The sequence below is a fragment of the Lampris incognitus genome, chromosome 18 (genome assembly GCF_029633865.1).
Source record: "Lampris incognitus isolate fLamInc1 chromosome 18, fLamInc1.hap2, whole genome shotgun sequence".
NCBI classification, from domain to species: Eukaryota; Metazoa; Chordata; class Actinopteri; order Lampriformes; family Lampridae; genus Lampris; species Lampris incognitus.
Genome location: NC_079228.1, coordinates 3,117,676 through 3,261,854, shown reverse-complemented (window position 1 = coordinate 3,261,854; position 144,179 = coordinate 3,117,676). Strand labels below are relative to the sequence as shown.

General features: G+C 45.6%; 2 protein-coding genes across 2 annotated transcripts; both read right to left on the bottom strand.

Annotated features, from left to right (window-relative positions):
• Positions 1–36,966: 36,966 nt before the first annotated feature.
• Positions 36,967–38,232, bottom strand: tmem200b (transmembrane protein 200B). The gene has a single exon (XM_056298977.1). It carries the CDS (start codon positions 38,230–38,232, stop codon positions 36,967–36,969), a length of 1,266 nt encoding a protein of 421 aa, XP_056154952.1.
• A 22,692-nt stretch (positions 38,233–60,924) lies between these two features.
• On the bottom strand, positions 60,925–100,173 carry ilf2 (interleukin enhancer binding factor 2). Its single transcript, XM_056298425.1, has 15 exons — positions 100,089–100,173; positions 95,534–95,593; positions 88,543–88,585; positions 79,389–79,493; positions 79,142–79,219; positions 69,867–69,969; positions 69,393–69,458; positions 68,344–68,460; positions 67,911–67,989; positions 67,683–67,770; positions 65,013–65,074; positions 64,759–64,873; positions 62,066–62,156; positions 61,622–61,810; positions 60,925–61,141 (listed from the first exon to the last, which is right to left on the bottom strand). The coding sequence occupies exons 1-14, from the start codon at positions 100,091–100,093 to the stop codon at positions 61,659–61,661; spliced, it is 1,164 nt and encodes a 387-aa protein (XP_056154400.1). The 5' UTR covers positions 100,094–100,173; the 3' UTR covers positions 60,925–61,141; positions 61,622–61,658.
• Positions 100,174–144,179: the final 44,006 nt, after the last annotated feature.

The following is a 144,179-nucleotide window of genomic DNA, read 5'->3' as shown; positions in this document are numbered from 1 at the left end:
GCACATTTGACTCCTAAACAGATAAATACACTGCACAGTTGATCCCTAAACAGGGAAACACACTGCACAGTTGACCCCTAAACAGATAAACACACTGCACAGTTGACCCCTAAACAGGGAAACACACTGCACAGTTGACCCCTAAACAGGGAAACACACTGCATAGTTGACCCCTAAACAAATAAATAAACTGCACAGTCGACCCCTAAACAGGGAAACACTGCACAGTTGACCCCTAAACAGGTAAATAAACTGCACAGTCGACCCCTAAACAGATAAATACACTGCACAGTCGACCCCTAAACAGGGAAACACACTGTACAGATGACCCCTAAACAGGGAAACACACTGCACAGTTGACCCCTAAACAGGGAAACACACTGCACAGTCGACCCCTAAACAGATAAATACACTGCACAGTTGACCCCTAAACAGATAAATAAACTGCACAGTCGACCCCTAAACAGGGAAACGCACTGCACAGTTGACCCCTAAACAGATAAATACACTGCACAGTCGACCCCTAAACAGATAAATACACTGCACAGTCGACCCCTAAACAGATAAACACACTGCACAGTCGACCCCTAAACAGGGAAACACTGCTTAGTCGACCCCTAAACAGATAAATAAACTGCACAGTCGACCCCTAAACAGATAAATACACTGCACAGTCGACCCCTAAACAGGGAAACACACTGCACAGTTGACCGCTAAACAGGGAAACATACTGCACAGTTGACCCCGAAACAGATAAATACACTGCACAGTCGACCCCTAAACAGGGAAACACACTGCACAATTGACCCCTAAACAGGGAAACACACTGCACAGTTGACCCCTAAACAGATAAATACACTGCACAGTTGACCCCTAAACAGATAAATACACTACACAGTCGACCCCTAAACAGGGAAACACACTGCACAGTTGACCCCTAAACAGATAAATACACTGCACAGTCGACCCCTAAACAGGGAAACACACTGCACAGTTGACCGCTAAACAGGGAAACATACTGCACAGTTGACCCCGAAACAGATAAATACACTGCACAATTGACCCCTAAACAGGGAAACACACTGCACAGTTGACCCCTAAACAGATAAATACACTGCACAGTTGACCCCTAAACAGGGAAACACACTGTACAGTTGACCCCTAAACAGGGAAACACACTGCACAGTTGACCCCTAAACAGATAAACACACTGCTCAATCGACCCCTAAACAGATAAATAAACTGCACAGTCGACCCCTAAACAGGGAAACACACTGCACAGTTGACCCCTAAACAGATAAACACACTGCACAGTTGACCCCTAAACAGGGAAACACTGCACAGTTGACCCCTAAACAGATAAATACACTGCACAGTCGACCCCTAAACAGGGAAACACACTGCACAGTTGACCCCTAAACAGGGAAACACACTGCACAGTTGACCCCTAAACAGATAAATACACTGCACAGTTGACCCCTAAACAGGGAAACACACTGTACAGATGACCCCTAAACAGGGAAACACACTGTACAGATGACCCCTAAACAGGGAAACACACTGTACAGATGACCCCTAAACAGGGAAACACACTGCACAATTGACCCCTAAACAGGGAAACACACTGCACAGTTGACCCCTAAACAGGGAAACACACTGCACAGTTGACCCCTAAACAGATAAATACACTGCACAGTTGACCCCTAAAAAGATAAATAAACTGCACAGTCGACCCCTAAACAGGGAAACACACTGCACAGTTGACCCCTAAACAGATAAACACACTGCACAGTTGACCCCTAAACAGGTAAAACACTGCACAGTTGACCCCTAAACAGGGAAACATACTGCACAGTTGACCCTGAAACAGATAAATACACTGCACAATTGACCCCTAAACAGGGAAACACTGCACAGTTGACCCCTAAACAGATAAATACACTGCACAGTCGACCCCTAAACAGGGAAACACACTGCACAGTTGACCCCTAAACAGGGAAACACACTGCACAGTTGACCCCTAAACAGATAAATACACTGCACAGTCGACCCCTAAACAGGGAAACACACTGCACAGTTGACCGCTAAACAGGGAAACATACTGCACAGTTGACCCCTAAACAGATAAATACACTGCACAGTTGACCCCTAAACAGGGAAACACTGCACAGTTGACCCCTAAACAGATAAATACACTGCACAGTCGACCCCTAAACAGGGAAACACACTGCACAGTTGACCCCTAAACAGATAAATACACTGCACAGTTGACCCCTAAACAGATAAATACACTGCACAGTCGACCCCTAAACAGGGAAACACACTGCACAGTTGACCCCTAAACAGATAAATACACTGCACAGTTGACCCCTAAACAGGGAAACACTGCACAGTTGACCCCTAAACAGATAAATACACTGCACAGTCGACCCCTAAACAGGGAAACACACTGCACAGTTGACCGCTAAACAGGGAAACATACTGCACAGTTGACCCTGAAACAGATAAATACACTGCACAATTGACCCCTAAACAGGGAAACACACTGCACAGTTGACCCCTAAACCGATAAATACACTGCACAGTTGACCCCTAAACAGGGAAACACACTGCACAGTTGACCCCTAAACAGGGAAACACACTGCACAGTTGACCCCTAAACAGATAAACACACTGCACAGTCGACCCCTAAACAGGGAAACACTGCTCAATCGACCCCTAAACAGATAAATAAACTGCACAGTCGACCCCTAAACAGGGAAACACACTGCACAGTTGACCCCTAAACAGGGAAACACACTGCACAGTTGACCCCTAAACAGATAAATACACTGCACAGTTGACCCCTAAACAGATAAACACACTGCACAGTTGACCCCTAAACAGGGAAACACTGCACAGTTGACCCCTAAACAGATAAATACACTGCACAGTTGACCCCTAAACAGGGAAACACACTGCACAGTTGACCCCTAAACAGGGAAACACACTGCACAGTTGACCCCTAAACAGGGAAACACACTGCACAGTCGACCCCTAAACAGATAAATACACTGCACAGTCGACCCCTAAACAGATAAATACACTGCACAGTTGACCCCTAAACAGATAAATACACTGCACAGTCGACCCCTAAACAGATAAACACACTGCACAGTTGACAACACACTGCACAGTTGACCCCTAAACAGATAAATACACTGCACAGTTGACCCCTAAACAGGGAAACACACTGCACAGTCGACCCCTAAACAGATAAATGAACTGCACAGTTGACCCCTAAATAGGGAAACACACTGCACAGTTGACCCCTAAACAGATAACACACTGCACAGTCGATCCCTAAACAGATAAATACACTGCACAGTTGACCCCTAAACAGGGAAACACACTGCACAGTTGACCCCTAAACAGGGAAACACACTGCGCAGTTGACCCCTAAACAGGGAAACACACTGCACAGTCGACCCCTAAACAGATAAATACACTGCACAGTCGACCCCTAAACAGATAAATACACTGCACAGTTGACCCCTAAACAGATAAATACACTGCACAGTCGACCCCTAAACAGATAAACACACTGCACAGTTGACAACACACTGCACAGTTGACCCCTAAACAGATAAATACACTGCACAGTTGACCCCTAAACAGGGAAACACACTGCACAGTTGACCCCTAAACAGATAAATACACTGCACAGTTGACCCCTAAACAGGGAAACACACTGCACAGTTGACCCCTAAACAGATAAATACACTGCACAGTCGACCCCTAAACAGATAAATACACTGCACAGTCGACCCCTAAACAGATAAACACACTGCACAGTCGACCCCTAAACAGGGAAACACTGCTCAGTCGACCCCTAAACAGATAAATAAACTGCACAGTCGACCCCTAAACAGGGAAACACACTGCACAGTTGACCCCTAAACAGATAAATACACTGCACAGTCGACCCCTAAACAGGGAAACACACTGCACAATTGACCCCTAAACAGATAAATACACTGCACAGTTGACCCCTAAACAGGGAAACACTGCACAGTTGACCCCTAAACAGATAAATACACTGCACAGTCGACCCCTAAACAGGGAAACACACTGCACAGTTGACCCCTAAACAGATAAACACACTGCACAGTTGACCCCTAAACAGGGAAACACACTGCACAGTCGACCCCTAAACAGGGAAACACACTGCACAGTTGACCCCTAAACAGATAAATACACTGCACAATTGACCCCTAAACAGGGAAACACACTGCACAGTTGACCCCTAAACAGGGAAACACACTGCACAGTTGACCCCTAAAAAGGGAAACACACTGCACAATTGACCCCTAAACAGGGAAACACACTGCACAGTTCACCCCTAAACAGGGAAACACACTGCACAGTTGACCCCTAAACAGATAAATACACTGCACAGTTGACCCCTAAACAGATAAACACACTGCACAGTCGACCCCTAAACAGATAAACACACTGCACAGTTGATCCCTAAACAGGGAAACACACTGCACAGTTGACCCCTAAACAGGGAAACACACTGCACAGTTGACCCCTAAACAGGGAAACACGCTGCACAGTTGACTCCTAAACAGGGAAACACACTGCACAGTTGACCCCCAAACAGATAAATACACTGCACAGTCGACCCCTAAACAGGGAAACACACTGCACAGTTGACCCCTAAACAGATAAATACACTGCACAGTTGACCCCTAAACAGGGAAACACACTGCACATTTGACTCCTAAACAGATAAATACACTGCACAGTTGACCCCTAAACAGATAAACACACTGCACAGTTGACCCCTAAACAGGGAAACACACTGCACAGTTGACCCCTAAACAGGGAAACACACTGCATAGTTGACCCCTAAACAAATAAATAAACTGCACAGTCGACCCCTAAACAGGGAAACACTGCACAGTTGACCCCTAAACAGGTAAATAAACTGCACAGTCGACCCCTAAACAGATAAATACACTGCACAGTCGACCCCTAAACAGGGAAACACACTGTACAGATGACCCCTAAACAGGGAAACACACTGCACAGTTGACCCCTAAACAGATAAATACACTGCACAATTGACCCCTAAACAGGGAAACACACTGCACAGTTGACCCCTAAACAGATAAATACACTGCACAGTTGACCCCTAAACAGATAAATAAACTGCACAGTCGACCCCTAAACAGGGAAACGCACTGCACAGTTGACCCCTAAACAGATAAATACACTGCACAGTCGACCCCTAAACAGATAAATACACTGCACAGTCGACCCCTAAACAGATAAACACACTGCACAGTCGACCCCTAAACAGGGAAACACTGCTTAGTCGACCCCTAAACAGATAAATAAACTGCACAGTCGACCCCTAAACAGATAAATACACTGCACAGTCGACCCCTAAACAGGGAAACACACTGCACAGTTGACCGCTAAACAGGGAAACATACTGCACAGTTGACCCCGAAACAGATAAATACACTGCACAGTCGACCCCTAAACAGGGAAACACACTGCACAATTGACCCCTAAACAGGGAAACACACTGCACAGTTGACCCCTAAACAGATAAATACACTGCACAGTTGACCCCTAAACAGATAAATACACTACACAGTCGACCCCTAAACAGGGAAACACACTGCACAGTTGACCCCTAAACAGATAAATACACTGCACAGTTGACCCCTAAACAGGGAAACACTGCACAGTTGACCCCTAAACAGATAAATACACTGCACAGTCGACCCCTAAACAGGGAAACACACTGCACAGTTGACCGCTAAACAGGGAAACATACTGCACAGTTGACCCCGAAACAGATAAATACACTGCACAATTGACCCCTAAACAGGGAAACACACTGCACAGTTGACCCCTAAACAGATAAATACACTGCACAGTTGACCCCTAAACAGGGAAACACACTGTACAGTTGACCCCTAAACAGGGAAACACACTGCACAGTTGACCCCTAAACAGATAAACACACTGCTCAATCGACCCCTAAACAGATAAATAAACTGCACAGTCGACCCCTAAACAGGGAAACACACTGCACAGTTGACCCCTAAACAGATAAACACACTGCACAGTTGACCCCTAAACAGGGAAACACTGCACAGTTGACCCCTAAACAGATAAATACACTGCACAGTCGACCCCTAAACAGGGAAACACACTGCACAGTTGACCCCTAAACAGGGAAACACACTGCACAGTTGACCCCTAAACAGATAAATACACTGCACAGTTGACCCCTAAACAGGGAAACACACTGTACAGATGACCCCTAAACAGGGAAAAACACTGCACAATTGACCCCTAAACAGGGAAACACACTGCACAGTTGACCCCTAAACAGGGAAACACACTGCACAGTTGACCCCTAAACAGATAAATACACTGCACAGTTGACCCCTAAACAGATAAATAAACTGCACAGTCGACCCCTAAACAGGGAAACACACTGCACAGTTGACCCCTAAACAGATAAACACACTGCACAGTTGACCCCTAAACAGGTAAAACACTGCACAGTTGACCCCTAAACAGGGAAACATACTGCACAGTTGACCCTGAAACAGATAAATACACTGCACAATTGACCCCTAAACAGGGAAACACTGCACAGTTGACCCCTAAACAGATAAATACACTGCACAGTCGACCCCTAAACAGGGAAACACACTGCACAGTTGACCCCTAAACAGGGAAACACACTGCACAGTTGACCCCTAAACAGATAAATACACTGCACAGTCGACCCCTAAACAGGGAAACACACTGCACAGTTGACCGCTAAACAGGGAAACATACTGCACAGTTGACCCCGAAACAGATAAATACACTGCACAATTGACCCCTAAACAGGGAAACACACTGCACAGTTGACCCCTAAACAGATAAATACACTGCACAGTTGACCCCTAAACAGATAAATACACTGCACAGTCGACCCCTAAACAGGGAAACACACTGCACAGTTGACCCCTAAACAGATAAATACACTGCACAGTTGACCCCTAAACAGGGAAACACTGCACAGTTGACCCCTAAACAGATAAATACACTGCACAGTCGACCCCTAAACAGGGAAACACACTGCACAGTTGACCGCTAAACAGGGAAACATACTGCACAGTTGACCCTGAAACAGATAAATACACTGCACAATTGACCCCTAAACAGGGAAACACACTGCACAGTTGACCCCTAAACCGATAAATACACTGCACAGTTGACCCCTAAACAGGGAAACACACTGCACAGTTGACCCCTAAACAGGGAAACACACTGCACAGTTGACCCCTAAACAGATAAACACACTGCACAGTCGACCCCTAAACAGGGAAACACTGCTCAATCGACCCCTAAACAGATAAATAAACTGCACAGTCGACCCCTAAACAGGGAAACACACTGCACAGTTGACCCCTAAACAGATAAACACACTGCACAGTTGACCCCTAAACAGGGAAACACTGCACAGTTGACCCCTAAACAGATAAATACACTGCACAGTCGACCCCTAAACAGGGAAACACACTGCACAGTTGACCCCGAAACAGGGAAACACACTGCACAGTTGACCCCTAAACAGATAAATACACTGCACAGTTGACCCCTAAACAGGGAAACACACTGTACAGATGACCCCTAAACAGGGAAACACACTGCACAATTGACCCCTAAACAGGGAAACACACTGCACAGTTGACCCCTAAACAGGGAAACACACTGCACAGTTGACCCCTAAACAGATAAATACACTGCACAGTTGACCCCTAAACAGATAAATAAACTGCACAGTCGACCCATAAACAGGGAAACACACTGCACAGTTGACCCCTAAACAGATAAAAACACTGCACAGTTGACCCCTAAACAGGTAAAACACTGCACAGTTGACCCCTAAACAGATAAATACACTGCACAGTCGACCCCTAAACAGGGAAACACACTGCACAGTTGACCCCTAAACAGATAAACACACAGCACAGTTGACCCCTAAACAGGGAAACACTGCACAGTTGACCCCTAAACAGATAAATACACTGTACAGTCGACCCCTAAACAGGGAAACACACTGCACAGTTGACCCCTAAACAGGGAAACACACTGCACAGTTGACCCCTAAACAGATAAATACACTGCACAATTGACCCCTAATCAGGGAAACACACTGCACAGTTGACCCCTAAACAGATAAATACACTGCACAGTTGACCCATAAACAGGGAAACACACTGCACAGTTGACCCCTAAACAGATAAACACACTGCACAGTCGACCCCTAAACAGGGAAACACACTGCACAGTTGACCCCTAAACAGATAACTACACTGCACTGTCGACCCCTAAACAGATAAACACACTGCACAGTTGACCCCTAAACAGATAAATACACTGTACAGATGACCCCTAAACAGGGAAACATACTGCACAGTTGACCCCTAAACAGGGAAACACTGCACAGTTGACCCCTAAACAGATAAACACACTGCACAGTTGACCCCTAAACAGGGAAACACTGCACAGTTGACCCCTAAACAGATAAACACACTGCACAGTCGACCCCTAAACAGATAAATACACCTCACAGTCGACCCCTAAACAGGGAAACACAATGTACAGATGACCCCTAAACAGGGAAACACACTGCACAGTTGACCCCTAAACAGATAAATACACTGCACAATCGACCCCTAAACAGATAAACACACTGCACAGTTGACCCCTAAACAGGGAAACACACTGCACAGTTGACCCCTAAACAGGGAAACACACTGCACAGTTGACCCCTAAACAGATAAATACACTGCACAGTTGACCCCTAAACAGGGAAACACACTGCACAGTTGACCCCTAAACAGATAAACACACTGCACAGTCGACCCCTGAACAGGGAAACACACTGCACAGTTGACCCCTAAACAGATAAATACACTGCACTGTCGACCCCTAAACAGATAAACACACTGCACAGTTGACCCCTAAACAGATAAATACACTGTACAGATGACCCTTAAATAGGGAAACACACTGCACAGTTGACCCCTAAACAGGGAAACACACTGCACAGTTGACCAATAAACAGGGAAACATACTGCACAGTTGACCCCTAAACAGGGAAACACACTGCACAGTTGACCCCTAAACAGGGAAACACGCTGCACAGTTGACCCCTAAACAGGGAAACACACTGCACAGTTGACCCCCAAACAGATAAATACACTGCACAGTTGACCCCTAAACAGATAAATACACTGCACAGTTGACCCCGAAACATATAAACACACTGCACAGTTGACCCCTAAACAGGGAAACACACTGCACAGTTGACCCCTAAACAGATAAATACACTGCACAGTTGACCCCTAAACAGATAAATAAACTGCACAGTCGACCCCTAAACAGGGAAACACACTGCACAGTTGACCCCTAAACAGATAAACACACTGCACAGTTGACCCCTAAACAGGGAAACACTGCACAGTTGACCCCTAAACAGATAAATACACCGCACAGTCGACCCCTAAACAGGGAAACACACTGCAAAGTTCACCCCTAAACAGATAAACACACTGCACAGTCGACCCCTAAACAGGGAAACACACTGTACAGATGACCCCTAAACAGGGAAACACACTGCACAGTTGACCCCTAAACAGATAAATAAACTGCACAGTCGACCCCTAAACAGATAAACACACTGCACAGTTGACCCCTAAACAGGGAAACATACTGCACAGTTGACCCCGAAACAGATAAATACACTGCACAATTGACCCCTAAACAGGGAAACACACTGCACAGTTGACCCCTAAACAGATAAATACACTGCACAGTTGACCCCTAAACAGGGAAACACACTGCACAGTTGACCCCTAAACAGGGAAACACACTGCACAGTTGACCCCTAAACAGGGAAACACACTGCACAGTTGACCCCTAAACAGATAAATACACTGCACAGTTGACCCCTAAACAGGGAAACACACTGCACAGTCGACCCCTAAACAGGGAAACACACTGCACAGTTGACCCCTAAACAGATAAATACACTGCACAGTTGACACCTAAACATATAAATACACTGCACAGTTGACCCCTAAACAGGGAAACACACTGCACAGTTGACCCCTAAACAGGGAAACACACTGCACAGTCGACCCCTAAACAGGGAAACACACTGCACAGTCGACCCCTAAACAGATAAACACACTGCACAGTCGACCCCTAAACAGGGAAACACTGCTCAATCGACCCCTAAACAGATAAATAAACTGCACAGTCGACCCCTAAACAGGGAAACACACTGCACAGTTGACCCCTAAACAGATAAACACACTGCACAGTTGACCCCTAAACAGGGAAACACTGCACAGTTGACCCCTAAACAGATAAATACACTGCACAGTCGACCCCTAAACAGGGAAACACACTGCACAGTTGACCCCTAAACAGGGAAACACACTGCACAGTTGACCCCTAAACAGATAAATACACTGCACAGTTGACCCCTAAACAGGGAAACACACTGTACAGATGACCCCTAAACAGGGAAACACACTGCACAATTGACCCCTAAACAGGGAAACACACTGCACAGTTGACCCCTAAACAGGGAAACACACTGCACAGTTGACCCCTAAACAGATAAATACACTGCACAGTTGACCCCTAAACAGATAAATAAACTGCACAGTCGACCCCTAAACAGGGAAACACACTGCACAGTTGACCCCTAAACAGATAAACACACTGCACAGTTGACCCCTAAACAGGTAAAACACTGCACAGTTGACCCCTAAACAGATAAATACACTGCACAGTCGACCCCTAAACAGGGAAACACACTGCACAGTTGACCCCTAAACAGATAAATACACTGCACAGTTGACCCCTAAACAGGGAAACACACTGCACAGTTGACCCCTAAACAGATAAACACACTGCACAGTCGACCCCTAAACAGGGAAACACACTGCACAGTTGACCCCTAAACAGATAAACACACTGCACAGTTGACCCCTAAACAGATAAATACACTGTACAGATGACCCCTAAATAGGGAAACACACTGCACAGTTGACCACTAAACAGGGAAACACACTGCACAGTTGACCCCTAAACAGGGAAACATACTGCACAGTTGACCCCTAAACAGGGAAACACTGCACAGTTGACCCCTAAACAGATAAACACACTGCACAGTTGACCCCTAAACAGGGAAACACTGCACAGTTGACCCCTAAACAGATAAATACACTGCACAGTCGACCCCTAAACAGGGAAACACACTGCACAGTTCACCCCTAAACAGATAAACACACTGCACAGTCGACCCCTAAACAGATAAATACACCTCACAGTCGACCCCTAAACAGGGAAACACAATGTACAGATGACCCCTAAACAGGGAAACACACTGCACAGTTGACCCCTAAACAGATAAATACACTGCACAATCGACCCCTAAACAGATAAACACACTGCACAGTTGACCCCTAAACAGGGAAACACACTGCACAGTTGACCCCTAAACAGGGAAACACACTGCACAGTTGACCCCTAAACAGGGAAACACGCTGCACAGTTGACCACCAAACAGATAAATACACTGCACAGTTGACTCCTAAACAGATAAATACACTGCACAGTCGACCCCTAAACAGGGAAACACACTGCACAGTTGACCCCTAAACAGATAAATACACTGCACAGTTGACCCCTAAACAGGGAAACACTGCACAGTTGACCCCTAAACAGATAAATACACTGCACAGTCGACCCCTAAACAGGGAAACACACTGCACAGTTGACCGCTAAACAGGGAAACATACTGCACAGTTGACCCCGAAACATATAAATACACTGCACAATTGACCCCTAAACAGGGAAACACACTGCACAGTTGACCCCTAAACAGATAAATACACTGCACAGTTGACCCCTAAACAGATAAATACACTGCACAGTCGACCCCTAAACAGGGAAACACACTGCACAGTTGACCCTTAAACAGATAAATACACTGCACAGTTGACCCCTAAACAGGGAAACACTGCACAGTTGACCCCTAAACAGATAAATACACTGCACAGTCGACCCCTAAACAGGGAAACACACTGCACAGTTGACCGCTAAACAGGGAAACATACTGCACAGTTGACCCCGAAACAGATAAATACACTGCACAATTGACCCCTAAACAGGGAAACACACTGCACAGTTGACCCCTAAACAGATAAATACACTGCACAGTTGACCCCTAAACAGGGAAACACACTGCACAGTTGACCCCTAAACAGGGAAACACACTGCACAGTTGACCCCTAAACAGATAAACACACTGCACAGTCGACCCCTAAACAGGGAAACACTGCTCAATCGACCCCTAAACAGATAAATAAACTGCACAGTCGACCCCTAAACAGGGAAACACACTGCACAGTTGACCCCTAAACAGATAAACACACTGCACAGTTGACCCCTAAACAGGGAAACACTGCACAGTTGACCCCTAATCAGATAAATACACTGCACAGTCGACCCCTAAACAGGGAAACACACTGCACAGTTGACCCCTAAACAGGGAAACACACTGCACAGTTGACCCCTAAACAGATAAATACACTGCACAGTTGACCCCTAAACAGGGAAACACACTGTACAGATGACCCCTAAACAGGGAAACACACTGCACAATTGACCCCTAAACAGGGAAACACACTGCACAGTTGACCCCTAAACAGATAAATAAACTGCACAGTTGACCCCTAAACAGATAAATAAACTGCACAGTTGACCCCTAAACAGATAAATAAACTGCACAGTCGACCCCTAAACAGGGAAACACACTGCACAGTTGACCCCTAAACAGATAAATAAACTGCACAGTTGACCCCTAAACAGGGAAACACACTGCACAGTTGACCCCTAAACAGATAAATACACAGCACAGTTGACCCCTAAACAGGGAAACACTGCACAGTTGACCCCTAAACAGATAAATACACTGCACAGTCGACCCCTAAACAGGGAAACACACTGCACAGTTGACCCCTAAACAGGGAAACACACTGCACAGTTGTCCCCTAAACAGATAAATACACTGCACAATTGACCCCTAAACAGGGAAACACACTGCACAGTTGACCCCTAAACAGATAAATACACTGCACAGTTGACCCCTAAACAGGGAAACACACTGCACAGTTGACCCCTAAACAGATAAACACACTGCACAGTCGACCCCTAAACAGGGAAACACACTGCACAGTTGACCCCTAAACAGATAAATACACTGCACTGTCGACCCCTAAACAGATAAACACACTGCACAGTTGACCCCTAAACAGATAAATACACTGTACAGATGACCCCTAAATAGGGAAACACACTGCACAGTTGACCCCTAAACAGGGAAACACACTGCACAGTTGACCCCTAAACAGGGAAACACGCTGCACAGTTGACCCCTAAACAGGGAAACACACTGCACAGTTGACCACCAAACAGATAAATACACTGCACAGTTGACCCCTAAACAGATAAATACACTGCACAGTCGACCCCTAAACAGGGAAACACACTGCACAGTTGACCCCTAAACAGATAAATACACTGCACAGTTGACCCCTAAACAGGGAAACACTGCACAGTTGACCCCTAAACAGATAAATACACTGCACAGTCGACCCCTAAACAGGGAAACACACTGCACAGTTGACCGCTAAACAGGGAAACATACTGCACAGTTGACCCCGAAACAGATAAATACACTGCACAATTGACCCCTAAACAGGGAAACACACTGCACAGTTGACCCCTAAACAGATAAATACACTGCACAGTTGACCCCTAAACAGATAAATACACTGCACAGTCGACCCCTAAACAGGGAAACACACTGCACAGTTGACCCTTAAACAGATAAATACACTGCACAGTTGACCCCTAAACAGGGAAACACTGCACAGTTGACCCCTAAACAGATAAATACACTGCACAGTCGACCCCTAAACAGGGAAACACACTGCACAGTTGACCGCTAAACAGGGAAACATACTGCACAGTTGACCCCGAAACAGATAAATACACTGCACAATTGACCCCTAAACAGGGAAACACACTGCACAGTTGACCCCTAAACAGATAAATACACTGCACAGTTGACCCCTAAACAGGGAAACACACTGCACAGTTGACCCCTAAACAGGGAAACACACTGCACAGTTGACCCCTAAACAGATAAACACACTGCACAGTCGACCCCTAAACAGGGAAACACTGCTCAATCGACCCCTAAACAGATAAATAAACTGCACAGTCGACCCCTAAACAGGGAAACACACTGCACAGTTGACCCCTAAACAGATAAACACACTGCACAGTTGACCCCTAAACAGGGAAACACTGCACAGTTGACCCCTAATCAGATAAATACACTGCACAGTCGACCCCTAAACAGGGAAACACACTGCACAGTTGACCCCTAAACAGGGAAACACACTGCACAGTTGACCCCTAAACAGATAAATACACTGCACAGTTGACCCCTAAACAGGGAAACACACTGTACAGATGACCCCTAAACAGGGAAACACACTGCACAATTGACCCCTAAACAGGGAAACACACTGCACAGTTGACCCCTAAACAGATAAATAAACTGCACAGTTGACCCCTAAACAGATAAATAAACTGCACAGTTGACCCCTAAACAGATAAATAAACTGCACAGTCGACCCCTAAACAGGGAAACACACTGCACAGTTGACCCCTAAACAGATAAATAAACTGCACAGTTGACCCCTAAACAGGGAAACACACTGCACAGTTGACCCCTAAACAGATAAATACACAGCACAGTTGACCCCTAAACAGGGAAACACTGCACAGTTGACCCCTAAACAGATAAATACACTGCACAGTCGACCCCTAAACAGGGAAACACACTGCACAGTTGACCCCTAAACAGGGAAACACACTGCACAGTTGACCCCTAAACAGATAAATACACTGCACAATTGACCCCTAAACAGGGAAACACACTGCACAGTTGACCCCTAAACAGATAAATACACTGCACAGTTGACCCCTAAACAGGGAAACACACTGCACAGTTGACCCCTAAACAGATAAACACACTGCACAGTCGACCCCTAAACAGGGAAACACACTGCACAGTTGACCCCTAAACAGATAAATACACTGCACTGTCGACCCCTAAACAGATAAACACACTGCACAGTTGACCCCTAAACAGATAAATACACTGTACAGATGACCCCTAAATAGGGAAACACACTGCACAGTTGACCCCTAAACAGGGAAACACACTGCACAGTTGACCCCTAAACAGGGAAACATACTGCACAGTTGACCCCGAAACATATAAACACACTGCACAGTTGACCCCTAAACAGGGAAACACACTGCACAGTTGACCCCTAAACAGATAAATACACTGCACAGTTGACCCCTAAACAGATAAATAAACTGCACAGTCGACCCCTAAACAGGGAAACACACTGCACAGTTGACCCCTAAACAGATAAACACACTGCACAGTTGACCCCTAAACAGATAAATACACTGCACAGTTGACCCCTAAACAGGGAAACACACTGCACAGTCGACCCCTAAACAGGGAAACACACTGCACAGTTGACCCCTAAACAGATAAACACACTGCACAGTCGACCCCTAAACATGGAAACACTGCTCAATCGACCCCTAAACAGATAAATACACTGCACAGTTCACCCCTAAACAGGGAAACACACTGCACAGTTGACCCCTAAACAGATAAATACACTGCACAGTTGACCCCTAAACAGATAAATACACTGCACATTCGACCCCTAAACAGATAAATACACTGCACAGTTGACCCCTAAACAGATAAACACACTGCACAGTTGACCCCTAAACAGGGAAACACACTGCACAGTTGACCCCTAAACAGATAAATACACTGCACAGTTGACCCCTAAACAGATAAATAAACTGCACAGTCGACCCCTAAACAGGGAAACACACTGCACAGTTGACCCCTAAACAGATAAACACACTGCACAGTTGACCCCTAAACAGGGAAACACTGCACAGTTGACCCCTAAACAGATAAATACATTGCAGAGTCGACCCCTAAACAGGGAAACACACTGCACAGTTGACCCCTAAACAGGGAAACACACTGCACAGTTGACCCCTAAACAGGGAAACACGCTGCACAGTTGACCCCTAAACAGGGAAGCACACTGCACAGTTGACCACCAAACAGATAAATACACTGCACAGTTGACCCCTAAACAGATAAATACACTGCACAGTCGACCCCTAAACAGGGAAACACACTGCACAGTTGACCCCTAAACAGATAAATACACTGCACAGTTGACCCCTAAACAGGGAAACACTGCACAGTTGACCCCTAAACAGATAAATACACTGCACAGTCGACCCCTAAACAGGGAAACACACTGCACAGTTGACCGCTAAACAGGGAAACATACTGCACAGTTGACCCCGAAACAGATAAATACACTGCACAATTGACCCCTAAACAGGGAAACACACTGCACAGTTGACCCCTAAACAGATAAATACACTGCACAGTTGACCCCTAAACAGATAAATACACTGCACAGTCGACCCCTAAACAGGGAAACACACTGCACAGTTGACCCCTAAACAGATAAATACACTGCACAGTTGACCCCTAAACAGGGAAACACTGCACAGTTGACCCCTAAACAGATAAATACACTGCACAGTCGACCCCTAAACAGGGAAACACACTGCACAGTTGACCGCTAAACAGGGAAACATACTGCACAGTTGACCCCGAAACAGATAAATACACTGCACAATTGACCCCTAAACAGGGAAACACACTGCACAGTTGACCCCTAAACAGATAAATACACTGCACAGTTGACCCCTAAACAGGGAAACACACTGCACAGTTGACCCCTAAACAGGGAAACACACTGCACAGTTGACCCCTAAACAGATAAACACACTGCACAGTCGACCCCTAAACAGGGAAACACTGCTCAATCGACCCCTAAACAGATAAATAAACTGCACAGTCGACCCCTAAACAGGGAAACACACTGCACAGTTGACCCCTAAACAGATAAACACACTGCACAGTTGACCCCTAAACAGGGAAACACTGCACAGTTGACCCCTAAACAGATAAATACACTGCACAGTCGACCCCTAAACAGGGAAACACACTGCACAGTTGACCCCTAAACAGGGAAACACACTGCACAGTTGACCCCTAAACAGATAAATACACTGCACAGTTGACCCCTAAACAGGGAAACACACTGTACAGATGACCCCTAAACAGGGAAACACACTGCACAATTGACCCCTAAACAGGGAAACACACTGCACAGTTGACCCCTAAACAGGGAAACACACTGCACAGTTGACCCCTAAACAGATAAATACACTGCACAGTTGACCCCTAAACAGATAAATAAACTGCACAGTCGACCCCTAAACAGGGAAACACACTGCACATTTGACCCCTAAACAGGTAAAACACTGCACAGTTGACCCCTAAACAGATAAATACACTGCACAGTCGACCCCTAAACAGGGAAACACACTGCACAGTTGACCCCTAAACAGATAAATACACAGCACAGTTGACCCCTAAACAGGGAAACACTGCACAGTTGACCCCTAAACAGATAAATACACTGCACAGTCGACCCCTAAACAGGGAAACACACTGCACAGTTGACCCCTAAACAGGGAAACACACTGCACATTTGACCCCTAAACAGATAAATACACTGCACAATTGACCCCTAAACAGGGAAACACACTGCACAGTTGACCCCTAAACAGATAAATACACTGCACAGTTGACCCCTAAACAGGGAAACACACTGCACAGTTGACCCCTAAACAGATAAACACACTGCACAGTCGACCCCTAAACAGGGAAACACACTGCACAGTTGACCCCTAAACAGATAAATACACTGCACTGTCGACCCCTAAACAGATAAACACACTGCACAGTTGACCCCTAAACAGATAAATACACTGTACAGGTGACCCCTAAATAGGGAAACACACTGCACAGTTGACCCCTAAACAGGGAAACACACTGCACAGTTGACCCCTAAACAGGGAAACATACTGCACAGTTGACCCCTAAACAGGGAAACACACTGCACAGTTGACCCCTAAACAGGGAAACACGCTGCACAGTTGACCCCTAAACAGATAAATACACTGCACATTCGACCCCTAAACAGATAAATACACTGCACAGTTGACCCCGAAACATATAAACACACTGCACAGTTGACCCCTAAACAGGGAAACACACTGCACAGTTGACCCCTAAACAGATAAATACACTGCACAGTTGACCCCTAAACAGATAAATAAACTGCACAGTCGACCCCTAAACAGGGAAACACACTGCACAGTTGACCCCTAAACAGATAAACACACTGCACAGTTGACCCCTAAACAGGGAAACACTGCACAGTTGACCCCTAAACAGATAAATACACTGCACAGTCGACCCCTAAACAGGGAAACACACTGCACAGTTGACCCCTAAACAGGGAAACATACTGCACAGTTGACCCCGAAACAGATAAATACACTGCACAATGGACCCCTAAACAGGGAAACACACTGCACAGTTGACCCCTAAACAGATAAATACACTGCACAGTTGACCCCTAAACAGGGAAACACACTGCACAGTTGACCCCTAAACAGGGAAACACACTGCACAGTTGACCCCTAAACAGATAAACACACTGCACAGTCGACCCCTAAACAGGGAAACACTGCTCAATCGACCCCTAAACAGATAAATACACTGCACAGTTCACCCCTAAACAGGGAAACACACTGCACAGTTGACCCCTAAACAGATAAATACACTGCACAGTTGACCCCTAAACAGATAAATACACTGCACATTCGACCCCTAAACAGATAAATACACTGCACAGTTGACCCCTAAACAGATAAACACACTGCACAGTTGACCCCTAAACAGGGAAACACACTGCACAGTTGACCCCTAAACAGATAAATACACTGCACAGTTGACCCCTAAACAGATAAATAAACTGCACAGTCGACCCCTAAACAGGGAAACACACTGCACAGTTGACCCCTAAACAGATAAACACACTGCACAGTTGACCCCTAAACAGGGAAACACTGCACAGTTGACCCCTAAACAGATAAATACATTGCACAGTCGACCCCTAAACAGGGAAACACACTGCACAGTTGACCCCTAAACAGATAAACACACTGCACAGTCGACCCCTAAACAGGGAAACACACTGCACAGTCGACCCCTAAACAGGGAAACACACTGCACAGTTGACCCCTAAACAGATAAACACACTGCACAGTTGACCCCTAAACAGATAAATACACTGCACAGTCGACCCAAACACAGGTAACACACTGCACAGTCGACCCCTAAACAAGGAAACACACTGCACAGTCGACCCCTAAACAGGGAAACACACTGCACAGTTGACCCCTAAACAGATAAATACACTGCACAAATGACCCCTAAACAGGGAAACACACTGCACAGTTGACCCCTAAACAGGGAAACACACTGCACAGTTCACCCCTAAACAGATAAATACACTGCACAGTTGACCCCTAAACAGGGAAACACACTGCACAGTTGACACTTAAACAGATAAATACACTGAACAGTCGACCCCTAAACAGGGAAACACACTGCACAGTTGACCCCTAAACAGATAAATACACTGCACAGTTGACCCCTAAACAGGGAAACACACTGCACAGTTGACACTTAAACAGATAAATACACTGAACAGTCGACCCCTAAACAGGGAAACACACTGCACAGTTGACCCCTAAACAGGGAAACACACTGCTCAGTTGACCCCTAAACAGATAAATACACTGCACAGTTGACCCCTAAACAGGGAAACACTGCACAGTTGACCCCTAAACAGATAAATACACTGCACAGTCGACCCCTATACAGGGAAACACACTGCACAGTTGACCCCTAAACAGGGAAACACACTGCACAGTTGACCCCTAAACAGGAAAACACACTGCACAGTTTACCCCTAAACAGAAAAACACACTGCACAGTCGACCCCTAAACAGGGAAACACACTGCACAGTTCACCCCTAAACAGGGAAACACACTACACAGTTCACCCCTAAACAGATAAACACACTGCACAGTCGACCCCTAAACAGATAAAAACACTGCACAGTCGACCCCTAAACAGGGAAACACACTGCACAGTTGACCCCTAAACAGATAAACACACTGCACAGTTGACCCCTCAAAAAGGAAACACACTGCACAGTCGACCCCTAAACAGGGAAACACACTGCACAGTTGACCCCTAAACAGATAAATACACTGCACAGTTGACCCCTAAACAGATAAACACACTGCACAGTCGACCCCTAAACAGGGAAACACACTGCACAGGTGACCCCTAAACAGATAAATACACTGCACAGTCGATCCCTAAACAGATAAACACACTGCACAGTTGACCCCTAAACAGGGAAACACACTGCACAATTGACCCCTAAACAGATAAATACACTGCACAGTTGATCCCTAAACAGGGAAACACACTGCACAGTTGACCCCTAAACAGATAAATACACTGCACAGTCGACCCCTAAACAGATAAATACACTGCACAGTTGACATCTAAACAGATAAATACACTGCACAGTTGACCCCTAAACAGGGAAACACACTGCACAGTTGACCCCTAAACAGATAAATACACTGCACAGTCGACCCCTAAACAGATAAATACACTGCACAGTTGACCCCTAAACAGGGAAACACACTGCACAGTTGACCTCTAAACAGATAAATACACTGCACAGTCGACCCCTAAACAGATAAACACACTGCACAGTTGACCCCTAAACAGGGAAACACACTGCACAGTTGACCCCTAAACAGATAAACACACTGCACTGTTGACGCCTAAACAGGGAAACACACTGCACAGTTGACCCCTAAACAGATAAACACACTGCACAGTTGACCCCTAAACAGGGAAACACACTGCACAGTTGACCCCTAAACAGATAAATACACTGCACAGTTGACTCCTAAACACGGAAACACACTGCACAGTTGACCCCTAAACAGGGAAACACACTGCACAGTTGACCCCTAAACAGGGAAACACTGCACAGTTGACCCCTAAACAGATAAATACACTGCACAGTTGACCCCTAAACAGATAAACACACTGCACAGTCGACCCCTAAACAGGGAAACACACTGCACAGGTGACCCCTAAACAGATAAATACACTGCACAGTCGATCCCTAAACAGATAAACACACTGCACAGTTGACCCCTAAACAGGGAAACACACTGCACAGTTGACCCCTAAACAGATAAATACACTGCACAGTTGATCCCTAAACAGGGAAACACACTGCACAGTTGACCCCTAAACAGATAAATACACTGCACAGTCGACCCCTAAACAGATAAATACACTGCACAGTTGACATCTAAACAGATAAATACACTGCACAGTTGACCCCTAAACAGGGAAACACACTGCACAGTTGACCCCTAAACAGATAAATACACTGCACAGTCGACCCCTAAACAGATAAATACACTGCACAGTTGACCCCTAAACAGGGAAACACACTGCACAGTTGACCTCTAAACAGATAAATACACTGCACAGTCGACCCCTAAACAGATAAACACACTGCACAGTTGACCCCTAAACAGGGAAACACACTGCACAGTTGACCCCTAAACAGATAAACACACTGCACTGTTGACGCCTAAACAGGGAAACACACTGCACAGTTGACCCCTAAACAGATAAACACACTGCACAGTTGACCCCTAAACAGGGAAACACACTGCACAGTTGACCCCTAAACAGATAAATACACTGCACAGTTGACTCCTAAACACGGAAACACACTGCACAGTTGACCCCTAAACAGGGAAACACACTGCACAGTTGACCCCTAAACAGGGATACACTGCACAGTTGACCCCTAAACAGATAAATACACCTCACAGTCGACCCCTAAACAGGGAAACACACTGTACAGATGACCCCTAAACAGGGAAACACACTGCACAGTTGACCCCTAAACAGATAAATACACTGCACAGTCGACCCCTAAACAGATAAACACACTGCACAGTTGACCCCTAAACAGGGAAACACACTGCACAGTTGACCCCTAAACAGGGAAACACACTGCACAGTTGACTCCTAAACAGGGAAACACGCTGCACAGTTGACCCCTAAACAGGGAAACACACTGCACAGTTGACCCCCAAACAGATAAATACACTGCACAGTTGACCCCTAAACAGATAAATACACTGCACAGTCGACCCCTAAACAGGGAAACACACTGCACAGTTGACCCCTAAACAGATAAATACACTGCACAGTTGACCCCTAAACAGGGAAACACTGCACAGTTGACCCCTAAACAGATAAATACACTGCACAGTCGACCCCTAAACAGGGAAACACACTGCACAGTTGACCCCTAAACAGGGAAACATACTGCACAGTTGACCCCGAAACAGATAAATACACTGCACAATTGACCCCTAAACAGGGAAACACACTGCACAGTTGACCCCTAAACAGATAAATACACTGCACAGTTGACCCCTAAACAGGGAAACACACTGCACAGTTGACCCCTAAACAGGGAAACACACTGCACAGTTGACCCCTAAACAGATAAACACACTGCACAGTCGACCCCTAAACAGGGAAACACTGCTCAATCGACCCCTAAACAGATAAATACACTGCACAGTTGACCCCTAAACAGATAAACACACTGCACAGTCGACCCCTAAACAGGGAAACACTGCACATTCGACCCCTAAACAGATAAATACATTGCACAGTTGACCCCTAAACAGATAAACACACTGCACAGTTGACCCCTAAACAGATAAATACACTGCACAGTTGACCCCTAAACAGATAAATAAACTGCACAGTCGACCCCTAAACAGGGAAACACACTGCACAGTTGACCCCTAAACAGATAAACACACTGCACAGTTGACCCCTAAACAGGGAAACACTGCACAGTTGACCCCTAAACAGATAAATACATTGCACAGTCGACCCCTAAACAGGGAAACACACTGCACAGTTGACCCCTAAACAGATAAACACACTGCACAGTCGACCCCTAAACAGGGAAACACACTGCACAGTCGACCCCTAAACAGGGAAACACACTGCACAGTTGACCCCTAAACAGATAAACACACTGCACAGTTGACCCCTAAACAGATAAATACACTGCACAGTCGACCCAAACACAGGTAACACACTGCACAGTCGACCCCTAAACAAGGAAACACACTGCACAGTCGACCCCTAAACAGGGAAACACACTGCACAGTTGACCCCTAAACAGATAAATACACTGCACAAATGACCCCTAAACAGGGAAACACACTGCACAGCTGACCCCTAAACAGGGAAACACACTGCACAGTTCACCCCTAAACAGATAAACACACTGCACAGTCGACCCCTAAACAGATAAATACACTGCACAGTCGACCCAAACACAGGGAAACACACTGCACAGATGACCCCTAAACAGGGAAACACACTGCACAGCTGACCCCTAAACAGGGAAACACACTGCACAGTTCACCCCTAAACAGATAAATACACTGCACAGTTGACACCTAAACAGATAAATACACTGCACAGTTGACCCCTAAACAGGGAAACACACTGCACAGTTGACACTTAAACAGATAAATACACTGAACAGTCGACCCCTAAACAGGGAAGCACACTGCACAGTTGACCCCTAAACAGGGAAACACACTGCTCAGTTGACCCCTAAACAGATAAATACACTGCACAGTTGACCCCTAAACAGGGAAACACTGCACAGTTGACCCCTAAACAGATAAATACACTGCACAGTCGACCCCTAAACAGGGAAACACACTGCACAGTTGACCCATAAACAGGAAAACACACTGCACAGTTGACCCCTAAACAGAAAAACACACTGCACAGTCGACCCCTAAACAGGGAAACACACTGCACAGTTCACCCCTAAACAGGGAAACACACTGCACAGTTCACCCCTAAACAGATAAACACACTGCACAGTCGACCCCTAAACAGATAAATACACTGCACAGTCGACCCCTAAACAGGGAAACACACTGCACAGATGACCCCTAAACAGGGAAACACACTGCACAGTTGACCCCTAAACAGATAAATACACTGCACAATTGACCCCTAAACAGGAAAACACACTGCACAGTTGACCCCTAAACAGATAAATACACTGCACAGTTGACCCCTAAACAGGGAAACACACTGCACAGTTGACCCCTAAAAAAGGAAACACACTGCACAGTCGACCCCTACACAGGGAAACACACTGCACAGTTGACCCCTAAACAGATAAATACACTGCACAGTTGACCCCTAAACAGATAAACACACTGCACAGTCAACCCCTAAACAGGGAAACACACTGCAGAGGTGACCCCTAAACAGATAAATACACTGCACAGTCGATCCCTAAACAGATAAACACACTGTACAGTTGACCCCTAAACAGGGAAACACACTGCACAGTTGACCCCTAAACAGATAAATACACTGCACAGTTGATCCCTAAACAGGGAAACACACTGCACAGTTGACCCCTAAACAGATAAATACACTGCACAGTCGACCCCTAAACAGATAAATACACTGCACAGTTGACCTCTAAACAGATAAATACACTGCACAGTTGACCCCTAAACAGGGAAACACACTGCACAGTTGACCCCTAAACAGATAAATACACTGCACAGTCGACCCCTAAACAGATAAACACACTGCACAGTTGACCCCTAAACAGGGAAACACACTGCACAGTTGACACCTAAACAGATAAATACACTGCACAGTTGACCCCTAAACAGGGAAACACACTGCACGGTCGACCCCTAAACAGATAAATACACTGCACAGTTGACCCCTAAACAGATAACACACTGCACAGTCGACCCCTGAACAGGGAAACACACTGTACAGTTGACCCCTAAACAGGGAAACACACTGCACAGTTGACCCCTAAACAGATAAATACACTGCACAGTCGACCCCTAAACAGATAAACACACTGCACAGTTGACCCCTAAACAGGGAAACACACTGCACAGTTGACCCCTAAACAGGGAAACACACTGCACAGTTGACCCCTAAACAGATAAACACACTGCACTGTTGACGCCTAAACAGGGAAACACACTGCACAGTTGACCCCTAAACAGATAAACACACTGCACAGTTGACCCCTAAACAGGGAAACACACTGCACAGTTGACCCCTAAACAGATAAATACACTGCACAGTTGACTCCTAAACAGGGAAACACACTGCACAGTTGACCCCTAAACAGGGAAACACACTGCACAGTTGACCCCTAAACAGATAAATACACTGCACAAATGACCCCTAAACAGGGAAACACACTGCACAGTTGACCCCTAAACAGGGAAACACACTGCACAGTTGACCCCTAAACAGATAAATACACTGCACAGTTGACTCCTAAACAGGGAAACACACTGCACAGATGACCCCTAAACAGGGAAACACACTGCACAGTTGACACTTAAACAGATAAATACACTGAACAGTCGACCCCTAAACAGGGAAACACACTGCACAGTTGACCCCTAAACAGGGAAACACACTGCTCAGTTGACCCCTAAACAGATAAATACACTGCACAGTTGACCCCTAAACAGGGAAACACTGCACAGTTGACCCCTAAACAGATAAATACACTGCACAGTCGACCCCTAAACAGGGAAACACACTGCACAGTTGACCCCTAAACAGGAAAACACACTGCACAGTTGACCCCTAAACAGAAAAACACACTGCACAGTCGACCCCTAAACAGGGAAACACACTGCACAGTTCACCCCTAAACAGGGAAACACACTGCACAGTTCACCCCTAAACAGATAAACACACTGCACAGTCGACCCCTAAACAGATAAATACACTGCACAGTCGACCCCTAAACAGGGAAACACACTGCACAGATGACCCCTAAACAGGGAAACACACTGCACAGTTGACCCCTAAACAGATAAATACACTGCACAATTGACCCCTAAACAGGAAAACACACTGCACAGTTGACCCCTAAACAGATAAATACACTGCACAGTCGACCCCTAAACAGGGAAACACACTGCACAGTTGACCCCTAAACAGATAAACACACTGCACAGTTGACCCCTAAAAAAGGAAACACACTGCACAGTCGACCCCTAAACAGGGAAACACACTGCACAGTTGACCCCTAAACAGATAAATACACTGCACAGTTGACCCCAAAACAGATAAACACACTGCACAGTCGACCCCTAAACAGGGAAACACACTGCACAGGTGACCCCTAAACAGATAAATACACTGCACAGTCGATCCCTAAACAGATAAACACACTGTACAGTTGACCCCTAAACAGGGAAACACACTGCACAGTTGACCCCTAAACAGATAAATACACTGCACAGTTGATCCCTAAACAGGGAAACACACTGCACAGTTGACCCCTAAACAGATAAATACACTGCACAGTCGACCCCTAAACAGATAAATACGCTGCACAGTTGACCTCTAAACAGATAAATACACTGCACAGTTGACCCCTAAACAGGGAAACACACTGCACAGTTGACCCCTAAACAGATAAATACACTGCACAGTCGACCCCTAAACAGATAAACACACTGCACAGTTGACCCCTAAACAGGGAAACACACTGCACAGTTGACCCCTAAACAGATAAATACACTGCACAGTTGACCCCTAAACAGGGAAACACACTGCACGGTCGACCCCTAAACAGATAAATACACTGCACAGTTGACCCCTAAACAGATAACACACTGCACAGTCGACCCCTGAACAGGGAAACACACTGTACAGTTGACCCCTAAACAGGGAAACACACTGCACAGTTGACCCCTAAACAGATAAATACACTGCACAGTCGACCCCTAAACAGATAAACACACTGCACAGTTGACCCCTAAACAGGGAAACACACTGCACAGTTGACCCCTAAACAGGGAAACACACTGCACAGTTGACCCCTAAACAGATAAACACACTGCACTGTTGACGCCTAAACAGGGAAACACACTGCACAGTTGACCCCTAAACAGATAAACACACTGCACAGTTGACCCCTAAACAGGGAAACACACTGCACAGTTGACCCCTAAACAGATAAATACACTGCACAGTTGACTCCTAAACAGGGAAACACACTGCACAGTTGACCCCTAAACAGGGAAACACACTGCACAGTTGACCCCTAAACAGATAAATACACTGCAGAGTCGACCCCTAAACAGATGAACACACTGCACAGTTGACCCCTAAACAGGGAAACACACTGCACAGTTGACCCCTAAACAGGGAAACACACTGCACAGTCGACCCCTAAACAGATAAATACACTGCACAGTCGACCCCTAAACAGGGAAACACACTGCACAGATGACCCCTAAACAGGGAAACACACTGCACAGTTGACCCCTAAACAGATAAATACACTGCACAGTTGACCCCTAAACAGGGAAACACACTGCACAGTTGACCCCTAAACAGGGAAACACACTGCACAGTTGACCCCTAAACAGATAAACACACTGCACAGTCGACCCCTAAACAGGGAAACACTGCTCAGTCGACCCCTAAACAGATAAACACACTGCACAGTCGACCCCTAAACAGGGAAACACACTGCACAGTCGACCCCTAAACAGGGAAACACACTGCACAGTTGACCCCTAAACAGATAAATACACTGCACAATTGACCCCTAAACAGGGAAACACACTGCACAGTTCACCCGTAAACAGGGAAACACACTGCACAGTTGACCCCTAAACAGATAAATACACTGCACAGTCGACCCCTAAACAGATAAATACACTGCACAGTCGACCCAAACACAGGGAAACACACTGCACAGATGACCCCTAAACAGGGAAACACACTGCACAGTTGACACCTAAACAGATAAATACACTGCACAATTGACCCCTAAACAGGGAAACACACTGCACAGTTGACCCCTAAACAGATAAATACACTGCACAGTCGACCCCTAAACAGGGAAACACACTGCACAGTTGACCCCTAAACAGGGAAACACACTGCTCAGTTGACCCCTAAACAGATAAATACACTGCACAGTTGACCCCTAAACAGGGAAACACTGCACAGTTGACCCCTAAACAGATAAATACACTGCACAGTCGACCCCTAAACAGGGAAACACACTGCACAGTTGACCCCTAAACAGGGAAACACACTGCACAGTTGACCCCTAAACAGAAAAACACACTGCACAGTCGACCCCTAAACAGGGAAACACACTGCACAGTTCACCCCTAAACAGATAAACACACTGCACAGTCGACCCCTAAACAGATAAATACACTGCACAGTCGACCCCTAAACAGGGAAACACACTGCACGGATGACCCCTAAACAGATAAATACACTGCACTATTGACCCCTAAACAGGAAAACACACTGCACAGTTGACCCCTAAACAGATAAATACACTGCACAGTTGACCCCTAAACAGGGAAACACTGCACAGTTGACCCCTAAACAGATAAATACACTGCACAGTTGACCCCTAAACAGGGAAACACACTGCACAGTTGACCCCTAAATAGGGAAACACACTGCACAGTTGACCCCTAAACAGATAAATACACTGCACAGTTGACCCCTAAACAGGGAAACACACTGCACAGTCGACCCCTAAACAGGGAAACACACTGCACAGTTGACCCCTAAACAGATAAATACACTGCACAGTTGACACCTAAACAGATAAATACACTGCACAGTTGACCCCTAAACAGGGAAACACACTGCACAGATGACCCCTAAACAGGGAAACACACTGCACAGTTGACCCCTAAACAGATAAATACACTGCACAGTTGACCCCTAAACAGGGAAACACACTGCACAGTTGACCCCTAAACAGGGAAACACACTGCACAGTTGACCCCTAAACAGATAAACACACTGCACAGTCGACCCCTAAACAGGGAAACACACTGCCCAGTTGACCCCTAAACAGATAAACACACTGCACAGTTGACCCCTAAACAGATAAATACACTGCACAGTCGACCCAAACACAGGGAAACACACTGCACAGTCGACCCCTATACAGGGAAACACACTGCACAGTCGACCCCTAAACAGGGAAACACACTGCACAGTTGACCCCTAAACAGATAAATACACTGCACAATTGACCCCTAAACAGGGAAACACACTGCACAGTTCACCCCTAAACAGGGAAACACACTGCACAGTTCACCCCTAAACAGATAAACACACTGCACAGTCGACCCCTAAACAGATAAATACACTGCACAGTCGACCCAAACACAGGGACACACACTGCACAGATGACCCCTAAACAGGGAAACACACTGCACAGTTGACACCTAAACAGATAAATACACTGCACAATTGACCCCTAAACAGGGAAACACACTGCACAGTTGACCCCTAAACAGATAAATACACTGCACAGTCGACCCCTAAACAGGGAAACACACTGCACAGTTGACCCCTAAACAGGGAAACACACTGCTCAGTTGACCCCTAAACAGATAAATACACTGCACAGTTGACCCCTAAACAGGGAAACACTGCACAGTTGACCCCTAAACAGATAAATACACTGCACAGTCGACCCCTAAACAGGGAAACACACTGCACAGTTGACCCCTAAACAGGGAAACACACTGCACAGTTGACCCCTAAACAGAAAAACACACTGCACAGTCGACCTCTAAACAGGGAAACACACTGCACAGTCGACCCCTAAACAGATAAACACACTGCACAGTCGACCCCTAAACAGATAAATACACTGCACAGTCGACCCCTAAACAGGGAAACACACTGCACAGATGACCCCTAAACAGATAAATGCACTGCACAATTGACCCCTAAACAGGAAAACACACTGCACAGTTGACCCCTAAACAGATAAATACACTGCACAGTCGACCCCTAAACAGGGAAACACACTGCACAGTTGACCCCTAAACAGGGAAACACACTGCACAGTTGACCCCTAAACAGATAAATACACTGCACAGTTGACCCCTAAACAGGGAAACACTGCACAGTTGACCTCTAAACAGATAAATACACTGCACAGTTGACCCCTAAACAGATAACACACTGCACAGTTGACCTCTAAACAGATAAATACACTGCACAGTTGACCCCTAAACAGGTAAACACACTGCACAGTTGACCCCTAAACAGACAAATACACTGCACAGTCGACCCCTAAAAAGATAAATACACTGCACAGTTGACCTCTAAACAGATAAATACACTGCACAGTTGACCCCTAAACAGGGAAACACACTGCACAGTTGACCCCTAAACAGATGAATACACTGCACAATCGACCCCTAAACAGATAAACACACTGCACAGTTGACCCCTAAACAGGGAAACACACTGCACAGTGGACCCCTAAACAGATAAATACACTGCACAGTTGACCCCTAAACAGGGAAACACACTGCACGGTCAACCCCTAAACAGACAAATACACTGCACAGTTGACCCCTAAACAGATAACACACTGCACAGTCGACCCCTGAACAGGGAAACACACTGCACAGTTGACCCCTAAACAGGGAAACACACTGCACAGTTGACCCCTAAACAGATAAATACACTGCACAGTCGACCCCTAAACAGATAAACACACTGCACAGTTGTCCCCTAAACAGGGAAACACACTGCACAGTTGACCCCTAAACAGGGAAACACACTGCACAGTTGACCCCTAAACAGATAAACACACTGCACTGTTGACCCCTAAACAGGGAAACACACTGCACAGTTGACCCCTAAACAGGGAAACACACTGCACAGTTGACCCCTAAACAGATAGATACACTGCACAGTTGACCCCTAAACAGATAAATACACTGCAGAGTCGACCCCTAAAAAGATAAACACACTGCACAGTTGACCCCTAAACAGGGAAACACACTGCACAGTTGACCCCTAAACAGATAAACACACTGCACAGTTGACCCCTAAACAGGGAAACACACTGCACAGTTGACCCCTAAATAGGGAAACACACTGCACAGTTGACCCCTAAACAGGGAAACACACTGCACAGTCGACCCCTAAACAGATAAATACACTGCACAGTTGACCCCTAAACAGATAAATACACTGCACATTCGACCCCTAAACAGATAAACACACTGCACAGTTGACCCCTAAACAGATAAATACACTGCACAGTTGACCCCTAAACAGGGAAACACACTGCACAGTTGACCCCTAAATAGGGAAACACACTGCACAGTTGACCCCTAAACAGATAAATACACTGCACAGTTGACCCCTAAACAGGGAAACACACTGCACAGTCGACCCCTAAACAGGGAAACACACTGCACAGTTGACCCCTAAACAGATAAATACACTGCACAGTTGACACCTAAACATATAAATACACTGCACAGTTGACCCCTAAACAGATAAACACACTGCACAGTTGACCCCTAAACAGATAAATACACTGCACAGTCGACCCCTAAACAGGGAAACACACTGCACACTTGACCCCTAAACAGATAAATACACTGCACAGTCGACCCCTAAACAGATAAATACACTGCACAGTTGACCCCTAAACAGGAAAACACACTGCACAGTTGACCCCTAAACAGGGAAACACACTGCACAGTTGACCCCTAAACAGATAAATACACTGGAAAGTTGACCCCTAAACAGGGAAACACACTGCACAGTTGACGCCTAAACAGGGAAACACTGCACAGTTGACCCCTAAACAGATAAATACACTGCACAATTAACCCCTAAACAGGGAAACACACTGCACAGTTGACCCCTAAACAGGGAAACACACTGCACAGTTGACCCCTAAACAGGGAAACACACTGGAAAGTTGACCCCTAAACAGGGAAACACACTGCACAGTTGACCCCTAAACAGATAACACACTGCACAGTTGACCCCTAAACAGATAAATACACTGCACAGTTGACCCCTAAACAGATAAATACACTGCACAGTCGACCCCTAAACAGATAAACACACTGCACAATTGACCCCTAAACAGATAAATACACTGCACAGTTGACCCCTAAACAGATAAATACAATGCACAGTTGACCCCTAAACAGGGAAACACACTGCATAGTTGACCCCTAAACAGGGAAACACTGCTCAGTCGACCCCTAAACAGGGAAACACATTGCACAGTCGACCCCTAAACAGATAAATACACTGCACAGTTGACCCCTAAACAGGGAAACACTGCTCAGTCGACCCCTAAACAGGGAAACACATTGCACAGTTGACCCCTAAACAGATAAATACACTGCACATTCGACCCCTAAACAGATAAACACACTGCACAGTTGACCCCTAAACAGATAAATACACTGCACAGTTGACCCCTAAACAGGGAAACACACTGCACAGTTGACCCCTAAATAGGGAAACACACTGCACAGTTGACCCCTAAACAGATAAATACACTGCACAGTTGACCCCTAAACAGGGAAACACACTGCACAGTTGACCCCTAAATAGGGAAACACACTGCACAGTTGACCCCTAAACAGGGAAACACACTGCACAGTCGACCCCTAAACAGGGAAACACACTGCACAGTTGACCCCTAAACAGATAAATACACTGCACAGTTGACACCTAAACATATAAATACACTGCACAGTTGACCCCTAAACAGATAAACACACTGCACAGTTGACCCCTAAACAGATAAATACACTAAACAGTCGACCCCTAAACAGGGAAACACACTGCACACTTGACCCCTAAACAGATAAATACACTGCACAGTTGACCCCTAAACAGATAAATACACTGCACAGTTGACCCCTAAACAGGAAAACACACTGCACAGTTGACCCCTAAACAGGGAAACACACTGCACAGTTGACCCCTAAACAGATAAATACACTGGAAAGTTGACCCCTAAACAGGGAAACACACTGCACAGTTGACGCCTAAACAGGGAAACACTGCACAGTTGACCCCTAAACAGATAAATACACTGCACAATTAACCCCTAAACAGGGAAACACACTGCACAGTTGACCCCTAAACAGGGAAACACACTGCACAGTTGACCCCTAAACAGGGAAACACACTGGAAAGTTGACCCCTAAACAGGGAAACACACTGCACAGTTGACCCCTAAACAGATAACACACTGCACAGTTGACCCCTAAACAGATAAATACACTGCACAGTTGACCCCTAAACAGATAAATACACTGCACAGTCGACCCCTAAACAGATAAACACACTGCACAATTGACCCCTAAACAGATAAATACACTGCACAGTTGACCCCTAAACAGATAAATACAATGCACAGTTGACCCCTAAACAGGGAAACACACTGCATAGTTGACCCCTAAACAGGGAAACACTGCTCAGTCGACCCCTAAACAGGGAAACACATTGCACAGTCGACCCCTAAACAGATAAATACACTGCACAGTTGACCCCTAAACAGGGAAACACTGCTCAGTCGACCCCTAAACAGGGAAACACATTGCACAGTCGACCCCTAAACAGATAAATACACTGCACAGTTGACCCCTAAACAGATAAATACACTGCACAGTTGACCCCTAAACAGGGAAACACTGCTCAGTCGACCCCTAAACAGGGAAACACACTGCACAGTCGACCCCTAAACAGATAAACACACTGCACAGTCGACCCCAAAACAGGGAAATACACTGCACAGTCGACCGCTAAACAGGGAAACACTGCACAGTCGACCCCTAAACAGGGAAACACACTGCACAGTTGGCACCTGAAAGAAATCATTTCTAGGAGACTGCTGCGCTATAGAAGAGGAGTCATGATAACGAGGCCCAGATGGTGATAGACCGGCCTACTGAACAACATCTGTTGTCGGAGCACCATAACAGATGAAAACATAATTGTTGACGGTGCACCTTGAAACAGATGAAAACATAATCGATGACGGCCTACCCACATACTGACAACAATGTTCATGTCTACGCATAGACCTTACAAACACAAAACACAAGGGTTTAGGTTGATTATTAGGCAAATAAATAATAGATAAGTTCTACTTTCATCATACACACACTCTCTGGGGTTTTTGCTGTGTGAAGTCTTGAAACTTCACCAGCTAGCTAACTATTCTGTATGGATTTTGCTACAAAGTACTGTGCATGTCCATAATTACACGCAGGCACACTTTGCACATTTTTAACATACGGTATACTGTAGACTCAGTACTCGAGATCTTCGATATGAAAGCGGCGGGATAAAGAGGGGTCTGTGCGCGTAGGCCTTAAACTGTTGCAGGCCCCAAGGCAGCTGCATTACCTGCATATATGGTAGTTCCACCTCTGTATATATGGTATATATTTCACCCTGCATATATGGTATATATTTCACACTGCATATATGGTATATATTCCACCTCAGCATATATGGTATATATTTCACCCTGCATATATGGTATATATTTCACCCTGCATGTATGGTATATATTTCACACTGCATATATGGTATATATTCCTCCTCTGCATATATGGTAGTTCCACCTCAGCATATATGGTATATATTTCACCCTGCATATATGGTATATATTTCACCCTGCATGTATGGTATATATTTCACCCTGTATATATGGTATATATTTCACACTGCATATATGGTATATATTTCACCCTGCATATATGATATATATTTCACCCTGCATGTATGGTATATATTTCACACTGCATATATGGTATATATTCCTCCTCTGCATGTATGGTAGTTCCACCTCAGCATATATGGTATATATTTCACCCTGCATATATGGTATATATTTCACCCTGCATGTATGGTATATATTTCACCCTGCATGTATGGTATATATTTCACCCTGTATATATGGTATATATTTCACCCTGCATGTATGGTATATATTTCACCCTGCATATATGGTATATATTTCATATATGGTACTTTCACCTGTGGTCCCCACCCCAGACGGACACTGTCAGGCTGAACATGTGAGATGGGCTAGAGAGGGATGGGGCAGTCAGTCTTGAGCATACTGATGTGACTGCATTTCATATACAGCCAGGCTGCCTTGAAGACTTGAATAAATCAAACAAATCACAAGGAAAACATTTTGCTTTGCATTATATTTGAAACACAGGCATGATGCTGTGGCTAAAACTGGAAGTGGACACAGGGCTACACATAGCCATTGGTTGTTCACTCTGAATGCTCATATTGCTTGGTATACATTAAGAACACAAATTGTCACACACGGCATACAAAACAGGCAGCACAGACAAAAAGAAAAAGTGAGACTGTGGTATTTCAAACACAGTAACAGGGTCCCCTCCCACATGGGACACTGGAAGAGAAGGAAAAAGAAGGGAGGGAGTCACTTCTGTGTTATTTTCCCTCTGAGATAGCACCGCATCCCTAACTGCATGCAAAAACACTGACCATCCCAGTAATTCCAGCTGGCAAGCTAGCTGCCTCTTCACATGGTACATGGTACATGGTCCCCCCCCCCCCTGTTGCACTGAGGAGGGAGGGACCCTCTGGAATACAGGCTGGACTCTGGGACTTCGTGAAAGGTACAATCAGCAGGGTAAAAAGGCCTGCGTCATTACACAATGGTCTACTAGCTAATACGGTAGTGCTCAGGAGGAAGACAAGAAACTGACATACCATTCTCCTGAAGACAGTTGACTATCTTTCCTCCTGAGGGGTAAGCCAACATCCCATCATTCTGCATAACTACTACGATGTAATATATGGTACATCGACACCATGCAATGCATTTGAGTTCATGGCAGGTCGGGTACTGCTTTCACATACCAACTGCTTTTGTCAAAAGGTATCAGCACCTTTCGGGCTTGTGAGTCCAGGTAGATTGGTTTTAAGCGATTGCACAGTGAAAGTAGGCCCTCATCCTCTTTCACCCCTCTTCTGCTTACGGCGTCTTACTGTCTTACTGTGTGTCCTGGAAACAATCAGATGCTCAGCCAAACAGAGACCAGAGGATCCTTCCCATTTCTGCCAAACACATTAAAAGAGTAAACAGACCGGCAAAATGCTGTTCATGTAGAAACTACCCAGTTATCACTGGATCTGTGCATTGTTCCACTCTTTCAAAAAAGATACTGAGGCTGCCCCACAACCAGTCAGTATTCAGAGTGGAAACTTTCTGTTGTTGCTCTGAACATCCATTTCCCGTGCAAGACTGAACCAGAGGCTTTACTTTGAGTTTTAGCTTTAGTTTTGCTATATGTGTGTGTGTGTGTGTGTGTGTGTGTGTGTGTGTGTGTGTGTGTGTGTGTGTGTGTGTGTGTGTGTGTGTGTGTGTGTGAGTGAGTGTGTGTGTGTTTGTGTGTATATGTATGTATGTATGTATGTATGTATGTATGTATGTATGTATGTATGTATGTATGTATGTATGTATGTATGTATGTATGTATGTGTATATATTTGGAAGTGCCTTACTAAAAAAGTTCAGAGTGGTACACGACTCAACTTTTGCAAGATGTTCTTTCAGCTTCACACAGAACTCATCTCAGAAAATATAGTGCAATATAAACAATAATGAAAATAAAATAATGCTCCTGGTTTTAGATGTGGCTGTGTTCAAAGCAATCCTTCTCTTGACACACTGCTGAAACCCTGAATCTGAGTTCGTCCTTCACTGGAAAGGCCCTGAACCAAAACTTTTATCCCACTGGGAACACTGTTGTTCCATTTTCTCTAGCAACTTGTCGATCGAGTCCTCTTTGTTCTCCAGCTTAAAGTACTTTCTTCCACAGCCAAAGTCCAGCCGAGGCCAGCTGCGATGGGTTTGCTCTTCCACGGGCGTGAGCTCTGGTTGATCTGCAGCCTGCCCTGGCATAGTCATACAAACTTGCAGACTGTCTCTCTTCACAGGCTTGAGTTGAACTATCTGACCCTCCCTGTTGGGTCTTAAGGGACCTTCCCCCAGATGAAGGGTGTTTGGGGGCATGTGAGTGTTAGTCCTGTAGCTCATACTGTGGCAACGCCTGATCTGGGTAATGGGGACCCCCCAGTCATCTCCTTCGAGAGTGGACATAGAACTGGCTGAAACCAAGAGGTTGGTGGGCTTGAAGGGCAGTGGGAGCTGGGGGATGAGACTGGCTCTCTGCTCAGGTTCAGCACAAGACCATGTGTTAAAGTCGGTCTTGCTGGAATTACAGGAGTTGGATGAGTGAGAGGATTGGAGTGACAAGGGTGAGGTAGACTCCTGGTGGTGGAGTGCCTCCGTTTGCAGGACTGCTTGCTGGTAGATACCGTCGGCCCTTTCTTCTTGCTCTCTGGCTTCTCTACGGAGCAGGGGCTCAGAGCTGGCCAGCTGCGGCAGGCAGAGGATGTTGAGGTGGGCAGCTGGTAAACTGCTTACCCACTGGTAGTGTCGAGCCATTGAGTTGGCAGCTGCCATTTCAGAAAGGTTGGTCGAGGGCACGGCTGCTGAAACAGAACAGATAACACTGCGCATTTGGGCCAATAGCATTTGAGTCTCCCTGTCGCGGTTCTCATAAAGAACTGTGTTTGCACAAATGAGGATGAAGAGTCCCACTCCCATAATTACAGGGCCCAGAAGCTTCATCCGCTCGCTGTGGATGAGGCTGGCTGTAGAGAGAAAGCTTTTACTGCCTAGCCTCAACCCAGATGTCTGTGAGTTAGTGATGCCCCCCCTCTCTGCAGGCCCCAGGACGGATGAGTGGGACACTCTGTAGGGCCAGTATCCTGCCACGGCCAGGGCAGTGCCAACAACCACCACAATGATCCCCAACACCAGAAAGGCTCCAGGTATGGATCGTATGCGCAGCTTGCCTTGGATAACCCCATCTTTCTTTTTACCTCGTAAGGTAAAGCAAGACTTCCGTCGGCAGGATGGAGAGGTCGGTGTGGCTCCTCTCGTTTTTTGTGTTTTCATGGCACAAGATGGTCCAGGGTCCTGGCTTCTGGTCACACCCTATTGCAGGACTGTGGGTATAAGGGAAATGTCCAAAGTTAGTTCTACAAAAATGGGGATAATTTCTTGTTTTAGCCATTTAATCAAACACTTATAGGCGTTTCTAGCTTTTCCTCTCCATATTCCCAGCCAAGGCAAGGCAAGTTTGAGGAGCACGTTTCATATAAAAAGGCAACAAAAAGTCCTTTACACAAGCCGTAAACATTAAATAAGAAATACAGAATACGATGAAATTGAAAGCTAAAAATGTTATAAGATACAAAGAATTTGTTTGAAAAACAAATTTAAAGATAAAACTGTAGAGGGATAAAATAGACAGACCTGGTTAAATAATAAAAGGCTTAATCGGATGCAGGCAGAGCCTCCCACTAAAATGCTAGAAACCAGTCCCGAGCTCTTGGTTCATTAGTTTTATCCTTAGTGTAAAGCAACGGGCCCAAGAAGTAAAGTGTTTAAGTGAAACAACCAAAAAGCTGCCATGAATAAACATTGTTATAGCTCTCAACAAAGGCATGTTACCAGCCATGGTGCACCTGATATCTACACTTAACTTGATTCCCTACTTTACCACTTTTCACCAAGGCAACTGGAGGGCTGCTTTGGAGCCAGTGCCTAATCTCTAACCAGTTCTTCGCGTTTTGACAGCCAAATAACCGGCTGTGAGCCAGGAAAACCTGTTCCGGAGTGGTCTGTGAATGTTCTCATTCATCCAGGTCATGGTTCTCCAAAGGAGTTGAATCAAGTGCAACTGGACTTGGTATATATCCGTGAAGACGTTTCGCCTCTCATCCAAGAACAACAGTCGCTCACTAACGGCTCCAACCACTCTCATGACCACTGAACAATGAAGTCGAACCTAACACCCCCAACCACCGTCGCTGCTAAACATGCAAATCAACAGCTCCGATGGCGACGGGCGCGGCCAAACATCGGTACACAAAAGAGCCACTCGTATCTATGGCTCTGTTAGCGACGGGCGTTGGTAAACATCGGGACACAAAGAGCCATGGACATCTATATGGCTCTGACAACGACTCCAAGAGGATAAATTCTGAGTCTCATCAGCAGCCAGTCAGACTAGCTTGGTCTAGTCAGGAAGGCAGGAACTGAGGAAGCCTCTTGGATGAGAGGCGAAACGTCTTCACGGATATATAGCAAGTCCAGTTCACTTGATTCACCTCCTTTGGATTGTTCCGGAGTGGCACCAACTCTTTGGCGTGCTACAAGACAGAACCGCTTACATCAGGGGCTGGGGTGGGATTACCGTAACCAACAAGACCAATAGGGGGTGCATTGCTCGGCAGCAACAATCAGTTCTGCCGATGCATGCATCCCTTATGACACTTCAAATCAAAGTTTGATAGGAATCAAACGGTTTTATCAGCACATATTTTATTTGATCAACTTTGGCAGAGTGAATTCAAAACCCCACATTCATTGCCCAGGTTTAAAAAGCTCATTTTACTGAAGCCATCTGAAATCCTATGCTTACAAACACATCGACAAAGAACACCGAAGAGTTTGCCCTAAACATATCGAGAGGTTAACCAAGGAAACCTGGTGAATTTCACACCAATCCCTCCACAGGAGAACAAGGCAGATGATCACAGGTTCCGTTAATTTCAGAATGAACATTTGTGTTATGATATTTAAACAACCATATGCCAACAGGGAAATAAAAGCCTCTCGTCTACGAGACCGGTCTCTCGAGAGACCTCTGGCTAGTTCACAGCGGGATCTGTGAGCGTGACTGGCCGGCTGGTCTCCAGTTTGTGGAGCTTCTCAACTCCAAAAATGTTAGAGCAAATTTTCGACTCGCCATCAATTTTCGTAAAACTGCCAATATTCAAAATCTGCAGTTAATTTCTCATTTCAAAAATTATCATGTGTAAATGTAATGATTAAATAGCACACGAAATTAAAAAATTTAAAATAAAATTCGAAACCTACACAGTTGACTAGATAGATAGATAGATAGATAGATAGATAGATAGATAGATAGATAGATAGATAGATAGATAGATAGATAGATAGATAGATAGATAGATAGATAGATAGATAGATAGATAGATAGATAGATAGATAGATAGACAGACATGACATAGCTACACAGGCACGTCGACATGACATCGATATATACTCATGTAGACATGACATATCTACATATACATATGTAGACATGACATAGCTACATAGACACATGTAGATAAGACATAGTTACATATACACATGTAGATATGACATACCTACATATACACATGTAGATATGTCATGTCTACATATACACATGTAGATATGACATAGCTACATATACACACGTAGACGATGTCTACGTATACAAATGTAGATATCACATGTCTACATATAAACATGACATATCTACCTATGCACAAGTAGACATGACATGTCTACATAGACATATGCAGACATGACATAGCTACATATACACATGCAGACATGACATATCTACATAGACACAAGAAGACATGACATAGCTACATATGCACATGTGGCCATGACATATCTATAGAGACACATCTGGACATGATATATCTACAAATGCACATGTAAACATGACATAGCTACATATGCACATGTAGACATGACATAGTATCTACATATGCACATGTAGACATGACATATCTATATATACACATGCAGACATGACATAGCTACATATACACATGTAGATGTGACATCTTCATATGTACATGTAGACATGACATATATACATGTATACATGACAGAGCTACATATACACATGTAGACATGACATATATACATATACACATGTAGACATGACATAGCTACATATACACATGTAGACGTGACATAGCTATATACACATGTAAACATGACATATCTACATGTACATGCAGACATGACATGTCTATATATACACATGTAGATATTAAATAGTTACACACATGTAGACATGGCATATCTACCAATGCGTATATAGACATGACATATCTACATATACACATGTAGACATTACATATCTACATATGCATATGCAGACGTGACATAGCTAAATATACACATGTAGACATGACTTAGCTACACATACACATGTAGATAAGACATAGCTACATATACACGTAGACATGATATATTAACATATGCACATGCAAACATGAAATAGCTGCATATACACATGTCGATATGTCATGTCTACATATAAACATGTAGATATAACATAGCTACATCTACACATGTAGACATGACATATCTTCATATGCACATGTAGACATGACATATACACATGTAGACATGACATAGCTTCATATACACATGCAGATATGACATAGCTACATATACACATGTAGACATGACTTAGCTACACATACACATGCAGATAAGACATAGCTACATATACACGTAGACATGATATATTAACATATGCACATGCAAACATGAAATAGCTGCATATACACATGTCGATATGTCATGTCTACATATAAACATGTAGATATAACATAGCTACATCTACACATGTAGACATGACATATCTTCATATGCACATGTAGACATGACATATACACATGTAGACATGACATAGCTTCATATACACATGCAGATATGACATAGCTACATATACACATGTAGATATGTCATGTCTACATATACACATGTAGATATGTCATAGGTACATATACACATGTAGATATGATTTAGCTACATATACACATGTAGATATGTCATGTCTACATATACACATGTAAACATGATGTATCTACCTATGCACATGTAAACATGACATAGCTACATATGCACATGTAGACATGACATATCTACATATACACATGTAGACATGACAAATCTACGTAGACATGTAGATATGATATAGCTACATATACACATGTAGACATGACATATACATAGACACATATAGACATGACATAGCTACATATACACAAGTAGACATGACATATCTACATATACACATGTAGACATGATATAGCTTTATATACAAATGTAGACATGACATATCTACCTATGCGCATGTAGACGTGACATATCTACATATAGACATGTAGATATGACATAGCTACATATACACATGTAGACATGACATATCTACCTACACACGTGTAGACTTGACATAGCTACATAGATAGATGTAGACATGACATATGTAAATATGCACACGGTGATGACAATACCAAGTCTCCTTCATTATCTTCTACACACGTGTAACGCTCGTGTTGGGGCAATACCACATCATCTCTGCAGCTCTTCAGAAGTTCTTCCTCTAAGGTTTTAACATGCATTGCCGGACCCCCTTCCACCGCAAAACGGTACGTAGCCTACATTTGTGGTAAATGTTCAACCGATTTGTTTAACTGCAAAACTAAACAGCCATGTGGTCTGTTTGAACATATAATGAATCCCCCACGTTCTTCCATTAGAAAATAAACAATGATGTATTTTAAACTCATTGAAACTATAAAAGGTCAATTAAAAGCCCCTAAAAAACGTTTTCAACATATGATGCATAGCACTTTAGCCAGCAAGTCGGTTTAATGTCCTCTTCTGTTAATATGGTGCTGCAGGGGTATTAGTGGGGTGTCGACTAGAGGAGAAATGTGAGCATCACCCAGTCCGCAGGGAGTGAATGAGGAAGACTCCTGCTGTTTACTTCCAGTTGGTTACCACAGAACCACGCACTGGTTTCTGGTCTGCAGCTCTCGTCTAACCACAGGACTGATCCAACACGGTCAATCCAAGTCTATAGGCGACAGTTAAGACGTGTAGACGAGTAAAGGACCAGGCTGCTCCGAATCACAGAGCCTCACTGGATACGAGCAGAGCTTTTTATTCGGCATAACCTGCAATGTTTAGATCCACATCTCCTCGTCCATACAGTCATGGACCTCCTCCATGTTAACGCACACCACACCAGACCTTCTCTTTCATCATCATCATCATCATCATCATCATCATCATCAATATTACCTTTTCTTTACGCGCATGTCTTATTCACATTGGACAATGAATGGGGAGCACGACAACCCACAGTGGCTCACTGCAACTTGTGCGTCCTCATTCAACCAGATAGCTGCGGGTTAACACAATACTGCCACACACTTCTGCCTTGCAACCAGTACAGCACTTTGAGAGGGGAAGGGTGGACCCACATCTGCTCCGTTTCACCCGTTTCTGGGAAATAAAAAAGCTCTAATCTCGCCCTCGTGCCACTGCAGGTTGTGCGTGCAACAGCTACGGTTATTTTAAGCTCTGTAAGCACAAACCTGAACCAACATACTGAGCCTATTATGACCACAACCTGACTGTTATGACCACAACCTGACTGCTATGATCATAACCTGACTGCTATGATCATAACCTGACTGCTATGATCATAACCTGACTGTTATGACCATAACCTGACTGTTATGACCATAACCTGACTGCTATTATCATAACCTGACTAGTGTGATCATAACCTGACTGCTATGATCATAACCTGACTGCTATGATCATAACCTGCTATGATCACAACCTGCTATGACCATAACCTGACTGTTATGACCATAACCTGACTGTTATGACCATAACCTGGCTGCTATGATCATAACCTGACTAGTGTGATCATAACCTGACTGTTATGACCATAACCTGACTGTTATGACCATAACCTGACTACTGTGATCATAACCTGACTGCTATGATCATAACCTGCTATGATCATAACCTGACTGCTATGATCATAACCTGCTATGATCATAACCTGCTATGACCATAACCTGACTGTTATGACCATAACCTGACTACTGTGATCATAACCTGACTGCTATGATCATAACCTGCTATGATCATAAGCTGACTGTTATGACAAGCTGACTGCTATGATCATAAGCTGACTGTTATGACAAGCTGACTGCTGTGATCATAAGCTGATGCTATGGTGATTGTGATGATAACCTGAGTGTCCATGCTGAGCAACAATAACTGACACGACGCCGCCGCCTCGTCGTCTCTTCATCGTGCAGTAACGCAGCTTGTGCATGCATTGCGCAGCGTAACAAATCCTCGACAAGCTGTTTCCGTTACCTGACTGGATGATGACTGTTGCTTTACCGCACCGTCTTCCATACATGTGTGTGGCACGCGCAGCGGCAGCCCGCCAGACACGAGTCTGACTGGCGACCTGCATACCGACGGTACGTGCCTCAGTAGCACAAACACAAGCCGGTAACACTGCTGTGTAAACATCTGGCCTACGGTCTTCTGTCTTCATCCTCACAGCAACCTGTAGAGAGCTGGTCATGGACCCGGGAGAAGAGCTAGCTACACTCTTTTTCAACACAGGAAGCTGCTTTTAAAAGTATTTGCATACCTTCTAAAAAGCGTTGAATTCGTGAGAGGTACACTAAGTAAATTATCTCGAATGTGTCTTGTCTGTAAAACTGAAACCCGGTAGATGACTGAAACACACCAGCCACCTACTGCCTAGTGTAGGATATATTTACCTGTGATCATGGCATCCTTCTGCAACGACTTCATACTTTCCCCACACAAAGTATCCAGATGTGAAGTGTGTATCCAGATGTGAAGTGTGTATCCAGATGTGAAGTGTGTATCCAGATGTGGAGTGTGTATCCAGATGTGAAGCGTGTATCCAGATGTGATGTGTGGAGGCTGTGTAGAAGCGACGCGGGTTTCTTCTGTTTCTTTAGCAAAAGAAAGTGTCTGAATGAAGTCGAGCTGGTCCCCTGGCTTCCGCTCCACGCCAGCCAACCTCCAGCTCCTCCACAGGATCTTTACGCGACGCTCCGCAGTGGCTTCAGCTTTACATGCGACTGTCAAGCTAACAGTGTGAGATATAGCACATCCGGCTCTGGGGTATGGTTGCTTTTCAAAATAAAAGTCGCACACCGCGAGAAACGATATAATTCCATGTAAAACTCGCGGTGAAAAATGACGTTTTCAGACCTCCCAGCGCTGCTCTTCCTGGAAGAACGCAAATGAGTGAAGAGGGGAACGACAAAGAGAAGGGACTCAATTGTTGCTGAAACTACTACATAGGCCAAGAAAGAGTCTACTTGAGTCCAGCAGATCTATTGCCCTACGGCCGACAGTACGGCATGTGGCAAACATGTAATTACATCTGCAGTGCGGAAGGTTTGTCCCCCCCTGCTGGCAGTGAGAGTACTTACTTCTCTTCTTTCAGCGCTGGCCAACGAGGAAAGCCACACCAGATGTTAGCCCCGCTTGTCCTCAACGTCAATTTCTTTCTTTCTCGTTTTCTTTTTAACACTTGAATCCTTTCTATAAACGCCGAGTTTCTTTTTTTCTCTGGAGCATCAGAAACTTTTCTTGGGCGCTAAACATAATTAATTAATATAATTGATATAATTATGCTGAATATGGAGCTGCCAGGGAAGAGGAGAAGAGGAAGGCCAAAGAGGAGGTTTATGGATGCGGTGAGGGAGGACATGCAGGTGGCTGGTGTGACAGAGGAAGACGCAGAGGACAGGAAGAGATGGAACCACTGTGGCGCCCCCTAACGGGAGCAGCCGAAATCAGTAGTAGTAGTCATATAATTAATATAATTAATATAAGTTTTCCCGCCGCAGTTTGAAGCCTGGAAGCTGTCTGGCAGAAAGCCCTGAAGCAGCCAAATCACGTGACGAAGGCTTTCGTCACACGGAAGTTGAGCTCTGGCGAAAGCGTCACTGCTGCGAGTATGATTAGCCAAAGCAGAAGGGGTCCCCCGTCTCCCTTCTGCTGCAGTCCCTCTGCTTGCCAATAAGCAGACTTGCGGTGCAACAGACACATTACTCTTCAACGTCTTATGGAAAAACAAGAGTCATTATGTTAAGAGGTCTGTCATTATCAATACATATGACTCTGGGCAGGGGGCTCCATTTTCTGGATTTTACTACTCCTAATACCTTTAAGATTAATTGGAGAAGGCATTTTCTGAACAACCCCACTTCTATTTGGAACTTTTCCGGATTATATTTTTTCCAAGATCGGTGGTCTTAACTTTGTCATTTTATGTGATTACAAGATAGAGAAACGTGCCTTAAAGCTAGCTAAATCCCACAGACAGATGCTTTTGTCATGGTCTTTCATTTACAAGCACAGTTTCTCTCCACACAACTGTTTCATTTGGAATAATCAACATATTACATTTAAGAATAGGTCTTTATTCTATCGAAATTGGTTTGGCAATGGTATCATGTTAGTCAACCAATTACTTAATGCTAATGGTCTCCTGTTAAGGTATTCCGAATTCCTTAATGCCTACGGTATTCCTGTTACCCCAAAGGAGCTTGCAACGGATGACCGTTGCTGGGGCAGGGCGAGGGTCAGAATTACAGAAGGATGCTTTTCCTTCTGGAATTCTGACCCTCCTAAGGGGTTCCGAAGGACCAGCATCCTTGCCGGCACTTGATCCTAAATTAACTTTGGTGGGTAAAGTCTGCCTGTCTACCATCTTAAGGAATAATAACCTTAGTATTCGTTCCTTATGTCAATCTGACATTAGTTGTACATCTTCTGCTGTCTCCTACTGGTCTAGATTTGTTGGCAACTTGAATTGGAAAAATATATGGTGTCTCCTGTACAAATATCTACTTACTAATAAAATAAGGCAAATTTCTTTCAAAATGTTACAAAGATCCTATCCTGTAAACGCCCATCTAATTAATAAGTTTAAGAAAGACTTGTGTGTAAAATGCTGTTTATGTGAATTGCACCCTGAAACTAGGCTGCACCTGCTCTGGCAATGTCCTCATCCTGTCCCATTCTGGAAAGACCTATCACGATATGTTATTGATCATGTTGACCCTGACTTTTCTCTTTATTGTATTATTTATTTGTATTATTATTATCATAGTTTGGTATTCACGTTAATCATAGTAACAAAAGTAAAGAACTCTATATCATAAATGTATTGATTATTTTAGCAAAGTATCACATTCATAAGTCAACATTTAGCCATTCTAAACCCCTATTTTTAGTTTTTGAAAATGACACCAAACAATACATTAAGACCATCACTGACTCGAAAATAAGAAAGCTGCGGTGACTGTCTATTTTTGCAATCTATTTATGTCTTTATTTGAAGTGTCCCCCTGGCTCCATTTAAATTGGGGTTTTTCGGTTTTATAGTTGGTTGTATTAACGACTCTGTTGTTTATATTTGTTGTTCTTGTTTCACCAATATATTTGAATAGTGAATATTGTATCTTCTGTACAACTTGTTTAACAATGAAAAAAAAAGCAATTACTGCTGGGCGTCCGGGTAACGTAGCGGTCTATTCTGTTGCCTACCAACACGGGGGTCGGCGGTTCGAATCCCCGTGTTGCCTCCAGCTTGATCGTGCATCTCTACAGACACAATTGGCCGTGTCTGCAGGTGGGAAGCCTGGTGTGGAGTGGCGTATTTGGCCAAGTACAATTGGGAGAAAAAGGGGGAGGGGCATTGTTGGCTGACGTAAAACGCATCACTTCCTGTTACGCCAGCACAGGTGTGCAGCGCGAGAATGTCGCCACAGACACCAGATTTAAAACTCCGGTATACTGTGAAAAATGGAGGGATTTACCTGGCAGTGATAGGCTTAATCGAAATTGTGTGTACATTTGGCAAGGGCTTGATGTCACTGACAGTCATTTATATGTAAAAGTCCCACACTCCAGCTTTAAGGATAAGGCAGTATTACCATAGTTTACATTAAATATTGTATTCACATAGTTTACATTTAACATTATATTCACATAGTTTACACTTACATCATATTCAGTTTATATTTAACATTATATTCAGTTTACATTTAACATTATATTCCGATTGTTTACTTTTAATGTTGTATTCACATAGTTTACAATGACATATTCACATAGCTTACATTTAACATTTAACATTATATCCACATAGTTTACATTTAACATCTTATTCAGATAGTTTACACTGACATTACATTCACATAGTTTACATTTAGTATTATATTCACAGTTTATACTGACATTATATTCACATAACTTACATTTAACATTATATCCACATAGTTTACATTTAACATCTTATTCAGATAGTTTACACTGACATTACATTCACATAGTTTACATTTAGTATTATATTCACAGTTTATACTGACATTATATTCACAGTTTACATTTAACATTAATAGCGTACATTTAACATTATATCCACATAATTTAGATTTAACATCTTATTCAGATAGTTTACATTGACATTATATTCACGTAGATTACATTTAATATTGTATTCACATAGCTTACATTTAACATATTCACATAGCTTACATTTAACATATTCACATAGCTTGCATTTAACATTATATTCACATAGTTTACATTTAACGTTATATTCACATAGCTTACATTTAACATTATATTCACGTAGTTTACATTTAACGTTATATTCACATAGCTTACATTTAACATATTCACATAGTTTACATTGCCATTATATTCACAAAGTTTATATGTTATATTCACATAGTTTACATTGCCATTATATCCACATAGATTATACTGACATTATATTCACATAGTTTACATTTATCATTATATTCACGTAGTTTACATTATATTCACATAGATTATACTGACATTATATTCACGTAGTTTACATTATATTCACGTAGATTATACTGACATTATATTCACGTAGTTTACATTTATCGTTATATTCACGTAGTTTACTTTTAACATTATATATGCACAGCTTATATTTAGCATTGTATTTACATGGTTTACATTTAACATTATATTCACATAGTTTACATTAAACAATATATTCACATTGATTATATTTATTATATTCAAATTGTTCATATTTGACATTATATTTGCATAGTTTATATTTAACATATTCACATAGTTTACTTTTTAAATTATATTCACATGGTTTACATTTAACATTATATTCACATAGTTTACACTGACAAATTCACACAGCTTACATTTAACATTGTATTCACATGGTTTACATTTAACACATTCACATAGTTTACATTTAACATTATATTCAAATACTTCACATTTGACAATATATTTACATAGTTAATATTTAACATTTTCACATAGTTTACTTTTTAAATTATATTCACATGATTTACATAGACAAATTCACATAGCTTATATATAACATTATATTCACATAGTTAACATTTAACATTATCAAAATAGTTTACATTGACATATTCACATAGCTTACATTTAACATTATATTCACATAGTTTACGTTTAACATTAAATTCATATAGTTTACATTTAAAATTAAGTTCACAAAATTTTCATTGACATTATATTCACAGTTTACATTTAATAATATATTCACATAGATTATATTTAACATTATATTCAATTTGTTCATATTTGACATTATATTTGCATAGTTTATATTTAACATATTCACATAGTTTACTTTTAAAATTATATTCACATGGTTTATATTTAACATTATATTCACATAGTTTACGCTGACAAATTCACATAGCTTATATTTAACGTTATATTCACATACTTTCATTTAACATATTCACATACTTTACATTTAACATATTCACATAGTTTACATTTAACATCTTCACATACATTACATTTAACAATATATTCACATAGTTTACATTGACATATTCACATAGCGTACATTTAACATTGTGTTCACATGGTTTACATTTAACATATTCACATAGTTTACATTTAACATTATATTCAAATACTTCAAATTTGACATTATATTTACATAGTTAATATTTAACATTTTCACAGTTTACTTTCAAAATTATATTCACATGATTTACATTGACAAATTCACATAGTTTAGATTTAACATATTCACATAGTTTATATCTAACAATATATTCACATAGTTTACATTGATATATTCACATAGCTTAAACTTAACATTATATTCATATGGTTTACGTTTAACATTAAATTCACATAGTTTACATGTAAAATTAAGTTCACAAAATTTTCATTGACATTATATTCACATAGTTTACATTTAACTTTATATTCACTACTACTACTACTTTTGGCTGCTCCCGTTAGGGGGCGCCACAGCGGATCATCCGTTTCCATTTCTTCCTGTCGTCTGCATCTTCCTCTGTCACACCAGCCACCGGCATGTCCTCCCTCACCACTTCCATAAACCTCCTCTTTGGCCTTCCTCTTCTCCTCTTCCCTGGCAGCTCCATATTCAGCATCCTTCTCCCAATATATCCAGCATCTCTCCTCCACACATGTCCACACCATCTCAATCTGGCCTCTCTTGCTTTGTCTCCAAACCGTCCAACCTGAGCTGTCCCTCTAATATACTCGTTCCTAATCCTGTCCTTCTTCATCACTCCCAATGAACATCTTATCATCTTCACCTCTGCCACCTCCATCTCCACCTCCTGTCTTTTCATCAGTGCCACTGTCTCCAAACCATACAACATAGCTGGTCTCACTACCATCTTGTAAACCTTCCCTTTGAATCTTGCTGGTACCCTTCTGTCACACATCACTCCTGACACTCTTCTCCACCCACTCCACCCTGCCTGCACTCTCTTCTTCACCTCTCTACTGCACTCCCCTTTACGTTGGACAGCTGACTCCAAGCATTTAAACTCAAATGCCTTCGTCACCTCCACTCCTTGCACCCTCACCATTCCACTGTCCTCTCTCTCATTCACGCATAGGTATTCCGTCTTGCTCCTACTGACTTTCATTCCTCTTCTCTCCAGTGCATACCTCCACCTCTCCAGGCTCTCCTCCACCTGCACCCTACTCTCACTACAGATCACAATGTCATCCGCGAACATCATCGTCCATGGAGACTCCTGCCTGATCTTGTCCGTCAACCTGTCCATCACCATTGCAAACAAGAAAGGGCTCAGAGCCGATCCTTGATATAATCCCACCTCCACCTTGAACCCATCTGTCATTCCAACCACACACCTCACCATTGTCACACTTCCCTCATACATATCCTGCACCACTCCTACATACTTCTCTGCAACTCCCGACCTCCTCATATAATACCACACCTCCTCTCCCAGCACCCTGTCATATGCTTTCTCTAAATCTACAAAGACACAATGTAACTCCTTCTGGCCTTCTCTATACTTCTCCATCAACATTCTCAAAGCAAACATCGCATCTGTGGTGCTCTTTCATGGCATGAAACCATACTGCTGCTCGCTGATCATCACCTCTCCTCTTATCCTAGCTTCTATTACTCTTTCCCAAATCTTCATGCTGTGGCTGATCAACTTTATATGTCTGTAGTTGCTACAGTTCTGCACATCGCCCTTGTTCTTGAAAATCGGTGCCAGTATGCTTCTTCTCCACTCCTCAGGCATCCTCTCACTTTCCAAGGTTATGTTAAACAATCTAGTTAAAAACCCCACTGCCATCTCTCCTAAACATCTCCATGCCTCCACAGGTATGTCATCAGGACCAATTGCCTTTCCACTCTTCATCCTCTTCATAGCTGCCCTCAATTCCTCCTTGCTAATCCACTGCACTTCCTGATTCACTATCCCTATGTAACCCACTCTTGGGATGTGCAATGCTTTAGGTTCAGGAGGAGCTAAGGGCAGAGTGTAATAACCACACACACACAAATTAATTTGAACTGCACCTTTAGTGTGCTGAAAAATACAAATACAATTTACAATTAAAATGAAAATAATAAGCTGGGCACTTAAAATAAAAAAATAGTCCTGAAGTGTGATTTTCTACACTTCAATGAGTCAAGAATAATAATAATAAATCCATCTTACATAGCGCTTTTCAAGTAATCAAAGTCGCTTTACACTAAATGGAGTGAAACAAGACGACAGATGACCATAACACAGACATACAGGGGTGGATGGGAAGGGGGGCTACGAGAGGGAGAAGCGGCAGCCACAGACGACGCCAGCAGTACTCTCCGAAATGACTAGTCACAGTTAATTGTCAGAGTTAATAGTCAGAGTGCACTCTGGGGTTTTGTTCAAAGGATACCAGTCTGGGTGACTGGCACAACTTGCCACACTGGATGGTAAGTAGAGTTGTCCTGCAGAGGTCCAGACCCGCTTCTTACTGCTACTCTGGTGGCTCGCCATCTATCAGCTCTCAAATTACTTCTCAGGATTCCGTTCATAACAAAACAACCTGACCTGTAAATATAACACAGGTTCAGGTTCTTAAATTTATCTTATCTATGCTGTACAACATTCAACAATCAACATTCAAAATAGTACTGAGTGTATTACATTTGGTGAAATAATATATTCTAAAATAGATTCTAAATTAATCCCAAATACTGGAATTATTTAGTTCTGCAGCACGTATTTAATATACATGAACAATTTACAAACATTTCACATCAGGATGTATAACATTCACATGCTAACAACACAATGCTACATTAACAGCCTTATGGCTAGCATACGGCGATTAGCCGAATAGCCCGACTGCTAGGCTAGTTTACCAAGACACGTGGGATGCGATAACCTCGTTAAAACGGCACTCTTCACAGCCCGTGGCTCGTGCTGTAAAACCGATTCAGTCAATTAGCCACTTGAAAAGTGTTATGTTTTTATCTCTCAATGTTTCTTTTTATTCTCTTACCAAGCTCACACACGCTGCGGACCAGCTATGGCTTGATAAGGTGCTCGCAGCGTCCACGCTCTCGTCTCATGCGTCCCTGCCCCTCCCTTCTCTATTCACACAGACACGCCCTCTATCCTAGACTCCATCCATCGAGGCAGGGAAGAATGGAGCCGATAGAGGTCACCGATTTTAACCAAGTAATAAATCATAACTATAATATGAAATAAAATAAAACATGAACTGCAAACAAATTAATGTTTATAACTTATATAGTTTTTAAATACGTTTATTTTTCTTTAACCAGTGGCAGGATGAGGAAAAACACATTAGACGAAGGCGAGTTTGATGTTTATTCCTCAGCTCCAAAATCAAACTGCAGCAGGAACAACCCTGCACTAGAGAGCCCGAGAACGTAAACCACGCCCCCAGCTCACAGTCCTGCTGGGTGAGAGGCATAGCCCCTAGTGTCCGCCACACAGCCCCCCCCCCCCAACACCCAGAAGGGACTCCTGGAAAGAAAATCAGTGTCTCACTGGAGGCTTAAGCAGCCTGCCATAACGGCTGCGCCGTCCCTCAGCCGGAACAGTAGGTGAAACACAGTCCAAAGCCGGCTGAGAAGCAGAACGCTGAACCCGTGAAGACACTGCCGGGGTCCTGGAAGGAGGACGACCCCGAACGGGGAACCTGGGCCGGAAACACAACTTCGCCTGCCACCCTGTGCGCCGGTTTAAGCCTATCAAGCGTGACACGCTCCCTACGCCCACCCATATCCAGCACAAAACCCTCAGGACCCGTCTCAAGAACCCGAAATGGGCCATCGTATGGGGGTTGGAGGGGCGAGCGGTGAGCATCATGCCGTACAAAAACAAAACGAGCCGACATGAGCTCCGCAGGCACGAACGACCGCGGAAAACAGTGGTGAACGGGGCCTGGAACCCGAGTGCTGTCGGACAAAAAAGGATAAACGGCCGGACGGGGTCGAGGAGCGGAACTCCCAGGCAAAAATTCCCCAGGGACGCGGAGCGGCTGACCGAGCACCAGCTCAGCGGGTGACGCGTCGAGGTCCTCCTTAGGAGCCGAACGCAACCCGAACATAACCCAAGGTAAACGGTCCACCCAGTTACCATCCGAGAGCGACCGGTGAAACCGTTCACACAAGCCGTTAGCCTGAGGGTGATACGCGGTAGTGCGGTGTACCTGCACACCCAAGGATCACGCAGGTGCCGACCAGACCTCTGACACGAACTGGGGGCCCCTGTCTGAGGTGATATCTGACGGAGTGCCGAAACGGGCGACCCAGGAGGAAAGAAACGCGCGTGCAACGTCCGAGGATGTTGTGGAGGACAGAGGGACAGCCTCTGGCCACCTGGTGGTCCGATCTACCATTGTGAGCAGGTGTGTAAAACCCTGTGAAGAAGGTAGAGGGCCCACCAGGTCCACATGCACGTGGTCGAAACGTCTGGCCGGGATCGGAAACGGTTCGAGGGGCGACTTAGTGTGCTGGTGGACCTTAGCGCGCTGGCACGCCACACATGCAGCCGCCCACCCCTTGACGTCCTTGCGGAGGCCAGGCCAGACGAACTTGGAGCCGACCAACTTCACCGACGCCCGAACTCCAGGGTGCGAGAGGGAGTGAATCGAATCGAAAACTCGACGGCGCCAGCCCACTGGAACAACGGGGCGGGGACGGCCGGTGGAGACATCGCAGAGGAGGGCAGGACTGCCTTCCTGCATCACAGCATCCTCTAGCTTGAGGCCGGTACGCGTTGACCTAAGGGCAAGGACGTCCGGGTCGCTGGGCTGGTCAGCAGCCATAGCGGAGAAATCCACACCGAGGTGCACAGGACACACAAGCACACGTGACAGACAATCAGCAACAGGGTTGGACTTCCCGGCCACATGCCGAATGTCCGTTGTGAACTCAGAGATGGCCGCCAGGTGGCGCTGCTGACGAGCAGACCACGGCTCAGTCACCTTGGACATGGCGAAGTCAGCGGTTTATGATCCACATAAGCCGTGAAGGAGCGACCCTCCAGCAGGAAGCGGAAATGACGGGTTGCAAGGTGCAGTGCCAGCAACTCCCGGTCATAAACGCAGTACTTGCGCTCGCTATCTCGCAGTTTGCGGCTAAAAAATGCGAGTGGCTGCCACGCATTCGCCTCACGCTGTTCAACCACAGCCCCCACAGCTATGTCAGACGCGTCGGTTGTTAAAGCTATGGACGCCGTGGGTGATGGATGGGCGAGGAGGGAAGCGTTAGCCAGGGCGCACTTAACTCCGTCAAAGGCCTTGAACCGTTCGGGAGTCCAGTCGACAGGGTCGTTAGCCTTCTTAAGCCGCAGGGCTTCGTAAAGTGGCTGAAGGAGGTGGGCAGCGCGAGGGAGGAAACAGACTGGACGTCGGCAGAGGCGGTCAACGGTTCGGGAACAGACTGCACGTCGGCAAAGTCGGCTGATGGTTCGGGAACAGACTGCACGTCAGCAAAGTCGGCCGACAGCTCGGGAACAGGAAGGCGCTGGGCAGCTGAGACTCTGGGATGCTAGGCAGCTGAGACTCGGGGACCACTCGGGGAACAGACTGGTCGTCGGCAGAGGCGGCCGGCGGCTCGAGAACAGGAATGCGCTGGGCAGCTGAGAATCTGGGACGTTAGGCAGCTGAGACTCGGGGACGCTGGGCAGCTGAGACTTGGGGACGCTGGGCAGCTGAGACTTGAGGAAACTAGGCAGCTGCAACATTGGCGCAACATGGGAGGGTGGGATGCCGGGCTTGGGGGGATCAAGGACCGGGTCACTGAAGTACTGCCACCTGAAAAAGGCTGTTTAGCGGGCAATCTCAGTGTCCCAAAACCCACAAACAATATACTACATAACATGGCAGTAACATGTCACCAAACAAAAAAGTGGAGCACCTCAGCCACAACAATAGATAACCACAAGTAGCTCCGCTACATCCAAAATGTGACCCAAAAATGGTCAGCACCTTCCCACCAACCACATGGTCACCTACAAAGTGGCCCTCAACCACAAGTTACTGACAGAAAACACAAAGTAGCACACACACCACGGTCATGGTGGCGACCCGCGCCAAATAACGTAGCTGCATTCGACCTGCAGGTGAACCAGCTACAACTCGTGACCAAACAAAAACACAAAGCGCCCACACAGTCACAACATAAGGTGTGCTAGCATGGACCAGCTGGTGGAGGAGGCATGGTGGAGGTTGAGCGCAGCGCGCCCCGCACTCATAGCTCTAAAAGGTCTACCGTCCCGTTATTTCTCTCCTGTCTTTCTGCAACAAATCCCACCCCACAAATCTCCCACAGGATACTTTACTCAGCCTGCCTCTCAGGCAGGCGTCAGCACCCATGATGAGTGCAACCCAGGGGACTAGGGTTCGAACCACAACAGGTTGGCCGGCAGCTTAGCCTTAGCATTGGACCTCCTCCGCTTCGGCACAGAGCTCCGCCACCAAGACCAACACCATGGCAGAGTATGAAAGGAAGTGCACCAGCAGCCACAGCTGTACCCACCACCAAACCAAGAACACACCAACAACACCTCTTAACACTAACAAAAGCCGTGCTTAACACCACCCAACACCAAACGTTAACACAGCACACTACAGGAAACAGCAACTAGGCAGATCAAAGCTGCTAATATCCCGGATGAGCCCCCATTTTGTTACATCCCTCGGTCTGGTGAGGGTGCAACACAGTGAGACAATAAATAAAAATCAGGGGATGGGAACAAGGCAAGCCCCGATGACCGAGATCATACATCAATGACACTGTCTCTGACCGGGTTTCAGCATGCAGTCTGCTATGTGTCAACCCATCTTCAGCAGAACCGGAAAACACACTGGCTCTCTGCAGCTGCTCGCTGTCTGGCACGATGTCCTCACTGACAGGTGTTGAAACCCGCCTCCGGCGGTTGGGGATTTCTCTGTCCAGGCAGAAGCGGCTACACGTACATGGCCTTTTGTCCAGTGCCTCTTTGTCTTTTCCAGGTACCTTTTAATAAAGGCTCCCATTGCAGCTGCCATTCTGCAGTGAGGGCCTGTAAAGCACCCACTCACGTAAACGATCGGTACAGCGGTCTCTACACCTGGTGTCTGCAGGGCTTCAGAAATGACTGGATTTACTCTGAGCTGCTGGTCTCTACACCTGGTGTCTGCAGGGCTTCAGAAATGACTGGATTTACTCTGAGCTGCTGGTCTCTACACCTGGTGTCTGCAGGGCTTCAGAAATGACTGGATTTACTCTGAGCTGCTGGTCTCTACACCTGGTGTCTGCAGGGCTTCAGAAATGACTGGATTTACTCTGAGCTGCTGGTCTCTACACCTGGTGTCTGCAGGGCTTCAGAAATGACTGGATTTACTCTGAGCTGCTGGTCTCTACACCTGGTGTCTGCAGGGCTTCAGAAATGACTGGATTTACTCTGAGCTGCTGGTCTCAACTCCTGGTGTCTGCACGGCTTCAGAAATGACTGGATTTACTCTGAGCTGCTGGTCTCTACACCTGGTGTCTGCAGGGCTTCAGAAATGACTGGATTTACTCTGAGCTGCTGGTCTCTACACCTGGTGTCTGCAGGGCTTCAGAAATGACTGGATTTACTCTGAGCTGCTGGTCTCAACACCTGGTGTCTGCAGGGCTTCAGAAATGACTGGATTTACTCTGAGCTGCTGCCTTGGCAAGCAGCCTGTTCACCTCAACCAATACTTTGTTGAATTTTTCATCAATTTGCATAATATCAGCCACAGGCACGAGAACATTTCCCAGGCTCTCCTGGACCTCTTCTTCTGTGGTAGTAAGATGATCCGTGTCACCTGTCCTGGCCAGGGAGCTTTTAAATGAACAAAATAAGAGAAAGAAAAACATGAGCAAACGGATCTACTTATATCAGGTGTAATACAAGGCATTATGCATTTCTGACTAACTACTGATCTCAGAATTGTTTAAGGCTCTGACGCTACAGAATGGTTAGTTGTTCACAATGAAGAAAATACTGATGATTATTACATTTTATATATTTAGCCTTTCAATATATCAACACCAACATTACTGTTTAAAATAGGTTCATTTACAAAATATTAATGTGTTGCATGTACAAGTTACATGTGGCAAAAATTAGCAACGTGGTAATGAAATATAATGATACAAATAATAATTAAAGCTGAAAGTAAGTTGATTGTACTCTGAATAATACTATAAAATATACTGAGAAACCAAGCAGAAGAAAATGTTAAAAAGTAGTACTCATTAAAACAGACTCATGGATCTGAAGCTTTCAGAGGACGTTGTTGTAAATGTGTGTTTTGGCTTTTCGATGAGGACACACCGTGTTGCAGCTGAGCCTGGTCTAACCGCTGGGGCATCCCCCCTTCACCCGGATGTAGTCTAGCATTACTGTGGCCGCACCCTGGACCATGTCCATGGACAAGCCCGCCTGCCACGACGGGAGCAGGAAGAGGACCCAAGTGTAGACAGCAGAGACAAACTGGGTCAGAACACAACTTTAATCAGACAACGAACTTGCAAACAGCAGATACACACGCCAGGTACACACGAGAGGTACACACGAGAGGTACACACGCCAGGTACACACGAGAGGTACACACGCCAGGTACACACGGCAGGTACACACGCCAGGTACACACGAGAGGTACACACGCCAGGTACACACGAGAGGTACACACGGCAGGTACACACGAGAGGTACACACAGCAGGTACACACGAGAGGTACACACGGCAGGTACACACGGCAGGTACACACGAGAGGTACACACAGCAGGTACACACGGCAGGTACACACAGCAGGTACACACGGCAGGTAGACACAGCAGGTACACACGAGAGGTACACACAGCAGGTACACACGGCAGGTACACACAGCAGGTACACACGGCAGGTAGACACAGCAGGTACACACGAGAGGTACACACGGCAGGTAGACACAGCAGGTACACACGGCAGGTAGACACAGCAGGTACACACGAGAGGTACACACGGCAGGTACACACAGCAGGTACACACGGCAGGTAGACACAGCAGGTACACACGGCAGGTAGACACAGCAGGTACACACGAGAGGTACACACGGCAGGTACACACAGCAGGTAGACACAGCAGGTACACACGGCAGGTAGACACAGCAGGTACACACGAGAGGTACACACGGCAGGTACACACAGCAGGTACACACAGCAGGTACACACGGCAGGTAGACACAGCAGGTACACACGGCAGGTACACACGGCGGGGAAGGCTCACAACATGATGTGGCGCATCCGGCGACCAAGAGTTTCTGTAGTAGTCCTCTGTATACCTAGGGAGGCCAATCAGGGAGACTACCCAGTCCTGCGCAATCGGAGAAAGGGGAGAGAGATTGGGCGCAGGTGCGCGGGAACCGCAAAGCCAATCTGAGAAGGGAACAGGTGAAGACGGGCAATCAGGGTCACCCAGGCAACTGGGCAACGGTGAACCGAAACACCAATCAGGGGATGGGGACGGGCGAGCCCCGATGACAGGCAGTGCAACACAAAGACAAAAACACATCCAAGAACTACAAGAACACATACATCCAAAATATATCTAAACACACACACACTCACACACACACACTCACACACACACACACACACACACACACACACACACACAAACCACTGTCCAGGAGAACGAACGCCAGCCAGGATGACTGTCGGAACTGCTGGTCTGCATGGGCTAGCAGTTAGCTTAGCCTGCCCCGCTCCCGCGGCCTGTCAGACCGCCCTCGGTGCTTCCTTTTCGGGTGCAGCTCCGGTCAGGGGCGTGGTCCTTGGGCCCACAGGACGCAGTAGACGAAGCTCCCTCAGCCGACCCAACACCAGCTCTCCCAGCCAGACACCTTCGCACACCTCCCCGCACTCCACACGACGACACTAAGGACAGTCAGCGCCAGGCGAGGCCGCTGCTAGACCGCCCTCGGTGTAATCATAACTTCCGGTCCGCATGGGCTAGCAGTTAGCTTAGCCTGCCCCGCTCCCGCGTCCTGTCAGACCGCCCTCGGTGTTACTTCTTCGGGCACAGCTCCAGGCAGGGCCGTGGTCCCTGGGCCCACAGGACGCAACAGACCAAGCTCTCCCAGCCATCAAACTTAGACACAACTTAGATGCAAACACAGACAAAGATACTGCATGGACGGTGCTGGGGGAGGCCGCCGCAAATGTGAATTCGTGCCGCCATCTTCCCACACCAGAAGTGGAAAATACATAGTAGCTGTATGCAAGTATGTTTTCCTTGTTAAATGTGACAATTTTCGTTGTCTCGTGTTAAGTAAACCAACTCCCATGCACCCTTTACCTTGCTCAACGGGTGGCACTGTGGAACGAGGTAAAACTTTGTCGCGATAATGCGAGAATGAGATCACACGTTGCCGTTTTGCATTGCTGGGTGGATGTGCAGAGGGGACCAGAAGCCAACTCACGTGTGTCGTTTGTCTTCCGCAGGGGCAAATAAATGCTGGAAAACACCCCCTGCCCTACCCACATGGGATGATGTGAATGTCTCCTTTTCCGCCCAAGGCTCCTGCAGGCATCTGTTACATCTCAACTTGCCAATCACAAGTTTTCGTGTATACATTATATTGTAGCATAATTATTCCAAAAAAGAAGTAATGAATGAGGCATTTGAATATTGAGTCACTGACCCCCCATCTAAAGTACACAACTCAATCAAAAGTGAAATGGATTTGAACCAGTGACAGCAAGGTAAAAAAAGTTTGCTTAATATACATTAGTCAGACTCATACTGACGTCATGACGCTCAACAATTAACGAAAGCAAGGCCAAATGTGTCCATTTAAATGGGAAATGTAGCTTTGCACACTGGGTGCAGTTTCTAATTAAAAGTTAACTAGGAACTTGTAACATTGTACAGCGCTTACTGCTCACACACTGCAGCGCGGGTTGAAGTATTGGAGAAAATGTCCATCAGTTAAATATATCAAGTTCAGGTTACATGCCACACTCCAAATATGTAGCAGAATCTAGCAATATAAATATCCTCATTTTAATCATGACAAAAGAAGAGACAAGCTAAATTAAAAAAAAAAAGTTTATTTCAACCAGTATTAAAAAGCAAAATACACCAACAAAACAGCTCAACTTGATTCTTGCCAGCCAAAGCCATATTTCTGTGGACACTGAAGAACAGACAGCAATGAGCATCCTGGTGGTGCAGTTTGGTCGGGGGTCAATGCAGTCAGTTGAACTGGTCAGTACAGATGATGGACATGTTGAGAAGAGCTCTTTAACAGGTTACTGGGAGTAAGAAATGCAAAGGCGATAAGAGAATTCATTTACAGCATACGAGAAAGTATTGATGAAAAATGTATACTTCAGATATGGGAAACCCTTCCATTGGGACCTCTTTGGGCAGAACTGCCCATTTAAAATGTTCTCAGACAAACTCACTGCAAACTGTTTTGTAAACATACCAGCACTGTTGTCTTTGCACTAACAATGTCTGTAGCCCTACAAGGTATATCAAGATAATATTTCTGAAGTAAACCTGAAGGACAAATGTTAAGAGTACGTATCCGATCAAGAATAATATTAAACGTACAAACATAAAATGCCGTAACACAATGATGAACCACAGACACCACTTTTAGAATAAAGCAAATACTGGCCAGTAGTAGTCACGTTCACTCAGATCTTTTTAGAAATCATGAAAACTCCCATCTGGTTGCTGGTGGGAGAAGGCTTCTGGGTAGCTTTGAAGATGTAGATATGCCATACCTTTAGAAATGCTCTATAACGAATGCTGAAAACTTCTTCACTCTTGGGTTTCCATGCTCTCATCTTCTCCGTCTCCTCCCTCATCCAGTGCCTCATCCTCCTCTTCCTTCCTCTCTGGAGGCTTCTCGTAGGCCTTCTCTGAGGGTGTGACAATCACGCCATCCCATGTTGACATCTCTGATGCTAGGTCTGAAAAAGCACCATGATTTCAAAACTAATATCTTCTGTATAGGCTAAACTCTGATGGGATTATGTTCAGGTCATGAGTAATCATTCCAAGATGTTTATACAACACACACTATAAAATAATAATAATAATAATTTAAAAAAAACATTCACACTAGATTTTTCCCCTGTCCACTTTTTACATTCATCCAAAACTTGTAAATGATGTATTTTCACATATAAAGTGTGAAGTGACGGTACAGTGTGCGAAGGGCTTACAGCTGGCATCTCCCTCCAGACCCAGGATCTTCCTGTAGCCTCCATGAGCCAGTACCCTCACTAGTGTCTGGGCTGTGAAACACACCATGTCCTGAGGGGGAAGAACATCAACTAAGAGTGAGGTTATGCATTTAAACTGGGCATTCTTTGTTAAAAGCAAGAGGTGAGAAATATTTGGTTTCAAATTCATCAAACAGCATGCTGGCCAGATAACAGTGGGATGAGTATGATATAAAAAATAATATTATGTCCGCGGTGGTGTAGCGGTCTAAGCATCGGCTTTGTGTCGATGCAGTTGCCCACTGGGGACTGGGGTTCGCGCCCCGGTCTCGTCAGATCCGACTATGGCCGGACTCGACGAAGCAGCAATATTGGCAACGCTGTCTTCGGGAAGGGGGCAGAGTCGGCTTGTGTTCGTCACATGAATGCGTCTCTGGGTGTGTCGGAAAAAGCAGTGCTTCGGCCTGGAGTCGCCTTGTCACGAAAGTGGCGAAGCGTCTCCTTCGAGACTGCCGGCCGGAGAGATGCAGTTGGCGAATGCATGCAGTACGAGGGTGGTGTTTGAATTAAAATAGGGATCGATTGGCCACTAAATTGGGAATAAAAGGGAAAAATCAGAAATAAATGAAAAAAAAAATATTATAGTTCAGTACAATTTATCTTTCTGTTTTCAATTCCCCAAGACGGCGCTGCGGATGGCAGCCTCGGTGTGTTGGTGTACATTGTTTTGTTTTTCTACAAGACCTGGAGCTGTTTCACCAGAGAAGAGCTTATGAACATCAGGGAAAAACTTCTGTAGATTTATTTCCCAACCTTCTTATTCCATCTGTGGAATTACAGGACATTTTGGTCAAAGGTGCACTCAGCTTTGTTCACACAGTGAAATGCTGGAGGAGAGGGAAACAAGCCGGCGTGCTAGCGTGTCTCCGCAGATGTGGACTATGCACTCATTTGCTGGGTATAATGCTCTCTGACGTGCACTGACTGCGCAAAGAACAAGACAAACAACATTTACTGGTGGGGAAGAAGAGAGACTTTTCTTCATCTTGTGTTTTGTGCTTCATGGAAACTTGGCTGTGTGGACTCTGTGCTGCAGTCCAGTGTTGATCTGAACAGCTATCGCCACACAGAGCTCTCTGGCAAAACGAAAGGTGGAATTGTGTTTACATTAACAGTGGCTTTTGTAGAGATGTGTGTGATTCTGTAGCACTGTTCTGCTCTTCTGGAAACTCAATAATGGGAAATGTAAAGCTCAGTTCTTGACTGGGCTGTACGCTCCTTCCGGCTGCCGCTGAACCAAATGGATGATGAAACGTAACAGACATAAAATGTGTGTCATGTTTACGTTCTAAGATAGGCTACTTCAGCTTTGGTGAGGATGGATGATCGCGAGCAACCGAAGTTCCGGTTTGGCTGGATACAATCTGACCGGCACCCTCTGGCTTAAAAGCCAGCATATGGAAGCATATTGGCTTCTATGAAGTTGAAGGGAAAAGGGACCTGGACAAGAGCCACACTGTATGCAAGTTGTGCTGATTAAAATAAAATATTTTGGGAACACAACAAACATAAGAAACTATATGTCACATTTCCACCTGGAGTTTGAGGAAAAACAGCCTGTTGTAGTTGCTGCCAACCAGAGAACAAGTGAACAAGTGATGTCAAAGCTTCCACCAGACTCGGAGAGGGCAAAGCGAGTCACAAAGTCGATCGCAACTTTTACTGCCAACTATTTGTGCCCCTACTCAGTCATGGAGAACCACAGCTTTCGTGCTATGCTGCACACTTTGGAGCCAAGATACAACATCCCATCTCGACGTTTCTTCAACAACAGTGAGACACACACTCTACAACGAAACCAACACCGGAGTCATGGAATCACTGAGGAAAGCGGGTAGGATAGCAGTAACATGCGACGCGTGAACATCCATTGCTACAGAATCTTATGTCATCATAACTGCACTTTATTACCGATGACTGGCAGCTCGTGTCTCACATACAGGGGATCTAGTTACTGCACAGCGGAGCATGTAGACCAGCTCCTGTTCTTACACAAAAACTTACACATTCCAGCATTCACCATACTAACATATGTAATGCATTAATATCTCAACTGTGTATTCATCTTGACAGAATATAGAGTTTAAAAACCGCGGCAGTCAAAATGACTGCCCCACGGTCGTTCTAGTAGTTTTTAAGTTCCGGTTGTTGTTTGGGACTGTGTCAATATTTATTTTCAGTTCTGTTTTACATTTCACGTGTTATAGGCCTTGTTGTTTCTTAGATTAGCAATATGTGTTTTCTGTTTTGTTTTTCAGGTAATATTTTCACTTTTTCAATTTTGCTATTCAAGTTCGACCATGTCTCTCTGAAGTTTAAATTGTTTAAAAACAGCATTATAGTTGTTAAAATGTTGATTTTGGTGTCAGTTAGTTTCATAATATACGCATTAATATCTCAACTAGGTATTTATCTTGACAGAATATAGAGTTTAAAAACCAGCTGTCATTTTGGCCGCCCATGGTGGTTTTAGGAAGGAGTGAAACCCCGGTCATTCTGGTGTTAGGTGCCAGTAGTTATCCTTGTGGTTGACATGTACCTTTTACAGCACACACCACTTAGGTGTTTGATCAATGACTGAACTCAAATCTGCAGAATATATGTAAGCTATGGAGACAAAAGTGTAAATGTACCTGTTGTTCCAGAGTCATGACGGTGTGCACTCGGAAGTTGCCACTCTCACAGGGATCAGTAATGCCTACTGAGCCAGGTAGGAAGAGCCCAGCAGCTAGCATCTGCAGGCAACGTCTTTAAAAAGAACAAATCAGAAGACCAAACTAGGAATCAGTCTAGTATGAACATGTGCAGTATGACACAGACAATGCTGGATGTGTGTTCTAGATATGGCAGAATGAAAAAGAGTGCGAGAGCTGGTGAAGGAACGAACCTGTAAGCAACATTAAGAGACAGAGGCTGTCTAGAAGGGTTGTTCATCACTGCAGAGTGGCCCTGGGAAGGATCAAGAACATCATGTTCAGTTTTGTAACCTGTAACACATTCTTGACAGTCATCAGTAATTTCTGGATTATAAAAGATACTCACATATCTGTTCCTGAACAGTATTTTTTTTGTGAAGTCATAAGCTCTAACAGCATGTTCCCATAGCCAAAATAAGTTATGTTTTACTGACTTTTTATTAATAAATTAAAAACTAAATTATAGTGCTTGCAGTAAGTATTCAACCCCTTGTGCTCTGAAAGCTCCAAGTTTAGACAAATGACAAATTATTCCTACAACAAACTCAGGTTAACACAACTGGACATAACTAGTGTGCACCTGTAAGATATTAAAGTCACGATCTGGTTTATGGGTACAAAAGCACTCTGTGTAAAGTTCATTGGCCGGGTGTGAACTCCATCAGAAAATGAAGACACAGGAGCATAATACTGAAGTAAGAGACAGAGTGGTTAACATGCAGAAGGCAGGAAAGGGACACAAAACAATATGCAAGTGTTTGGATGTCCCACAGAACACTGTTGGATCCATTGTCAGAAAGTGGAAGCTGTATCACACCACCCAGATGCTTTGTAGGACGGGCCGTCCCTCAAAGCTAAGGGTCTGAGCAAGACGTGGGCTGATGAGGAAAGCCACAGATGATCCTGCAATCACTTTGAAGGAGCTCCACAGGTCAGTGGCTGAAACTGGAGTAAATGTGCATGAGTCAACCATATCATGGCTCTCCATGAATCTGGCCTGGATGGCAGGGTGGCAAGAAAAAAGCCATTGCTCAAAACTGTGCATATAAAAGCATGCCTGGAGTTTACTACCAGGCATGAGAGAGACCCAGTTAGGATGTGGGTAAAGGTTTTGTGGTCAGATGAGATGATAGTTGAGCTTTTTGGCCAAAACTTAAAGTGTGTGTGGCACAAACCTAACACTGCTCATGCCCTAAAAAACACCCTCCCTACAGTGAAACATGGTGGGGGCAGCATAACGCTATGGGGTTGCTTTTCATCTGCAGACACTGGGAACCTTGTTCAAATTGAGGGAAGAATGGATGGAGCTAAATACAGGGACATATTGGAAGAAAACCTGTTGCAGTCTGCCATAAAACTGAAGCTTGGGAGAAGGTTCACCTTCCAGCAGGACAATGATCCTAAGCACAAGGCTAAAAAGCAACAATGGCATGGCTCAGCAACAAAAAGGTGAATGTTTTGGAGTGGCCAAGTCAAAGTCCGGACCTCAACCATTGAAAATATGTGGCAGAGACTGAAAATCACAGTCCAGGGGCACCATCCCAACAACCTGTACAAATTCTGCCAAGAAGAATGGGCAAAAATTACTCCAGAAGAATGTGAAAAGCTTGTACATACTTACCCCCAGAGAATCATGGCTGTTATTGCAGCAAAAGGGTACTCTACAAAGTACTGATATGTGGGGGTTGAATACTTGTGCAAGCACTATATTCCATCCATTTTCCGAACCGCTCATCCTGCTCTCAGGGTCGCTGGGATGCTGGAGCCTATCCCAGCAGTCATTGGGCAGCAGGCGGGGAGACACCCTGGACAGGCCGCCAGTGTCACACAGGGCCGACATACACACACCCACACACATTCATTCCTAGGGCCAATTTAGTACGGCTGATTCACCTGACCTACATGTCTTTGGACTGTGGGGAGGAAACCCAGGCAGACACGGGGACAACATGCAAACTCTGCAAGCACTATATTTTAGTTTTTAATCTATATATATCTATAAAACAACAACAACAAAAACAGTGAAACAAATTATTTTGGCTTTGGGGGCATGCTGTTAGAGCTTATGTGTTCACAAAAATAATATTGTTCAGCAACAGATGTGCGAGTATCCTTTATAATCCAGAAATTAGTGATGACTGTCAAAGGGGTTGAATACTTTTGCAAGGCACTGTATGTTGTATGGTATAGAGACAGTGGCACTGATGAAAAGACAGGAGGTGGAGCTGGCAGAGTTGAAGATGCCAAGATTTTCATTGGGAGTGATGAAGAACGACAGGATTAGGAACGAGTATATTAGAGGGACAGTTCAGGTTGGACGGTTTGGAGACAAAGGAAGAGAGACAAGATTGAGATGGTTGGGACATGTGTGGAGGAGAGATGCTGGGTATATTGGGAGAAGGATGCTGAACATGGAGCTGCCAGGGAAAAGGAAAAGAGGAAGGCCAAAGAGGAGGTTTATGGATGTCGTGAGAGGACAAGCAGGTGGCTGGTGTGACAGAGGAAGATGCAGAGGACAGGCGACCCCTAATGGCAGCAGCCGAAAGTAGTAGCATTAGTTTCTTTTTGCATGTTATTCAAATTATAGGATTTGGTTTTATGAACCAATACTAGATCTGTATAATTCCTACAAATCTGTTTCTATTTTCATAATCTAATTGATAGTTTGACAAAATGTGCGAAGTGCATCCAAAAGCTTATTTAAAATTGGCACTGGAATCCCCACCACAATTGTACCAAAACAAACTGAGCAGGATCCAATACACATAATCAAAACCTTAAATATGGTGTTTTTGAACCATTTCTGATAGTATTTTGTCACCTGAACTGAAAGCTCCATTCATTAAGTGTTGATTACCTACCAAGAGGTCCAAGATCCAAGGGGTGAGAGGTTCAAATCCTGGGAAGCGCAATCTTAAATCCTTAAGCAGGCGGATTAGTACTTTGACCCTGAATGTCAAATTCACACAGCATAAAACATAAAATCAGTTTTCACTTGGTGCATTGTGTAAGTATGGTTGTGTTAAAAAAAAAGGTTCACAAGTGTCTCAAGAGAGGGGCTTGATGGAGTTGAAAAGAATGTATCCTACGTTGACTGAGAGGCATTCTCCTCAAACCAGCGAGCATGGCGAATGGCAGCGAGGGCACTCTGCAGTACCTTGATATCCACTGTAGGGAAAGAAGTACAACCTTGGGTCAGCACTAACAAGACCCTAACCTTGCACCATAGATCATTGCAGAGCTTGTATGCTTGTCCTATGTCTGAGCCTCTATAGCAGGGGTGGCTAACCATATGCCATGGAGAGCCATGTGTATGCAGGTTTTCATTCCAGCCAGACTCCACACCAGGTGATTTCACTGATTAGCAACGCTTCAACCAAAGAGGAAGACTGTATCAGTGAAATCACCTGGTGTGGAGTCGGGTTGGAATGAAAACCAGCATACACGTGGCTCTCCATGGCACATGGTTAGCCACTGCTGCTCTATAGACATATATATCCCATTGTGAATACAATCACATACAATGCAGCTCAGGGTCCAGCTTGCGCAGATTAGGAGGGACAGTGGTGATGAGGATCTTGACAGTGGCATCAGCTGAACTGATCTCAAAGCCAGTCTCATTGGTCAGCATGGACAGCACTGGCATGAAAAGGAGAAGAGCAGGTACAAACTTAGTCCACCACAGATCACTTAGAGGCTCTTCATGGTTCCCTGTCTGTAGGAAACCCTTTGCATCGTAGCGCAACAATGTTGGTTGTAGATGTTGACCAAACTGGACGTTGCAACCTAGAAATTAAACTGTGTAGAACTGGCAGCGGTGACCTGTCTAGAGCTAACCAAACAAACGTTCCCATCTGTAAATGTGGCACTTAAAAATATGCCACATGATAGAAAAATATGTCATATAACATTTCATATTTATACAGCACTCTTCCATCAAATGCTCAGGCACACTTAGCCTTAAATAAATAAATAAATCTTAACAATGGGTTTTGAGAGTGTAGAATTTTACTATGAAGATACACCTTGTTAGCAACCTTTACTTGTCAACAACCTAGAGCCTACATAACTGAACTAACACATTTTTCCTGTTTTTTTTTTTTTTTGGATTTTCCCCCATTTTTCTTCCCAGTTGTACCTGTCCAATGACCCCACTCTTCCGAGCCGCCCTGGTCGCTGCTCCACCCCCTCTGCTGATCCGGGGAGGGCTGCAGACTACCACATGTCTCCTCCCATATATGTGGAGTCACCAGCCGCTTCTTTTCACCTGACAGTGAGGAGTTTCACCAGGGGACGTAGTGCGTGGAAGGATCATGCTATTCCCCCCAGTTCCCCCCGAACAGGCGCCCCAACCGACCAGAGGAGGTGCTACTGCAGCGACCAGGACACATACCCACATCCGGTTTCCCAACCGCAGAAACGGCCAATTGTGTCTGTAGGAACACCCGACCAAGCCGGAGGTAACACAGGGACTCGAACCGGCAATTCCTGTGTTGGTAGGCAACAGAATAGACCGCTATGCTACCTGGACACCTGCATCAACACAGATATTAACACTACTAGTGGGTTACCTTCAGCAGGGTCCTGTGTACGGAGAGTTTCTACCACTTTGTTGCCAAGAGCAGCAACTGCCTCCACTGTAATACACAAAATACAGTAAACCTACATGAATATCCACACCTCTGCATATCAAACCTACATGACCATCCACACCTTTACATATTAAACCTACATGAACATCCACATCTTTACATATTGAACCTACATGAACATCCACACCTTTACATATTAAACCTACATGACCATCCACACCTTTACATATTAAACCTACATGACCATCCACACCTTTACATATTGAACCTACATGAACATCCACACCTTTACATATTAAACCTACATGAACATCCACACCTTTACATATTAAACTTACATGAACATCCATACCTTTACATATTAAAGTTGCAAAGACCACTGTTTGAAACCTCACTGAGAACATGTTCTTATATTTTCCATGGTTTCTAAAGACAGCTTCCATCCAAACTTACATGTAGGTAGGATCTTCAGGATTACTACCAGGTCAGCAACGTTATGTCCAGTCGTCATGGTGCCTTTCTTGTAAGAACCAACCTGACGCACCTCTTCGATTTGCTAAGAGGAGAAAACAGCAGTGAACACATTAAGAGTAGGAAGATTACTGCTCACTACGAGTTTTCCCTGCCATACATACCGAACACATGCCAAACACATGAAGAGTAGGATGATTACGGCTGCCATACATGCTGTCAGCCTGCACTGTTGTGTCTACAACTATACCCTTCTGCACAAGGTCTTTATACACTTCAGCTGATACAGACCTCTTGGTAAACATCCTTTTCCATTTTACTTCTGTCTGGGGATGGGCTTGATAAGCATGCAGCTGTTCTTCCTCCCTGATACTCTCACATCAGCAGTTTTTCAAGTACACACATTATACATCACAATGTTCAGCTTTTTGCCATTCACACTGCTCATTTTTCCCAGCAATACTGTTCATTCTTAAACATATTTCCCAATAAAAATGAATTGTTCAGCCACAGTGACAATGTCACTTTAGAAATACATTGGGGGAGGGGGGGGGTTGGACTTGCAAAGAGGATTAAGCCAACATGAACCCAGGCATGCCAAGAGGTACCGATGAAAGAACGAAAGAGTGACAGTCAAACTAATCAACGGACATGCCAAGTGAGGAGCACAATGAAGATCAGACACGCCAGTCCTCACAGAATTACCCCAGCTGAGACAAGAACACAAGGAGCCTGCTCTTGAGACTAAGACTACCTTGACAAGACTCAGCAATAACATTAAAGAACCGGCGGAGAAGACAGCTGATCTGAAGTAAAGAGCTACCATGTTGGGAAGACAGAACAGCCCTACTTGAAAGGACTACTGTGTTGGGAAGACAGAACAGCCCTACTTGAAAGAACTACCGTGTTGGGAAGACAGAACTGCCCTACTTGACCGAGCTACCATGTCAGAAGACAGAACAGCCCTACTTGAAAGAGCTACTGTGTTGGGAAGACAGAACAGCCCTACTTGAAAGAATTACCGTGTTGGGAGCACAGAACAGCCCTACTTGAAAGAGTTACCGTGTTGGAAGACAGAACAGCCCTACCTGAAAGAGCTATGGTGTTGGGAAGACAAAACAGCCCTACTTGAAAGAACTAATGTGCTGGAAGACAGAACAGCCCTACTTGAAAAAACTAATGTGCTGGAAGACAGAACAGCCCTACTTGAAAGAGCTACGGTGTTGGAAGACAGAACAGCCCTACTTGAAAGAGCTACGGTGTTGGAAGACAGAACAGCCCTACTTGAAAGAGCTAACGTGTTTGGAAGACAGAACACAGCTCTACTTGAAAGAACTAATGTGCTGGAAGACAGAACAGCCCTACTTGAAAGAGCTATGGTGTTGGGAAGACGGAACAGCCCTGTAGAACCTGATAATGTAATAAATTCCCAATAATGTAATAACCCCGATAATGTAATAAAAATCTGCTCTTGAGTCCATTGAAAATGCTATAAAACCTGATAATGTAATAACTTCCTGATAATGTAACAAAGTGCATTTCCCAATAGTGTCCAGTGATACAGTGGTTGTGAAAAACGGATAAACAGGTCAAAAGTTAATAAAAATTCATGCATGTCCAACTTTGACCTGTTGGTGGCGCTAGAGCTCTGGAGCTAGAGTTGCCAACACAGTATCACCACTTGAACCCATTAATAGGTGGTCTGCTGTTAAATTATTACAATATTGGGGAATTATTACATTATCAGGACCTGCAAAATGAAGGCTAACCTGATCATGTAATAACCTCCTGTTAATGCAATACTTTATTACATTATCAGTAAAAAGTTTATTACATTATCGGGACATGCACTTTATTACATTATCGGGAAGTTATTACATTATCAGGTTTTATTGCATTTTCAATGGCCTCAAGTGCATTTTTTAATGACATTATCAGGGTTATTACATTATCGGGGATTTATTACATTATCAGGTTCTACAAGCCCTACTTGAAAGAGCTACTGTGTTGGGAGACAGACAGCTCTACTTGAAAGAACTAATGTGCTGGAAGACAGAACAGCCCTACTTGAAAGAACTAATGTGCTGGAAGACAGAACAGCCCTACTGGAAAGAGCTACCGTGTTTGGAAGACAAAACAGCTCTACTTGAAAGAACTAATGTGCTGGAAGAGAGAACAGCCCTACTTGAAAGAGCTACCGTGTTTGGAAGACAGAACAGCTCTACTTGAAAGAACTAATGTGCTGGAAGACAGAACAGCCCTACTTGAAAGAACTAATGTGCTGGAAGACAGAACAGCCCTACTTGAAAGAGTTACCGTGTTGGGAGACAGAACAGCCATACTTGAAAGAGCTACTGTGTTGGAAGACAGAACAGCCCTACTTGAAAGAGCTACCATGTTGGAAGACAGAACAGCCCTACTTGGAAGAACTAATGTGCCGGAAGACAGAACAGCCCTACTTGAAAGAACTACCCTGTTGGAAGACAGAACAGCCCTACTTGAAAGAACTACCATGTTGGAAGACAGAACAGCCCTACTTGAAAGAACTACCCTGTTGGAAGACAGAACAGCTCTACTTGAAAGAACTACCCTGTTGGAAGACAGAACAGCCCTACTTGAAAGAGTTACAGTGTTGGAAGACAGAAAAGCCCTACTTGAAAGAGCCATCGTCTTCCAACTTCTTAAGGAGGCCAAACTCTCAGCCACACGTGAGGACCTGGACTCTAGATCACAGAAAAAGATCATGCGTACATATGGGTTCTCCGAGGGGCTAAGAGTAAAGATATGATCAGATTTGTGGTTGAACTTATCCGCTCTTCACTACAACTACCAGAGAAACTGAACGTGCACACTGAAAGAGCCCACCGCTGTTGAATGTCGGACCACACAGCCCTGCCGACAGCGATAACTGTTCGCTTTCTGGACTATCATGTAATGACCAAATACTTCAGACAGGCATGGAAACAGCGCAGCATCACTTTCCACGGTAACAATATATAATTGAACCAGGTTTATGGTAATGAAATACAAATGAAACGGAGGCTGGTGCGAGATGTATGTAAAAAAACTGACAAGAAAAGAACATTAAGACAATCTCCATATCCTGCCGAACTAAAGCTGTTCCTGGAGACGGGCACAAAAAGTTTTACACACTGCGCAGAAGCTGCACCAGTGCTCAAGGAGATGGTCTTAAGCTCAAGTGGAAGAAACCGACAGTCCTTGAAACAAATAATAATAATCATTATATTTATATAGCACTTTTCTAGACACCCAAAGCGCTTCACATTGAAGGGGATAACTCACTTCAACCACCAACAATGTGCAGCACCACCTGGGTGATACACGGCAGCCATTTTGCGCCAGAACGCTCACCACATATCAGCTTGAGGTGGAGAGGGAGGAATCACTGAGCCAGTTACATGGGGGATGATTAGGTGGCCTAATGGAGACAGTCAGGTTGGGAACATTGCCAAGACACCGGGGAACCCCTAATCTTTGTCATACGTGCCATGGGATCTTTTAATTAACACAGTGAGTCAGGACCTTGGTTTAACGGCTCATCTGATGGATGGCATCTCCTACAACACAGTGTCCCTGCACTGGGGCATTGGGATTTGATATTTGTTGTTTTTATTGGGGCCAGAGGGAAGACTGCCCCCTACTGGCCCACCAACACAACTTCCGGCAGCAACCCAGTTTTCAAGGGAAGTCTCCAATACACATACTAGCCAAGCCCATACCTGCTTAGCTTCCGTCATTTGACAGAGCCAGGGTACATGTTGGTATGGCTGCCGGCAATGGACAAGTAATGACTGGACCACTCTGCGAGGGAGGCGAGAAAGATGGCTGCCGGCAATGTCATATAAAGATTTAGTCTTCACGGACGTGGTCTCATCTAAATGAGTGGCAGGGTGAGAAAAGTGTATGGAAAATATAGAAATGAATATACAATGACAAAAATTACAGTAATGGCCTGGCAGCCTGTCCAGGGTGTCTCCCCGCCTGCCGCCCAATGACTGCTGGGATAGGCTCCATCATCCCTGCAACCCTGAGAGCAGGATAAGCGGTTCGGATAATGGATGGATGGATTAGGCTTACCTCAATGACTGGATATTCACGAATCAGAATGAGAAATCAGTTTTATTTGGCCAAGTATGTGAAAGTATATATATATATGAAGCATGGTGGTGGCAGCGTCATGCTGTGGGGATGTTTTTCAGCGTCAGGAACTGGGAGACGAGTCAGGATTGAGAGAAAGATGAATGGAGCAAAGTACAGAGAGATCCTTGATGAAAACCTGCTCCAGAGCGCTCAGGACCTAAGACTGGGACGAAGGTTTACCTTTCAACACGACAACGACCCTAAGCACACAGCCAAGACAATGAAGGAGTGGCTTCGGGACAAGTCTGTGAATGTCCTTGAGTGGCCCAGCCAGAGCCCAGACTTGAACCCCACTGAACATCTCTGGGAAGACCTGAAAATAGCTGTGCAGCGACGCTCCCCATCTAACCTTAAAGAGCTCGAGAGGATCTGCAGAGAAGAATGGGAGAAATACCCGAATATAGGTGTGCCAAGCTTGTAGCTTCATAACAGGGGTGGAAATTAGCACCCGCTACACGCCAAATACGGGTGGATTTGCATATTGGCGGGTGAATTTGCTCAACCTACCAGCCACATTGGCGGGTAAAGAAAAGTAGCAATTTGTGACGTACTGAATCGCGAATCTGCCTTATTTTCCCCCCAATGACCCGCCCTACTCTGCCTCTGATTGGCTAGTACTTGTTGCCATCGTTGGTTAGCCAATCAGAGGCAGAGTATAGGGACGCTTGTCTTGCGAGTCTGCTAATTCACACAGACACTTTCGAGGACGAGGAGAGAGCCAGAAAACACAATGTGGCGTTACATCGCAGGGGTGAAGAGGTCTGCAGAGAAAACGTGCCAGGAGGAGACACAGGTTAAAGAGGCGAAGACGAAACGAAAACGTGTTTTTAACGAGAAGTGGAGAATAACTGACAACGGAGACAGAGAGTCCCGTGATTGGTTAGTTTACGAGGAGACAAGCCAGACAATGTTCTGTTCGGTATGTCGTCAACACGCTTCGGATGCCAACAAGAAAGCTAACAGTTTCATTATTGGGACTAAAAACTTAAAATTGGAAGCCATAAAAGACCATGAATCATCCAAATGCCACATCCATCTAATAAAGATAGTACAGGGAAAATCGACCCCACAGGATACCGCTGCCATGAAGGCACTAAACAGCCTGAAGACGGCCCAGTTGGAGAAGATGAGCCTACTGTTTAGAAATGCCCACGCCATCGCCAGAAAAGGAAGGCCATTTACAGATTACGTGTGGCAATACAAGTAAATCGTAATATTTTAAAAATCTATTCACTAAAGTTAGATTAAGTGTTGAATTAAGGTCAGAATATAGCTGTCATGTAATGCCATTAGCTAGCTAACGTTACGTGTAGTTAGCAAGTAAATCGTCATTTACTAACGTTAGATGAAGCGTTGAATTAAGACCCATACTGACACAATCCCTTCTACTTGTTACAGTCTTGGTTTATGTAATAGTAAAGGGAATTTTGGTGGCACTGATACACCGGTTATTTTTTGACAAATATGTTAAATGTTTTAAAGGTAGTGTACACAATTTTGAAAACCATAGAAGAGTAAACTAGATTTTGAAAATAGTATTTTAAGAGTTTAAATATTTAAAATAGGCTATTGCTTGAACATTGAAGATCTTGTTTTATTATTTTTCACATGCAGTTACACACTGCCGGTTAAAACAAGAAAGTGGCTGGTAAAAAAATTGAGTGGCTGGTAGATTTTGGAATCCACCAGCCACAGTGGCAGGTGGACAAAAAAAGTTAATTTCCACCCCTACTTCATACCCAAGAAGACTTGAGACTGTAATCACTGCCAAGGGTGCCTCAACCAAGTACTGAGTAAAGGGTGTAAATACTTATGTACATGCAATATTTCAGTTTTTTATTTTTAATAAATTTGCAAAAATTTCTACAAAACCTTTTCGCTTTGTCATTATGGGGTTGTATGTAGATTGATGAGGAAAAAAAAGGAATTTAAACCATTTTGGAATAAGGCTGTGACATAACAAAATGTGGGGAAAGTGAAGGAGTGTGAATACTTTCCGGATGCACTGTACATACATATATTCGCTCCTCATCTTGTTGAGCACTTTTGAAACCGAGCGGTCTCATAGAGAATATACTTGACTCACTGGATATACACTCACTGGCCACTTTATTAGGTACACCTTGCTAGTACCGGGTTGGACCCCCTTTTGCCTTCAGAACTGCCTTAATCCTTCGTGGCATAGATTCAACAAGGTACTGGAAACATTCCTCAGAGAGTTTGGCCCATATTGACATGATAGCATCACGCAGTTGCTGCAGATTTGTTGGCTGCACATCCATGATGTGAATCTCCCGGTCCACCACATCCCAAAGGTGCTCTATTGGATTGAGATCTGGTGACTGTGGAGGCCATTTGAGTACAGTGAACTCATTGTCATGTTCAAGAAACCAGTCTGAGATGATTCGAGCTTTATGACATGGCGCGTTATCCTGCTGGAAGTAGCCATCAGAAGATGGGAACACTGTGGTCATAAAGGGATGGACATGGTCAGCAACAATACTCAGGTAGGCTGTGGCGTTGACACGATGCTCAATTGGTACTAAGGGGCCCAAAGTGTGCCAAGAAAATATCCCCCACACCATTACACCACCACCACCAGCCTGAACCGTTGATACAAGGCAGGATGGATCCATGCTTTCATGTTGTTGACGCCAAATTCTGACCCTACCATCCGAATGTCGCAGCAGAAATCGAGACTCATCAGACCAGGCAACGTTTTTCCAATCTTCTATTGTCCAATTTTGGTGAGCCTGTGCAAATTGTAGCCTCAGTTTCCTGGTCTTAGCCGACAGGAGTGGCACCCGGTGTGGTCTTCTGCTGCTGTAGCCCATCTGCCTCAAGGTTCGACGTGTTGTGCGTTCAGAGATGCTCTTCTGCATACCTCTGTTGTAATGAGTGGGTATTTGAGTTACTGTTGTCTTTCTATCAGCTCGAACCAGTCTGGCCATTCTCCTCTGACCTCTGGCATCCACAAGGCATTTTCGCCCACAGAACTGCCGCTCACTGGATATTTTCTCTTTTTCGGACCATCCTCTGTAAACCCTAGAGATGGTTGTGCGTGAAAATCCCAGTAGATCAGCAGTTTCTGAAATACTCAGACCAACCCGTCTGGCACCAACAACCATGCCAAGTTCAAAGTCACTTAAATCACCTTTCTTCCCCATTCTGATGCTCGGTTTGAACTGCAGCAGATCGTCTTGACTATGTCTACATGCCTAAATGCATTGAGTTGCTGCCATGTGATTGGCTGATTAGAAATTTGCGTTAACGAGCAGTTGGACAGGTGTGCCTAATAAAGTGCCCGTTGAGTGTATATACACTACTACTACTTTCGGCTGCTCCCGTTAGGGGTCGCCACAGCGGATCATCCGTTTCCATCTCTTCCTGTCCTCTGCACCTTCCTCTGTCACACCAGCCACCTGCATGTCTTCCCTCACTACATCCATAAACCTCGTCTTTGGCCTTTCTCTTTTCCTCTTCCCTGGCATCTCCATATTCAGCATCCTTCTCCCCATGGGCGGCATTACAGTGGGGCAAGGTGGGCAAATGCCCCCCCCCCCCCAACTCACAGAGAACAATTAAAATAATATATCACATAACGTAATTTAAAAATATACAAATATTATTTGCTGTAATTACACCTACGAGCCGCTGGGGGCAATGTAACGATCTGAAGCGAACCCTGTTATCTAGCTATGGTAGGCTAATTGAAAATGTCCATACGCGGTAACACGTTGTTAAGTTATTTTATAAAGGAAACAAAAATCAATCGGGCTGAAGAAAATGAAAATGAAGAATCGCGTCAGGACGATGATGTGTCTCTCACAGAGACAGGCAACATTTCAGAGCAACCTCTGCGAGAAGTGGACGATGCAGAGATGCAGGTTCAGCAGTGAGAAGCAAGCAATGCCGTGGTGTTACAACCTGCAGCTCCAGATCCTATTCTTGGTGTAGAAAACTGTTTGAATTTCGTGGAGAACGGCCCCTACCAACCTATTCTGTTATTCCCAGCAACAGGAGGGAGGAAATTTAGAAAGGAATGGTATGTTACCTACCGTGGCTTGAGTACAGCCCCGCCGCTGATCGGGCATTCTGTTACTCATGCCGCTGGCCACAACAAAGAAGAAACGTTTCGAACGGTAGGATTTGAAAATTGGAAGAAGGCATTGGAAAAATTCAGCGACCATCAAAAATGCAATGCACACATTTCTGCAGCTACGAAGCTGACCGCTTACATAAATTCATTAAAAACTGGCAGCGTTGCTTCCCAAATCAGTATGTGATTAAAAAAAATCTTTGCCCCCCCAATTTTGGGACCCAAATGTCACCCATGCTTCTCCCAATATAGCCAGCATCTCTCCTCCACACATGTCCAAGCCATCTCAATCTTGCCTTTCTTGCCTCATCTATATATAACATTTTTTTCCGAAACCGTCAATGGCGTTATAAGTGCTCAACTAATGAGGAGCGGAATATCAACACAGATACAGGGGAAAAAAAAGTTTTACTACACTGCAGTACAGGCCTGTTTCGTGCGACGCGCAGTCATCAGTATGCAGTATGCTTTGTCCTCCCAGGTTTTTCTGCAGTTGCCATTGGCAACTGCAAAAAACCTCGTTAATATTATTATTATTATCAAACTATTATGTAAATTATCAGCTATGGAACTGGAAATACTGAATGACACTGGCCAACTTAATATTTGTTAGAATAAATTTTGTGCTTACAACAGTAGAAAATCAAATGTTGAAAAAAGCTAAATCTGCAAGCAAAGGCCATCTGTATTTAATATCTGTATAGCCCCCAGATTATTTTATTCACTCATCATCTGTGTGCCTGGTGTGGTTGTAGTATTTATACTGTGCATTAAAGTAATACTAGGTGAATGAGTGTTTTTTGTTAATTTGGCCAGAATCAACTATGCTAAAAATTTGTTGACTATGCTCGACATTTGTTTTCCCAACATGTATTAATTCTGCTAAAATGTAATCCAACTGATGGAAACACAATTAACTTGTATTCTACTATGTAGCATTTTAAATGTTTACCAGTCCCCTGACAGCCGGCTGAGAACTAGCAGACACTGGACTCACCACTTCAAAATTGCCAGGCGCAACAATGAGGTTGTCAATAACATTGTTGATCTTTGTGACCAGGGACAAAATGGAGGACTAAAAGAAAAGGGGAAAAAAAGGGACAAATTAGAAAAATCAGTTTCACCAACATATGCATGCATAATAAAGAAATACACATTTCATAAACACCACTGAAACCAGTGATAAATTGTCAAGTGAACACATTTTTGTTTGTGTATGTGTCTATGAAGCACAGGTGCTTCACCTGCTCTGCAGGGGTGGGGCTGAGATCCTGGTTCCTCTTCAGAAGACACTCACTAAAAGCAGTCTCATCAGCTGCAGGCTTCACTCTGGGGAAAGCCATCTCACACTGGGGATAAGAGAGTTTTTTTTATTCAAACTGTAACATATTTAGTCTGATTGCATTTAATGAAAATCTAATAACTAACCAAAAAACACCACAACAGTGTGTAACATGCTGCAATCTGTGTATTGGTCATTTTGGATTGAAATTTCTCAAGGACTCAGTGAAATTAATCACAATATACCAGGCCCATACAGGGACCTTCAGAGGCCCATGCTGGGACCTTCAGAGGCCCATGCAGGAGACCTTCAGAGGCTCATACTGGGACCTTCAGAGGCCCATGCTGGGATCTTCAGAGGCTCATGCGGGGACCTTCAGAGACCCATGCAGGGACCTTCAGAGGCCCATGCAGGGACCTTCAGAGGCCCAAGCTGGGACATTCAGAGGCCCATGCAGGGAGAGACCTTCAGAGGCCCATGCTGGGACCTTCAGAGGCCCACGCAGGGACCTTCAGAAGGGCAGGTGATCAAAATTAAAATGTGGTGCATGGAAAAAGATTTTAAAACATCAACACAATTTACACAATCTGCCAAATGATCACAACCCATATTAAAACAGAATGTATTAGGGAATCTAGCTGCAATCATTATACCTTAGAATAACTGGTATGTCATGTGAAAACATCGCAGGTCATAGAAAAACAATGTAGGGCTGGGCAATATATCAAAATTACACTGACATTGTGATATGAGACTACATATTGTCTGGGATTTTGGATATCGTTATGTCGTGATAAGGCATAAATGCTGTCTTTTCCTGTTTTTTTGAACTTAATTTTTATTTAGTTTTAAACAAGACACTTTTCCTTTCCCAGCTATCTATACATTCTTCACATTGACTTTCAAATGTTAAGTAGACAAACAACGAAAAAGATCCACTCCACAGTAAAGTAATAGCAACATAAACAAGGGATATGTTATAAACCAGAGAAACAACAAATGAAAGTAGAAAGTGAGAGAATTAAAAAAAATTCACTGGATTAGAAGATCCATGACAAGGCCCCATTGCTGAGTAAATATACATTTTTGGAGCCTTAATAAACATGGTATTTGCTCCACATGGTAGACATCCCACACCTTTTGTCTCCATAAGTTCTATAGTGATGCTTGCAAGTTTGTGAACCCTTTAGAATTTTCTATATTTCTGCATAAATATGATCATCAGATTCTCACACAAGTCCTAAAAGTAGATCAAGAGAACCCAATTAAACAAATGAGACAAAAATATCATACTTGGTCATTTATTTATTGAGGAAAATTATCCAATATTACATATCTGTGAGTGGCAAAAGTATGTGAACCTTTGCTTTCAGTATCTGGTTCAGTATCTATTTTTGTTCAATTGGGTTCTCTTTATCTATTTCTAGGACTTGTGTGAAAATCTGATGATGTTTTAAGTCACACTTATGCAGAAATACAGAATATTCTAAAAGGTTCACAAACTTTCAAGCACCACTTTGCGGGGGGGGTCTGGTTTCATCCATTTAATCGTAATACACTTCAGGGTTGCTGTAAGTAGTAGTAGGAGATATTTCTTAGACCTCCCCTCTAAACCTTCAGGTATTACTCCCAGTAGTGCCACCAAAGGATCTTGTGGGATATTCTGCTGGAACACTTCTTTAAGAGCCTCAAATACCTCTTTCCAAAAGACATGTAGCTTAGGGCATAACCAAAATACGTGAGTACGGTTTCCAATTTGTGCTCCACAGTTTCTCCAACGTGAACTGGTGTGTGTTGGATCAGTCTCTGACACTATCTCTGGCGTTCGAAATTATCTAGTGATTACTTTCCATTTAAATTCCCTCCATGAGTTTGCATTTGTCACTAGATTTGCTTCTGTGCATATTTCCTTCCAGCTATCCTGTGTGAAACTCATGTTTAATTCTGATTCTCATCTCTGCTTTATACTTAAAGTGCTATATTGGATCATAGACTAAATTATTTGATAGTTTACAAAGTGGTCCCTGGGGAGGGGCCAGATTAAGAGCGATTCCCAAGAAACCCAATGAAATTACAACAGCAGAACTACAGCACCTCGCTTGGAAAAGGGAAATCGGGGCCCCCTCCTGGAGTCAGACCTGGGAAGGCAGCTCGCAGGCGAGCGTCTGGTGGCAGGGCCTTGAGTCTTGGGCCCTCTCGGGCCCAGCCCGAAAAAGCAACATGGAGCCACCACCCTGTGGACCCACCACCCATGGGGATGAGCATTGGGGTAGGGTGCAATGCAGGCTCGGCAGCAGGCAAAGGCAGGGACCGGGGCGTGCCGACTTCTGGCATCACAGACTGGTCCTTGGGATGTGGATTGTCAACTCTCTGGCAGGAAAGGAGCCTGCGCTGGTGCGGGAGATGGAGGGTAGTATCTAAATAGTTATTAAGCTCTGTTGTGATAAAGGTGCTAAATTCTTTATCATTAAGGAGGGACACATTAAGTCGCCATTGTTTCGAAGTTGGTCTATGACCTACATCCCATGTAAGTATGACAGGTGAATGGTCAGAGATAGTAATGGGTAATATTTCTATGTCCACTACTCTATGCAACTCTGACTTTAGGGGTGAAAAGGTAATCAATCCTAGAATAGGATGCATGTCTACATGAAAAGTATGTAAAGTCCCTGTTTCTTGGAAATGTTCTTCTCCAGACATCCACAAGGCCCAATTCAAGAGTTTGGTGTTTAAGCATTTTGCTCATTTTGGGGTGGGGAGCTTCTGATATGGGTTGTCTATCCATACGTTGCGACAAAACACAGTTTAAATCCCCTCCCATAAAGAAAAGTCCAGAGCTATACTGTATTATATTGTTGAAGATTGTTTTGATAAATCCAGGTTCATCTTCATTCGGTGCATATAACTTTATAAAGGATACTTCAGTACCATCAATTTACCAAAATCTATCTTCCCTCATCGTCTTTATGTATTAATGTTGGTGTGAAATTGATTTGTCCATGTATTAGGATAGATACTCCCTTTTCCTCCCTGACTGGTGTGAAGAATAGTATTCTTTGTCTGCCCAGGACTTTTTAAGCTTGACATGTTCACCATCAGAAAGATGGGGTTCCTATAGAAATGCTATCTGACAATTCGCTTGTTTCAATTGGTTTAGAACTTTATTTCTCTTAATGGAACTATGAGGACCTTTAACATTATAGCTTATAATTTTAAGTAATCCCATTAATTACAGTTTATAATTTGTGTTTTGATCCTTTGATGATGGTAATGTATAACTAGTTTGTTTTTGTGGCATGTGAAAGGGTACTGGATCGAATAAATAAATAAATAAATAAAAAGGAGTGGATTACACAAACTCTACTCAATACAGCAGTAGCATACATTCTCGTTTATAGAAAAGGCCATTTCCAAGCCTGGATAAAGAAACAGTGTGGGGGTCTTGTTGTCATTATTAATGCAGGATCCCGGGGGACCAGTGGGATCAGAACTAGCATAAAATAGAACAGTTAGAAATTAAACTCACTGTCATGCGAGGTGGAGTGGTGGGACCTGGTCCAGGCTGCAAAATTAACTAGCAGCAAAAGGTAGAGTCTAGACATAATTTGACTGTACTTATGTGTGCTAAGATATAAACGATATCAGCTGTTATTCAGGCTACTGCAGAACCTCTTACATTCAAAACAAATAAGCATCACGGCATATAAAAACTAAAAGCTACTCACAATATGTTTCTCTGGATTATAACACCTGGTACCTTTAGATGTCTAACAATGGGTTCAATAAAGAGAGAAGGATTCGAGCCAGGTGGATGATTCATGGTACATATCCGTAAAAGTCTTTGCGGCATTCGGTGATGAAGTCACAAAAATATTGTTGCTTTTAATACAGGCAGGAAAAGTGTGTTCCGTTACTTCTCCATCTTAGAGATCACTTTCTTCTGTACATATTCCAAGGCCTTTATGGGATTCAGAATCTCATTCTCCTCATTTCTGTATGAGATTCGCAGTCTGGCAGGGAAGAGGAGACCGTAGCGGACTCCTTGTCGTCCTAGTAACATCTTCCTCACGTCCATGAATGCAGCTCTGGCTTTGGTGACGCTGGTGGTGTAGTCAGAGAATATGGCTATCCATCTTCCGTTGTGACTGAATGGAGCCCTATCCCGGGCTCTTCTCAGGATCTCCGCATCTCCCCCTCCTCATTCTGCCTTCTAAGTCTTCATTCTTTTCTTTAAGTTTTTCAACTTGGCTTTGAAGGCAGGTTACGGCAGTATGTAGTGAAGCCACTTCATCAGACCATATCCGACAGTCTTCCCACCATGTCCTTGAAGTCCGCCTTAATAAGATCCATATCAGATCGGATTGTAATCGTACTATTAGTGATTTCTGATTTCACGGCTTGCAGTTCACTTCTCAGAGCATTAAAGCCCTCAGTCTTCAATTCTTCCCTTATTATTTTAGATTTAACTTCCCTCAGGGATGATAGGATATCTGACTTGATCACTACAGCGGTCATACCTGTAGCTTCAGTCCAGGTGGGCGAGGCTTGATTTGGGCTGCTCTAAGTACTGTGCGTCGAAGGGGTTGCAGGCCTCGCCGGGTAATATTTATATTTTCGGAGGTTTGTCGCCCGAAATGAGTTTCCTCCGTAGGGTGTCTGGGCTCAGCCTTAGAGATAGGGTGAGGAGTTCGGACATCCAGAGGGAGCTTGGAGTAGAGCTGCTGCTCCTTCACATCGAAAGGAGCCAGTTGATATGGTTCGGGCATCTGATTAAGATGCCTCCTGGGCGCCTTCCTTTGGAGGTTTACCCGGCATGGCCAACTGGGAGGAGACTCTGGGGTAGACCCAGAACTCGCTGGAGGGACTACATGTCCAATCTGGCCTGGGAACGCCTTTGGATCCCCCAGGAGGAGCTGGAGGGCGTTGCTGGGGAGAGGGACGCCTGGAGTGCCCTACTTAGCTAGCTGCCACCGTGACACGACCCCAGAAAAGCAGCTGAAGATGAGATGAGGTGAGATGAGGTATGTTTCCATCCAGTCAGTATGCCTGACTTAATCTAGGTTTTAGTGAGATTAATAAATATCAAGTTCTGCAGGAGCTCCAAAAAAGATGTCTTATTCCATATCTTGCTCACTAGTGACCCCCTCTTTTCCTGGTCTTAAAGGCTGCATTACAGTAAAGTGATGTAATTATCTGAACTTAGTTGAGTACAGCTTGACTGATCCTGTCCGGGTCTGCCGCTGTCTTTTTCTTGGTTTTCTTGAAGGTGGCCCTCAACTCCTCCTCCCGAATGTAAAATGGAAGGGGTGGTGGTAGGATGGGAGGAGAGAAAGGTGGGACTGCAGACTGTTCAAACCTCCTATAGAACTCATTGAGTTTGTCTGGGAGGTCGGTATGGATGTCAGGTGTGGGGGAGGGACTTCTTCTGTAATTCGTCATCACCTTTAGTTTTTTCCAGATGGTTTTTGTGTCATTAGATGCAATATGTTGTTCCAATTTTATGGCGTAGTTTGACTCGGCTTTCCTGACTGCAGACCTTAGCTCATATTTGGCAAAATGTGAACAATGTGAAATTGTAGTTTGATGGTGTTTAGACTGCCTGCATAACTACAGGGTGCAGACTATTTACTGGTCAGCTGACTGCACACAGGCCAAAAAGGCTGCTACATCTTGTTTGTAGTCCAAGAAAATCAGTGTCTACAAGTCTATTTCACTGGCTCTTACATCTATGTTTGATTTCTATTTGACTGTAATACTGATGGACTGTCCAATGAAATCGCCACAACATAGTCACATATCAATTAGGGCTGGATCCAAATATTCGACAAATTGGATATTCATTCATCAGGTTGGTATTCAGTTTTCAATTTTGGGATTCGGATATTCTTTTTTTTTTTTTTGCTAAATGTAGGCAACCAAGGCCGAACCGCAAAATACATTTTTTCAGCACATTCTTGTACTATATTTATACTTTTTAATTGTACTGTTGAAATGTGTAAATATTAGTGCTGGGCAATGATTTTTTTTTTATAATCGCGATTAATCACATATTTTCTGCGATTAATCACATTGTTATGCGCAAAATTCAATAATGAATTCAAAAGTAGTGTATTGCACACTTTTATTTTAAAAGTACTGCTATATGAACAAAAGTGCAATAACATTTGATTTGCAAACACTAACAAATAAGGTGCTATATGAACCTGGGCCCAGGGGAGAATCAGTCTGCTGACTCGACTCTCACCTGGACCCAGCCCACGCCTCAGCCACTCCCTCCCCCCAGTCTGCCACAACTGCATTTATCCATTCCTCCGACTTTACATTTTCTTACTCCTCTTCACCAAGCCAGTTGCTAAGACACAGAAGATAATTTACATTTTCAGATGATAAAGAAACTCTCTTCTTCTGTACAATATGACCAGCAAGAGAAAACAACCTTTCACAGGGTACGGATGTTGGAGGTGTGGCCAAGTACTTCTGTGCAATGGAGGCCAGCCTGCTGTGTGATCCTGCATGTTTGGACCACCACTCTAACGGACAGGCCTCTGTACTGATGGTGGGCTCCGCTCTGTATCGACGCACACAGTTCTCAGCTGAGTCTTCCTCCTGTTCAGAATCAGACTCTGATGAAGCAGCCAATAGGGCTAACTTTTTCTTTGGTGGCTCAGATGTTGTTGCTTCCACAGGTTTCTCTGCAACAACCCTCTGTTCCTTGAGTAAGTTGGTGACTGCGGCCCACACCTCACCCCTCTCAGCTCTGGCTATACACTCTGAGGTCCTTGAATCTCGGGTCCAATGCGGTAGCAATCTTCAGATATGCAATGTTGGCATTTTCCTTGCGTGTCTCCATGTCTGTTCTGAATGTAGACTTGAATTTGACCACGTAGGCAGGGTCATCATCTGAGCTCTCCATCACCCGAGAGATGGCAAAAAGCAGGCAGACCCACAGAGCATGAAACATACCTTTCTCCTCCCAGAAGTTCAGTCACATACCTGCAAAAAAAAAAAAAAATCAAACCCATTTCAGTCAAAATGTATTGCATTCACTTACTAAAATGTCCTCTACATATTCATGCTATATTTACACACACACATACAGACACCATTTCTCTCTCACACGCACTCAGACAGGACAGTGAGAAATATATGACGTAAAATATACCTGCAGGGCTCCAGTAGCGTTTCCAACCTCTGTAGTTTGTCCATTTCAGCTGTAGTTGGCATGGCAATCTCGGTGTTGTGTGTGGTGAGGACATCCCTCGGTGGCTGTTCGTTTCTGCGGACGCTTTTTATCATGTCCAGAGTCGAATTCCATCTGGTTGGAATGTCTTGTATAAGCGACTCCTTCTTTTGTCCATGTTCAATTTGTTGTTGTTCTAATTCTGCAGCACTTGCTGGACTGTGTTTAAAGTGGTCCACAACTTTTCTACATTTGGCCAGGACATTGTCAAATGCACTGTTCTGCAGAGATACTGTGACAGAACGCTGGAGACAATGCGCGATGCAGGGAACGTGTTCAAAAGGCAGATGTCTCGCAGCAGCGATCATATTTCTTGCACTATCTGTGCTAAGTGTGCTGACTTTATTTGAAATGTTCCACTGCTGTGCAACATGAATAAAATGTCCCGCGCACGTTTCAGCAAAATGTCTGTCTTCTGTTTCCATTACCGTCAGACCATGTGAATGCAGCTCATCAATATAATGCACTGTAACGCCGAGGTAGTTATGATTACCCAGTGATGTCCAATAGTCTCCAGTGAGAGCAACAGTTGGTGCACGTTGTAACGCTGTCGCTTTTGTAGTCCTCTCCTTTTCGCACAACTCGTGTATTCTTCTCGCGATGGTGCGTCTTGAGGGAGGCTCATACGTGCCATCATTCGTTGCGATCCTAAGAATATTCCTCAGACCGACATCTTCCACAATACTAACCGGCCTGCAGTTTGTAGCTATCCACTTCGCTGTGGCATTGGTTAGCTTGTCTTGCTTCTTTTTATCTATACTTCTCCCAAATGTGTCTAACGTAGTCTGCCGAAGCCTCCCTTTGGTGGGTGATTTGCTGGCATCAACGGTGTGTTTTGCATTTAGGTGATAATTCAGACTCGAAGTACTCCGGTGATAGGAAAATTCAACATTACAGTAGTTACAAATAACTTTCGTTCTATCAGCTCCGCCATCTGGAATTGATTTAAAATGAAAATGTCCATGTAATAGTTCGTTACCTTTCTCCATTTTTTTTCTCTCCACGCCAATTCTTTTCTGTTCTGGTTCATGTGAGCGCTGCAGCAGTCTTAGGGCCACCCCAAATGCTCTTATTGGCCCACCCCAAGCCAATACTGATCAACATCCCACCCCTCCTGTGACCCATGGATTGTCTGTATGTGTATTCAGAGCCAGTGAGCAACAGGATTTCAAAATAATAATAATAAAAAAACTGTGTTAATCCGCGATAAAATAATTGTCGGCGTTAACGCGATAATAATGCGTTAACTCAGCTTGGGCACCTGACATCCCACTCACCCATAGCAGTCTATGTCACCTTGGCCGTTAAAGTGAAGACAAAATGCCGAAGACCTCAGTTGTGTAATGATGGATTAAATGGAGAGGACACATTTCGTTTCAATGTATGCAAGTAGTGAGAAATGACAAGAAAGAAATAGTAAAAAAAAATATCTTATAATAAATATAAATCTCAAATTTGTTGGAGCTAGTATGTTGTGTCTGCGCTTGTGTTTCAGCAGTGCTTTGTCAGGCGTTGTCTCGAATTTGAAGCCAATCATAATGAGCATTTACGCAGAGCTGTAATTCATCCTTGATAAGAAAAAATGTCACAAGCTGTTATTGTCTCAAAAAGTGCATAGATAGGACCTCGTTCAACCAAACCCCTCGGAATTACAAACATGCATAAAACACAGCAAACAATACTATAGAATGACAGAATCCTTAGAAATTATGCTTTTAATCAAACCGGAAGACATGTTGCAGTGCTATGCCATCCATCTCAGCCAAGAACGGTTTAGAAATTTCATCACTTAGTGGCATGGATATTGAATTTTTTTTCAATTGTTAGTGCCTCTGTATAAATTTCAACACACCAAACAAGTTAATTGGCTACTCACCACATAAAAATCAAATGGGATGTGTGGGACAAATGGACGGTACCTAAAACAGAAACAAATAACAGATCAAGCTTGTGTAGAGATGCAACTGGTAACACTGATTACAAAAGTAGCTATAACGTAAATGTATCAAAAGTGGTAGGTGATCCAGAGCAGATGACATTCTCTGGAAAACTCAAGAGTCCAAATGACCTCCCTGATTCTCTGCACCATTGCGCTTTATCACCTTTTATTTTGCCTGTATTTAGTCAATCCTTGTGTATATATCTGAAGATTGTTGTGTTGTTGTGTAGTTAAGTACACTGAGAGCCACGAAACCAGAGTCAAATTATATGTATGTGCAAACTTACATGGCCAATAAACATGATTCTGGCCTACACTACCTCTATGTATCTATCAGACAGTACTGACTTCAACTCTGTCAGCTTTAAAACTGTTTTGAACATAGGTCTGATTGTACGGGGGGCTGTTAGAAAACCAGATGAAACTGTTGACAAAGTTGACATTTCACTGAAATGAGTTGAGTACTATGTCTGCTTGGTAGATCAAGCAGCGCTTGTTTTGGTATACAGGACTTGGCATGCCACATTTAGAATAAAGTCTTTCCCAATACTCTGTGTGGAACGTAGTCTTTATTTTTGATACTGTATATAAAAAAAAAGGTTGGTCAGACTAGAAGTGGACTACAAATGCAAAAGCCAGATTGTGTCCTTGGTGACTGGTGATAAAAAGGTGGCGTGGGGGAGCATTAGTAAATTTCTGAGTCTTACTTGACAAAAACAAGTGTGGAGAGATCTTTCTTCAATGAAAATGTTGGAATTTTTTAAACTACGCCCTATTTCCCTACCATTACTAAGCAAAAGGTAGCAGAATCGTTCAAATTGATAAAGGATTGGGCAATCAACCATCAGGTGTCAGCTGGCTGCTACACACCAAGCTGTAATATAATCACTCAGGGTAAGTATGCCTACCAAATAATGTCCAATAAAAGAGCTTTTTTGGCCCCAGCAGGCGCAGGGTGTTATGAGAAGAGCCTCAAGAACCTTAGCCACGACATCCCTCATGGGATTATGTGTGTACATATCAATCCAATATTTCCCTGTGATTCTGTTTCAGGCAGGACGGTAGGCTCTTCAAAGCTACAGGTGCCATCACAGAAAGGTGGTGGAGACATACGATGTACAAATGTGTTGTACCCTGTTTGTCAGATGTGCAGGGAGGTTTGTATCAAATGGTACATTTAAGCTATAATAATTCTCGTTAACACAATTTGAGAAATATTGTTATACCATGATATTGATAAAACTAGGCCTGGGCGATATGAAAATATTATCATTCACAATAATGTGCATTTTATAAATACAATGATATGCAATATTATCATTGTTATGAGTTTGGTTGAAAACATGATCATAGACTATCTTGCTACATGTGAGGATTAACTTTAGCAATACTAGGATGGCTTGCCCTAAATTAGTGTTCCCATAAGTTTCTATATTGTGTCTTGATTTTTTTATGCCTAATTTTCTTCTCAACCAAGTTGCAATGAAACAAGTATGTTGTGCATGTGGGAAAATAAAGGAGATTTTTGATTGAATTATTACACAAATATGCAAAACATGTCTCTAAGCACGTTATTGTTACAATGTTGATTTCATTTAGCAGACGCTTTTATCCAAAGCGACCTACATCTGAGAGTTAATACAACCCAAGCAAGAATCTAATCAGGAGGCGAAAATGCAAGTGAGTGCCAAAAACTAGGTTCAAGTTCGATAGGACATAGGTGTCAACAGGCAGTGCAAAAAGGCAACAGAATGCAAAAAAAAAAAAAAAAAAAAATTCTATATTTTTGTCCTCTTTTATTTTATTGTTTTCTATATTAATACCGTCAGGTGTGGAGATGTTCGAGAAAGAGCTAGGTCTTTAGCTTCTTCTTAAAGATGGAGGGGGCGACTATGGCCGAAGTGGGGAGGCGGTCTCCTTCGAGACTGCCGGCCGGAGAGATGCAGTTGGCGAACGCATGCAGTACGAGGGTGGGTGTTTGAATTAAAATAGGGATCGATTGGCCACTAAATTGGGAGAAAAAAAGGGGAAAAAAAAGATGGAGGGGGAACTCGGCAGATCGAATGGAGTTTGGTAACTCGTTCCACCGCCAGGGAACTACAGAAGAGTAGAGTCTAGCTAGTGACTTAGGGTCCTGTTGTGGCGGAAGTGCCAGACACTTTTCATTAGCAGAATGCAGTGAGTGGGACTGAGTGTTCACCTGAATGAGGGAGTTCAGGTAGGCGGGAGCCGTTTTAGTTGCTGTTTTGTAAGTGAGCATTAAGGTTCTGAATTTGATGCGGGCAGCAACTGGGAGCCAGTGGAGGGATATGAACAGCGGCGTGACATGTGCCGTTTTGGGTTGGTTGAAGACCAGAAGTGCCGCCGCATTCCGGATCATTTGCAGAGGTTTGAAAGTGCATGCAGGGAGACCTGCCAGTAAGAAGTTGCAGTAGTCAATGTGTGATATTACAAGACCCTGTACCAGGAGTTGTGCTGCATGCTCAGACAGACAGGATCTAATTTTGATGTTGTACAGGGCAAATCGGCATGACCGAGCAATCGAGGCCACATGAATTTTAAAGGTTAGTTGGTCATCAATCATGACACCCAAGTTTTGGGCAGACTTTGTGGGCTTGAGTTGGGTTGGTCCGAGCTGGATATTGATCTGTTGTTGTAACGATGGACTGGCTGGGATGACAAGGAGCTCAGTCTTAGATAGGTTAAGCTGAAGGTGGTGTTCTTTCATCCATGCAGAAATATCAGCAAGGCATGACGATATCCGTGCCAAGACTGTGAAGTCATCTGGCAGGAATGATAGGAAGAGCTGGATATCATCACCATAGCAATGGTATGAGAAACCATGGGAGTGGATGATTGCACCATGTCAGGTGGTGTATATTGTGAAGAGAAGGGGACCAAGCACTGACCTTTGAGGTGCCTCTGTGGTTAAGCTGTGCAGTTGGACACTTTTTCCCTCCAAGATACTCTAAAAGATCTCATTGAGAGGTAGGACATGAACCAGCGGAGGGCAGATCCTGAGATACCAAGTTCAGCGAGTGTGGACAGGATTTGGCAGTTAACGGTGTCAAAGGCAGCTGACAGATCTAGCAGCAATAAAGTTGAGGACTGACCAGCAGCTCTAGCCAAACGCAGTGATTCCATTACCGACAGGAGTGCAGTCTCGGTAGAGTAACCCCGCTTATAGCCAGACGGATTCAGATCATACAGATTGTTCTCAGAAAGGAATTCAGAGACTTGGTTTAAGACTGTGCACTCAAGTATTTTTGAAAGAAAGGGTAGGAGTGAAACCGGTCTGTAGTTTTCAACCTGGGCTGGGTTGAAAGTAGGTTTTTTTGAGCAGCAGGATGATCTGAGCTTGCTTATATATGATGGGGAACACACCCATTGTAAGTGGGGAGTTGATGATGTGTGTGACTGTGGGGTTACATGCAGGGGAAATGGTCTGTAGGAGGTTGGATGGTATCAGGTCCAGCGCACAGGTAGTGGGATGAGAGTCCAGCAGAAGCTTGGAGCCTTCCTTCCCAGTCAGCAGGGAGAATGAGATGAGTGAGGCACTGTTAGCTGGCAGTGGCAGACAGAGTTGGTCAGGCTCAGAGAACTGGTTACTGATGGCAGAAACCTTATCAGTAAAGTATGAGGCGAACATATCAGGAGTGAGCAGAGTGGAGGTCAGAGGAGGAGGCGGATTGAGGACTGAGTTAAAAGCAAAAAACATTGTTCGAGCATCAGTGGTGCCACAGATCTTGTTCTGAAAGTAAGTGGTCTTAGCTGTTTTTAAGCTGGAGGAGAATGATGCTAGGAGACACTGATAGTCACTGAGGTCAGTGGACTCTGGTTTTACGGCATTTTCTCTCTGCCACTCTGAGCCCTGCCTTTTACTGTCTGGTGACCTCAGTGAGCCATGGACTGGGGGGAAGGCATTACGAGCAGGTTTGGATGCTAGAGGGCAGAGATTGTTAAGAGAGAAGGCTAGTAAGGAACAGAGTTGCTCTGTAGCCTTGTTGACAGGGAGTGAAGACAATTCATTATGAGGAGACATGGAAGCCAAGACCTCATTGGAGAGTTGGGTTGGTGTAAGGGACCGGAAGTTTCAGCCGAAGGAGACCTTTTGTGGAGGAACATGAGGATGTTCCAGTAAGGAGGCCATAAATGGAATAAAAAAAGTTGTCTGACAGATGGAGGGGGGTGACAGTCAGATTTGCTATGGAGCAGTTCCAAGTCCAAATCAGATCAAGAGTATTGCCCACTTTGTGTGTGGGAAGGGTGGGGACCTATTTGAGGTCAAAGGAGGACAGAAGAGATAGGAAGTCAGTTGCTTGGGTTTTGTCAGTAAGGATATTCATGTCTCCCATGACAATCAGTGGTGCCATTGTCAGGAACGGCTGACAGTAACATGTCTAGGTTGACTACAAAGTCCCCCAGTTGATACCCAGGTGAGCAGTATATGACAACCACAAATACTTTAAAAGGACCAGTAACCATGGAGGAGTTGTTGCTTAGCAGAGAAAACTTAGTGAATTTCCAGTCTTTGAAAATGAATCTAGTATAAAGTTAACCTATTATACTGCACATCAGTAGACAATAATAAATCAACTAAATTTGATCATACTTTTATTCAAAAATACCATTAAACATGAGTGCAGCCAGCACGAGCTATGGCCTTATCTGCACTGGACCCAAGCCTTCTTCAGGTACACACATATAAACACATAAGGGACCAAATTAAACCTACATTTGCTAAACTATGCCAAGAAGACCAACTCAACTGCAAGGCTATCTAAATAATCACATATCTCACCAATGTGTGTCCCTTGCGTGCTTTTGGACAGAAAGCACGCAAGGGACACACGTCCCTATGCTGCTCTCTGTTGAAGCCCTTTCTCTGGTTTCAACAGAGAGCAGCATGAAGTCTCAACATTTCCAGCCAAGCTGGAAACAACACAGAAGCTTCTAGTGTAACACACACAATTTCTTTTGGGCAAGTTTTGCCATAATAGGGAATGGGTTCTACTTTATTCTCATGCAGCAGCCAGTAAACCTCATAATGGGTTGAGTTGAAGACGGCGGGGGCAGCTAAGCGAACTCCGCTGGGCGGTGGTTTATTAGGTGGAGACATGGGTTTCACTCATGTTTCTAGCCTCTGTTGCAACTTTCTTTTCACAAAGTATACATCATTTGCTGACTTTATAAAGAAAACAAATGTACCCATGGATGATTACTCTCTCAAATTTTGTCGAGCGAATATCATTTTGTTATTATAAAAACAATAACACTATTATTACTAACTGTTGTTGCCATTATCACCATCAAAAATAAATTTTAATTTATTTAACAATATATGCCTATACTTTCATTCACCCCCCCCCGCCCCATTTCCTTTCGTGGAGCAGTAGTACCTTAACAGAGCAGCCCGCCCCACTAAAATAATGGTAGGGGAAACACTGCAGTCCATTTCTAACCCAGACAGTCCTACTCTGTAATCCCATGAGGAGTGATTTGTTGCAGGAAGAAAATCATGGAAGCACGGGAGTTGGAAATAAGCATTAAAAGAGAAAATGCAAAAAAGATCACTGTCGGCTGACTGTGCTGGTATTGTCTTTTCATAACGGAGGGTGTTTTCAGACACTTCTAGAAATATTCTGAGCCTGTTAGTACCAAAAGGAGTTATTTTAGTGCATGTAATTTACAAACCGCTATAATGCCAAAGGAATACATTATAGCTTTGTACACAGTGTTTGGGTGACATTAGTTGCTCAACACTGAATCAGTTTAAAAGATCTTGCTACCCATCGTTCAGTTTGACTCTGGTTGATGGGAAATAGGGCTTAGGTGAAGAATACATTAGCTTTCTTTTTAAAATTTCAAGAAGGACAACCCCAATCGAATTGCTCTTTGTTACAAGGAAAAACAGCTATCACATCAAAAAGCACTTGACAGAGCAATTTTCTCATACAAGTTCAGTGATTGTGCTCATTATAGAACAACTTCTACGTCAATATAAATAAAGTGTTCCTGATTCCTGAACATCCCTACTTCTGACACAAGAAGTTTGCTCATTTACGAACGTTAGCATGCCAACTCCAGATATTAAAGAATACGTTTCAATGCCTCTGTACAGGGAGCATTGATTTACTTAGTCTTGTCTCTCTTGCTTACATCCGTTATAATATGATGACCACTACATATAAGAACCTCAGTAGTTATCTGCAACATGTATTTAGAGCGTCTTGACGCATGCGCAATAATGCAGGTATGAAATTCAAAGAAGGTTGAATCAGTTCGTCTGGATACAACATAAATGTTGTGTCCATTTACGTTGTATCCAGATGAACTGATTCAACCTGTGCCATGCCCACCCAGTTAGTTTTACAATATGTGGGGCGTCAACGCTATGTTGACGCCCCACAGTGAGAATACCTGCAGGCAGCTGAGACTGAAGAGGTCACTTAGATAAGTGATGAAGTTTATCTCGATAAACGTTGTGCCCAGATGAACTTTTTGTGATTTTCTTACCTGGATTATTGAGCATGCATCAAGAGACAATTACTTGTTCTTACGTTATCCATTTTACACAACTAAAATCACACAATTTGGAGACTAACACGGTCATTTGGATTTTTTGTCCAGTTTACTCAATTGAGTGTGATTATTTTTTCTAAATATACAATTAAATTGTAAATTATTATAGGAGTTTGGAGTACAGCGTTCTCAATGCCTAAGATGCAGCCTTTGTTTATGATGACGGCTTGATGCCGGAAATAGCAAGTGGGTTTGACTTGTGTTTTTTTCTCATCAACAAGGTTGAAAATAAGTGGAGAGACATGGAAAGATTGGGCTAGTGTTCACAACGTAGGAGTTCAGCATTAAAGCGCAGGTAAAAACAAATAACAGCGGCATGTGCGAGGCCGTCCGGACGAATACCCACCCTTGAACGAGTCCACCACGGGAGCCGAATCGACCTCCCCGTCCCCTGCCACGATCTCCTCTGGAGAAAAACAAAAAACAACGTAGCCTAAGTAACATTGCAAGAGCACTAAACATTTACGCACATTAAAAAACGTCATGTGAATGCCTACAGACATTAAACATATATTAAAAGGGGAGGTGCATGCCTACAGACATTAAACATATATTAAAAGGGGAGGTGCATGCCTACAGACATTAAACATATATTAAAAGGGGAGGTGCATGCCTACAGACATTAAACATCTATTAAAAGGCCAGGTGCAGGCCTACAGACATTAAACATCTATGAAAAGGGCAGGTGCATGCCTACAGACATTAAACATCTATTAAAAGGCCAGGTGCATGCCTACAGACATTAAACATATATTAAAAGGGGAGGTGCATGCCTACAGACATCAAACATCTATGAAAAGGGGAGGTGTATGCCTACAGACATTAAACATCTATTAAAAGGGGAGGTGCATGCCTACAGACATTAAACATATATTAAAAGGGGAGGTGCATGCCTACAGACATTAAACATCTATGAAAAGGGGAGGTGCATGCCTACAGACATTAAACATATATTAAAAGGGGAGGTGCATGCCTACAGACATTAAACATCTATGAAAAGGCCAGGTGCAGGCCTACAGACATTAAGCATCTATTAAAAGGCCAGGTGCATGCCTACAGACATTAAACATCTATGAAAAGGCCAGGTGCATGCCTACAGACATTAAACATCTATTAAAAGGCCAGGTGCATGCCTACAGACATTAAACATATATTAAAAGGGGAGGTGCATGCCTACAGACATTAAACATCTATTAAAAGGGGAGGTGCAGGCCTACAGACATTAAACATCTATTAAAAGGCCAGGTGCAGGCCTACAGACATTAAACATCTATGAAAAGGGGAGGTGCATGCCTACAGACATTAAACATATATTAAAAGGGGAGGTGCATGCCTACAGACATTAAACATCTATGAAAAGGCCAGGTGCAGGCCTACAGACATTAAGCATCTATTAAAAGGCCAGGTGCATGCCTACAGACATTAAACATCTATTAAAAGGCCAGGTGCATGCCTACAGACATTAAACATATATTAAAAGGGGAGGTGCATGCCTACAGACATTAAACATATATTAAAAGGGGAGGTGCATGCCTACAGACATTAAACATCTATTAAAAGGGGAGGTGTATGCCTACAGACATTAAACATATATTAAAAGGGGAGGTGCATGCCTACAGACATTAAACATCTATTAAAAGGCCAGGTGCAGGCCTACAGACATTAAACATATATTAAAAGGCCAGGTGCATGCTTACAGACATTAAACATATATTAAAAGGGGAGGTGCATGCCCACAGACATTAAACATCTATTAAAAGGGGGGGTGCATGCCCACAGACATTAAACATCTATGAAAAGGCCAGGTGCAGGCCTACAGACATTAAGCATCTATTAAAAGGCCAGGTGCATGCCTACAAACATTAAACATCTATTAAAAGGCCAGGTGCATGCCTACAGACATTAAACATATATTAAAAGGGGAGGTGCATGCCTACAGACATTAAACATATATTAAAAGGGGAGGTGCATGCCTACAGACATCAAACATCTATTAAAAGGGGAGGTGCATGCCTACAGACATTAAACATCTATTAAAAGGCCAGGTGCAGGCCTACAGACATTAAACATATAGTAAAAGGCCAGGTGCATGCCTACAGACATTAAACATATATTAAAAGGGGAGGTGCATGCCTACAGACATTAAACATCTATTAAAAGGCCAGGTGCATGCCTACAGACATTAAACATCTATGAAAAGGGGAGGTGCATGGCTAGAGACATTAAACATCTATGAAAAGGGGAGGTGCATGCCTACAGACATTAAACATCTATTAAAAGGCCAGGTGCATGCCTACAGACATTAAACATCTATTAAAAGGGGAGGTGCATGCCTACAGACATTAAACATCTATTAAAAGGCCAGGTGCATGCCTACAGACATTAAACATCTATTAAAAGGCCAGGTGCAGGCCTACAGACATTAAACATCTATTAAAAGGCCAGGTGCATGCCTACAGACATTAAACATCTATTAAAAGGGGAGGTGCAGGCCTACAGACATTAAACATCTATTAAAAGTGGAGGTGCAGGCCTACAGACATTAAACATCTATGAAAAGGGGGGGTGCATGCCTACAGACATTAAACATATATTAAAAGGGGAGGTGCAGGCCTACAGACATTAAACATATATTAAAAGGGGAGGTGCATGCCTACAGACATTAAACATCTATTAAAAGGCCAGGTGCATGCCTACAGACATTAAACATATATTAAAAGGGGAGGTGCATGCCTATAGACATTAAATATATATTAAAAGGCCAGGTGCAGGCCTACAGACATTAAACATCTATGAAAAGGCCAGGTGCATGCCTACAGACATTAAACATCTATTAAAAGGGGAGGTGCATGCCTACAGACATTAAACATATATTAAAAGGGCAGGTGCAGGCCTACAGACATTAAACATATATTAAAAGGGCAGGTGCAGGCCTACAGACATTAAACATCTATGAAAAGGGGAGGTGCATGCCTACAGACATTAAACATATATTAAAAGGGGAGGTGCATGCCTACAGACATTAAACATCTATGAAAAGGGGAGGTGCATGCCTACAGACATTAAACATCTATTAAAAGGGGAGGTGCATGCCTACAGACATTAAACATCTATTAAAAGGCCAGGTGCATGCCTACAGACATTAAACATATATTAAAAGGCCAGGTGCATGCCTACAGACATTAAACATCTATGAAAAGGCCAGGTGCATGCCTACAGACATTAAACATCTATGAAAAGGCCAGGTGCATGCCTACAGACATTAAACATCTATGAAAAGGGGAGGTGCATGCCTACAGACATTAAACATCTATGAAAAGGGGAGGTGCATGCCTACAGACATTAAACATCTATGAAAAGGCCAGGTGCATGCCTACAGACATTAAACATCTATTAAAAGGGGAGGTGCATGCCTACAGACATTAAACATCTATTAAAAGGGGAGGTGCATGCCTACAGACATTAAACATATATTAAAAGGCCAGGTGCATGCCTACAGACATTAAACATCTATGAAAAGGCCAGGTGCATGCCTACAGACATTAAACATCTATGAAAAGGGGAGGTGCATGCCTACAGACATTAAACATCTATTAAAAGGGGAGGTGCATGCCTACAGACATTAAACATCTATTAAAAGGGGAGGTGCATGCCTACAGACATTAAACATCTATTAAAAGGGGAGGTGCATGCCTACAGACATTAAACATCTATGAAAAGGGGAGGTGCATGCCTACAGACATTAACCATCTATGAAAAGGGGAGGTGCATGCCTACAGACATTAAACATCTATTAAAAGGGGAGGTGCAGGCCTACAGACATTAAACATCTATTAAAAGGGGAGGTGCATGCCTACAGACATTAAACATCTATGAAAAGGGGAGGTGCATGCCTACAGACATTAAACATATATTAAAAGGCCAGCTGCAGGCCTACAGACATTAAACATCTATCAAAAGGGGAGGTGCAGGCATACAGACATTAAACATCTATTAAAAGGGGAGGTGCATGCCTACAGACATTAAACATATATTAAAAGGGCAGGTGCAGGCCTACAGACATTAAACATATATTAAAAGGGGAGGTGCATGCCTACAGACATTAAACATCTATGAAAAGGGGAGGTGCATGCCTACAGACATTAAACATCTATGAAAAGGGGAGGTGCATGCCTACAGACATTAAACATCTATTAAAAGGGGAGGTGCATGCCTACAGACATTAAACATCTATTAAAAGGGGAGGTGCATGCCTACAGACATTAAACATCTATGAAAAGAGGAGGTGCATGCCTACAGACATTAACCATCTATGAAAAGGGGAGGTGCATGCCTACAGACATTAAACATCTATTAAAAGGGGAGGTGCAGGCCTACAGACATTAAACATCTATGAAAAGGGGAGGTGCATGCCTACAGACATTAAACATCTATGAAAAGGGGAGGTGCATGCCTACAGACATTAAACATCTATGAAAAGGGGAGGTGCATGCCTACAGACATTAAAACTGAAGTAACATCGTCAACCAAGCGACTCATTCATCACACGCCTCGAGCCACGCCGCGCTCGCGTCACCTAGCTTCTTATGTCGCCGAGCCTTGCTCAGCGGCCGTTTGGTAAACAGCCGTACCATTCACGACAAACTAACAGCAGTTTCACAAAACAACATTTCTCTGCCTGTACGGGTCAGGGGAACCGTTTGTTAAAAGCATGTCCGTGTCGGAGGCAAGTCGACAGGCTGTTAGCGCGGATTAGCACTGTTAGCATAGCACTCTCAAACCGGCTCGATCACCGCGTCCGATCCAGGTCTTCCGAGCGACAATACACGAGTGGAACCGCGTGTTTCTAGTGTGAACATCGAACACAGCTGTTGTAATGAACACATCTGCAGCATGATCACCTCATTGCGTACGACGTTTTGACGATTGGCAGCACAACAATGCAGGAAAACCTTTCACCGTCTGATTTTTTTCTTCTTCGTCTTCTTTTTCTTCTTCTGCTGCTTCTTCTTCCTGGATATTGGCGGTTGGGAAACAACGATTTGGTGCATTACCGCCACCAACTGGAATGTGAGTGGACTACAAGGTCTACTGGAGGGAAAAAAACATCTTCTCAGTTAAAACTACTTATTTCTCGGGTATCTGACAGGAACTACAAATCTTTCTCAACAGCTGCTGCATACCTTCTCCACAAACCCCCACAACACTCATAAATGTCCTTGCTGCATCTACAATTACGTCAATTTTCTCAGATTTTCTTTCTACTCCAACAGTACAGTAAAATACCATTGCCAAAATTGCCAAAACTCCATCTGGTAAACAAAAGCAAAACTCAGCATGCATCCTGTATTGACTTGTCCTCCTTAGCTTCTTGTCTCACATCATTCACGTTTCTCTCCACAGCAGCTTCAGCATACAACAATCCCTTTTCTGCTCTCATCTTATTCACGTTCTCTTCCTTAATTCTTTTTGGACACTGTGCTGACCCCGTATCATGATTTTCCTTGCAGTGCAGGCACTTTGCTTTCTCAACTTTACAATCTTTCACATTGCAGTTGTCCTTCCCATAGCTCCCGCACCTTCTGACTCCACTACATACTGCAGCAATATGTCCATATTCTTGACAGCAAAAGCATCTGACAGGAGCTCTCTCACGTGGCCTCACCCTGTAACTCACATAATCAAGGTACATTCTTTCCGGCAACTCTCCTTCAAAAGTCAAACACGGAATCTAGTCATTCTTCTTGCCTTACACACATCGCAACATCCAACAAAATCAGATCGTTGTGTTCGGGAACTTGGACGGAAAAAGGAATATGGGCTGTAACTCATATGATGGACTAGTTTGATTTTTTTTTCAAAGTGAGATTTTTGTGTCAAACTTAATCTTCATTGCCCCTTTAAAAAATACAATAAAGTGATAAAGGCCATTCCATTTCCCATCAAAACAATGATTCAATGTCTACCAACACGGGGCTTGGTCAGGCGTCCCTACAGACACAATTGGCTTTGTCTGCGGGTGGGAAGCCGGATGTGGGTATGTGTCCTGGTCCAGCGCCATGTATCACGGGCGCCATATTGCCTACCAACTGGTAGGCAGCCCCATGCGCGCGCTATTCAAAATCGCGATCTCTTCATGGTCTCCCAAGCTGCACTTTTAAAGAAATAAGGGAAAACAGAGATGGGGTGCCGGGTGAGGTTCCTGTAAGTCGGGGGTCACAGATCAAGTGCAGTAATAGAAATCAGGAGGACGATTGAAGCACTCCATATAATAGGGTAAGCTATGAGCCTTGTTATGTCATGTGACCAGCTTAATGATATAACTGACCGAAAGTCGCCTATTGTGTCTGTCACCTTATTAATTGGTCACATGGCAAAATGAGGCTCACAGCTTACCCTGTTTTGTGGGTGTAATGTACCATGAGTGGATCCCTGTTCAGTTCTTTTTTTTTTCAAAATAATTTTATTGCTTTTCACACAGGAAGGCAAATGCATTTATACAGTTATACAGTAGAATTAAGAATGATTGTGTTAGCAGTGGAACAATAAAGACAACAGTGTTAGAATTGTCCTGCTAGTGATACAAAAACCCATCCCTCAAAGCAAGCCCACCCAATTCTCGAAACCCCCCACCCCACCACCCATCCCATGGACCCCCCTCCCCACCACCCATCCCATGAACCCTCCTCCCCACCACCAATCCCATGGACCCCCTTCCCCACCCTCCACTCCCCCCCGCCCACTATCCCGCCCGTTCCCCTGGGGTCACATTCATACACACACATTCATTTCAAGGGAGAGGGGAAGGAGGAGGAGGAAAAAAGGGGGGCCAACTAAAGAGAGTTGAGAGAAAACATGGTAAACGAAGAGAGATGGGAAACTAAAAGGAATAAAATAAGGATAACATGAAAAGAGTGAATAAGGAATAATAAAAAAGAGGGGGGGGGTCAGCTCTGATCAGTCAGTTTCTTCATTGATAGTTAAGGTGTCAATGTGTTCTAAGAGGGGTTGCCAAGTTTTACGGAATGTCTGTAGAGAACGAGTATCTAATTTTCTCAAGCTTGATGCAGTGTAGTATCTGCTGAATCCAGCTATTGTGAGTGGGAGGGGAAGAGTGGGTCCATTTAAGAAGTATGAGCCTTCGGGCAAGTAGAGTAGTAAAAGCAATAACTTGGTTTGTGGCCTTAGGAAACATAGGTTGGGATTCGGCAATTCCAAGGAGGGCAGTGAGAGGGACAGGGTCTATCACTGTCTCAGAGACGGTACTTAATGTATCAAAAATGTTTGTCCAGAATTCAGCAAGCCGCGGACATGACCAGAACATATGTATGTAATCAGCTGGAGACTGTTTAAATCTGTTACATGAGTCTGTTCTGTCTGGATAAATCCTAGCTAGTCTAGCGTTGGTATAGTGGACTCTATGTAAAACCTTACACTACAATAAACTGTGTCTTGCACATATAGAAGAAGTGTGTACAAGGTCTAGTGCCTGCTACCATTGCTCATCTGTCATAGTGGTCCCGAGGTCCTGGTCCCAAGCGGCTCTAAGGGAGTCTAGGTGAGTTGGGTTTAGACTGAGTATGTTATTGTATAGGATTGAGATGAGACCCTTACGACTAGCGTCTAGACACAGAAACGAGTCTAACTGTGTTTCTGGTGGGCGACCAGGGAACTGTGGGAACTGGTTTTTAACAAAGTGCCTGATTTGGAAGAAGCGGAACAGGTGGGTGTGTGGAAGGTTAAATTTTGTTGACAGCTGTGCAAAGGAGGAGAAAACACCATTAGCGTACAGATTGTAGATGGTTAATAGTCCCTTTTCTGACCAAATTTGGAACACTGGATCAGAGCAAGATGGTAAGAAGAGGTGGTTTCTATATACTGGGGCTAGACCCGTTGGAGAGTGCAGGCCAAACTGCTTCCTAAACTGGTTCCAGATCCTTAGAGTTTGTGACTACTGGGTTCTGTGATATATTTCTAGCTGAGGGGGGTAACTGCGAGCAGACCACCGACCAGAGTGAGAGACGTGCAGAGGCCAGCTCCATCTGTGCCCAGAGAGGCAGGTTATCCTGTGCCGCCGTGGTTTTCCAGAAGAGAATCTTACCGATATTACACGCCCAGTAATAGTAGCGGATATTTGGCAAGGCCAGACCACCTTCACACTTGGGGAGTTGAAGGGCTGAGCTTTTGATACGTGCCCTTTTACTGCCCCACAGAAATGAGTTAATCATCTGATTGAGTGTAGAAAAAAAAGATTTCTTGATGAAAATCGGGATGTGGAGGAACACATAAAGAAAACGAGGAGCAACTGTCATTTTAATCAGATTTGCGCATCCTGAAAGTGATAGAGGGAGGGAGGACCACCTAGACAGGTCAGACCTAAGACGATCTAACAGGGGTTAGATTTGGTGAAGAAGACTCCTAAGTATTTGAATCCCTCGGTGACTCGTCTAAAGGGAAATGGAGCCTGGGGGAGTCTCTCCGCGGGAGGGTTAATAGGTAGATATTCACTTTTCTGGAGGTTAAGTTTGTATCCAGAAAGCTTTTTGAATTGTTCCAGAATGTTCAGGATTACGGGAATGGAAGACAGTGGGTCGGAAACGTAGAGCAGCAAATCGTCAGCGTATAAGGACAGTTTAGGAGACACCCCAAACCGTGTAATGCCCTTAAATCTGTTCTCTCCATGGAGCCAAATGGCTAGTGGTTCCATGGCCAAGGCGAACAATAATGGGGATAATGGACAACCTTGGCGGGTGCCGCGGTAGAGTGAGAACTGGCTTGATCTAGTGCCATTAATATAGACCGACGCTACAGGGGAGGAGTACAGGACTTTTATCCAAGAGACAAAATTGGCACCTAGACCAAATTTTTCAAGTATGTAAAACAAGTACCCCCACTCCACCCTGTCAAACGCCTTTTCCGCGTCTAAGGAGAGCACTATTTCAGGTGAGTCGGTGGCGGAGGAAAAGAGTATATTAAACAACCTTCTAGTGTTAAAAAAGGATTGTCTTCCGTGGATGAAACCTGTCTGATCGGGGTGAATCAGAGCCGGCACGACTTTTTGAAGACGACACGACAGAACCTTGGCCAGTATTTTTAAGTCCACATTAAAGAAGAGAGATCGGCCTGTAACTGCCACAGAGGAGCGGGTCCTTAGACTTTTTGAGCAGCAGTGTAATTGAAGCCTCTGATAAAGCAGAGGGCAAACAGCCTACTAAGAAGGCATCATTGTAGACCCTCACTTAGATTGGGGCGAGTACTTTTGAAAAGGTTTTATAGAACTCAGTGGTGTAGCCATCAGGCCCAGGTGCCTTACTGCTTTGTAGTGACTTTATTGCATCCTTAACTTCTAGAATTGTTATGGGAGCACCCAGCTCGCTAGAGTCATCCACCTGGGGAAGAGTCAATAGATCTAGAGGATTCAAGTTGTCCCAGTCAAACAGTGATGACTCGGATGAGTATAATTTAGAGTAGTATTCAGAGAAGATGTTACTAATTTTTATAGGGTCTGTTGTGACCTCGCCAGTGTGTGACTGTATTTTAGGTATCAGCCGGGATGTACTTTCCGCACGTGCTTGGTATGTAATGAAGTTTTCCTGGCTTATCTCCCTGTTCGAAAAAGCGCTGTCTGGTACGCAGGAGGAGTCTCTCAACTTGACCGGTTGATAGTAAATCGTACTGCGATTGAAGTTGAAGCCGTTTTGTATATAGAGCTGGAGAGGGGTTCTGTGAGTATTGTCTATCCAGTTCTCGTAGTGCATCTGAAATTTCTATCAATTTTGAATGTTCTTGCTTCTTGAAATGGGAGACAAATGAAATTTAATGTCCGCGGAGGCACGCCTTAAAGGACTCCCAAAGTGTGCCACTACTAACATCTGATGTGTCATTTATGTCAAAGAAGACCTGAATTTGTGTAGCAAGAAAGCTTTTAAAATCCGGCTCAGCTAATAAATGTGTATTAAGTGTCCATGGTTTGGAAGGTGGTCTGCCATGAGGGAAATTAACCTTTACAGATGTGGGGGCGTGGTCAGAGATAACTATGCTGTGATAGTCACAGGAGCCAACATTGTGAGTTAGATTATTATCAAGTAAAAAGAAATCTATCCATGAATAAGTGTGGTGAACATGTGAGAAGAATGAGTAAACCTTGTTGGAGGGGAATTTAGTTCTCCAAGGGTCTATTAAGCCCAGTTGCTCAGCATGATATTTTAAAATGTTGGTGGACTTTGACGTTGTTGAGAGTGTGGAGGATGACCTGTCTAGTACTGTATCCTGAACCTGATTGACGTCCCCACCAATGATAATATAGTGATCATTGATATTAGGTAAGGAGGAGAAAAAATTAGACATGAATTTGTCGTCATCCCAGGTTGGAGCATACAGTGAGGCCAGGACCACGGGAGTATTCTGTAATCTACCTGTCACTATAACATAACGACCATTGGTGTCGGCTATGGTGGTGACTGGTTCAAAAGCCACATTCTTGTTTATAATAATTGCGGCATCTCTAGCTCTCTCAGAGAAATCTGAGTGGAACAGGTGTCCCATCCATGATCTTTTGATTCGAGAAATGTCTGAGGTGCGGATATGTGTCTCCTGTAAAAAACAAAGGTCACCTTTAAGACGCTGCAAGTGATTGGTCACCTTGTTAGCTTTGATGGCAGTATTCATCCCTTTAACATTCCAGGAGATGAAGCGGATGTTTCTACCACTCACTGACATGGTTCCCTAAGTCGTACCTGTACCTGAAATTGAGCTGAGAGGGGGGGGGGCAAAAAAGGGGGACCAACACGCATCACACACTCAAACACATACTCACCCCAGGGGGACCCCAGTCCCGCAGGAAACTGCAAGCTTACGTATCTCCCTGGATACAATCCTTCCTGGATAAACATATCCTTCCCAGGTTAATCTCCCTCCCCAATGAAATAAAACAATTCCCATCTTAAACCTTTGTATAGAGAAATGTAAAACTTAGAACATTGTGTATGAAGAGAGGGAAAGTGGAAAAAAAGACTGTAATGGTCGGTTCTGACATCCCTTCTCAAACATCCCTTTCTCAAATATTAAACTAAATATGGCCAGTTAACTGTGCTGGGTGTAGCATTAACATCAGGCACGGAAGCACCCATTTGTGTACTTACAAGTAACAGCCCAACAGGGATCAGAAATGAAAGAAAAATAGAAGCAACATATGAAGCAGCATGGAAGCTTTAAGCGCAGTCAGTAATAACATGTTAACGTTAAGTAACCTGTAACGTTGGTAAAATAAACAAGAGGCAGGAGAAAGTAACGTTACCGACATAACAAGTCCAGCGGTGTCAGCTGCGCGTTGTTCAGAGTCCAGTGTGGTGGCGATTCTGATTGGATCTGGAAGCGGCCAAACCCGCATAGAAGTGAGCTCAAGTCCCAAATATCATGTAAAAAAACACATGAAACATTTGGATTTGAGAAAAAAAAACGCTGTTACCAAACACAACAACGAAGTCTCCATCAAAAGTGTATGCACAGTAGCGTGGGTAAGAACCGATCTGGAGTCTGTGGTGACGTCAGCGTTTGGCTGTGTTCCGCTGGCTAGCCAACGGTAGCTAGCTAGTAGCACGCCGGCCAACGCCAATGCTAACGCTAGCGTTAGCCCAAGACTTGCCCGAGCCAGCCAACGTTAGCTATGTTAGCATGTCAAAGCTAGCGAGTCAGCCAATTAGCCGTTTAGCTAGTGCGTTATCATTAGCTACATAGCGTATCGGAGCGACGTGGAGTGTCTGGTTTATGGAGCTGATTTACGAGTGACTGCTCAAAAGATATTTCTTAGCTGCATCCACAGACGAAAGCCGCACCCTGTCTCCGTTCTCCGTCGTAATCATCAACCTGGCTGGGTACTGGAGGCTGGGCTTGAGACCACGCTGGTAGAATTGCTCCATCACTTCACGGTAGGGAGCCCGCTGTTCCTGCACATCAGGGCTGTAGTCTTGGTAGACGGTGATCGGCTTGTTCTGATAGCGAAGCTCTGCTCTGACCCGGGCTCTGCTCTGACCCGGGCTCTGCTCTGACCCGGGCTCTAGTCGTCTTCTCCGGGCCTCGCGGAGCACTTTCTCTTTCGTTTGGAAGTTGTGGAACCGAATAATGACAGGCCTCGGTCTTTCGCCCGGTCCTGGTTTCGCTGTCAGCGACCTGTGGACCCTGTCAAGTTCGGGGGGGGGGGGGGGGTTGGGCAAGATGTCAGTCCCCAGGAGCTGGTGCAGGAATTCGGAGAAAAAAGCGGTTGGTTGTGGACCCTCGACCGACTCTGGGAGCCCAACGACGCGGATGTTGCTGCGTCTGCTCCGGGATTCGAGATCTGCGGTTTTAGCTTTTAATTTGGCGTTACTGGTCATCAGTTCGTTGCACTTAGTTTCCAGTGCCTTCAGGCGACCGTCGGTAGATACAGCGCTTGTCTCCAGAGAGGTGATCCGCTGCCCCTGACCGGTTACCGTTAGCTGTATCATGTCGATTTTGCTTTCCAGTGGGGAGATGGCGGCCATCTTGAATTCTGCAGAGAGAGCTTCCTTGTGGGTTTCAAGCAGGCTGACAATGGCAGCCATGCTCACAGCGCCATTAGCCATGCTAGTAGTCTGGTCGATGACAGCTTCAGCTTTAGACATGATGGCAGGGTCTTTTTTGTTCCTCTCTGACTTCTTATTTACTAGTTTACCTTCAGGCTTTGATTGGCTCATGTTTTTAGCAAGCTAGCGCAGTTTAAGATGTAATAATTCAAAATGCGTTTGGGAGGGAGAGTGAAGCGCACCTACTCCTCAGCCACCATTACCGGAAGTCCTCTGTTCATTTCTATTACTATAATTTGACTCCAACTTGGAAACAAGAATTTATTAGATTAAAAAATTAGACAACATATTGAAGCCATTGAGAAAGGGATTTGGCCTTTTAAGGCCACACCACTGCGTAAATAATTTTGAGAGGCATTTTATGCATTTTACATCATTCAGTACCAGTACTCAGGGTTCCAGAAAGTATGGATTTTCCATTTCAATCCCAGTTTCAGAGAACCAGAAATTTTTTTTTATCATTGCGTACCAGTAGTCAGAGTAGGTGGTTTAACACCAGACCAGGAGCAGGGGCTATGGTAATAATGTGTTTCACTTTTTTAGTCCATGATGAAGGTGATGAGATCAGGAAGAAACCCACCAGTGGTTATAACACAGCTGCAGGCACTGAGCAGGGGCCTCTGCTGCATACATATAGATTTCAACCCAAAGAATTTACTCCAGATACTTTAGTTTTTATCCACTACACTACTGGTGTGGTGGGTAAACTGGTGGTCAGTACCAGTATTACATATTTTGCAACGTTCAGTAGGCTACTAGTGAATGATAATGAGCAATAATATCAGGGACACTTGAGAAATATTAAGCGTACCTGTTTCGAGGTTTAGCCAGTGCAGCATCAGTTCGGTATCGGGGCTCTAGTCTAGTTCATCTCAACACGACCCACACACTGCTCTCGGCTCAGGCTTAGGCCTGTCACTCAACCCATCACATATGACAATCTGACACTGTTTACATTTGCCTGATTTCCGTCAACGGTTACACATGGCTTGGATGTGCCACACAACTGATTTCCACACATCAATACCTTACACACTCTCGGATTGCTCTAGGGAAGTTACTAGTCAGAAAGGCACGAACTGAGGAAGCCTCTTGGATGAGAGGCAAAACGTCTTCACGGATATACGTATACCAAGTCCAGTTGCACTTGATTCAATTCCTTTGGATAACCATGACCTGGATGAATGAGAACATTCACAGACATCTCTAGGGAAGTTAGTTTATCAAAAAATCGTAAACACTGAAATGACTCACTGAGCACAAGTAGCTGAGGGGGACCAGCCAAGCCTGCAAATTATCATGGTCCTAACTGCCCTCCTTTGTGCATCCTGTGGAAACCTATGCATCATACAGCCTTGTCCCGGCCAAACAGAACAGCCCCAAGCCGCACAACACACCATTTCTCCTTCAACAGCCACAAATCGTCGAGAAATGGTCCAAAAAGCAGGAAAAATCACTGAAACGTCATGTAGAGCCAGACGTTGGTAGGCAATATGGTGCCCGTCAAGCACATGACAGACTCTCAGCCAATCACAGCGCGTGTTGCAAAGATCAAAGGATGGCCAGGCTCTCTTATACATGGCACCGTCCTGGTTGCTGCACTAGCGCCTCCTCTGGTCGGTCGGGGCGACTGTTCGGGGGAGGGGGAACTGGGGGGAATAGCGTGATCGTCGTTAGTTCACTTTCCTTGAGTAGTGCTTTTCTGACACTATCACTGGTAAAGCCACACACTAAATGGTCTCTGATCAGCTCCTCCTGGAGAACTCCGGAATTACAGCTTTTAGATTTGATCCTGAGTGTACTCGCATATGCCACCGTTTCCCCAGGTTTCTAGTTTCTGGAGTTGAAGGACTGCCTCTCCATGGTGATGTTTGTCTGAGGGTTGCAAATTTCCTTGAATTTTCTTTTCAAACATTCCGGGTCTTCTCGAGTCTCTGCCCGCCTCATGACGACCCCATCTTCTGCGAGCACCGCTAGTAAATACATGAATGAGCGTTCACGTTCGCTCGCCTCTGCTCCTGCTAAGTTTAGCAGTATGTACGCTTGCCTTTTGGCTGGTTTGTCACTGTGCGCTGCGGCGATGAATATGTCCTATTCCTGCTCGAATATATTTGCTACATTACCATGGAAGGTAAGAGGGTCTGGTCGCCGAAATCCGTCTGCCATTGTCGCCCTTCTAGCGAGCTTTTCCTTCTGTCGTCTTTGTGGAGTTGCTTGTGTGCAGAGGGAACGGCTACATTAGTTAGCCATGACCGCTAACTAGACTCACTTTGCCGAACAAGGCGTCGGATCTAACTATGGACCTTCCGAGTCGGGGCAGTATCAGCTTTCACTCTGACACCATGTAGGATGACTCGCGTGGAGGCCGTGTTAGCCTCTACTCTAGGCTTAACATTTAATAATAATTGCAGAGGAACTCAGGTACAGTGTACAGCATGTAGCTGTGTGTATAGCGCCGCCACTAGGCTGCATGATCACATGACTACTCTGTAAGTACGGAATGCAGGTCAGTACAAACATAACTGTAACCCGGGGGTAACCCAAGCCTAATTCCTCCTAATAATTGTATAACTATATACATTTATGGAAACCAGTTAAAAAGCAAGAGGTTAAAATTTGTTCCCATTGGGCTTCCGGTTTGGCCAGCGAGCGAAATGCCACGTTTGCTGTGAGCTCCGGAGGCCCGTGACTTTATTTCATATTTCTATCGAGCAAAATCCTGTATTCTTGACATTCGTATTCAAGTTCACGTAATCGCAGTGTATTTCGACTTTTTGTTAGATTTTTTGGCCGAAGAATGTCGTCTGGGGATGAAAATTCCGATGCTAGCATGTCCAGCCAGGCACCTGCTAGCAACAAGTCGCTTCCCAGAAGGAAGACGGGCCGCTCGTCGAGAGAAGAGCAGAAACAGATTGAGCCGCTGGCCAAAATGATGGAGGAGGTACAGAACATGGTCAGAGAATTCAGAGACACGTTTGACGAGAAGACCAAGGGGCACATTGACCCGATTCTAGCCAAGTTTGATCAGATGGACAAGTGCCTCTCTGAGAAGACACGTGCGCTGGAATCCGCCATTACGAAATGCGAGGACTCTGTCGAGTTGAACCGAGCGGACGTGTTCGAGCTCCAGAACAAGGGTGATACCAGAGATGGAAAAATCGGTAAATTGGAACTTCAGGTGGAATACCTGACCGAACGCTGTGCTGATCTTGAATCGAGGTCTAGGAGTAATAACCTGAGAATCATTGGCCTGCCGGAGAGTTCTGAGTCGCCTCCGCAGCACGAGTTTGCTGCGAGGTTCCTGAAAGACATGCTGAACCTGACCACTCTGCCCAGAGTTGAGAGAGCTCATCGTGTGGGACGCGTGCGGAGCGGGGAGGAAGGGAACCGTCCCCCGGCCAGGCACTACCTGCTCTGCCTGCAGACCTTCAGGGAGAAGGAGGATATTCTGGAGAAGGCGCGGAAGATGGGTGTTCTCAAATACAAGGACGCACGGATCCACCTCTTTCCGGATCTTTCTACCGTCCACGCGCAGAAACGGGCCAAGTTCGATGAGGTTCAGAGGAGGCTGCGACAGGACCACCCCTCCTTCAGATACCACTACAACTTCAGCGCCGGTCTGGTCCTGCTCCCCAAACCCGGAGAGCGTCACGTCTTTGCCAACCCCAAGAAAGCCATGCGGTTTCTGGACGCCCTGGGTCCAGCCTGATCTTGGCGGCTAGTCTCCGCTACTAGCTGCCACTGACCTTCGTTTGTGGACCTGGACTGACGTCTGATGCCGTTCACTAATGTGTAATTTTGCTGGGGTAGGTGCCCTGTTCTTGAGTTGAGGTCTGTGTGCTACCTGTAGTCGGCCAGGCGGCTATATTTTCCGTTTCTATATTAGCCTATCTGGTCGCTTTTTTTTTTACACAATAATCTGATCTAGGCCTAGCCTACATTATTGGACGCCAGTTTGGATAAGATTTATGCACCATTTTAAGGCCGTCTTCAATGTCCTGAAGAAGTTGCCAGTTTAATAATATATATTATACATATTATTATAGCCTACCTGGCTGTTTATTTATCTAGCCTAAGGTGTAGGGAGGTGAGGCTTTCTGTAATTCATTTCATAATACATTTATCATTAAGCTAATTTTGTTGAGTAGGCTTATGTGTTTTTGTTTTCCCCCTCCCGACTCAGCCATATATTAGGCTATAATTCAATATCGGTCGCACTCCCTCTGGCTGTAGGCCTACTTTTGAATGTTATTATTTCCTGTGTCCTACCATGGAAGTGTGGTTTGTGTGATAGGCCAAACACTCATTACCGAGTAAGGTTAGGTTAGTGGCTTATTAGCCTAGGCCTATCAATATTTTCATAATAGGCCTACACTTTTCTCCGCCTCCGCCTGGGCTCTAGGCCTATAGCCTATGGTTTTACTTTTAAGGTCGATTGTTTTTGGGCTACTGTTCGTTGTGGCCTAATTATCCACATATACTGTTTAGGCCTATCTTTTATGTTGTTTTTATAGTGTGGGGAGGTGAGGTTTTTTGCAATTATTATTTTTTATTTCATAATACAGTATGTTTTTTTTTCTCCCCTCCCGACTCAGGCCTAGCCATATATTAGGCTATAATTCAATATTGGTCGCACTTCCGCTGGCTGTAGGCCTACGTCTGAATTTTATTGTCGATGGTTGTTTTTGGGCTACTGTTCGTAGTGGCCTAATTATCTTCATATACTGCTTATCTTTCATGTTGTTTCTTGAATATAATTCTGGATAGATAGAAAGACTGCACAGAGACCACTTTTTACCCATAGGCTACCTGGTAAGATTGCCTGACCCTTCTGCATGTAGCCTATGTGTATGAGTGTGCCATATTAACTTCAGAGGTTGAAGCGCTTTTAAGGTTTACTTGTTTTATTCCTGTGCCTGATGTGGAGGTCTAAAGAGATTCTTCTTAAGGGATATTGTCGTGTATCTACAAGATAACTGAATTATACAACGATAAAGGTGTATCTTGGTCTTCTTCTTTTATTTGCTAGACCGCAGTAACATTACAAAACGACTGCGTTAAGCGGGCCGAAAACACGAGTGACCCTCGTGCTCTGTCTTCTTCCAAGGGCGCGCACCAGAGTGGCGCACATACATTTATACAACATACACAACCAATAGACATGGAGGGTCAGAGGTCAAACATAAAATACATATTACTGGATACTTTGCCACTTGGAAGACCCCAAGTGGCAAAGTATCCCCTCAAAACTTCTATGGTCTTTTCAGATGTAGTGCTACTCATCAAAGCTACTTCTGGCCAACGTGAATAGCTATCAGTGACCACTAGGAAGTTGAACTTTCCCTTCTGAGCATAATCTATGTGTATCCTCTGCCAAGGACGGTTAGGCCAGCTCCAATTGTGAACAGGAGCTGTGGCAGGTTGGTATCTGTTTAACTGGCATGTCTGGCAACTGTTTACCAGTGACTCTATGTCAGAATCAAGGTTTGGCCACCAAAAGTGACTACGGGCTAATGCCTTCATCTTTACCATTCCCTGGTGATTTTCATGCAATTCACATAACATCTGTGGTCTTAACACCTCTGGTATGATTACCCGGAAACCCCACATCACACAGTCAGATTCAACAGTCAGTTCAGTGTTTCTTATCAAGTATGGCCTTAACTCATCTTCATTCAAATGCTTTGGCCAACCATTCAATGTGAAGTGCTTCACTCTCTGTAGTACTGCATCAGTCTTTGTCTGTTTTGCAATCTCTTGTGAGGACACTGGCACTTTATCCAAGAATGAGACCCTACACACGGAACTATAATCTGAGTCTGCCTCTGGAGTCTGTAGTGGTAAACGCAATAATGCATCCGCAATTGCATGTTGTAAGGATGGCTTGTAACGTATGTCATACTGGTATGCTGCTAAAATTAATGACCACCTCTGCAACCTAGCTGCTGCCAATGTAGGCACTCCAGTCTTGGGCCCTAGTATCTTTAGGAGTGGTTCGTGGTCTGTAAGCGGAGTAAACTTTCATCCATATAGATAGTCATTAAACTTGGTCACCCCAAAGATGATACTAAGTGCTTCTTTCTCTATCTGAGAATAGCTGACTTCTGTTTTAGTGAGTGTCCTAGACACGTAGGCTATAGGTTTCTCACTGTTGTCTGGAAACTGATGTGAAATCACAAAACTATGCCGTAAGGCGAAGCATCACATGCCAAAATTGCAGGCAGTTTAGGATCATAATGTGCAAGCACTGGCGCAGCTACAAGCTGTGCTTCAGTACGCTCAAACGCCTCTTGACATTTTCTTGTCCAATCCCACTCTTTATCTTTATGTAGGAGCTCAGTCATAGGCTTAATCTCGCTGGACAGGTTTGGTATAAATTTGCCATAGAAATAGAGCATGGCTAAGTACGACCTCAATTCTGTCACATTTTTCAGCACAGGAGCTTTGTCAACAGCCTCAGTTTTCTCTTTAATTGGGCGCACACCCTCGGCATCAATTACATGCCCGAGGTAGGCCACACTGTTCTGAAAGAAGGCGCATTTCTCTTTGTTAAGCCTCAGCCCATGTTCTTCCAGTCTCTGTAACACTTGTTTAAGATTGCGCAGATGTGCGGTGGTATCTGTTCCTGTTACCAAAATATCATCTAAGTTGCATACCACGCCATCAAGCCCTTGTAATACTTCATCCATAGTGTGCTGGAAGATAGCGGGCGCGCTAGAGACCCCATATGGCAAGCGGTTGCATACATAGAGACCTCTGTGTGTATTGATGGTGAGAAACGGCTTACTTTTCTCATCCATGTCGAGCTGAGTGTAGGCCTGCATCAAGGCAAGTTTAGTGAAACGCTTTCCACCTGCTAAAGTGGAGAATAAATCCTGCGGTTTTGGAAGTGGGTACTGATCTACATCAAGCCACTGATTCACTGTCACCTTATAATCTCCGCAAATGCGCACTGATCCATCTTTGTTCGAAATGCACACTAGCAGCCCATTCACTATGCTGCACAGGAGAGATAATTCCTGTTGTTCGAGTTCGATTAGCTATTTATCCACGGCTGCACGCAGTGCATAAGGCACTGGCCTCGCTTTGCTAGATGTTGGTATAGCTTCCGGTGATACACGCAAGGATGCGGTGAGGCCTTTTGCACGGCCCAGCTCTGCACTGAAAACTGCTCTGTGCTCTGAGCACACTTGCTCCACTGGGTCAGATGCGGCAACGCGACTCACTTTTGACCAATCTAAGCTGAGCACTCAAATCCAATCCCGCCCCATCAGCGCCGGTGCTCTACCACGGGCCACTAGCAAGGCAGCTGTAAAGGCTGCTTCCCACATTGCACATTCACCAGGATTTTACCCCACAAAGCTAACGCTTGGTCTGTGTATGTTCTCAATGTAACGTCACATGGGTGCAGTTTCGACCCTTCCAGTTTGGATTTGTTCCGCTCTCTGAGATAACTGACATGGCTGCCCCGGTATCTACCTCCATGTACATCCTAACACCACTGCATTCTACCATCACCTTGTAAGGTTTCCCATACTCACACTCAGTCTTTACGGAATACAGTCTTATATCAGCTCGCTGTTCAGAATCAGTCTCTGAGTCCGGTTCGCGAGTTGCATCTGCCTGGTCCACAAAGTTCACCGCTGGGCTGCCTTTGGTCCGAGGCGGGCGGGCAGACCAATGTCCAGCAGACCGCCTCCCTTGGTCCCTACCGGCGTTGGTGCGCTGGTTCCGACAGGCTCGCTCCAGATGTCCGTTCTTTCTACATCCGCGACACTGGAAGTCTTTGAAGCGGCAGCTCCCCGGTCCGTGTCCTTCCCCGAGGCCCCTGTAGCAGTCCTGGTGGCTGTCGCTGACCTCCCTCTGGTTCCGCGCAGTCCTGGGCTCTCGGTGTTTCCGCACTCCGACATGATCCGCTCGCATATGCACAGATGACTGTCCCTTCTGCATGCTTTCTAATCCAGAATTCCTGCGCTCGAAATTGTTCGTTAATTCCGCCATCTTTTGCCATGTTAATCCCTCGCCAATGGCGGCATTCAGTAACTTCCGGCGCAGCTCTTTGTTAGACGTCCCACACACGAGCTGATCTCGGAGCTGCTCCTCCAGGCTCGCGCCAGCATTGCATGTAGAAGCTAATCCTTTCAAGCTAGTAGCAATGTAATCAGCAAAAGTCTCTCCCGACTCTTGTCGACGGCTTCTGAAAGCAAATCTTTCCGCCAATACCTTCTTCTCTGGCGTGTAAAAGTCCCGCAACGTCTGTAGCAAGGTTGCCAAAGCAACTTCACTGAACTTTTCCGGTGATATCAAGTCCTTTAGCACGGCAAAATTCTTCCGTCCAACCACGGACAAAAATGCGGCTCTTCTCCTATCTTGCTCAGTTTGGTTAGCAGACAAGAGCTGCATAAGCCTTTCTTCATAATGGTCGAAGGTTTCTGCCGTTTGGTGGAACTGCAGTCCTGGTATATCTGGACTATACAGAGCCATCGCGTACGTTAGCTGCTAAGCTGCTAGCATCGTTCAAACATTACCGGTCAAGACGGGAGCAACCCGCTGCACATCAAAATAAGAGGAAGATCCCATCCTCGTCGCCAATACCTGTCGTGTATCTCCAGGATAACTGAATTACACAACGATCAAGGTGCATCTTGGTCTTCCTCTTTTATTTGCTAGACCGCAGTAACATTACAAAACGATGCGTTAAGCAGGCACGGAAACACATGAGTGACCCTCTTGCTCTGTCTTCTTCCAAGGGCGCGCACCAGAGTGGCGCGCGTACATTTATACATCATACACAACCAATACACATCGAGGGTCAGAGGTCAAATATAAAATACATATTACTGCAAATAAAAACATTTGCTTTCGTGTGTATCTCCATACACTACAGATATATTTCAGATTTGTTTGTAACTGTTTTTATTATATATTGTTAAAACTTACTTGCTATTTATAAATGAATGGAGCACGGCACTTGATTTAGTTATTAACATATAATCTGTAGCATAACAAAAACACGTTGAGGTTGTCAATAAATACTTTATTTTGTTGTAAAATTAGTAGTTTGGTCTTTCTCCACTCACTGTCTTAGGTTGTCATATAAAGTGACCCAGTCATACCAACATTGTTTGGCTTAAGTTACTCTTACTGTAGCGAACCCAGTTAAGGTCCATGTATTAAACTGGAAGGTGCTAGGAAGGGCTACACAAGGTTATCTACAATCACCACCACTTGCATCAGATTTACGCTGTGAAGCCATGATTACAAGAGTAAACAACACAAAAAAGTCACAACAAACACAATGTTTACGCGATCCGACTTAAAATGGCGACGACGGCGTGGCGTTGTTCTCCCTCGGGCCGACGAACCGCCTAAAACGCGCAGTGTTCTGAGCGTCGCGCAAAGTAGTCCGTCCGTTCGTTAGTACGAACCACTGTGTGTTAACTCCATCCATCCATTATCCGAACCGCATATCCTGCTCTCAGGGTCGCGGGGATGCTGGAGCCTATCCCAGCAGTCGTTGATCGGCAGGCGGGGAGACACCCTGGACAGGCAGCCAGGCCATCACTCGATTTTTTAAAATAATAGGCTTTACGGCTGTCGGTTCGTAAGTACAGGAGTTTGTAAATCGGGCGTTCGTAACAAGAGGACTACCTGTATTTACAAAATCTCTTTGTTGACATATATGAAATAAGTGTGCTCTCAATTGTAGAAGTAAATCTATATTTACGATTAACACAGGCAAACTTAATGAGTACTACCGGTACTGTATGATGGACAGCCAATGAAATGCGTTGAGATTGACATGTGGTCTGTGCGTATATAACAGTGTGCATCTGTCAGTAAAGTCTCTCTTTCTTTGTTAATCCCAGTAAGAGTAGAACTGACGCCCCACTGTGTATTTATTCCTCTGTATATGTCAGGGTCTCTCATATGTCAGTTTCCCGTTTTATTTTGATAGTCTTGTCTCTGTGTTCACTTCCTGTTCCCCATGTGATTACCTGTCCCCGCCCTTATGTGTTTCACCTGTGCCTCGTTATCCCTTCCCTCCTGTGAGTATTTAACCAGTGCTCCCCTGTGTGTCAGTGCCAGATTGTCTTGTCTCCTAGAGCAGCATTCCAGCGTTTCATGTAAGAGAGTTTCCCCGTTTCTGACTGTTTCGTTCCTGGTTTCCGAGTGTCCGTCTCCTGTTTTGGTACCGTCGCCTGTTTGTTAGTCTGCCTGGTTCTTGAAGTCTTCTGCCTGCCGATTTTGTACCTCTGCCTGTCTGATTGTCTTTCTGGATTTTGACCCTTGGACCGAATTAAAGACCCTGAGAACTGGTTACTGTCTGCCTGCCTGCATTTGTGTCCGCCAGTCTCTGTGTCCCTGACAGAACAATCTGGCCACAATGGACACAGCAGAGCAGGACTCCGTGCTCACTAGCCTCGAAGTGCAGGAGCGCCGGCTCCGACAACAAGAGGAGAAGATTGAACAGGTGCGTCGGGCTGTGGCGGAAGCTTCCCAGCGCAGTGAAGCGGTGTGCGGCGCAGTTACCGCTAAACTCAACTACGTCATCGGGCAGCTTCAAGCCATGGGCTCAGTCACTCACCCCTCTCAGTCAGCTGAAACTCCTGCGCCTCCCTCATCGTCAGCTCCGGCACCAGAACCGCCTCTGGCTCCTGCTCTTCCCTCAGAAGTCAGACCTGTCTGGCTCTCCAGTCCGGAAATATTCTCTGGGGAATCTGATGACTGCCGCCCCTTCCTCTCTCAGTGCAAGCTCCATTTTGAGTTCCAGCCTACCACCTTCCCCTCGGATCGAGCCAAAATAGCCTTCATTATCTCCTACCTATTGGGGAGAGCCAGGGCTTGGGCCACCGAGGAATGGAGCCGGTGGTCTGCAGTATGGAGCTCTCTTTCTCTCTTCACCGACACATTTAAACACATTTTTCACTCTACTCTTCCCGCTAGAGAAGCTGCTAGAGCTCTACACTCCCTGAGACAAGGAAGACGCTCTGTGATGGACTCTGCCATAGAGTTCCGCACGCTAGCCGCCGACAGCGGTTGGAATCAACCTGCCTTGGTGGATGCCTTCTTTAATGGACTCCCCGAGACCCCGAAGGATCATCTCACTCCTCTGGACCTGCCTGTGGAGGTGGATGCCCTCGTCGCCGTAGCCTCCTGCATCGACATAAGACTGAGGGATAGACAGAGAGGTCGCCCCATCAGGGAACCTGACCAGCTCGGCACCCCTCCCCAAGCTTCGGTCTCCAGGAGCAGCTCACCTCCCAACACTGTTCCGGAGCCAATGGAGGTTGGGCGTACCCGCCTCACCCCAGCCGAACGTCACCGTCGGATGATGGAGGGTCGGTGCATATACTGTGCCCAGCTGGGTCATTTCATCGCCTCCTGCCCTCTACGTGGTTCCCTACCTGCTCCACCCTCTAGACACCTGAGTGTTACCGCTCTTAAAAATAAGACTCAGAGACAATTAACAAAGGTGAAACTAACCGCTGCCGCTTCTACTCTGAACTGTTCAGCATTAGTTGATTCAGGTGCAGATACTAACCTGATGGATTTTAGTAGAGCCCAGGCGCCTCGGATGAGCCGCTGCCTACACCCCTTCTTGCCACGGCTCTTGACGGCAGGCGTATTGCCACTGTTACTCATCAGACCTCACCCATCCAGGTGAGCCTCCCCGACGGACATGTGGAAAACCTCCGTTTTCACCTGTACAACTCTGAGATGCATCCTCTGATCCTCGGGTACCCCTGGCTGATTCAGCACAACCCACACATCAACTGGGCCATTCAGGTAATTGGGTGGGGAAAAAACTGCTACCAAGACTATTTCCAGGACATAGCCTCTAACCTCTTGAGTAAGACACAGTCAAAGGACTCTCCTGACCTGACTGGTGTCCCAGCCTGTTACCATGACTTACAAGAAGTTTTCAGTAAGAGCAGAGTTGCTTCCCTTCCTACCCATCGTGAATATGACTGTGCTATCGACCTCCTCCCCGGTGTACCCATTCCCAAGGGTCGGTTGTACTCTTTGTCCGCAGCCGAGAGAAAAGCTATAGAGGACTACATTAATGACTCCCTCGCAGCAGGGCTAACTCGGCCGTCGTCCTCTCCAGCTGGAGTAGGGTTCTTCTTCGTTGAGAAGAAAGACAAGAGTCTAAGACCATGCGTAGACTATTCCCCACTCAACAACATTACAACCAAGAACCGTTACCCCCTCCCACTAATTTCTTCTGTCTTTGACGTCCTCAAGAGCGCCAAGGTATTCACTAAATTGGATTTGCGGAATGCGTATCACCTAATACGCATCCGGGAGGGGGGTGAATAGAAAACGGCTTTCAATACACCCATTGGCCACTACGAGTACTTGGTCATGCCCTTTGGATTGACTAACGCCCCCGCAGTTTTCCAAGCCCTAGTGAACAATGTCCTGAGGGACCACCTGAATCAAAATGTTTTTTGTATTTCTTGATGATATCCTTATTTTTTCCCCCGACGAAGAGTCTCATGTCCGGATGGTACGGGAAGTTTTGAAAAGACTGTTAAAGAATGAACTGTTTGCCAAAGCAGAAAAGTGTGAATTCCACAGGAAACAAGTGACTTTTCTGGGGTACGTGATCTCCCACGATCACTTGGAAATGGACCCAGAAAAAGTCCAGGCTGTGGCAGAGTGGCCGACCCCCACCTCCCGAAAGGAGGTACAACGTTTTCTTGGCTTCGCAAACTTCTATCGCAAGTTCATTAGAAACTTGACCTCAGTGGCCGCCCCTTTAAGTGCCTTAACCTCTCCCAAGGTTTCGTTTCAGTGGTCTCAATCCTCCGAGGATGCGTTCCAGTGCCTGAAGAAGCTCTTCACCACAGCTCCGGTCCTCACCCTGCCCTCAGTCGATCAACAATTCATCGTGGAAGTGGACGCCTCCAGCTCTGGAGTGGGGGCCGTCTTGTCCCAGAGATTAGGTACGGATAATAAGATCCACCCCTGTGTTTTTCTTTCCCGGAGATTATCTCAGGCGGAGAGAAACTACTCTGTGGGGGACCGGGAGCTGTTGGCTGTAAAAGTGGCGCTGGAAGAGTGGAGGCACTGGCTAGAGGGGGCGGCCCAACCATTCCTGGTGTGGACAGACCACCGGAATCTGGAATACCTCAAGGGTGCCAAGAGGCTCAATGCCCGCCAAGCCAGGTGGGGACTTTTCTTTTCCCGGTTTAATTTCACTCTGTCATATCGTCCAGGAAGCAAGAACACAAAGCCAGACGCCTTGTCACGCATTCATGCACCCCAAACAGACTCCTCAGATCCAGAACCCATCCTCCCTGAAACCTGCATCGTAGGAGCCTTCACCTTGAGTGTGGAAGGCAAGGTAATAGAGGCTCTCAGGGCAATTCCAGCACCCCCTGAGTCCCCCATGAACAGGTTGTTTGTTCCTCCTTCCCTCCGGGGGGAGGTTATTAAGTGGGCTCATGAGAACAAGCTCTCCTGGCATCCGCCGAACCCTCTTCAGAGTGCTGGAGCGGTTCTGGTGGGCTAACGCCAAGGTGACGTGTCAGAGTATGTCGCTGCCTGTCCTGTCTGTTCCCAGCAGAAAAGCTCCAATGCCCCACCAGCTGGGCTCCTTCACCCTCTGCCCGTGCCACATCGCCCCTGGTCAGACCTCTCAGTAGACTTTGTCACTGGCCTCCTCCATCCGAAGGTAACACAGTCATCCTCACTGTCGTTGACAGATTTTCCAAAATGGTTAAATTCATCCCCACACTCAAACTACCATCTGCCAAACAAACCGCCGAACTCTTGCTCCAGAACATTTTCAGAACCTTTGGATTTCCCAGGAACATTCTGTCTGACCAGGGGCCGCAGTTCGTGGCTCATTCTGGGAGGCCTTCTGCCAGCTGGTGGGGGGCCACTAGAAGCCTCTCCTCTGGATACCATCCCCAGACCAATGGCCAGACGGAGAGGCTGAACCAAGATTTGGAGACCGGTCTTCGCTGTCTCTCCTCAGATAACCCCTCATCGAGGTCCAGGATGCTGCTTTGGGTCGAATACGCCCACAACACCCTTCCCTCTGCCTCGACCGGTCTCACCCCCTTCCAGGTGGTGTTCGGCTATCAGCCTCCCCTCTTCGCAGCTCTGGAAAAAGAGGTCAAAGTCCCCGCTGCTGCTGTTATGGTCCGCCGGTGTCGAGGCATGTGGTCTCGCGTCCGCCGGACTCTTCTCCAGACCCCCGCCGCCTACAAGAAAGTGGCTGACCGCCGTCGCAGCCCAGCCCCAGCATACAGCCCTGGACAAAGAGTGTGGCTCTCCACCAAAGATCTGCCCATCCACCATCCATCCCGCAAGTTAGCACCTTGGTACGTTGGCCCATATCCAATCTCAAAAATCATTAATGACTCTGCTGTCAAATTGAAGCTTCCCAGGACCACCCGCATACACTCCACCTCCCACGTCAGCCGGATCAAGCCAGTCAAGGAGAGCCCACTCGTCCCCGCTGCCAAGCCCCCACCCCGTCTCATTGATGGTGAGACTGTCTACACTGTCAGGAAACTGCTGGATGTTCGGCGGCGGGGCCGGGGCCTGCAGTACCTGGTGGACTGGGAGGGCTACGGGCCGGAGGAACGCTCATGGGTCCCCTCACGGGACATCATGGACCCTCGCCTCATTGCCGAGTTGCACCGCCGCAATCCTCAGGGTCCTGGGCCGTCAGGAGTTGGCCATTGGGGGGGGGATACTGTCAGGGTCTGTCATGTGTCAGTTTCCCGTTTTATTTTGATAGTCTTGTCTCTGTGTTCACGTCCTGTTCCCCATATGATTACCTGCCCCAGCCGTTATGTGTTTCACCTGTGCCTCGTTATCCCTTCCCTCCTGTGTGTATTTGTTACACTTTTAAGAATGACGCGATGGCTGGTTCTTGTGTAGCACATTAATTTTTCTTTTTATTCCTGTTGGAACATAAACAAACACAACATCAGTCCTGGCGTCTGTGTCTTATTCGTGCGTCTGACGTCTCACTCTACTAGTGACAGGCGTCAGTCACCGATACCTTACACCTACAGCTAGTGACAGGCGTCTAGCAACACACATATTACATATTAAACAAACCAAAAACACTCAAAATACAGCCATGTGATCATGTCACAAACACCTTTGTAGCAACTTTGTACTTTGTGTATTTATATCCAATGAACTTATTGTAATCTCTATTTATTACCATATTAACTGTTTAGCCTTTTAACTTATTACTGTTTTTAAGTCTATTTATTACTCTCTTTAACCCAATGGTCACAAAACATACCAATGAACTTGAATACTGTAGTCGTGTGACGTAAAGGGGAACTCTTATTTTGTAACAGGAAACGATATAGTTTTCCTGGCCAACAATTAGTCAGAGCCGCCGTGAAAGCGGCCTTTTACTGTTAGCAATTGTTATTAGCTTCCACTCGTTTACACATCAATTAAAAACAGTTCACAACACACCTTAGCAAGGGCTAACTAGAAAACACCCTCGTTGATAGTTGTTTCATTCGCTATTGTACATTTCTTTCACACACAGTTTCATAGCTCGTTTCCAATTTCATAGATTAGACGGATCCGCCCGGGTAGCGGGAATAACCAAACCGCCTTTATCAAGTGCGTCTACATTCAAAGCTAGTTAGTTACTACACATCACACTCACAGTCTAAGACCTTAGCAGTTATTATCTCGCTTTCATATATTGTTGTGTTTCGGATATCTGATTATCTTACCTGTTGGAACATAAACAAACACAACATCAGTCCTGACGTCTGTGTCTTATTGTGCGTCTGACGTCTCACTCTACTAGTGACAGGCGTCAGTCACCGATACCTTACACCTACAGCGCCCCCTGTTGACCATGTGTTCCAACCATTTAAGGCAGAACCAGAAATACTAGAAAATAATAGAAATCACATGAACAACATTGAAGCAGTAATTTTAACATATTTTAAAGTCTTTCGCTTTTTTTATAAGGAGTTTTAATTTTAAATGGGGGGCAAGATATTTTAATCTTGTTCATGCCAATGTCTATGAAAACACTCAGTGCCACATATTTAACCAGTGCTCCCCTGTGTGTCAGTGCCAGATTGTCTTGTCTCCTAGAGCAGCATTCCAGCGTTTCATGTAAGAGAGTTTCCCCGTGTCTGACTGTTTCGTTCCTGGTTTCCGAGTCTCCGTCTCCTGTTTTGGTACCGTCGCCTGTTTGTTAGTCCGCCTGGTTCTTGAAGTCTTCTGCCTGTCTGATTGCCTTTCTGCATTTTGACCCTTGGACCGAATTAAAGACCCTGTGAACTGGTTACTGTCTGCCTGCCTGCATTTGTGTCCGCCAGTCTCTGTGTTCATGACAATGTAAAGTTAGCATTTATTTCGGTCTAGCACTGGGTATACATGCCAGAATCGCTGAACATTTCAACTTTGACAACAGGTTATGGGCCCAGAGTTACCCAGAGATACTTATCAAGCGGTTTGCCACCGAGAGAAATATCGCAACGTACCGCGTGTGTCGGTTAGCATGCTAGCACCATGAGTCGCCGAGTCAAATGGCAGGGGCGAAAGACCCAGGATGGAAAGATCGAGTAGCCATTGGTCTCGACTAGTCTGTGACGGAGATGAAAAGAACTATGAACTGTGGGAGACGAAATTTTGGGCCATCTTCTGTTACAAGGGCTAAAAGACACTATTATAAATGAAACTACCGATGATGATGGACGGGCAGTAGATGGAGCAAAAAATGCCGAGGTATATCTGGGTGTGATCCTGTACGACCAACTGTCGTTTGCTGAAAATGTTGCATCGGTTGCTCGCTCCTGCAGATTTCTCCTCTGTAACATCAGGAGGATCCGCCCATTCCTCACCGACGAGACGGCACAGGTGCTCATCCAGGCTCTGGTCATCTCCCGGCTGGACTACGGCAACTCCCTCCTTGCTGGCGCCCCGGCGTCGGCCATCAGACCTCTGGAGCTTGTTCAGAAAGCTGCAGCTCATCTGGTGTTCATCCGCCCTAAGTTCTCCCACACCACCCCCCTTCTCATGTCCCTACACTGGCTCCCAGTAGCTTCTCACATCCAGTTTAAGACTCTGGTGCTAGCCTACAGGGCAGTGAAAGGAACAGCTCCTTCCTATCTCCAGGCCATGGTCAAGCTGTTGTGGTTACACCGCCCCGAGCTGCCTCCCCAGCACGTTCAAGCCACTCCCCCAGCTCGGACGTGCCGGAAACATCCGAGCGCTCGGCTCGCGCTCTGAGGAGACGAGCGCTGCGCTGCAGCAGGTGTTTGCCATCATCTATCAGGCACATCTGCGGCAATCAGGCAGCCCTCTACAAGAAACCTGCCAGAACGCCTCTCCGTGCTTCGATGTGCTGAACCCTGCGGACTCTCCCTCCGCGACTTCCACGGCTCCCCGCGTCTCCCTCGCTCCTCACCCCCAGCGACTTTCACGTTTCCCCCCTGGACCTCTCCAGCGATCTCCCTCCGTGTCTCTCTACCTGGACCCCTCCTATTCGGACTTGACTTCCTGGTTCTCGGACCCAGACTTCCTCGGACAACCCCCTCGCTCTACGGATTCGGACTTTGGTAGCCAGGCGCACATCGTCTCAACAACCTGAGACTCACCTGTTATTATGCCCTGTGGCAGTGTTGTTTGTTTTTCTTCCCTGCATTAAATCACCCTTTTGGGTTATCCCGGTGCTCTGTTGTCTGTCTGTCCTTTTGGGTTTTGCTGCACTGGCCTCTGGTCTTCATTCGAGATACGTAACACAAGCCCTACACCCCCGCCCGACCACTTCGCTCTGCTGCCTCAGGACGCATGGCTGCCTCGTTGCTCAGAGGCCCCTGCTGCCCATCGACCCGGTCACGGCTCTGTTCTGTCCTGGCCCCACACCGGTGGAATGAACTCCCCACTGATGTCAGGACAGCCGAGTCGCTGCCGGGCTGCCCATCTTTCGGCGCAGGTTGAAAACTCACCTCTTTAAGAACTACTACCCTGTTACTTGTTCTTAGCACTTATTGTATTCGCTCATTTAAAAAAAAAATCTCTTTCTTGCACTTTTACTTTAGCACTGGTTTTGCTCTTAGATGCTTGTTTAGATGCACTTATGACCTCTGATGACTAGTAGTTCTCCTGATCTCCTACGTTAAATGATGCACGTAGTGTAAGTCGCTTTGGATAAAAGCGTCGGCTCAATGACTGTAATGTAATGTAATGTAATGTAATGTAATGTATATGCGGAGCTAATCCAGTTTCTGGATGATAACAGTTTGTCGCTGGTAATGCGGGAAGCAGTGGACGATGGACGGAAAGCACTAAAAATCCTGAGAGACTATTATGCAGGTAAAGGGAAGTCGCGTATAATTAGCCTGTATACAGAACTGACGTCACTTCAGAAGTCGAGCAGTGAGAGTGTGACTGAATACGTTATCCGCGCAGTGACAGCCATCACCGCATTGAGAAACGCTGGTGAGACACTGCGCCAGTAATGAGAGACGACATCAATGAATCACACAACGCAGACGGTAACGTGCGGCAGCAGCCATTTAGTTAAAACAGGAAGAACAACGAGACTGCAACACAGGCAGACCGGAAGGGAGGCTTTGTAACTATAGCAACCACAACCAATACTGACGTCACCCCTTTTTTTCCCAAAAGAAAGACCCCCCCTACACACAGTACAACAATAACACCACAGAACACCAGGCAACATCACAGCTCAGGCTAGACCTGTAAGGTAAGACAAAACATCACCAGTACACACAACTGGCCTAAAGTTCAAAGTCCTCTAAATGCCGCGGCAAGCGCCGGCGACGCTCCGAGCGTCGAGATGCAGCATCAGGTGCAAGAGCAGGCACACACTCGCCAGGGGAGCTCCCCCCAGGCTTGACCTCGACGGGAGGCACAGTCTCATCCCCCGGCCTCATATCGTTATCACAAGGCAGGCAAGGTGCAGGTGGGGGCTCGGCAATGGCTGGCGGTACGTCAGGGCAGTGCGGGGCAGGGTTGTCCAAGTGCTCATCAGACGCGAAATCGTCCGCGAGGGGTTCAGAGGCCGTAGAGGGACCTTCCACTTCGTAGCAGTCACCCAGCCTCACCCTGTAGGAGGTACGACGGAGTTGAGACCCCGTGAACTTCTGGATATTGCACCATGAACCATCCATGCTCGTGACGAGGTACCTGTCATGGGCCTTTGACTTATTCCAGTCACCATTCCGGTACACCAGTTCACCAGGTCGAATGGCGGGATGCACGGTCACACGACCAGAGGGCACCTTTGACTTCATGCTGTATGGATGGTTGGTGACACGCTCCGAGTGTTGTTTCAGTATGAGGTCCTGGTCGACCACAGGCAACTGCCTATGGGAGAACTGGTCACGCTGAAGCAGCACTTCACGGGCAGACAATCCACGCGACCTAGCACGACTGTTCAGGTTGGCTGTAGCGACAGAGAGTAACAGGGGAGTAACGGCCCTACAGTTAGGCTCAAGATGAAGAATCTCCACCTGAATCTCCTGAACAGCCGTCTCCGCCACTGGGTTCTTATTGACATTCTTGGCGTTGCCCACCTCAACAACTAGTCTGTGCATAGCGAGGGCCCCATCCCCTGCCAATGCAGCAAAACCAAGGGCAGGGTCAGTCCTGATCACAGCAAAGGGGCCGACGAGAGGACACAGACCCACACATAAGCGGGTTAAAGCGTCCCTGAGAGTATCTCTGCGTTCGTCGTCAATGAGAGAAGGCAGGGTGAAAGACGTGACACACTCCTGGACAATCAGAATGAACTGGCGGTCCCGCCTGAACACATCAGCCGCAAAAGAAGCCCCGACGACTTCCGGAGGGTCACTTGTAGACTGGTCAGATACGAACGCAGGGGCTTTCTTCAGAGCTGCACACTGGTGGCAGCCGCTGGAGACACGTTGCACAGCAGAGTCCATATCCAACGCGTAGAAGTAGCGTTGCACAACTGTCTTCAACTGGGTGCCGGTGGGGTGATCGAGCTTGATATGGAGAGAGGTCAGTAGGTCATCGAGGACAGACCGAGGCACAACGATGCAGTCCGTCGAGGCTGCGAGGGGGGTGTGCCGGCGAACAACTAGGAGGCCGTCCTTAGCCACTGTGGTACAGCTTCTTGAATGGACGGAAGCTGACTAACTATGCAGCCCCGAGCTGCCTCCCCGGCACGTTCAAGCCACTCCCCCAGCTCGGACGTGCCGGAAACATCGAGCGCGAGCCGAGCGCTGTGTTGCACCAGGTGTTTGCCATCATCCATCAGGCACACCTGCGGCAATCAGGCAGCCCTCTACACGAAGCCTGCCAGAACGCCCGTCTGTGCTTCGAAGTACTGAACCCTGTGGTAAAGCTCTGACAAGTCCTCCAGCGTTCCTTGTCCTCTTGCTATTCCGTTTATTCCCAGTGTCTAATATTCGTGTCTCTCTCTTTTCCCTCCCAGGACTCTCCCTCCGCGACTTCCACAGCTCCCCGCGTCTCCCTCGCTCCTCGTCCCCAGCGACCTTCACGTTTTCCCCCCCGGACCTCACCAGTGATCTCCCTCGGTGTCTCTCTGTCTGAACCCCTCTTATTCGGACTTGACTTCCTGGATCTCGGATCCGGACTTGCTCGGACAACCCCTCGCTCTACGGATTCGGACTTTGGTAGCCAGGCGCACATCGTCTCAACAACGCCCACCTGAGACTCACCTGTCATTATCCCCCGTGGCAGTTTTGTTTGTTTTTCTTCCCTGCATTAAATCGCCCTTCGGGTTATCCCGGTGCTCTGTTGTCTGTCTGTCCTTTTGGGTTTCGCTACACTGGCCTCTGGTCTTCATTCGTGAAACGTAACATAACCAACCAAAATGATAAAAGCAAATTGAACGTGAATTTCGCAAAATTAGGGGAGACATATCTACACTAAATGAGATTAAAAACGAGAAACCATTCAAAGAAAAAGAAAAAGAGCACTATTATGGAAACATAACATCAAACAGAAAGAGCAAATACTAACAGCCATTTTAATTGAAACAACTACAAGCAAAAGCCCAGCGAGTGAAAAGGTTCGATAAGAAACAAAAGATCTTCCACCTGAACAAAACTTCCAAAGAAAACGCAAAGATATTCTATAGAGAACTAGGGAAAAGGTCGGTTGAGGTCAAAGAAAATTGATGAAATAGAAAACTTCTGGAGCAACATCTGGGAAAAACGAAAGAATTACAAATAAAAAAAACCGCTGAATGGATCGGCCAAATAATAAACAGAGAACATCAAAACCAACCAAAAAAGAATGGCAAAAAATAACCCTAAAAGAAACAAATCAGCAATACAGAGTCCAGTACCTTTAAAGCACCTTGTAATGACGGGATAGCGAACTTCTGGATCAAGAACTTACCATCTTTACACCAAGATCTGACAAATGCCTACAATGAATTCATCAGCAACCCCGAAACCTGCCCTGAATGGCTCACAAGTGCTACCACCTACCTACTTTCCAAAACAGAAGACACCAAAAACCCTAAAAACTATCATTCCAGCAAATGTCTCCCTAAAACCTACAAGATCTTAACATCCGTCATCACCGGTAGAGGTGAGAGGACAGAGATTGTCCAGAGGACAGGAGAGGGTAGAGAGAAGAAGATCAGTAGCAGTGTCAGGGGGTAGGAGAAAGAAAGATTCAGGTGTAGGGAGGATAGAGGTAATACAGGAAGAAAGATCAGTGGTGGAGAGCAAGCAGAGGTGTCTATGGGTGGAAACCATGTTGGTAGGGGGAGGGGCTGAGGGGGGAGAAGAGAGGGAGAGAGAGTATGACATGAAATATTGGTCAGAGAGCTGGAGGGAGTAACAGAGAGATTGGAAATAGGACAGTGTCCAGTAAAATAAGGTCCAGCTGGTTGCTTGCCTTGTGGGTAGGAGGGGAGGGTGAGAGGTGAAGGTCAAAGGAGGAAAGGAAAGAGAGAAGAGGATCTAGCTTGTTAGTGTGGACGTTGAAGTCACCGAGAAGGATAAGTGCAGAGTCAACAACAGGGAAGTGCGAGACAAATGTGTCAAGCTCCTCCAGAAACTCACCAAGAGGGCCTGGTGGGGGGTACACATTTTGTCTTTGAATGTATCAAAGACGAAATGTATGGTTTTTGGCTCAAACCATGCATTAAGAAGCCAGAATCAATTAAGCATATCTATCAAGGGCAGCTGCATAGAACAAGTTACCGAGGCTAAACTTCTAGGAGTCAGTCTTGATGAACAACTATCGTGGCAGAATCACATAGACAAAATAATGAAAAATGGGGAGAGGAATATCTATAATAAGAAGATACTCCTTTTTCCTTACGCCAACTACCATCTTACAGGTTATACAAACCTTGGTTTTGTCGCACCGTGACTACTGCCCAGCAATCTGGTCAAGTGCAGCAAAACAGGAGCTAAACAAGCTTCAGATAGTGCAGAATAGAGCAGCACGTCTTGCACTCAGGTGTTCAGTGAGAAAAGGTGTAGACCAAATGCACTGTGATCCTGCCTGGTTGAAAGTAGAAGACAGATTAACTACAACGTTATTCAGGAATATAGTTGTGTCAAAACAACCCTACTGCCTGTCCTCAAGAACAACTTTTTCCCAGGACAGACATGAACATGGAACAAGACCAGTCAGCAGGGGTGATGTTACAATTCCTCAACCCAGAACAAATGCAATGAAAATAACTGCTATGTATAGGGCCATTTCACAGTGGAATAGGTTGCCATACATTATTACTCAGGCAACAAGTAAAGTTTTAAAAAGCAAATTAAGAGGTTATTTTTGGGTACAGACATACACAATGTCTAGAATGTCTAATATATAACTTTTTATATTTTTATTCTGAAATAAGTAGCTCAAAGCAGTTGGTAGGAGCAGTCTGTGATCGATGCTACTGTAAGTGTGTGTGTATATCCTCTGGCCACTTGTATAGATTTGTAAAAATAAACACCCATCTTCTGGCCACTTGTATAGATTTGTAAAAATGAACATGAACAAACATGAACAGAGATGAACGTCGCAGACCTCTTTAGACAGCCTCTGCTTCCCCTCTTCTCCTAAAGCCCTCCTTGGTCTTGTGGTTGCTGTCACTACTTGCAGCTGCTGTTGAGATGAGTCCCTGACGGTAAGCAGACCAACAGTGTTTGTTACTACAACAAAATATGAGGGCCTGATAGGATTTAGAAATGAGAAGAAAATGTTAATTTCCAACACTAATATAGCTTTACTTCATGTATACATTTCGCTATGGTAAGGTTCTGTATTAAGAAGGATTGAACAATATTATTGAATCTTGCCTTATGGCCTGCACACTGCTTGTGAAGCTCTGGAGGGCACGTTTGATGAAGACTGCATTTATGTCCTTCTTCTGCAGCTGCTGGTACAGCATGTCAACGTGAGGCATGATTTGATGAAATAACTGCAGAAAAACTGGAAGTCATCATCCTGCAGCATCCTCAGAAAGCCAGATACCTCCCTCAACGTGGTGTTGTCAAATGAACCCGATGTCCTGATGGACTCGAAACACTGTACGAGGTCATCTAGGTTCTCCTACACGGTGTTGACGATTCTGCGGTTGAAGTACCATCTTGTGGATGAAGCTCTTGACAGCTTTCGTGCGACAATCTGGTCAAGAATGCTGGTGCGTTTGGGTGACCGGGTAAAAAACTGGCAATAGTGCCCAGATCGGAGAAGAAACTCTCACTGCTGGCATGTGAGAAGTGGCTTGCTGCATAATCAAATGCAGTTGGTGTGCATTATGCACATACATTACACCCGGCCCAAGGCAAAGCCGTGACGCAGCTCTGCTTTTTAATCGAGAAAGGAGGACGGCTCCTTCCCAAACTGCTCCATAGATTTTCACTATGACTTCAAAATCAATCAATATTTAATAAATCAACGGGTGTGATAAATACCTTTCACTAAATATGTATGGTGATATGATCGTGACAGTGCTCTCACCTGTTCTGTCTGTGGCAGATGTAACCAGGTTAAAATTGTTTTTATTTTATTTTGTTTGAGTATGAAATATCACCAAATCCTGTCTGTGTGCTGTTATTTGTGTTTACTACATTTTATTTTATTTCATTATTTACTTTTATGTATGTTTTATAACGACCGTCATATACTTGTACTGTCGCTTTAAGAGAGAGGTCTTGTGGGTACACGGAAGAGGGAACGCGGGAGAGGCCATTTTTGTTTTGTGGGAGGAGTCTCAAGCAGCGATCGAGCCGAGCCACGCGTGTTTCTTACCGTAGCACAGTTTTGCTGGTTGAGGAGAACGTAACCTTGAGTATCCCTGTAAGAAGATACTGCAAGCTGTTGGATAAAATACTTGTTTATCCTTTCTTACATCGGAGTCCCGTGGACGGTTTCTCCTTCTAATGCACACGAGTGAAGTCCGGGCAGTGGTTGAACTTCGACCCCCACGTCCGTAAGAAACACCGCTCCCGCTGGAGGACTGGACGTTTGTCGAAGGGTTTGAAACCAAAATAAATGGCAAGGTGGGCCAAATAGAGTCCTGTGTGTCCCCTCTCCTTCCTTGATCATGATGATGATGATGATGATGAGAGACTGAGGGCCCCCCACAACACCTGGGGCCCCACCCAACTAGAACACAACGCAGAGCTAATGATGAGAGTGACGGGCATGCAGCAGGCTGACCAGCATAGAACAGCATAGGACTGCCCCCGTTACATTGGTGCCGTGACCCTCCTGGATCCTGAGAGTGACATCAGTTGCTCGCCACGGGAGGCTGCTGTCGTCATCAAGCCCCAGACGTCCTCAGGTATTTCTATAGACTGTACACTCATGTTACAGTGGACTGGAGTTGAGCTGTGTGGACACTGGACAGTCATAGCTGTGGTTACCATGGACTGGGCTTGTGAACAGGACCTTTGTATATATTGAAGGAAGAAAAACACACGAAAAAAAAGGGAAAAAAGTTAATGTTGATGTGATTGAAGGACTCGTGTGAATAATCTATTGATGTAAACTACTAGATATGTGCATATGTGATTAATCTATTGGTGAATTTGTTGATTGTGTGTGATTGTTTCAATCTCTTAGTGATTTCTAGATTCAATTATTTAAATTAATTGAGCTTTCCCACTTTTTTATTTTATTTTTTATTTTATCTGAGTGTTAGAGGTGGGAACATGGCAGAGGGTGGTTCATACGTAGGTGGGGTAACATTGCTGATCAGGATCTTTTGGATCGCCAGTGTGCTATGGAGAGGGGGTACCAGTTAGATGTGGGTGGGGGTTTACGGCTAGGTGTAGGTAGGAGTTTCGGGCAGCTCTTAGAGGGCGGAGAACCAGACACCAGAGCACCAGGACCTAGAGACCCGACCACATTTGGCACTCCTCAGTTCACCTCCACACGCTACGTAGAACGGGCCAGGCCAGGTATCAGCGAAGGGGCTGTGCTAGGTAACAGCGAGCAGCCAGTGGGTGAGTTAGCCACGCTCATTACTCAGTTAGCAGAGAAGATAGGAGAGTCAATCACTGCTAAGCTGCAGGAAACACAAATGCTTAGAAACACACACACAGACAGTGCTAGGTCTGCTGAACAGCGTTTGGAGACAGTGCCTAGTGTTAGAGTAGTAATGCAGACAGACGCTAGGGAGCCTCCTATTTTCAGGGGCGATAGCTCTGATAAGTTTACAGTTCATGAGTGGGAGAGCCTTATGACTTTGTATTTGAGGAAGCGAGCCATTCCAGTTAGTGAGCAGTCACATGAGATTCTAGCTAAGCTTATGGGGAAAGCAGGGGACGTGGTGAGGATAAAGCTGCGCAACACATCTGTCGACCACATAGCGAACCCCCACATTATTTTTGGTGTACTGAAGCAACACTTTAGTGACCTCACATACTCGAGCATGCCCCTGGCGGACTTTTACAGTACGCTGCCCAAGCCAGGTGAGGACGCTATGGAGTATTGGATTAGGCTTAATAAAACAGTGGAGGTGGCTGACGAATGCTTGAAGTGGCAGGGCCGTAGTATTGAAGAGCCAAGCCACGAGGTAAGCATGATGTTTATCAAACACTGTCCAGATCAGTCTCTTGCCAATGTTTTTAAGTTCAAGTCCGCAGGGAAATGGTCTGCTAGCGAGATCCAGGAGAGGCTTGATGAGCACACGCTGGAGAGGAAGTCCCTTGTTGCTGCAGGTGGACAACGTGAAGCAGGCGCGGTAGAGCGTAGGTTCCATTCACAGGTTCATGTCCCTGTAGTCGACATGGCTCCCGACTTGAACACGACCGTGCCGGTGGTGCCATCTCCCGTCCCGGCTCATGCGTCATCTACACCATTTTGTGCAAGGTCTCCTACACCGTCTCCCGCACCTGTCTCTGGCGGTGATGACTATATGAGGAGTTTGGTGAGCTTGCTAGACCGTTTGGTCACAATGCAGACTCAGGTTCCAGTTAGCACTGCAGTCCGGACACCGACGCAGACTCAACCGCCAGCTAGCACCGCAGGGCAGGTGCCAGACGCACCGCAGCGGTTGTGCAGGGTTTGTAAGTCTCCGGATCACTCCACATTTTCCCACTGCAGCTGGGAGAACCGATGTATAAACTGTTTGTCTCCTGGTCATTGGAAGAGGGACTGTCCTCACCTTCAGCCGCCCAACCAACTCCGTTCTCAGCCTGGTGGAAGAGCTGGTCATCAGTCTCGTCCGTTAAACTACTAAACCCACACCTAGAGAGGGATGGTGTGGGTAAAGTAGATGTATCCCTCACTGATGTCTCCGACCTGGCTCACTTGTATGAAGACAAGTGTGCCAAAGCACCTCAGGGTTCGCGTATGGTCATTCAGGCGACACAGAGGATTCAGGCTTTCAGTGACTTGTTCTATGCTCCTGTTCTTGTCAACCAGATTGTGCAGCTTAATGGCATGTTGGATACTGGCTCTATGTCATGCAGTATCAGTGAAAATGCAGTAGAGAAGCTCTGCTCTGGGGGTGTTTTACCTGAGAAGCAGCAGCCTGAAGAGAACATTGTCTTGATTGGCTGCGGTGGTCTGGAGACTAGGCCTGATGGTTTTTATGACCTCAACATGCAGCTTTATGGTGTTTCCTTTGTCATACCCACTCTGGTCGTGCCCGGTCAGCATGATGATCTGATAGTCGGCACAAACGTCATTAAACATGTGGCCCATGTACTCAAGAGTGGTACTGAGTACTGGGACATCGCGTCCAGACAGGAACATCCGTCTAGTCCTGACGTTGAACAGTTCTTGTCCATGTTCACGAATGTAGAGCGCTGGAGGGGTGGTGCAGTTCCTGAGAAGATAGGTACTGTTAAGCTCACCCAGGCCGTGACACTCTTACCGAGGCACGAGCACTTAGTCTGGGGCAGACTTCCTGCTAAGGTGCCTATGTCAGCTGGAAGCACTGTTGTTGTGGAGCCGACCGACTCCAAGGCCATGCCACGCGGTGTCCTCGTAGGTCGACTTGTCACACTGCTCTGGGGTGATAGGTGGGTACCCATGACTGTTGTCAATCCATCTGACAAAGCCATCACGCTGAAAAGGAACTGCAAGTTGGCTGATGTGTTTCCATGCTTGGCGATTGAGGACTTTTAATGTTTTCCAGGGACTGCAATCAGTTGCAGGGAGGCATGAGTCCAACGCCACAGATAGTGCCTGTCCCCCTGTCCAGCCGGCTAGGAGTTTGTCAGAGCTCGGACTCAGTGACATTGACCTCAGCTCCTGTCAGGTTAGTGAGGCATGCAAGTCCCAGCTCACTCAGCTGCTCACCGAGTACCATGACATCTTCTCCAGGGACTCTCTGGACTGTGGCGAGGTCACAGGATACACACATCGCATCCATCTGGTGGATGAGCGCCCCTTTCGCTTGCCCTACAGGAGGGTTCCCCCAGCCCACTATCAGAAGTTGAGACAGGTTCTCACTGATATGGAGGAGAAAGGGATTATCCAGAAGTCCTCGAGCGCATACGCTTCACCGCTGGTTATGGTATGGAAGAAGGATGGCGGGCTTCGGATCTGCACTGATTTCAGATGGCTGAATGCTCGGACCTTGAAAGACGCTCATCCCTTGCCACACCAGTCGGACTGTCTTGCCGCGCTGGGTGGTAACTGCCTCTTTAGTACGATGGACCTCACCTCTGGCTTCTTCAGCATCCAAATGCATGAAGATGACAAGAAGTACACTGCTTTCACGACTCCCCTTGGGTTGCATGAATACAATCGCATGCCACAGGGCCTTTGTAATAGCCCTGCAGCCTTCATGAAAATGATGATTGGGATCTTTGGGGATCTGAACTTCACGAAGCTTTTGTGCTATCTTGATGATCTTCTTGTCTTCGCGCCGTCAGAGGTTGAGGCTCTGTCGAGGCTCCGCACTGTGTTTCAGAGGTTGAGGGAGAACAACTTGAAACTGGCTCCAAAAAAGTGTCATCTGCTGCAGAAGCAGGTGCGGTTTTTGAGCCACGTGGTTGATGGCGGAGGTGTGTCTGTCGATCCCTCCAAAGTAGAGGTAATCTTCAACATGACAGTGCAGGATCTCATGGAAGGTGATGGGTGCACGCCTTCTGTTCGTAGGATCAAATCTTTCCTTGGTATGGTATTTTACTACCAGCATTTCCTCCCGAACTGCTCCTCCGTGGCTAAGCCCCTGTTCGCCCTTACAGCTGGAGAAAAGAGGAGGGGGAGGTCAGCTAAGGATAAGAAGCCCCATGGCAGCTTCCGTAAGCTTACCTCCGCAGACTGGACGGTGGAATGTGGGGAAGCATTTGATCTGTTGAAGACGATGTTACTGGAGCGTGTGGTGCTTGCCCATCCAGACTTTGAGGTGCCTTTCATTTTGTCGGTCGATGCGTCTTTGGACGGACTCGGCGCGGTGCTGTCTCAAGTGCCCCGAGGAGAGTTCAAGGCCAGACCTGTTGGTTTTGCAAGCAAGTCCCTCAGTGCCTCACAGCGGAAGTATCCAGCTCATAGACTGGAGTTCATGGCGCTGAAGTGGAGTGTTTGTGAAAAGTTCAGCCACTGGCTGAAGGGTCAAAGCTTTACCGTTTGGACAGATAATAATCCGCTGACTTATCTCCTAACGAAGCCGAAGCTTGACGCGTGTGAGATCCGCTGGGTGTCTAAGTTGGCGTCTTACACCTTCGATCTCAAACACCTGCCAGGGAAGAAAAACGTGGTGGCGGATGCCTTGAGTCGCGACCCTTTTTCCAAGCCCGTCAGTCAGAGGCTACTTAGGGAGCCCTACCCGACCCTTGTTCAGGAAGCCGACGGGGTTGAGGGGGACTCTGTGCTGGATGTTTTCAGACTCAGTTGCCAGTCCTAAACAGTGAGTAGTGCGCGATCTGGGTTTGCTTGTGATGCAGCTGAGGTCAGGGCTTTTTGTCAAGCCAAATGTGACTGGCCTGATGCATCAGTATTCACAGCACTCAGTTTGGTCCAGCACGTTCAGCATCTGTCGGGTGGTCAGGATACACGGCCAATGTTATCCACCGAGGAGCTCAGGTTGAGTCAGGAGCAGGACCCCTTCATCTCCAAGGTGTTGCCCTTTGTCGCTGTTCGGAAGCGGCCATCGAGACGTGAGAGGCATGGTGCTGACCAAAAGGTCCTCAGGCTGTTGAAACAGTGGGAGAAGTTGGAAGTCAATGATGGTGTCTTGTACAGGGTGACAAAGGACCCAGTGTCCAAGCAGAGGAGGTCTCAGTATGTTTTACCTCTGAGTCTGAAAGACAAGGCACTGTCTGGTATCCACGATCACGCTGGTCATCAGGGCCAGGACTGTACTCTCTCTCTTGCAAGGCAGCGTTTTTATTGGCCTGACATGGAGAGGGATATCAGAGCATATGTCAGATGCTGTCGGAGATGTGTGTTTGGGAAGACCCCAGAGCCAGCTTCTTGCGCGCCCCTGGAGAGCATTAAAACCTCCGCACCGATGCAGCTTGTGTGTATGGATTTCTGGTCCGCTGAGGACAGTAAGCAGCGGTCGGTCGATGTCCTAGTGGTTACTGACCACTTCACTAAGCTTGCTCACGCGTTCCCCTGCACCAATCAGACAGCGAAGCAGGTCGCCAAGAAACTCTGGGATCATGTATTCTGTGTTTACGGGTTTCCGGAGAGAATACATTCTGACCAGGGCACAAACTTTGAGAGCAACCTGATTGCAGAGCTTCTCAGGTTGGCGGGTGTAGCGAAGTCCCACACGACGGCCTACCATCCTATGGGTAATGGCGGGACAGAGCGTTTTAATCGCACGATGGGGAATATGCTCCGTTCCCTTCCGCTTCAGCAGAAGCAACAGTGGCCTCAGCAGATCCATTCTCTCACGCTCGCGTACAATGCCACTGTTCACGAGACCACGGGTTACGCGCCTTTCTTCCTGATGTATGGGCATGTCCCAAGACTGCCGGTGGATGTTATGTTCAGGCAGGTTTTGCATGACCCTCACGTTGTTGACTATGACTCTTATGCTCAGTCTCTGCTTTCCTGTCTAAGGAGTGCAATGGAGATCGCTCAGAAGCACTCCACGGCTGAGCAGCAGCATCAGGCGCGACAGTACAACAGACACGCCAAGGGCACTGTCCTGTCTGTCGGGGATCGTGTTTTGGTTGCGAACCAGAGTGAGCGAGGGAAGAGAAAATTGGCTGACAAATGGGAGAACGGGGTGTACACGGTTGTTGGTGTCAACCCCAATATCCACGTCTACAAGATTCAGGATGCAGAGGGGCACACCAGGGTGGTGCACAGGAACCGTTTGTTGGAGGTCAACTTCTTGCCCCTTCCTGAGTTAGATCAGGGTGAGGAGTCCAGTACAACCAGTCAGTTGCTTGACTGCGCAGAGTCCGATGAGGAGGACAGTGCAGATGGCCTGACGGTCTCAGGGGATGCAATGGGGCTAGCAGTCTTATCACTTGGAGACTCGCCTAGATCTGAGTGGGCAGAAGCGGAAGAGTTCATTCCGTCTAGTCTGGTAGTCAGTCCTGTGGGGGCCACTGCTCAGTCTCCACCCAACACACACGCACCACACAACACACATGCCCCACACATAGAGGCATCACACTCACTCGATGTAGGTGTTATATCTCACACTGATTCGCACACAGGGGCACCACCCTCACTCGATACAGATGTTGCAGCTCGCACTGTCTCACGCACACAAGTAGAGAGCGATGGTCGGGTTAGGACACGCACAGGGAGGGTGGTGAGGTCAGTGAACAGGTTAATAGAATCTATGGCTCAGATGCCATTTCTACAGAGTGTGAGGGATTGAACTTTGATGGAGGTTGGAGTTATTCAGACTAGTTTAATCTGAGTTATTAGGTGTCTATCAGACAGGGTTGTTTTGGGCCAAGTGCATGGTGTGGCGTATCAGGCGTCACATTGATCTAAGGGAATTCTGAGACTTGATCAACCTCATTATTTTCTGAACCTCGTAACCGAGGTAGCTCCTAAGTTGACTGGAGGACAAGGTCCTTCTTTTCACTTGTGCCAGTAGTCAGTGATGGGCTTTTCCTTTCCTCTTTCTCTTTTTATCCTGCTGTCAGGATGTTGGTGAATTTCAGGAGGGGTGAATGTAAACAGGTTAAAATTGTTTTTATTTTATTTTGTTTGAGTATGAAATATCACCAAATCCTGTCTGTGTGCTGTTATTTGTGTTTACTACATTTTATTTTATTTCATTATTTACTTTTATGTATGTTTTATAACGACCGTCATATACTTGTACTGTCGCTTTAAGAGAGAGGTCTTGTGGGTACACGGAAGAGGGAACGCGGGAGAGGCCATTTTTGTTTTGTGGGAGGAGTCTCAAGCAGCGATCGAGCCGAGCCACGCGTGTTTCTTACCGTAGCACAGTTTTGCTGGTTGAGGAGAACGTAACCTTGAGTATCCCTGTAAGAAGATACTGCAAGCTGTGGGATAAAATACTTGTTTATCCTTTCTTACATTGGGGTCCCGTGGACGGTTTCTCCTTCTAACGCACACGAGTGAAGTCTGGGCAGTGGTTGAACTTCGACCTCCACGTCCGTAAGAAACACCGCTCCAGCTGGAGGACTGGACGTTTGTCGAAGGGTTTGAAACCAAAATAAATGGCAAGGTGGGCCAAATAGAGTCCTGTGTGTCCCCCCTCCTTCTTTGATCATGATGATGATGATGATGATGAGAGACTGAGGGCCCCCCACAACACCTGGGGCCCCACCCAAAATAGAACACAACGCAGAGCTAATGACGAGAGTGACGGGCGTGCAGCAGGTTGACCAGCATAGAACAGCATAGGACTGCCCCCGCTACACAGACAGTGTGGATCGCGGATGGGCTTTACAGCCACAAGAAGACTCACAAGTAGCAGAGGTTTGCCATCGTCGGACACGACGGACAACCTTAAAGCTCTAAAAATAAAAATTAAAAAAAAGAGAATGGTAATTCGTGACGCGGCAAGTTACCACATTATCGCTAACTGGACAGTTTCTTGACCGCCGATATCTCTCGTCTGGCCATAAATGTGATTTTAGGGCTACCATTTGTCTCATCGATCACATGCACACTCCTTTCATCGGTTAACAACAGGAAAAGCCGGATTTTGATGCAAGTATCTCTTTAAGGGTTGGATGGTTAAATTCGCATAAAATTGGGAAAAACAGCCGGATGATCTGCTGTGGCGACCCCTAACGGGAGCAGCCGAAAGTAGTAATAGTAGTAGTAGTAGTAGTTGTGATGTATTGTAGTGGGAAATGCCTGGGGATGTACTTGGAATGTTGCACTGGGCTCGTGCAGCTAGAGGACCAATCACAGGTTAGCTCGCGCTGTCACAGACGCAACTATATTAGACACCGCGGGAGAGACAAAGCGCCAGAACTGTTTAGTAACCATATCGTAGACTGTCACCTTAGCGTGGGATAGAGCAGGGAAACCTAGCGTATCCTGGGCTAGACAGTAGATACGGTGGCTAGCAGTGGTAGTGTTAGCAGCAGACTGCCTCGGTACCTGTAGCTAGCTGACTACCCCCGAGAGCTTCCCCAGAGAGACTGAGAGAGACATTCACCTGGTCACACCGGAGCCAGAGTACAGAGAGAGAGAGAGACACGCACCCCGGAGAGCAGCCATCCATCTCCCGCCCCGCCAAGAGCTCAGCCGCCCTGTTCCATCACCAGCCCTGGTCCCAAGGTGAGCTTGCTAACCCATTAGCACACGGCTAACTAGCTAACTAGCAGGCTAGCCCTAGCATTGGCGCAGCTATCTAGCTAACGGTGGTGAAGCCCGGTTTGTCGCACCTAAAAGTCCCCGCCTCCATCCATAGTTATCCGGGCTATAGAAAAACCGCGACAAGTGGTGTCAGAAGTGGGATAAAAGGTTGGGATTCGCCATAATCTCAACACCGGAGGATCCTGCCCCGGTCACATGGCGGCATAATTCAGCCTGCACACTGTGAGCTAACCCAGCTAGCAAGAAGCCATTTTGTGAAGCACTGTAATTTCTTCAGTAGTCACGTAAATCAGTGGAAAAATAAAAATGTCACAGGACAAAGAAAATGTAAAAGAACAGTCTGAGTTGAGTCTGGATGGTGCTGGTGTGGGGACAGAAGACCCCGGAGAGCACGCCTGGATGAAGCTCCTCCTGGCGCAGATGGAAACCATGAACCAGACCCAGGTTCAGATGCAACGCCAGATGGAAAACATGGAACGCCAGACCCAGGTAAGATGCAACGCCAGATAGAGATGCAGATGGAGGCCCTCACAGCGCGTATCGATGGATTAGCAGAAGCGGTGGCTAAGCGATCTCGTCCCCCCACACCTCCCATTCAGCGCACCGATTGGGCCCGTCATCGTTCAGATATCCAAGGTGAGCCTCCCGGTTTGTCGCCCATCGCTCAAGTAGTGAAGCAAGGGGTTTCTCCTAGTAGCCCTCAAAGCGATAGTGGTGTAGGGTCGGCAGGGGCTGTGCTCGGAGAACGAACTAGCAGAACGGTGCAAGACATGAGCCTACTCTCGCAGTTCACCCCGGCCCGGGAGAACCCAGGGGCCAGACAGCGAGACGGCGCTGATCACCTGTTGCCAGCAGCTATGGCCGCAGTGGCTAACTTGAGCGACCGGCGCAACGAGGAGACGCCAGCCAGGCCGAGCAGCAAAGCGGCCCCAGCAGCCCTGCGCTATACAGGAAATGGACCCAGTGAGCCCGCACCACTTACCAGCACTCCGATCGGTCATGGTGGAAAAAATGGAGTGACTGCAGTACCACCCCCCGACGGGATGCAGGGTGGCCAAATGTCCCTGGACAGCAACGGCGGCCGAAACCTGCTGGATGACAGCCTTGGAGGGCAGGCAGGTTCCTCTAGAGGTCAACAGAGCCAGACAGGAGACCTTCAAAGTCGGAGCGGCAACCGAAGCTCACAAGGTCCCGACCGAGGACACGAAAATGACATCAAGCTCCTCGCCACTTTTGATGGTAAGGGCGACTGGGATAGTTTCGTTGGACCATTCGAACGGATGGCGAGAAAGAGGGGCTGGACCGACGAGACCTGTTTGGACGCCTTGTATCTCCGACTGAGGGACAACGCCATGTCTTTTGTCATCGCGCAGCCGGCTCCGATAAAAGATGACTACCACGCGCTCATCACCCAGTTACGCCGCCGCTACGGTAAAGAGCTGCCTGAGGGAACTACGCGCCGTAAACTCAGCGAGGTTAAGCAGGCCAGAGAGATGACCCTCTATGAGTTTGGCGAGGAAGTGAGGAGACTTGTCACACTGGCATACCCGCAGGTTGGTGTTACACTGCAGGAGGCCTACGCTGCAGAAGCCTTTCTGCGCGGGCTGAAGAACCAAAACATCGCGTATGAAGTCCTGGGGGCAGAACCCAAAACACTAGCTGAAGCAATCAGGAAGGTTGAGGCACGCGAGTATGACTTTAAAGCGACGCTGGGGCGAGAGGTTGAAGGAAAAGGGAGAATCCGGCGAGTAGCATGGGAAGATGAGCGGCGTTGCGATAGCTCTCCAAGTCCTCCGCCGGTAGGAGACAGCATGAGCACCCCCGAGCTCAAGACCCTGGCCAGTGGCATCGACAACATTAACAAGGTGCTCTTAAACATCGAGCGGTACATGGCCAAAGAACAAGTAGGAGTGGAACGGGGAAGGACACTTGAGCGGGCTACCTACGCGCACACGGGGCAACGCGCGCAGCGGTCCCCGAGCCCAAGTTCCCGCAGCAAAGGGACCTGTTACCAGTGTGGAGAGGAGGGCCATTTCAAGCGAGAGTGTAACTCACGGTCACCAAGCCCGAGGGCTCCGAGGAAGGTCAGCGAGCAGCCATCAGTCAATCTCGGCCGAGCCTCGGGGAATGGACCCAGTCTCGTCATTCCCATCACCGTGAACAGCCTGCAGCTGAAGTGCATCGTTGACACAGGGGCCGAAGCCACGGTGATGTCCCGAGACACATTCCAACGATTAAATCTGGCCGACCAGCCGAGCGTCGGAATCGCCATTCTGCGTAACGCTGAAGAGGGTAAAGACATGGCTGAAACCCCGAAGTATAGGGTGACCATCCGCTTGGGCCCCAAGACCATCGAATGGGATGTGTTCGTCGCGCCCATCCGCGACCCCCTCCTCCTGGGCCTAGATCTCATGTTGGCCGCTCATGTCACTGTATCCGGGGGAGGCCAGGTCTACGTCGAAGGGGAGCCAGTGGCCACAGTTATCGTGGGTACGTCCGTGGGGGAGTACGCCGTCTCTCGCGTACTGCTGCAGGACTCTTTGACACTATCAGCGGAGAGCGAGCAGGACGTCTGGGGTGTGGTGGAAAGCCCCAAGGCAGGTATCTCCGCCGTCCTGGAGCCTGCTGGCCTCACCGAGGGAGTTTCATCTGGCAGTGTGTTGGTCAACGTTGCCCCACACGTCCCTGTGCGACTGTGTAACCTGATGCCGAAAGAAGTTAGGCTGAAGAAAGGAGCCTGCCTCGGCGTGCTAGTGGAGGCGGACGAGGAGCTTCAGGCCCCACAAGAGGACGACATGAGCCGAAAAAATGAACCAGCCACAGTCCGACGGATGGAGTCGTCACCAACTATGGGTCTGCCTGACCATCTGTCGTCCCTGTATGAGTCCGCCAGTGAAGGGTTGGATGAGGATCAGCGGAGGGCCCTGCAACAACTCCTGATTGAACACCAGGGCGTGTTCGCGGCCAGTGACGCGGACCTGGGGCGCTTCGATGCGGTCCAGCACCGAATCAACACTAGCGAAGGCCAACCTGTCCGACAACCGGCTCGGCGCACGCCCCTGGGCTTTCAACAAGAAGAGGAGCGGCACCTGAAGAGCATGCTAGAGGCCGGAGTGATTACACCATCCACTTCGGAATGGGCCTCTCCAGTGGTGTTAGTTAGAAAGAAGGACGGAGGTGTGCGGTGGTGCATAGATTATAGAAGACTCAACGACCTGACTC

Excerpts from the sequence above, each read along its gene's own strand:
- tmem200b (XM_056298977.1), bottom strand. The coding sequence starts at position 38,232 with ATGAAAACACAAAAAACGAGAGGAGCCACACCGACCTCTCCATCCTGC.
- ilf2 (XM_056298425.1), bottom strand. Across the intron at positions 79,494-88,542 it reads TCCCATTTGATTTTTATGTG|TGTGAGATGGCTTTCCCCAG; the intron begins GTGAGTAGCCAA and ends TCTTATCCCCAG. Across the intron at positions 67,771-67,910 it reads GAGAATGCCTCTCAGTCAAC|GGTCAAAGTACTAATCCGCC; the intron begins GTAGGATACATT and ends TTTGACATTCAG.